This window comes from Cupressus sempervirens, chromosome 11 (assembly GCF_028749045.1).
Source record: "Cupressus sempervirens isolate cs-2001-9-10 chromosome 11, ASM2874904v1, whole genome shotgun sequence".
Taxonomy (NCBI): Eukaryota; Viridiplantae; Streptophyta; class Pinopsida; order Cupressales; family Cupressaceae; genus Cupressus; species Cupressus sempervirens.
In genome coordinates, this window is record NC_143128.1 from 518,917,413 (window position 1) to 519,061,591 (window position 144,179).

At 33.5% G+C, this 144,179-nt stretch overlaps 1 protein-coding gene across 1 annotated transcript; it reads left to right on the forward strand.

Moving 5' to 3' along the window:
- Positions 1–14,196: 14,196 nt before the first annotated feature.
- On the forward strand, positions 14,197–18,123 carry LOC149530641 (methylesterase 17-like). The gene is made up of 4 exons (XM_089808224.1): positions 14,197–14,424; positions 16,816–16,956; positions 17,050–17,181; positions 17,836–18,123. The coding sequence occupies exons 1-4, from the start codon at positions 14,197–14,199 to the stop codon at positions 18,121–18,123; spliced, it is 789 nt and encodes a 262-aa protein (XP_089664350.1).
- Positions 18,124–144,179: the final 126,056 nt, after the last annotated feature.

Genomic DNA, 144,179 nt, shown 5'->3' on the forward strand with positions numbered 1-144,179 from the left:
TAAATAAAACATTTTTGGCTAAGTGTTCCATTCATTCTTAGGACCCTTTGATATAAGTGTCAAAAAGGGGGAGATAATACATTATGAAGATAAAGGGGCAGATATAATAAAGATATGATAATAAGAATGGGGAAGATATAATAAGTTGGGGAGATAATAAATGAGACCCAGAGGAGAAAGAATACCCAAAGGGGGAGGTATTCAAATTTTGAGTTTTGAGGAAAAATAAGGAGATATAGCCAAAAGGATACGAAAACTGCAAGGAGATGTGTGAAAGGGGGAGCAGACACAGAGCAAATAGAAATAGAAGCAAAGGAATGATAAGGTAGAAAATGGAAACAACATGAGACGAATTTAGCATAAGAGATTTTGGATACAGAAATGGTACATCAGCTCAGGGGGAGCTACAAGTTTTTAAGGTATATAGTATTGTACAAAATTTTGAACAAGTTTTTGAAGTTTTGTACATATGCCAAATAGGATTCACATTATACACATAGAGATCAAATCTAAAATGTTTAATTAAGTTTTTTTGCCACTCATGTCAAAGGGGAAGATTGTTGGTCTCAGATTAGTTTTGACAATTAAGTGTCAACACACTTAACCAATTTCTAAGTTGATTCCAAGTATAATACAAATGATGAGCTATAGTATGTGCCCAGTCAAAAATTCAATAGGTACTGAGTGAACTTCAAGTGTTGAGTGATAAGTGATGTTGAGTCACTATAGGTGCCGAGCAAAGTATAGATGCTGAGTGAAACAAAAATTACTATAGGAACCAAGCAAGATAGAATTCCTCTATATGTTGAGCATCAGTAACCAGTAAGTGTCGAGTAACACAGTATTAGCATATGATTTTGTGCCTTCACAAACTCAGATGTAAACCATTTTTGAGTCAACTTAAGATGAATCTTGAAGGATCTAAAAGATAAGATCGAATCTTTTGCATTCCCTATGTAATCAGCATGCATACAATAAGAATAATGGAGAAAGCATGAAACTAATAGGAAAAGTGAAAAAATTAAGTGGGAAAAGAAGGATGAATATTGATGATAGATTCATACCTAACTCTAAGACTTTGAAACCTTTAAAAAGAGGTCGATACCCCATAATTCATCCAAGTGTAAGAGAGGTATATGGAATGCATGAGAGAGAGTTATATGGGAGAATGCTATCAAAGTTCAGAAGGGTGTAAATATTTAGAGAAGAAAGAGCAGCATTGCAGAATTAAGTTATTCAGAATAGAGCATCGGCACTTCGAGTAGAGACATATCAGATCAGGAAGGATCAGATCAGATTGAGCAGAACAAGGATCTAGAAATAACATATAAATATTGTAAGACATCAAGTCAATACATTCTAATACATTCTAGTCATTGTATTAGGAATGAAAATCCTATAATGCTAGGTTGGTTTAACATCCATGTTGTAAGACTTTCAACAAGGTACTAAATCCTTTAACAGGGTAACATTCCAAGTGAGTGTTTGTAAATCCTTTAACCAGGTCACTTTTAATAGAGTGTAAAGCTTTTAACAAGGCAGGCCTTTCATAGGGCACACCATTGGAAGTGGTCAAACTTTGTAACCTTAAACAATTACATATTGCTGCAAGGATAATTTGTGAGTGTCATCCCCACCCCAGTTTTACCTTCTCATTTTGGAGGGTTTTTGGGTGACCAACATCTTGTGTTATCTATTTTTATGCATGTCTGTATTTTCATGTTAGGTAGATGTGTTAGATGCAAGCGAATGATGTCAGCTAAAAGTTTTAAAAGGTTAAAGTTAGTTACTTCTAATTCACCCCCCCACCTCTTAGAAGTAAATCTTTCCATTTGTAAATTCCAACAACAAGTGCAATAAATATATCTAAAAATCTAGTGATGCACACCAAGACAAAGCACATTGCAATCAAGTATCATTTTCTAAGAGAATTACTTCAAGATAAAGAGGTTAGATTAGAATATATTAATAGAAAGGAGTAGTTTGTTGATATATTTACCAAACCATTACCTAAGGATGCACTTTTGTATCTAAGAAGAAAGCTAGGGGTTATTCCCCTATCTGATGCTCATTAGAGTATAGATTACTAATCTATCAACCAAACTACTTTGAAGATATATCAAGTTGATGAAAAGAAGTCAAAGCTCATTGTATATGAATCAATACATCACGTACATTATAAAATCACTTTGTCAAGTCTTTGGCATTTGATGTAAAAGAAGGAGAGAATTGTGTCATATATTCATTTAGAGAGAGATTGATATAATCATAGAAGAATCAGAGGTAGTAATTTGTAAGAGGGATAACTTGATCTTATGGAGTCTGAAGATAAGATGGCAAAGGGAGGGAGTTCTCATGGATGAATGGAGAATCAAAATGAAACTAAGAATATATTATAAAATCTTATAAATCATTTTAATTTCTCTTAGTTTTCTTTGCTTAATGACATGTTATTTTCCATCAATGCCAAAGAGGGAGATTGTTGATCTAATAATTGTTCAGTTATATACTGTCATTGATGTTACACAAATGTTATACTCTAACTGAGCACTGCTAATTGGAACTAAGTTTAGAAGACTCTAGTATCAGTTGAGCATAATTTCAAAAGAAGCGAGTTCATGAATTCTTTTATAAATTGAGTTAGGTCAATTCCCAAAGGAGTTCAGCGTAAACTAAGTCTAGTTGATTACCAAGGAACTCAGTGGTAACCAAGTGACCTAGTTTTTAGTTTTAGTTGACCTATAGCATATTAGTTTCATTTATTAATTGGTTTATGCAAGCCAACTCAATGGATCTTATTTATTATTTGAAAGGATATTCAAGTAGACTTGACATTGGATTTCATAGATATGAAAGGTCAAGGTGTGGATTGAAAAATGAGAAAGTGGAGAAGAAGATAAAATGCAAATAAAGAAGGATATTTGATTTAGAGCAGAGTATCCAAGGAGCTACAAAGAACATTTTGGTCAAGGAGGATCTAGAGGAGAAGCCAAAATAGGGATCTGAATCTAAAATTCAGTTGCTTTATCAATCAAGTCAATCATTGTTACTCTCTAACAATTGTAGAAGTGAGGAAATCTCTTGATAGAGTTGACTCAATAGTCATTTTGTAAATCCTCTAACTAGGTGGCATTTCTAGATTGAAGTGTCTTAAGATCTCTAACAAGGTCACTCCTAACAGGGTGATATAAATCCTTTAACAGGGTCACACCTAATAGTGTGTTTTGTAACCCTTAACAAGGTTGGCTCCTAACAAGGCTCACTTCAAAAGAGTGAAAAGTTGTAACTAGTTGCATTGGTGGTTTTCCAAAATTGGGTTTCCACTTTAAATCTTGGTGTCTCATGTGTTCATGTTATTTTCTTATTACTTTATCTTTCTCCAACTAAGTTACTAAAGGTTAATACACATCATTATCTCAAGATTGCTTTGTTAACCAAGTTATAGTGAATATCTAGTTCTAACTGAGATGTGAGTTAAAAGGAAGTTTGTATTGACATCTAAGGAATTTGGAATTATTTTAGTGGTAACTAATTCATCCCTCCCCTCTCAGTTAATCCTCTTATATTTCCAAAAATATTCACAAAGTTCTATTGTGTAAAGATACTTTTGAGCATCTCAGAGGGAAGATGAGCATTTAGCCCCTTCTTAATCCTAATTAGTGAACACTGATATGTGTATTGGTCCAATGGTATTTCACACCTATATCTTTATGGTTTAGTGTTGGTGTGCTTCCTCTTGATAGGAGGACCCTCTGATAGTAAGGGGGAGAAATAACTATTTTTTCCTTTGTGGGATTTTTTAATGTTATCAAAAGGGGGAGGTTTTGTGTTATAGTATTGATTCTAGTGATATTGTTTTCAAGATTTGTTGTTGATTTTTTGCCACCAATAGAAAAGGAAGAGATTGTTAGAATGTGAGGTTGATGGTTATAATTAGTGTCAATGTCTTTCTCTCAAAATCTAGTGTGTTAGTGGATGTGTACTAATAGGTTGTTGTATTGGTTGGTTTTATATTGATTATAATGTATTGATAGACTTTGTATCAAGTGTTGTGTTTTACCGTTGATTGAGCATTAATTGTCTTTGGTAGATCATATTTTAGCTCAATCCTTTATGATGTTTGCGGTTTAGATTTCAGTCCAATACTTATTTTCCTATCATATTTATGATTATAAACATTAGCACTAAAGATCATTATAGTGTGTCAAGGATCATTACCAGTCTCAAGGTGTTGTGTCCTATCTCAAATTAGCTTTAGCTGGTAGATTTTTGTCATGCATTGAGTATAAATAAAGTATCATTTAAGAGAGATTTGTGCAAGTCTATTTATATAATTCATGTGATTTTTTTCTTCTATGTTATGCAAGTATGAACTTACTCAACTAGTTGATTCAAGGAGGTGCACACAATAGAAGATTGTAATTTTGGGTGCTTGATAACTATAGTTTTGTGTTGGTTCTTACTTCATCTATTATGTACTAGTTATAATCATGTTGTTAGTGATCCTTATTCTATCGATAGTGAGCCTTTTTGTATTTACATGAGGTATAGCCACCTTAATAGTGAATCCTATTTAATTGGCATTATCCTAACTAGTACTTTTCATTTTGTAAAAATTAATTTCTTCATATTTTTTCCTAGTTTGGGTTTTCCACATATTAAATGGTGTTGATTATATTGGTATTCTCAAATGCTTTCATTCATGCCTTCTCTTTGGTGATTTACTATGCTTTAACTAAAAGATCTTATGTAGTAGTTTTAAATTGTTAAGTATTAATTGATAGATCAAGAGTCCTTGTAATGTGTGGGGATAACTGATTCACACCCCTCTCATTTTTTCAGCCTATTCAACAATTTCTTTATTGGTCTTATGTAGTCTCTCCACCTCTTCTTGTCATGTTTCTTAGTTGATTTGGCATTCCCTTATTTCTTCTTTGACCTACTATTACCCCTTTTCCTCACTTGAATCTACACTCATCTCCCTCTAAGAATTATATCACTCTTCTACTAGTGTCCCTTGATGTTCTATACCATTCTTCACAAGTCAAAGATATCATATTTTCACAATCCATTGTTTAATTTTTCTATTGCTTTTGGATTTGATCATGTTACATTCCTTCTCAACATTTTGAATCAAACTCTATGTTCCATCATCAAGATGCAAGAGATTTCTATCGTGTGAATTATAGACTTGGTTATGCAAAAAGGTGAATTCTTCACTTGTCTCCAACTATCACAACTTCTCATTCACTTAACTCCCCATTCCTCTTATACTTGTTGACCATTTTTCTATCGCTCTTTCTATTTTATTCTTTCATTGATGAATACAAATTCTTGACTAGTCACCAACTATCACAATGTCCCCTTCACTCAATTATCTACTCTTCCTATACTTGTTGATTTTTTTCTCTCACTCTTTCTAGTCTAGCCCTCTTATTACTATTTGTGTTCTTCTTTTTGGTTATTTCTATCACCATCACAACTTCCCCTTCACCCATCTCTCCATTCTTTCTATGCTTTTTGACCCCTTATCTTACTCTTTCTAGTCTAGTCTTATTCTTCTTATTTACGATCCATCTCATTGGTTTTTATCTTCTTCATTATCTTTTTGATAAAAATTATATAAAATCTATTTCTTATATATACAACCTCTAATTATTTATGTAGTGTCTGCCCCTAGTTCACATTTTGCTAACATTGTTGAACTCTTTTGGAGCTAGTTTTATGTTAATGGTTAGCAGCATTGTTATGAGATTATCAGATATTGTGCTATGGATTCAGTTTATTATGTGATGAGATCACTTAGACTTTATATTTCATGTATGCATGATGATTATTTTAGTGTTCGCAATTATTGATGATGATCATTACATTGCTTGCAGTTATTAATGATGATTAGTAAGATGGTTTATTATCATATGTGTTTATTATGGATACTTACCCCATACTTGCATGTGTATGGTGTGCGTGTTTGCTTTGCGTGTTTGCTTTTGTATGGCATGTCTGATGTGGTTAAGGAAGGGAGTCGTAGTCACCTGCTAGTCGGGATCTACACGATGCACCACTTCCTGCCATTGCCTGTTTAGTTTAGTATATATTTTGCTTGTACATGCATGGTTTTTATGTAGGTTGCAGGTACCAGGTATCGACTTCCCTGAATTGCCAGGATGAGCGTACCCTATCACACTATCTCAATGATAAGAAAGGGGAGATGAATTCTCAAGTCTAAATCCCAACCCTTTAAGCCATTTGTTCTGATTGGAAAATTAGGACAAGTATCTAAGTTGAGTACCCTCCGAATACGGTGGATAACGTAATTCGTGATTTAAACCTTTGGTTTGATTTTGTATGTATTTTGGCTATGATGGACTTTTGTATTTTTACCTTGAGAGTCTTTGATGTATTTTCTATTAATTAAGCCTAATTAAAAGATTTAATTAATGGTTTAATTAAATGGAAAATTAATATGGTATTTTAATATTTATTTTATTTAATTAATTGGGAAATTAATTAAATAAAATAATTAAATGTGAAATAAAAGTTAAAAAGTTTAAATTTGGAATGTGACAACATTTATTTTAATAATAATATTTTTGGAGTTCATTTTTAAATAAATGACTAAATAATATTATTAAAGCTAACAAATATTTTAGCAATTAAGTTTTGGAAAATGAAATTTAAAAGTGGAAAATATATTTTAAATTATTAAAAGATTCTAAATCTCATGTGATTAAAATATAAATATATTAAGATTACAAAGTGGAATTATTAAAGTTAGTGCATGAGATTTAATAAATTAATTAATTAAATTGGAAAGAGTAAAGTAAATATTATATTAATAATTGTGCATTATTTTAATATTTGCTCACATAGGAGTTGGCAAATTCTCGAGAGTTGTCATGTAGACAACACTGGAGTTTGCACTCTAAGAATGCATAAGTTGTCTACACTTAGAAGTTAGCATTTTATTTGAACATCTATGGTGTCTAAAATCTTAAGACTCATCTAGAAGGTTGGAGAAGACCCATGCTTGGTTGTCATGCTTATCTTCTAGTTGTTTCTAGAGACACTCTAGATGCATCTTAGAGGCCTTTAAATAGAGGCTCTTCTAGTGTGTTTGGACAAGCTTTAATGAAAGTTGAATGGAAGCTACAAGCTGCAAGCTTAAAATGGAAGCTTCAAAGCTTACATGCATTGGAGAAGTTCATATGCTCATATATTTTCTACATGCTTCTATGTTCTATCTAGCTTTTCTAGTCACTTGGAGATTCACGGTTGGCTTGGATCTTGGAAGGATTGCGAATGACAGAGAAGGAAGACATTTTCTATGGACTTCTGAGGCATGGTGGATTAGCATCAGTGTCCAGGTGCACTCGTGATAATCTCACACTCTATTTGCACTATTTCTCTTCATGTCCTTATCATGTCTATGTGTCTGAATACTCTTGTGATTGAATCTAAAATTGAAAATTGGTATTTAGATTGCTATTTGGTTGAGAAGAAAATATTAGAAAACCCTAGATCCAATTAAAGAAAAATTAGATCTAAACGGGTTTGGGTTCGAATTAGAATTAAATTGAGAAAGGTGATTTCAAATTTATAGTTAAACCTATTAGAAGAATTGGATAAATTTAGAGAAACAAATATTCTTAGTTTTGGAAGTCTTTTAAAATTGTGTATATGTTCTATACATGATTATTTACCTTTTCGAATTTGCGATATATTTACGCATTTGTATATATTAATGTTGTAACACAAACTCTGCGTATATATATATACATATATACTTATATATATATATATATATATATATATATATATATATATACATACATATGTATATATATATATATATACATACATATGTATATATATATATATATATACATATATATTTATTTAGTGGAATATCGAATAATTAATCACAGTCGAAATTAATCCGAATTTCGCATATGGCAAAACGTTTGATGCAAACGTTGTTTGGAAACATTTTTTTTTTTTAAAATATTTATTGGGGTGACGGGGCTTTACCCCAACTGCACCCCCCATCCTTATTAACCCCGGCTACGGTATGTGGCAGGACTGCGAGGATCGCAGAGTACCTGCGCAATCGCAGTGTACCTGCGATCCGCAGGGTACCTGCGACCTGCAGGTCTTGCACGAGTACGTGCCGCGAATTATAAATATTGCCATCGTTTTGGGTTTGAAACATTTAAACATTCCTTAATTTATGTTATTTCATGTGTTGTGTAATATATATATATATATATATATATATTGATATTCAACAATTATTATATATGTATTATATTTATTATAAATGAAATTTTAATATTAACAAAATTAATCATCTTATAATATTTTAAGTCTCATGATATAAATTTAATGGTTTAATAGAGTTTAAATGAGAAAGATAGGAGAATTGAATGGAAATTTGAGAAAACTATATATTATTCTTTTAGAGATATTAACGTTTATTTGATATTCATTGAATGAATGATGAATCTGATTTAAGTATCGAGATTATTAATGGGATTATTATTTATTAATAATTGTTGAGGTTAGCAATTATTAATGAATGATAAGTAAAGCTAGTACAAGTATTAAGTAATTCAATTTAACTCAAATTGAGATTTGTAATAATTGAAGTATAGCAACAAGTTATAACAATTGATTTAGACAATCTCAGGGGATATGAGATGATAGGTTAAAGCAAATATTAGATAATGATATTGAGGGATATTCTTTGAGTTGTCATATAATTAATTGTAAAATAATTAATAAATTAAGTTATTTGCAAAGGAAGAATTGAGTATTCTATTTGAACCTTTAGACAAGTTTAATTGAAGCTGAATATGGAATTGGGTGGAAATTGTGAGTTTTGTAATTTGATGGGAAGTACATACTTGGGTTAATAAGAAGCTAGCCTCTAGAGAATTGATTTAGGTCAAGGCGGGATTATCAGCTTAAATGACCCAATCTATATTTAGGTTTTCATTAAGATGTTATTATTATTTATATTGTAGAATATGGAAATACTAGTCACCTTTAATATAATTTGTTATTCATGATTAACAAGTTACTATTAATTTGGACGTCAATAATTTTGATGATTTTAATTAATTATCAATTAATTTGATTAGATTTAATCTAGTGGAGATAATTGATTGAAGTTTCGTAAAAGATATTAATTTTTAGATTTAGATTATAATTGATTTTTAATCAATTGATATTCATTGAATAATTATGATATTAATAATTAAAGTTGTGCAATAGAGTCTTATTCGAAAAGATTAATGATAATACGAATTTGTTGAGGGAATATTGGTATTCTTCGAAAGATGACGAATATGGTCATTTAAGATTTTCAGTAATTATTATTGAATTATTAATATGATCATTTGAATATTGAATTATAGTTGACTTTTAACTTATAGAATTCTAGTTAGTTAGTCAACTGATATTAATTGGAACGTTGCTATGGTTATGCAATTATTAATTAAATCAATTAACTAGAGCTAATTGGATTTAATTAATAATTAAGTTATGTAATGGAGATTTAATTGATATAAATCTTTCGACGAGATTGTAAATTATCTATATCGAAGTTGATAAGTCTTATGACTTGAATTATGACGTTGGATATTATATGATTGTCAATGATGATAATGATTGAATTAAAAGGCTTAAATTTTAATAATATTTAATTAAGTCTTAATTAAGAATTATTAGAATGATAATAGGTCATGGATGGTGTGCCTATGTTAATTGATGGATTTAATTGATCATTCTAACTAAGTTATAATCTTCTTACTCGAAGATTGATAATTGGCTTTCTTACATTTTGACGATTAATGATCCTTGATTTATGTGAAAAGTTGAAGTAACATTATAGGAAATTTAATCAATTAGAATATGGATCATAGTTAAATAAAGAGAACAAGTTGATTAAGGGTCAATGATGATCAGTTTAGTGAATAATTATCCTTAAGATATTCTTGGAATGTAATTCTTAATAATAGAAGGATAATGCTATCGGGGAACAAATGGGTTGACTTGTAGGTCAAATAATGAAACTTAGACATTTGAAGTATACTTGAAAATGGAACTAAAACCCCTAAAATTGAAAATGAAAAAAGAAACTCTACACTTAAGTCAACTATGAGATAATAGCAAAGCCAAAACATGTGTTTGCATCGTGTATTCTATATGCTTCTTGTTTTGGGTTTTTGGGTTGACTAGTGTTGACCAGTCCTAGGTTGTTACTAGAGGCTCGGGGGTTATGAGATGTGTTGGCATGATGATCTTATTTGGTCTCAATCTTTATAAGCCCAACCATGGTTATGTGATCGTATGCTCTATGAAATGTTTGTTATTGTTCATCAGGCTTCATGTGTGAAGCTGAGATGTATGTGTATGAGACACTTGAGCTAACCATATTTTTGGTCATCGATCAGTTATCCTTGGATTATTTTTCTAGTCGCCATGATGGGACTATGATGTGGATTTATTTCTTGATGATGTCATGTTGTGGCATGCTTTGACTCAACCATTTTGGAGTCTTCGATCAGTATGATGTTGAGATATTTGATCAGTATGATTTTGAGATATTATTGGTTGCTTGTTGAAGAACCAATGGATATGGTGATTATTTTGAGATATATTTTGGTTATTGAGAACCAATGGATACTTATGATTATCAGTGATGCCTTCAGTTGCCAATAGAGAACTGTTGTGGTCATGATTTTCTATGGATATTGCTCATGGAGATTTGATGCTTTTATGCATATTTGATAATTTTATCATGGAGATTTTGATGATTCTTATTATGGATATTTGATGATTATTTTGCGGATATTTGATGATTCTTTTTATGGATTATCTTTTGGATTTCTTTACAGTCGCTTGTACAAGACTGTGGTGATTTATGATTCCATGAGCATTAGGGTAGGTAATCTACTTGTAGTGTCGGGAAGTGGCTTGCAATGGGGGTCGGGGCCCTAAGTGGCTGCCAGGATAACTCATTGTAAGTTTGGTTAATAAGTGATAACATTTACACACTAAATGGGGATTAAATGAACCTAAAAAGATAATTGTTTTGGATGTTCTCACCCATGCCTTGAGCGCTTGTACAAGCTAGGATGGGAGTAGCGAGACGCATGGTTGCGACCATTGCATTACGTAGTATGCCTCGTCAGTATGAGAGGATACTAGTGGCCGCATGAGATTTGTATGGACTCATGGAGTTTAGCTAACTGCCAGGGTAACTTGTATGAGATAAGTGTGATGACACTTTCCTGCTTGCAGAGTAGGTTTCCTACATGTCATTGTGTGCCTCTGGGAATTAGATGTCTTTTTTGTGTGTGTTGGAACCTTTGAGTTAGTGTACTTTTAGGATTCCTGGACTTAAAGAGATTTATGCTTTGTGGTTTTGATATCCTGTTTGGGACTTGAGATTATCTCCTCAGCATGGTGGGAGTGGACCACTTAGGTTCCACGCGGTCGGGTGGTAGTGTTTTATCACTCTTATCATTTGAGATCCGTCCGAGACACCGTGGCTGGAGTATTATTGGTTGGTATTTATCTTCATTCTGTTCTTGGAGCATTATGATAGACGATATACCTCATGATGGATGTATTTATTGGTATGTTTCATATATTGATGATTTGCATATGTTAATTGATGATATATTATGCTTTACTTTGCATGTTAGTAGGATGTTTTAAGAGTGACATTCCTACTATGATAATACCGATGATCTCTTCGGTGCTTTGGAATGTTACGCACAGAGGGATGGCTAGGATCCATGATGGTCTAATGATGCTATTTACGGTTGGGAGGAATCGTGCACTTAGTTAGTTATGTTTGTGATGTATTGTTATCTTTTAAGATGGATATTTATATCTTTATGATGATGATGTATCATGTATGGTAAGTGGTTTCATTATGATATTGCATCATGGATTAATATTGGATGATGATGTACTTTATTTATATGGATGTTTATTCTTTTAAGCTTTTCATACCTTGTAATATGTATGGTGGATGATTGAGCTAAACTAAAATGTAGTTACCAAAAAGGACACTTGTATATTGTTTAAGTATATTGGATGTATCCTTGTTATTTCATTGTTAAGGATGTGATGTTAGATGGATAGTTAAGATTAGAAGTAATTCAACGTTAAGGGATCTTTAAAAAAAAAAATGTAACTGTTATGTTATGTTATATTTACTTGCAGTTGGATGTTACTATTGCTTCCACGTATGTTGTGAATGGTTTATAATTTATGTCTTAAAAAAAAAATTGTTTGGCAAACTTAGTGAAATTCTTTGGATCCCTTGGCGGGGCATTACAATTTTATTTTCCATATTGTTACAATTACCATTATGATTCCAGAATGTGAATTATTTACTTGTTTCAAAATATCATAGCTTCCCCTTCCCGTAGCTATCCATTCTTCCTATACTAATTGACCCCTTTTCTCTAATTCTTTCTATTCTAGTCCTCTTCTTCTTATTCATGAGCTCTCTCCTTGTTTTTTGTCTCCTTCCATTAGCTTTACAATGAAATTATATAAAATCTATTTCTCATACACAACGTTTAATTATTTTATTCGTCATCATTTATGATTCTCGTTTCTTCTAACATGGGTCATAACTTGGTCATAGAGACCTTTGGGATTATCATTTTCCATTTGGGAGTTGATTTATTTAGAAAAGATTGGGATTTATCTTGAATTTTCACCCAAGTTGAGATGTATATTAGGACAATGAATCAACCATGACAAAATATTAGAAAACCAATTAAAAATAATGTTCAACAAATTATGAATTACAAATCATTCTCACACAAGACATGGGATCTTTCCCCACATATGCACAATTTCAACATTTGAAATTACAATTATACTCTCCAATAATATACAAATTCCATATCCAAGTCAAAAACAAAATAATAAAATAAATTATAAAATGTTAAATGAGTTCTTCATGCATTAATATAAAAAATAAAAGTAAACTAGTATAGATATCTTAAATAAATCTATCTAAAGAAATGCCAATAGATATCTGCTACAAAATAATTATAATTTAATTTACTACATCTAAAATTATTTATATTTCCTTTATCTTCATTTATTTAATTTTATACTAACTTGATCTTTTTATTTTAATTTCTTAAGAAATGGATGATTTATATCTCCAAACATGCTAATTTAAATGTGGTGTTTATTAAATTATTTTTAAAAGTATATTATATTTATAATAAGATTTAAACTTTTGACATGTATCTTGGTTGTCAAATTTAACTTAGAAGAATAAAAGTTAACATTAACAAGCTCACACCATCCCACTCTCCCATTCTACCATTGTTTTCTATATTTTTTTTAATATAAATAGCTTACACAATGTCAACAACCAATTATAACTTACTAAGATTTTAAAAATATATCACTTACATAGCTAAAATAAATTTACTTATAATAATATAAAAAATAATAATTATAACCCTCTAATCTAAATTTACTCTCCATGCAAACATAAAGTTAAATTTACTCTCCACGCACACATAAAGTTAATCAAAATAATGAAACCCTTGCACTTGTTGATGATAATAATATGTTTCTGAATTAAATTGTTTACTAAGATTTAAATCTCTAAAAATAATATAATACATATACAAATACTGACTTTGACAGATGAGAACTCCATATACATACCCACCCATCACATTGTAATTCACATATTCTTTCCTAGAAAGAAAGATATTACTGTGCATCTAATCCAATTATTTCCCATTGTTTTTTATGAATTAAAAATATAATAATAATAAAAATAAAAATAAAAATCCATATGCCAGATTACAAAATAAACATAGAACACCAAGATAGATGGTATTAGCAAAACAAAAGATGAGCCAGATGTTAAACATTGTTAGTGAACAACGCCGGGCAAGAACAATGTTACCAAAAGATAAACCAGATGTGAACATTGTTGGTGAACAACGGTCGGCAAGAACAATGTTTAGATCTTCGAAAAGTTGAAGAAGAAACGACAGAGAGCATATCAATGTTCAGATGCTTCATCAATATCACAATTCTATATATCATATATTCATTCCATTCCTTGTATTTCTGTATCACTACTTCACCACACATTTAGATTGAGGAAAGCAGAAAATATAAGTTAAAATGCCAATGGCAAGTAAACCCAATTTCCACTTTGTATTGGTGCATGGAATTTTTCATGGAGCTTGGTGTTGGTACAAATTGGTGCATCTTTTGCAGCAAGATGGACACACAGTCACTGCCATTAATCTCAAAAGTGCAGGCACAGATCCTTCTCTTGCAGATTCAATTCAGTCCTTTGAAGAATACAACCAACCTCTCATGGAGTTCCTTGCCCAGCTTCCTTCATCTGATAAGGTATTTTGTTTCAGAGGACACCATATTGGTGCTTTTGCTTAATTTATCACTGTTCTTAAATGTTGTGTGGCTTGTTTTGAGGCTGTTTACATTTTTGAAGCTGTAGGATGTTTTGTTTCTCTGTAATTCTATTTGTATTATTGTTTAAATAATATAATTTTAAGTTTTGATTTGTTCAGTTGATTTAGGTAATAAGTGAGTTCTATTGCAAAAACTAATATGATTTCAATGAACCACCAAAATAAGTCAATGGAAATAGTATGTTGTTTAAGCTTGCTTGACATTGATATTCTGGTTTTTTAAATGATTGCTCTCCTAATCGTTCTGTTCAGTCTATTTGTTAATAATTTATATATCAATAAGATAATTTATAACACCCTTTTATTTCATACGTAATTTATGAAGTAAAATCTTTATATGCACCGTTTCTCCAGCATACTCCCCTTATTAATATAGTTTTAATGAGCCATTTAAATAAGTAAAATCTTAGACTTCAAATGTGTTGCTTGAATTTACTTCATGTCTCTGATACTCTGGTTTTATAAGATTGTATTGTCATCTCATATTTTCTCTGGTTTTATAAGGTTGTATTGTCATCTCATATTTTTCTCATCACTTATGATATTATATATCCAATATATTGGATATGATAATATATAGCAATATATTGATATAATAGTATTTAGTCGAATTTTTTTTTGTTTAACCTATAAAGATATCTGTGGTGCAAAATCTTTGTACGCACCATTGTAGTTTCCTTTCCAATGAATTGTCTTTCACCCATCATAACCTTCCTTCACATTTTTTTTTTTTTTAGTAATTTGAAGATAGATTAAAAATAATATGTAAGGTAAGGTTAATATATTAGTAGATTTATGAGGATGGGTTTATCTATTAGTACATTTTTTAGTAACTTGTATATCAATATGATATGATATGACATATGATATAAAGTGTATTCATCAGTTAACTTTTGGATGAGTCGTCTCTAGACAAGTTCAAAATTCTGATTTAATTGTTGGTTATAGATGGAAGGATGTTTAGGAGTGGTTCCCAAGTAGTTTAGAGAGGGATCAGATTGAGCTGAGCCATATTCTTGCTTCTAAAGTGCAACTCCTTTATAGGTCTAAATGTTTTGGCCTAGGACAATGAGTCATCTTGTGAGTACTTTGGTTCTATAGGGCATTTGGAGCTTCATAACCATTTGTTTTGAGGTATGGAGGTGCTTTGGTGGAAACAAGTTTGAAATAAGTATTCTTGATCCAAATGCAATTTTTTCATGTGGCTGGTGGTTCACAAACACTATCTTATATGAGATAATTTGTGTAAGTGGGGGTTTCATGGCTTCTTAAGATGCGTCTTTTATTGTAATAGTGAGCAATCTATTTCCCATCATTTTTTTCAGTGCGACTTTGTTAAAGAAATCCTCATTTAAAACCTCTCTCCTTTATGTTTCATATGCTCTTGGTCCTCCTTTTTCATCTGACACATTTGGTTGGAGAGGAATTAAAGGATTTTTTAGGGTGCTAGGATGATTAGAGGTGTGGAACTTGGAGATTGTTTATGCACTTGTCTTAATTTTCCTCTTCAAAAGGGTGCTCCAGTGTGTGTCAGTCAGGTCAAACATAGTAGATAAAGACAACCTTTGTGGAGGATCAGTCTAGTGGACCATTAGACTCCCCCTCCTTGTGAATTTTTAAAAATTAACATTGATGTCTCATCTTGGAGGAATTATAAATGGCATTGATGGAGTTTGTTGGGATAGCTCTAAAGATATTCAGTTTACTTTTTCTATTTACAAGAGCTTCTAGCCAAAAAAATTAGTAGAGGCTCTTGTCATTTTGTTTACTATTGAGTATAGTTGTGCTCTTGACTGGCAAAGGATTATTTCAAGTCTGATTTTCAGGTGGTGGTAACTCTACTAAATAGGAAACAGCTAGTATATGTTAATCGACATTTAGCTTTGGTTTCGGGACAGATTTTCTATTTTTAGAATTCTTTCAATTTTATTACTTTTACACACATTTATAGGAAGTGAAATGACTTTGCTGATTGTTTGACTAAATGAACTTGAGATCAAATACCAGCTTAGTAAATAATAGATAAAAGCAATTACCTTATAATATGTCACATAGATTAAATCAGTTGACTGATAGAAGTAGAGGCCTCTCTGCAACACCCTGCTGACATTGTTTCCCTTATTTTAAATAATTTTTTATCTCTCTTGTAACTTCTAAACAAGTCACATTTTTAATTATGTTACTTACTCTTGTTCGAAAAGAATGATAAAATTTTCTTTCTCAATAAAGAGATCTCTGAGATAAAATTATTAGATAAAGACCATTAATTATAACTCAAGCTCTGACAGTGTTTAGTAATTATCTGTCATAGATAGTTCTTGTGGGGCACAGTTTTGGGGGCGTAAGCTTGGCATATGCATCAGAAGTTTTCCCTGAAAAGATAGCAGTGGCTGTTTATGTGGCCGCTGTCATGATTCGTGGTGGAGATCGTCTTCAAGAAGACTTCAAACTTGTAAGATCTTGGTCTCTGTTTAATTGTTCTTTTTTGTAAAGATATTAATCAAGTTTTACTGTGGTTTTAAAAGACTCTGGTGTTGCTATGTAGATCCAACTAGATGAAGAAATTAGCAAGCAGTTCATATACAAGTTTGAAGATGGATCTGAACAGCTCCCTACCTCAGTAGCCTTTCCCACTGCATTACAAAAGTATCTCTTTTATGAAACAAGCCCCTCAACTGTAAGAATCAGCTCTTTCTTTTCTCTAATATTTCAACATAGATTGTTACTTTTCTATCAAACAGTAAATAATCAAACTGATTTCTTCTATGAAACATTAAAATGAAATTATAAATCTACATATAGAATCATTGACAGAAAAGCGATTTATTATATTGAATGTAAATAAATTTGTAAATGTATAATACTTCTCATATAAACAAATTCTTGTATAGAACAATAAAATAAAATAATAAATAATATAAATTCATTTACAGAAAATGGTTTCTTATATTAAGAAGTAAAATAAATTTGAAGATCATATAAAGTATTTTACATAAAAATGTTTTCGTATATGGTAAAAAGAAATGATAAATCATAAAAAAATATTTTTGTAGAGAATGATTTCTTATATTGAATAGTAAAGATCTTTAAAATTGTAAATGATATAAAATCTTCAACAGACAAATAAATTTTTGTATTGAATAGTAAAATGAAATTCTAAATGATATAAAATCGTTTACAGAAAAATAACTTTTCAATTACATTGAATATTAAAATGAACTAATACATAACATAAAATATTCATATACAAATGATTCCTTGTATCTATATATAAATCTGGAAACTTTTCTATTAATGATTTAATTTTTTACTTGTTGGGTTAATGTTACAGGATGCAGCATTGGCTTCATTGTGTCTACGCCCATTCCCACATAATATTATTGTAAACAATGGTCTCCAGACAAGCGATGAAAAATATGGTACAGTGCCCAGAGTTTACATTAAAACAAAGAAGGATAACGTTCTTAAACCTAAAGTTCAGGAAACATTCATAGAGGGCAATCCTCCAAAACAAGTGCATGGTATGGATTGTGATCACAGTCCATTCTTCTCTATGCCTCATGAACTCCATAAATTGCTTTCAGATATAGCCATAAAGTTCAATAAAACTTCCTGTTAGAACACAGTCCATCTTTGGAATCACCAAGGTTCATAAATTGCCTGACTTCAAGAAGTAAGTTTAGAAGCTTTGGACTTCTCTTTCACTTTATTAAAATATGAATAAATGGAAGACTTTTTCAGTGGAAATAAAATAAGATTATGAAGCAAGATTGAGATCTGGATGGATTGGGATTTTTCAAAATGTAATAGTGGTGCTCTTGTACTTCTATGAGGAGAAGAGAGTAATTTGAATCTATCATGTTAAAGCCTTTTATTTTATTTTAAGAATATGATTTTTATTTTTGTTTTGAGTTCAATTAGTGTTGTTATAGTATAGGATTTTCCAATTTTATCTTTGATTATAATCAATGGATCTAAGTATGATCATATGTCTTTTTTTTTAATATTTACAATAAAGATCAATAAGTAATGTGTTAAGTATGTAAGTGATTTAGGTGTTTTAATATTAAAAACAATAAAATAAGGTTGTTGACTTTAACAAAATAATTTAAAGGCTATTACAACAAGTCATTAACAAATTATTAATAGTGCATTAATAGTAATCAGTCCATAATATCAAAACATTACATAAAACTATACAATGTGAAGTCTTAAGGATGTTTAGAACCTTCTTTAGGGCCTCCAATTCTACAAAAATGGCTTGACAATTGGTATATGAGCTAGTTTCTCCAACATGATGGGTGTCCGCCTCTTTTGATATATCATCTTTGGTTAGTTCCAAATGATCCATCTTTGTACTATCCAAGAGGTAAGTGGATTGGTCATCCCTAAACTATCTTCATCTTCAGTGTGAACATGATGATCCTCAGAATATTTATTATAGTCAACTTGATGCTTTTTGTTATCTTCCTCTAATGAACAATGAGCAATTTCGTTGGACCTCCTGGGTGGTAAGAAATGTGATTTCAAGGATAAAAGCCTAAGTTCATCACATAGCTTACGCATACATATGCATATAGAGGGAGGAAAATCAAGGGAAAGAGTCCTTCAATCCCAATTCTAGAGAACTAGATCCTAGGGAGATTAGTGCTAACCAAATAAACAAGGAGCACTAATACAACTAGGTCTAGGAAGAATAGGGGAAAGGTAAATTAAGTCCTTGAAAACTCTAGATGAATGGAAGAAGCTAGAGCTAGATATAAGTAAATATGTTGAAAGGAAAAAGACAAGGATAACTTTAGTAGCGAATATTCGCCAGATGGTGAATTTCACTTATCAAGGACCTTGAATTTGGTGAGAAAATTTGTGCTTTCGGGGTGGCCATGTCACCCACACTTTATGAAAAATGGAATCCCATGCTTAGGCCAATCACCAATAACAATGCATAATTATTTTTATTTTGGTGATAACTTTGTCAATGTAATCTAATCTTTCCACACGATAAATTAAATATTTTCGGCTACAATTTCTGAAATATGTCTTATTCAATGGTCACATTCGCCAATCTATGGTAAAATTTTAAGTCAGGTTATATGTAAAGTACATAGACTTGACAAGTGTCTCTATTCTGGAGACTTTCCAAGGAACTTTTTATTCTTCTAATCTTTGGCGCGAAATAGATTTATTATGGACAAGTGTCATTGTTCAAGAAACTTTCTGTGAAACTTGTTGTTCTTTAACATTTTAGCCCAAAATAGGATTTATACCATTGATTTAGGATCATATAACAATTATTAAAAAGGGTTATTGTATTTTGGATTATATAAAATTATGGTTTCTAGGTATTTGTACTTTTGGTCATGATTTTTTGAAATAATTAAAGATTTGCCAGGGTTTTACAAAATTTCACGCGATGGAAAAAAATCGCCAATAAAATTAATTTTTTTCCTATTTTGGAAAAAAAAAATTGCCAATACAAATTAATATTTTTCCCCTAAAATAATGTTGGATTCTTCATGATTTTATACATTTTTCCAAAGGAGTGTTTCTTAAAGTTATCCCTAGACAAAGAAAGGTAAATAGCACGCCTTTAAAGTCTATTTGCCCCTAAAATAATGTTGGATTCTTCACAATTTTATACATTTTTCCAAAGGGGGGTTTCTTAAAGTTATCCCTAGAAAAAGAATGGTAAATAACACACCTTTAAATTCTATTTTATGTTTGTCATTTTGATTGAAATGAGTGGAAACCATCGGATTTAGGCCTGAAACTACATAATGGACAAACCTAGAAATCTTTTGGCAACCTGTCAAGGGAAAATTGGATCTTCATAGGGAAAATAATGGATCTTGTAGATAAACTCCTTCAATTTCTTGATCTTCAATAGAGGAATACTTGAATGGACGCTTAAAGACTTGAAGGCTCAAATGCAAGAACACTTGAAAACTTGAATGCTAGAGTGCTTGAATTTGTTGATGCTTGAACACTTGTGTATGAGATGCTTGGATATGAATTTTATGGATGAGAAATAGAGGAAACAGAAGCATTTATATGAAGCTCAAAATTGACTAACTCTTATAGGTTGACCTACATAGGAATTAACATCGCAAATGCATCTAGACATGGGAGTCAAAGAGGAGAATCAAAATAGGTCCCAATCAAGGGTGCATTGTGCCCCTAACAACCAGGTATTGGGACCTTTATGATCCTTTCAAGATCCCAAAATAGGCCCCAGATCTCCAAAATTAGGTACAAAATTTGAGATATAGTCATTACGATGCATGGAGTAGATTTCAAGCGGATAGATGAAAGGAAGAGAGGACCTAGGAGGAATAGATCCTAACTCGAGCTTAACTATATGAAAATAGGAGCATTAAAGAGTATCTATTAGGTTTTACCCCAATTCTGCTTAGGAGGAAGGATAGAAAAGGGAAGAAGAGATGCAAGACACAAGGAGATTGGTGATCTTGCATTAAATAGGTGTTAAACCTTCATTAAATTGGAGTGTATCTTATTTAAGATGGTACACCTCCTAAGGTTAGAACCTATGTCTTTACTCTCTTCGTCACCATTTTTATGGGTAGTCCCATTCTCAATTTCTATCCCCTCAATAGGAAGATGGATTTTGGTTGTCTTGACCATAGGGGTGAATTTCTTAACTATCCCTCTTTTACCTATGGTAGAGGAGGTAGTATCATATTTGACGTCACACAAGCCTTTACCAACAAGGTCATGATTTGGGGTAAGAGGTGTACCAGATTGGTAGGGACCAACTATGAAAGCACCTATAATATGGAGATTTATTTGTTTTACCATGACCAACAAGGGAATATATAATGGTAACAATACGATAAGAATCTTGAAGCAAGGGGCTTCCACAACCATAATTAGTTTGGGTGAGCATAAGGTAAGGTGGAAATTGTATGGGAAAAAGATAAGCCCCTAACAGAGTGGAATAGGCTCCTATCCTAGGTTTGGATAACCTCTATAGGGGAGAATGCACCAACTTGTGGTGCCAAAAAGATGACACACAATTTTTATTTTGAAAATTTTATAAGTGTGTGCGTGTTTTTTTAAAAACTTATATATGGGCTTCAAACCTACAACCCATTCCATTTTTTCTTATTTCTTTTGATGGTTCCTTCTTTGCCCTCAACAGTGCACATGTGTTTTGTAGAAATTAAAGAATTTTCTCACTCTCCTCCTCAAAATGCCTCCTTGTCACTAGAGATCAAGATCGGGATCATCAAGTATGTTTTATACTCTTGTTTTTACATTGTTTTGTATGTTTTTTTTAGTTTTGCTTCAAGTTTGTTTATTTATTTTAAATGCAATTTGTTTCTTATCAAGAAATGTGAATAATCAACTACCAATCCCCAGCCTGATCAACAAAATCAAAATGAAAACCCTCGTGAGGAAGAGAAAGAACTTCTGCAACCTCCATCAATTGAAAGACCTCCTCCTAGCACCCAAGACAATATAATGAATGAAATAGAAAGAGCAAAAAATGAATTAGAAGCAATCATTGGTAGGTTGAAAGCTTGTGGGAAAAATAATCCTATGAGAGCACAATTGACATCCTCCCTTGAGTCCATTATGAGCCATGTAGCTTATGTTAGTGGTCAATTGGATATCTGGTGTGTTAAGAGAGAATAACAAAGAAGATATTATGCAAACAAATTATCCTATAAAGATGTAAGAAAAGAGGACATAATAAAAGGTAACATATGTGCATTATTTAAAAAGCCAAGAGAACAAGACACAATTAAACATACAACTAAAAGATTCCCCATCCATTGGTGCATACATGATGATATTAGAAATAACTTTTGGGATAGATGGTGGATGGTCTTTGATGCCCCTCCCTACAATAATCAAGAGGTTCTGATATATTTCTTAAAGAAATTATATTATGAATTTGTCCTTGGGGAGATGCCTAATTATTTTGACATGTTATATTCTCAAGGTAGAGGTGGGGGGTCATCATTTGAGAGGTCGGGGGCATATCGTGACCATAATGTAGTTAGGGTGTTTGTTGTCAAGACACAGGATGAACATGTCATTATTCATTTAGTTGTGAAGGAACATGTAGAGACCAGTACTCTAGGGACTATCAATGCTTTGACATAGACCCTCAGTCATTTCGCTAATCCATTAGTTGAGGAGGAGCCTTCTTTGCATCGCGGTTACACATCCATGTCATGTGGATCTTATGCACATTTGACAATCACATTGGAGAGACTATGGATGATGGGCTAGTCACTGATGATTTCTTGAGTGATGCATTTGGCATTGAAACACATGTAAATTACAATTATAGTAAATTAATTTGATCACATTTTCTATGTACATTGAATGACTAATTAATTACCATGTCTTGACATTATTCAAAATTCAAGGTAAGAGTGTTGATGGCCTAGTACACATTCCCTAGCCCCATTTTACATCTTGTCAACAAGTCGAGAGGTATGTATCAATTTAATCATTTAAATTAATACATATATTTATTAAGTAATCATATGAAAGATTGACAAAAAAAAAATTCATGTGCATTAGTTCTCTACTAAACCATCGACATTCACAAGGGACTCTGAGCCTAGGCATGATATGAGCTTCGTAGAGGTACATTTGTTTCATGTTAATTTAATTCATTTGATTATATTATATTCTATAAAAAAAAAATTTGTAAACTATATTACATGATTTGCATTTGTTGACATCTGAGACTCCTCCTCATCTTCACCAGTCCATCGATTGTGGAGTTGTTATCATGATGGCTAGTTCAGAGCCATTAACCAAAGTATCAAAGAGTTTTCATAGTTTTAGTTGTTATTTATAAAATTTAGTATTGAAATTTCAAATGGTATTTATAAGTATGATCAAGTGATTATATTGATTGAATTGTTGTAGGGCCTTGTTACTCCCAATCATCCGTGAGCCTATGAAGTCGATGTACAGAGTGACTATTTGATGGCGATAAGATTATTAATTGTTAATTATTTCATTTTTGTGTATAATAATTATTAATTCATATATAATTTGTTTGTATTGGCTCTAGTTAGAGAGGAGCCTAAACAAGAGGATGAGTGAGCATGTAAGGAAGACCCCGTCATCCCCATCATCTCCCTCCATGCAATGATCAAAAACCTCTAGGGATTTGTTTCCATCCCCTCGTGGGAAGGAGAAGATATAGGGATGGACACATGTATAGGCATTAGTGGACATATATCTTGGATTTTATGTTAGTGGATGTAACAAACAAATTTTCTTAACTAAAACGATTAGAGCTAAAATCTGATTTCAAGTAGAACTAAACTAATGAAATATAACATCTTTAATTCCATTTCATGGGATATTAACTGAAATAACGACCAACTGGAATAATTATTTTCTATCATCTTTACAAAAGTAAATTAAATCATTACCATTAAATACTATGATATTCGATATTCATGAGAAAAAGTAAATGCATAGCAAAGGATTGAGAAAGAACATATTTGAATCTAACTAGAGAGTCTTGAATTGGTTGTGCATGTTACAAAGTGGGGAGTTAATCAGTTATTTAATAATTATCAACCTTAAATAATATTAACCATTCAATCAAAGTAAACATCAACCATACAAAGATGCACCTACACAATTACACCAGATATGTTAACTAGGGAAACTCTTTATCAGAGGGAAAACCCCATTGGGAATGATGCCCACAAGATGATGTACAATATAAATATTCCTTGTTAGAGGATGGACCCTATTTGGATTCTATTACAACATTTAGTACATATGAGTCCATGCTAGGAGACTTTGAATCCCTATTAGGAGATTGGACAACCTGGTTAGGAGTTGTGTCAACCCTATTAGGAGTTGTGAAAGATAGAACGATCCATTGTCCAAATAGCTTCTGGGGCAAGATCACTAAACTCAGAGTCCAAATGATCTTTCAACTATTACTTTCAGAATAATTGTCTAGATACTATACTTTAATTTCTTTCCTCTATCATTTCAACCAAACCAATCACTATGAGACCTTGTAGACCAGGTCATGAACCTTGGATCCAAGTATCAAACTTTGAATTTTACAATAAAACCTCGGCAATGAAGTTTTCTTCACATTTTCTCTGCTCTACTTATCTTCGCATTCCACTCTTCATGCTTCTTTGCAATCATTCCTGCATCTCATACATAATAAAGGAAAATGTCTTTCTTTTATACTAAATCCATAAAACAATTCCCTAAGTTAGCTATTACACCTTCTCAATTAATTATTATTGAACCTCATTAAGAACATGTTACATTTAGTGATAACATTAATATTTTTCCTTGTAACTTGAATAAATTTTCATACATATAACATTATGATGAGAGAGATTAGCTACATCATCTCCAGAATGTCTTCTTCACATCTTTAACTTTGACTTCTCAAAATAAGAGTTTCCCAGAACATGCCTCTATAAACTCTATCTTAGAACAGTCTTCACCAAAACTTGCATAACTTCTTCCAGACTTAATCTCTTATGCTTTTGAGGTTAGTTGCACATACTAGACACTTATTATTATCTCCCTTTAACCTTGCTTAGTGAAAATGCTCAACTATTTGTCCATACTAACTTGATCTTTCTGTCGTTCTTCTATCAGATACCACAGAAAATTGCTATGTTGACATCAATGACAAACATAATCATGAATGTAACATATCATCATGATAATGGCCTAACCATGTTTCTACAATACTTCCCCATAGAAGTATCATCAGCATCATGCTTCCAATGATCTCTCCCTTTGGCATTGATGTCAACATAGATGAAAAACATCTAGTTCCAAAAATACCAACTCTAAAAGACTATTAACCTTTCTTTTCAAATCCTCTTCATCAATCATTCTCCCTCATTGATATACCTCAATATGCTCTATATCAAACTATTATTCATGCTCAAACTATTTTTCATGTTGTAATTTCTTCCCCATTGACATCAATGTCAAAAGTTTCGAAAACCATCAATCTTATCAACAATTATTTGTGACTTGCTCAAGTGTCCAAAGACACTATTCGAAATAACATCCAACAAGATTCCTAGATGACTCTATCCATCATAGATACTCCCCCATATAGGAAGCATCAGTATTTAGTCTAGACAAATAATAGTGCTCTGTTACACTGGACTGAAGTACTCTTGCATCATCTACTCTGAGTAGGAAGGGGCATAACCCCTAGCATACCTCACAAATACTCAAAATTCTCTTTGGGAAGAGGCTTGGTGAAAATATCTGCAATCTTCTCTTTGGTGCTTACATATTCCAATCTTATTTCCTTTTCTACAACTTTCTCTCTCAACATGTGATATTTGATAGAAATGTGCTTAGTCTTAGAATGCAACACTAGATTCTTAGACATATTCACTATACTTGTGTTATCACAATGTATAACAATAGGTTCACTAAGTTCTATCCTTATATCCTTTAGCATTTGTTTCATCCAAATAACTTGATTACAATTATTTGTTGCTGCAACATATTCTATTTTAGTTGTACTTTGTGAGGTACAATCCTACTTCCTACTTAACCAAGAAACCAATCTTCCTCCAAGAAAGAAGGCTCCACCACTGGTGCTCTTTGTTTCATCTATACTACCTACCTAATCAACATCAATATAAGCATACAAAGAAAAATCATTACATCTTTCATACCACAATCCAAAGTTAGGTGTTCCTTTCAAGTATTTAAATATGCTTTTGACTACTACATAATGTGCTTGTCTAGGATCAGCTTGAAATCTTGCAACAATTCCATCTACATTATCTATATATGGCCTTGTGTGAGTCAGATATTACAAACATCTAATCATATATTTGTACTTCTTCTACTCAACAGTAGGTGTCTCATCCTCTGTAGATAAGTTTTGTCGAGTTACCATAGGTGTTCCAACTAGTTTACATGTTTTCAAACCAAACCTTTTCAATAGATCTTTCAAATACTTAGTCTGAGAAAGAAAAATTCCTTCTTTCTCCTACATAATCTATAATCCTAGGAAGTATTTCATTTCTCCTATCATGACCATTTCAAATTTCTTCTTCATTTCTTCTGTAAACTTGTCACTTTCATCATCATTTCCTCCAAATATGATATCATCAACAAATATTACCAAAATCATCAATCCATCATCTGTTTCTTTCTAGTATAGATTATTGTCTTCCATACCTTTGCTAAATCCAAGCTTTGTTAAATTCTTGTCCAACCTTGCATACCAAGTCTTGGGTGCTTGCTTCAAGCCATACAATGATTTCTTCAATCTGCATACTATGTCCTTTTCATCTGCTAAAGGAAAACATTTAGGTTGTTCTATGTATACCTCTTCTTCTAGTTCTCCATTTAGAAATGTTGACTTGACATCCATTTGATACACTTTGAATTTCTTATGTGCTACATAGGCTAAGAATAACCTTACTGCTTCTATTCTTGCCATAGGAGCATAGGTTTCATTATATTATATACCTTCTTGCTATGAGTAACCTTTACATACCAATCTTGCTTTGTTCCTTACAACTTCACCTTGTTCATTCATCTTGTTCCTAAATACCCATTTTTTTCCTATTACATTCTTGTCTGCTAGTCTAGGACCAATTCCCGTGTCTCATTCTTCACTATCTGATCCAATTCCTCTTTCATAGCTTACTTCCAATTGTCATCTTTACATGCTTCATTGCATTCTTTGGTTCAGCTTGAGATATCAAACATAGTTCTTCATTGATTATGCTTCTTGTCATCACACCTTTATCTCTGCTTCTGATGATCTACTCCAATGGATGATTCTTTGTCATATTCTTACCAGAAGTAGGAGTCATTATCTCAACTCTTAGCTCTATTGAAGGTTTTGAGCTTTGTCCATGCATTTTCTCTCCGTCATTCTAAAAATCATTATTAGTCTTAAAGAATACTTCATCATTCCTTGGTTTAGTAACAACATTCTCATCATCAAAATTATAATAAGCTAATATTTCTTGTATCCTGAATTTCTCATCAACTCTTACATTTGTACTTTCCACAATGGTCTTAGTTCTCATATTATAATATCTATAGGCTCTTATTTTCAATGAATAACCAAGAAACATACCTTCACCACTTCTAGCATCAAATTTACCAATATCATCATCTCTTTTGATGTAACATTTTCTATCAAAAAAATTTGAAATACTTAATTGTAGGTGAGTGACCAAACCATAGTTCATAAGGGGTCTTGTTTGTGTCTTTCCTAACCTGCACTCTATTTATAGTGTAGACTACTATATTCACAACTACTCTCCAAAACATCTTGGATACATCATTCTCGACTAACATAGCTCTTGCCACTTCTATTATTGACCTGTTTCTTCTCCCTTTAATGTCATTTTGTTCAAGGGTTCTTGGAGCTAATAATTGTCTTTTGATTCCACCAGCTTCACAAAAGATGTTAAACTCGTTTGAAGTAAACTCTCCTCCTCTATGTAATATTAAACATTCAATCTTCATACCTAATTCATTCTCAACTCTATTCTTGAATATCTTGAACTTATCAAATGCCTTAATTTTTTTTCTTTAAGAAATGCAACCCACATCATTCTAGAAAAGTCATCAACTAAAATCATGAAATAGCTTTCACCATAGAATCCTTTAGTCTTCGTAGGACCACTAAGATCTGTGTGTATAATCTCCAACTTTATTGTAGTAGTAAACTTCTTGCTAGAAAAAGAGTTTCTAGTATGCTTTTCCAATACACACTCCTTGAAAATTGTGTTATAAGGGTTAACAATCTTAGGAAAATCTCTAACTACAACCATACTACTAGTTTTCACAATGATGTCAAAGTCTATATGACAAAATCTTTTATGTCATAACCAACTATCATCTACCTTAGCAACCATACATGTCATTTTAGTTGGATTCGGCTAAAATACATTACCTTTAGATCTAGTTTCTGCTCCAATTACCTTTCCATCTTTGTCTCTGATCATGCATGTCTTCTCTATGAAATGTAACTAATAACCTTTATCCACTAGTTGTTCAACACTCAGAAGATTGTGTTTCAAACCATCAACAAAATATACATCCTTAATGTTATTCTTACCATCAAGAGTTATAGATCCAATACCTTTAACATTGCACATTACATTGTTTCCAACTCTGACAATGCCTCCATCATGACTTTTGAAGTCAACAAACTTGTTCATATCACTAGTCATATGATGTGAACAGCCACTATCAATTATTCAGTTTAATTTGTTTTCAACCTATGATACCAAAGCCATCTTCTCTAGACTTTATTCTTAAATACCTACAAATCCTATTTCATCATCACTAGCACTTACTACTTGTTCATCAAAATCATATTCTTCATTTGCATACAAACACTCTTTATCTATTCTAGGTTTGAAATTTCCTTTATAATTTTTCTCTCTTTGAGGATACTTAGATGCATAATGACCAAACTCATTATGTAATGCCCTGCCAAGGGATCCAAATAATTTCACTAAGTTTGCCAAACAATTTTTTTTTTAAAACATGAAAGATAAACCATTCACAACACTTGCGGAAGCAATAGTAACATCCAACTGAAAATAACATAATATAACAGATTGCATTCTTTGAAGATCCCTTAACGTTGAATTACTTCTAATCATAACTTATTCATCTAACATCACATCCTTATGAAATAACAATGATACATCCAATGTACTTAAACAATATACAAGTGTACATTTTAGGTTGCTCAATCATCCACTATACATGTTACAAGGTATGAAAAGCTTAAAAGAGAAAACATCCATGTAAATAAAGTACATCATCATCCAATGATAATCCATGATGCAATAACATAATAAGATCATAAACCATACATGATACATCATCACAAAAGATATAAACATCCATCATAAAAGATAACCATATATCACAAACATAACTAACTAAATGCACGGTTGCTCCCAACCGTTAATAGCATCATTAGACCACCATGGATCCTAGCCATCCCTCCGTTCGTAACATTCCAAAGCACCGAAGAGATCATCGGCTATTAACATAGTAGGAATGTCACTCCTAAAACATCCTACTAACATGCAAAGTAAAGCATAAGATAACATCAACTAACATATGCTAAACAACAATGAAAGGATACCAGACAAATACATCCATCATAAGGTATATCATCTACCATAATGATCCAAGAATAGAATGAAGATAAATACCAACCAAGAATACTCCAGCCATGGTGTCTCAATGGATCTCAAATGATAAGAGTGATAAAACACTACCACCCGACCGCGTGGTACCTAAGTGGTCCACTCCCACCGTGCTGAGGAGATAATCTCAAGTTCCAAACAGGATATCAATAACACATAGCACCAATCTCCATAAGTCCAGGAATCCTAAAAGTATACTAACTCAAAGGTTCTAATCACAAAACAAACATCTACTTCCCAGAGGCACACAATGACATGTAAGAAACCTACTCTGCAAGCGGGAAAGTGTCATCACATTTATCTCATACAAGTTACCTTGGCAGTTAGCTAAACTCCACAGGTCCATACAGATCTCATGCGGCCACTAGTATCCTCTCATACTGACGAGGCATACTATGGAATGCAAGGTCGCAACCATGCGTTCTCACTACTCCCATCCTAGCCTTTACAAGCACTCAAGGCATGGGCGAGAACATCAAAACAATTATCTTTTTAGGTTCACTTAATCCCCATTTAGTGTGTAAATGTTATCACTTATTAACCAACTTACAATGAGTTATCCTGGCAGCCACTTAGGACCCCGACCCCCATTGCAAGCCACTTTCTGACACTACAAGTAGATTACCTACCCTAATGCTCATGGAATCATAAAATCACCACAGTCCTGTACAAGCGACTGTAAAGAAATCCAAAAGAATCATCAAATATCTGCAAAATAAGCATCAAATATCCATAATAAGAATCATCAAATATGCATAAAAGCATCAAATTTCCATGAGCAATATCCATAGAAAATCATGACCACAACAGTTCTCTATTGGCAACTGAAGGCATCACTGATAATCATAAGTATCCATTGATTCTCAATAACCAAAATATATCATCTCATCCATTGGTTCTCAACAAGAAACCAATAATATCTCAAAATCATACTGATTGAAGACTCCAAAATGGTTGAGTCAAACATGTCACAACATGACATCATTAAGAATAAATCCACATATTTCAGTCCCATCATGGTGACTAGAAAATAATCCAAGGATAACTGATCGATGACTCAAAAATAATGGTTAAGTCAAGTGTCTCAGATACATATACATCTCAGCTTCACATATGAAGACTGATGAACAATAACAAACATTTCATAGAGCATACAATCACATAACCATGGTTGGGCTTATAAAGATCAAGACCAAATAAGATCAACATGCCAACACATCTCATAACCCCCGAGCCTTTGGTAACAACCTAGGACTGGTCAACACTAGTCAACCCAAAAACCCAAAACAAGAAGCATATAGAATACACGATGCAAACACATGTTTTGGTTTTCTAAATTCACATAGTTGAATAATGTGTAGAGTTTCATTTTCCATTTTCAAGTGTAGGGTTTCAGTTTCCATTTTCAAGTATACTTCAAGTGTCTAAGTTTCATCATTTGACCTACAAGTCAACCCATTTGATTCCCCGATAGCATTATCCTTCCATTATTAAGAATTACATTCTAAGAATAACTTAAGGATAATTATTCACTAAACTGATCATCATTGACCTTTATTTAACTTGTTCTCTTTATTTGACCAAGATCCATATTATTAATTTAATAACTCTTCCTTAATGTTATTTCTACATTTCAACATAATCAAAGGATCATTATTCATTTAGGTTATAAGAAAGCCGTTATTAGTCTTCAAATAAGAAGATTGTAACTTTATTAAAATGATCAATTTAAGCAATCAATAACATAGGTGCACCGTCCTTGACCTATTAACATTATAATAGTTAAAACTCAATTAAATATCTCTAAGTCTCACTATTAAAATATCTAAGGTCATTATTAAAGTCATGAGAGTACGATTTATTAACCTTGATATCATATTTTACAACCTCGTTAAATGAATCTTATCAATTACATCTCTATAACATAATTATTAATTAAATCCAACTAACTCTATTAATTGATCTAATTAATAATTGCACAACCATACCATCAACCCAATGAATATTAATTGACTAACAATAGTTTGTACATCAAAGTCTACTTCAATCCAATACACAAATATTAATATTTAATTAATACTTATAATAATAACAAATTAATTTGGAAATCTTATCCATAATGACCACATTTGTCTTGATAATTATTTCAAGTTAAAGCTCTATATAATTATGTTGACAACTCAATGAACATTAATCGATTAAAATCAATTATAATCCAAATCAAAAAATTATTGTCTTTTACCAAAACTTCAACCAATGAATGATCTCTACTAGATTATCTCTAATCAAATTTGTTGATAACTATTTAAACCATTATTTATTAATAATTTGTTAGTCTCAACAAACATTAATAAATAATAAACTATTATTAATCGATATAGAGAATCTTTACATAAACTTCATTAGTTAGTATTTGACTAACTCTTAGTACGATTAAGGTATAACAATAAGATACCTAATAATTCAAACGTATTAACATTAACATAACAATGTTATATCGATGTTATAATGTTGTAATGACCCATTGTCCAATATCAATAAAATTTGAGTCACTTAATTTAATTCATCTCGTAATATAAAATTACCATCTAAATTATTTAATATATCTCTTCCATCAGTTCTATCTACAATCGTTCTTATGAAAATCTCCATTAATTCTTTTAAAACATTCTTATTAGTCTTTTTAGACTAATTAAGTAGTTATAAATTCTAACTATATTGCTCTATTGAAATTTCAATAACTCGATTATCAACATAAACAAAATCTTGCTAATATTATATATATATATATATATATATATATATATATATATATATATATATATATATATATATATATATATATATATATATATATATATATATATATATATATATATATATATATAACGATTAATATCCAATACTTCATAATAATTACAAAGTCAAATTACAATATTATATATACATATATATGCATATGTATATTTCATACACACATATATATACATATAATATTATTAAATTGAATTGCAAAATCCGAAATCCTCATTACTGCGCAATGAATCACTGTCGGCATTTTATAAAAGTGTCGTGTCATGCCACAGTGGTGCAACGTCATGCGCGGTTTGTTATTAATATCTGTGCAACCTGACGCATCGTCAGTGGAAGTGTTAATGGTCGCACACTTTTTAAAACTCTTGCCCAACCATACTCAAGGAAAGGCCATGCGACCCGCGGGTCGCAGGTACCCTGCGAACACGCAGGTACTCTACAACTTGCACAGGTACGCCGCTTGGGGGTACGTGTTAGATTGTGGTGACTGATCAGGAAAGTACTTGTATAAAAAGGGCTTAGGGTTGGGTATTTTTTGATGTGTGGTGATACGAAATTGGTTCTTGTGGCGGTATTGAGCTGTAAGGGATTACGGATTGTAATTAGGTTGTAATCACTGGATTGTAATAAGATCGGACTTGCTGTTTGGTGGACGTAGCCCAGGGATTGGGTGAACCACGTTAAATCTTGGTGCCTTGTGTTCATTTCTGTGTGTTCTATTATTTTCTGTTATTGGTTATATTTGCATGTAGTTTTTATTTCTGTCCGTGGTTTATCCTAACAAGTGGTATCAGAGCCTAGTTGTTTCTCAGTTATCCTCTGCAGGAAAGTCTCACGGTTAAGTGGGAGTCTCACGGTTGAGTGGGAGCAATGGCAGATGATGGTAAGCTGAGGGTTGATAGGTTTAATGGGCAGAACTTCCAGTTATGGAAGATGCAAATGGAAGACTATTTATATCAGAAGGATTTGTGGAAGCCATTGGAAGGAAAAGCCAAGAATCAGGGAACTATGTCAGAGGCTGAATGGGATCTTTTGGACAGAAAGGCACTTGGAAGCATTCAGTTATGCTTGGCACCATCGGTGGCATTTAATATTACAAAAGCAAAGACGACAGAAGATTTGATGAAAACCCTAGCGACACTGTATGAAAAGCCCTCCGCTTCAAATAAGGTATTTCTCATGAAGCGTTTATTTAATATGAAAATGGCAGAAGGTGGATCTGTTGCAGATCATTTAAATGAGTTTAATACTATTACTAGTCAATTATCTTCTGTGGGTATCAATTTTGATGAAGAAATTAGGGCTCTCTTGATTTTGTGTTCTTTGCCTAAAAGCTGGAATGGCTTGGTAATGGCGGTGAGTAATTCTGTTCCTGGATCTAGTACCCTAAAATATGATGATGTGATCGGTGTTATTTTAAGTGAGGAAACTCGTAGAAAATCCTCAGGTGGATCTACATCAGGAAGTGCTTTAAATGCACAAAGCAGGGGCAGAACGACTGAAAGAGGAAGTAACTCTGGAAATCGTGGAAAATCAAGAGAAAAGTCAAAGGGGAGGAGGTCTCAATCGAGAGGACCAAATGATTGCTGGTACTGTGGGAAACCAGGGCACAAAAAGAAAGATTGCTGGACTCGAAAGAAAAATGAAGGAGATAAATCAGATGGAGACAAAGAGGCAAATGTGGTAAGTAACAAATCCGAAGAGGATGCTTTGCTTCTGTCTTTAGAGAGTGTTGATGATTCATGGGTTTTAGATTCTGGTGCTTCTTTTCATGCTACATCTCATAGAGGTTATTTCATTGATTATGTCCAAGGGGATTTTGGGCTTGTTTATTTGGGGGATAATGAACCCTGTCAGATTGTTGGAAAGGGAAAAATTAAGATTAAGTTGCAGAATGGGAATCATTGGCTACTACATGAGGTAAGACATGTTCCAAAACTAAGTAGAAATTTAATTTCAGCAGGGCAACTCGGTGATGAGGGTTGTGTAGTTACTTTTAATGATAAAAATTGGAAGGTTTCAAAAGGTTCCCTTGTAGTAGCAAAAGGTGTGAAAGTAGGCACCTTATATCTTTGTACAGGTCATATTGTTCCTTCTACTTTGATTGTTTCAGAGAAAAATGAATATTCAGGAACAATTACTGCAGATGAGCAGGGAGAACAAATAGCTGCTGTGGATTCTGATACAGCGCTGTGGCACAATAGACTTGGGCACATGAGTGAGAAAAGTATGAAAGTACTTCATTCAAGGAAAGTTTTACCAGGTCTAAAATGTGTGAATATGGATTTCTGTGAAAGTTGTGTGTATGGAAAACAAAAGAGAGTGAGTTTTGTAAAGACAGGGAAGGAAAACAAAAAGGAGAAATTAGAACTTGTGCATACAGATGTATGGGGACCGGCTCAGGTATCTTCCCTTGGTGGCTCTCATTATTATGTTACATTTATTGATGATGCAACTAGAAAAGTATGGGTTTATTTCCTTAAACAGAAATCTGATGTATTTCAAACTTTTAAGAAATGGAAATGCTTGGTTGAAAATGAGACTGGTAAGAAATTAAAATGTCTCAGATCTGATAATGGTGGTGAGTATTGCAGTCATGAATTTGAAGATTATTGCTCCACTAATGGTATTCGTAGACAAAAAACTGTTCCAAGGACTCCACAGGAAAATGGAGTGGCTGAACGCATGAATAGGACTATAATGGAGCGCGCAAGGAGCATGAGGTTGCATGCTGGGTTGCCCTTACACATGTGGGCGGAGGCTGTCAATACTGCAGTATATTTGATTAATAGAGGTCCCTCTACTCCTTTGGGCTGTGGTATTCCAGAGGAAGCATGGACTGGCAAGAAGGTGAGTTATTCTTTTCTCAAGACCTTCGGTTGTGAAGCTTTTGCTCATATAGACTCTGAAAATAGAACCAAGCTAGAAGCTAAATCAAAGAAATGTGTCTTTGTTGGATATGGCATTAATGAATTTGGTTATAGGCTTTGGGATTTTGAAAATCATAAAATTATAAGAAGCCGGGATGTCATATTCAATGAAAAAGTGTTGTACAAAGATCTATTGCAGCAACATGAGAAGAAAGCAGATGATTATGTAGTGTTGGATGATACTCCAAAAGCTGATGTTCCAGCCATTCCTCGTGATGTGCAACAACCGCAACAACAAATACCACATACACCAGTGAATGTTAGACGGTCAACAAGGAAAATTAGACCTCCACAAAGGTTTTCTCCCTCTTTGTATTCTATTTTACTTACTGATGCTGGTGAACCTGAAAGTTATGATGAAGCTGTGCAGGTGGATACTAAGATTCAGTGGGAGTCTGCAATGAAAGATGAAATGGACTCTTTGCTGAAAAATAAGACATGGGATTTGTGCAAGTTGCCTGTAGGTAAAAAGGTTTTACAGAATAAATGGGTTTATAGGTTGAAAGAAGAGGAAGGAGGTAAGAAAAGATTTAAGGCCAGGTTAGTTGTAAAAGGATTTGCACAGAAAAAAGGAATTGATTTTGATGAAATATTTTCTCCTGTTGTTAAAATGACTTCTATTCGTACTGTTTTAAGTCTTGTGGCTACTGAAGATTTGCATTTAGAGCAGATGGATGTTAAAACAGCCTTTCTTCATGGTGATTTGGATGAAGAAATATATATGGCTCAGCCACAGGGTTTTGAGGTCAAAGGTAAGGAGAACTTAGTGTGCAAATTGAAGAAAAGTTTATATGGCCTGAAGCAAGCACCTCGGCAATGGTATCTAAAATTTGACAGTTTTATGCATGAGCATGGATATAATAGGTGTCATTCAGATTACTATGTTTATTTTAAGAGGTTGGATGATGATAGCTACATTATTTTATGTTTATATGTTGATGATATGCTTATAGCTGGGTCTAACATGGATCATATTAAGGGGCTGAAACGCCAATTAGCACATGCATTTGCTATGAAGGATTTGGAGGCAGCAAAACAAATCCTTGGTATGAAGATTTGCAGGTATATGAGTCATCCAGGTTTTGAGCATTGGAATGCTGTCAAGTGGATTCTCAGATATTTGAGAGGAACATCCAATAAGTGTTTACACTTTGGGGGCTCTACTACTGATTTACAGGGCTATGTTGACTCAGATTTGGCTGGGGATATTGATACCAGGCGGAGTACTACAGGTTATGTCTTTACTGTTGGTGGGGCAGCCGTGAGCTGGGTTTCTAGGCTACAGAAGATTAATGCTCTCTCCACTACAGAGGCAGAGTATGTTGCTGCTGCAGAGGCCGCCAAAGAGATGATATGGCTTCAGTTCTTCTTGGAAGAATTGGGACATCCTCAGAAGGATAATTTTTTGTTCACAGATAGTCAGAGTGTCATTCATCTTGCTAAGAATTCAGCTCTGCATTCTAAGACCAAACACATACAGTTGCGGTACCATTTCATTCGGTCAGTTTTGGAGGATGGACAGTTAAAGCTGGAGAAGATACATACCAATGAAAATCCAGCAGATATGTTGACAAAGGTTGTCACAAGGGAGAAGCTGAACTCCTCTTCAGCTTCAGTTGGTCTTTTAGACTAAATGTGAATAAAAGAACAGCAGAGTCCAGGGTGGTTTGATCTAGTGGGAGCCCCATGCGGTAGTTGTATTGCTACAGGATCAGTCTCCAAGTGGGAGATTGTTGTTTAGTGTGGAGCCTGATCAGTCCCCAAGTGGGAGATTGTTAGATTGTGGTGACTGATCAGGAAAGTACTGTACATACTTCATAAATAGTGGGGTTCGGGGCATCGCCCCGAAAAAAAAAAATTTTGGAAGTAGCCGACATCGACATGGTAGCCGACATATTATGGCCGACATATGGCCGACATGTTATAACCCTAAAGCGGTTTAATACTTGTATAAAAAGGGCTTAGGGTTGGGTATTTTTTGATGTGTGGTGATACGAAATTGGTTCTTGTGGCGGTATTGAGCTGTAAGGGATTACGGATTGTAATCAGGTTGTAATCACTGGATTGTAATAAGATCGGACTTGCTGTTTGGTGGACGTAGCCCAGGGATTGGGTGAACCACGTTAAATCTTGGTGCCTTGTGTTCATTTCTGTGTGTTCTATTATTTTCTGTTATTGGTTATATTTGCATGTAGTTTTTATTTCTGTCCGTGGTTTATCCTAACAGTACGTTGGAGTCCCTCCCACTTATATATATAATTTTTGTTTAATGAAACGTTTGCAATAACGTTTTCTACTATGCAATAAAACATGCGATTCGGGTTTGATAAATAAAGATTCTCATCTTGATTTACACAAGTATATATATATATATATATATATATATATATATGTATGTATGTATGTATGTATGTATGTATGTATGTATGTATGTATGTATGTATGTATGTATGTATGTATGTATGTATGTATGTATGTATGTATGAAAATATATGTATATAAGAATATGTATGTATATATATATGTACATATATATATATATATATATATATATAATTAGTTATCACTTATTACTATATTTAAAGTATATATATATATATATATATATATATATATACAGATTTACAAAAGAGAATATATACTCAGAATTAAAAGGCTTTTCTAAACAAGAATTTTCCTTTTTAAATAATTATGTACTAAACATATACATTAATTCATCTAATGGGTTTCACTATAAATTTGAAATTGTCTTTCTCAATTTGATTCTAATTCGAACCCAAACCCGTTTAGATCTAATGTCTCCTTAACTGGAACTAGGGTTTTCTAATGGTTTCTACTCAACCAATAACATATCTAGATTTCAATTCCAAATTTTCAAATTCATTCATGGAATATAATCTGACATATATAACAACATAATGAAGACAGGAAGAGAAATGGTGCAAAGAGAATAAGCGAATATCACGAGTGCACTTGGACACTGATGCTAATCCGCCATGCCTCAAAAGTCCATAGAAAATCCCTTTCTTCTCCATCATCCACGATTCCTTCAAGATCCAAGCCAATCGAATCCTCCAACTGACTAGATGTGCTAGAAGGAGCATAGAAGCATATAGAAAATATATGAGCATATGAAGAAGAATATGAGCTTGTAACTTGCAGCTTCCATTCAGGTTCTACTTTCTCTTGCCCAAACACACTAGGAGAGCCTCTATTTAAAGACCTCTAAGATGCATCTAGAGTGTCTCTAGAGACAACTAGAAGATAAGCATGACAACCAAGCATGAGCCTTCTCCAACCTTCTAGATAAGTCTTAAGGTTGTAGACACCATGTGCTCAAATAAAAATACTAACTTCTAAGTGTAGACAACTAGTGCATTCTTAGAGTGCAAACTCCAGTGTTGTCTACATGACAACTCCCGAGAATTTGGTAACTCCTATGTGAGAAAATAATAAAATAATGCACATTAATTAATATAATATTTAATTTACTCACTCCAATTTTATTTATTTATTTATTAAATCTCATGCACAAACTTTTATAACTCTACTTTTCAATCTTAATATATTTATATTTTAATCACATGAGATTTAGAATCTTTTATTAATTAAAAATATATTTTTTACTTTTAAATTTCATTTTCCAAAACTTAATTGCTAAAATATTTATTAGCTTTAATAATAATATTATTTAGTCATTTATTTAAAAATGAACTCCAAATATATTATTATTAAAATAAATATTGTCACATTCCAAATTTAAACTTTTAACTTTTATCTTCAAATTTAATTATTTTATTTAATTAATTTCCCATTTAATTAAATAAAATAAATATTAAAATACCATATTAATTTTCCATTTAATTAAACCATTAATTAAATCTTTTAATTAGGCTTAATTAATAGAAAATACATCAAAGACTCTCAAGGTAAAAATACGAAAATCCATCATAGCCAAAATACATACAAAATCAAACCAAGGGTTAATATCACGAATTATGTCATCTGACATATTCGGAGGGTACTCAACTCGGATACTTGTCCTAATTTTCCAATTAGAAAAAATGGCTTAAAAGGTTGGGACTTGGACTTGAGAATTTATCTCCCCTCTCTTATCATTGAGATAGTGTGATAGGGTACGCTCATCCTGGCAATTCAAGGAAGTCGATACCCAGTACCTGCAACCTGCATAAAAACCATGCATGTACAAGCACAATATATACTAAACTAAACAGGCAATGGCAGGAAGTGGTGCATCGTGCAGATCCCGACTAGCAGGTGACTACGACTCCCTTCCTTAACCACATCAGACACGCCATACAAAAGCAAACACGCAAAGAAAACATGCACACCATACACATGCAAGTATGGGGTAAGTATCCATAATAAAACACATATGATAATAAATCATCTTACTAATCATCATTAATAACTGAAAGCAATGTAATAATCACCATCAACAATTGCGAACACTAAAAATAATCATCATACATACATGAAATGTAGAGTCTAAGTAATCTCATCACTTAATAAACTGAATCCATAGTAGAATATCTGATAATCCCAAAACAATGTTGCTAACAATCAACATAAAACTAGCCCTAAAAGAGTTCAAAAATGATAACAAAATGCGAACTAGGGGCAGGCACTACATCCACCCCCCCTGGGATTAGGCTTACTCCTGGAAGCCTACAAGAATGAAAAACTAAGTTACTCACTTTGCGAGTCCCATTGAACCCTTTTCCTCTGTAGGGAGACATGATTCCTTAGAGCAATATGATTCTGGTTTAATGGTAAACCGAAAACCACATTGATCCAACATTCGTTCTTTTAACAACTACTAAAATAGATCCCTTAATACATTGTGAGCAACTTAATGCTTGCAAAGATAAACAAAGGTATACTACCTTAAAACATAGATAGAAAGATACATGTTTTACAACTATAATGAGTTCCAATTTCTAGTTTTGACCTCATTTAGGTTTTCAGTAAAATTTTCAATTTGAAAACTAAGTGTTCAAGTATGAAAAATATGCAAGTAACAGTCTTAAGTTCTGTTTCAGTCCACCTAGTTTCAAGTTTTCGGTTTGAAAGAGATACACATGATAGTTCAAAGTTTTCATTTTTTTCAGCTAGTTATTAACTAGTGGCATTCAAATATACCCAGAGCTCCCAATGTTAAAACTAGGCTCTGATACCAAATGTAATGCCCCGCCAAGGGATCCAAAGAATTTCACTAAGTTTGCCAAACAATTTTTTTTTTAAAACATGAAAGATAAACCATTCACAACACTTGCAGAAGCAATAGTAACATCCAACTGAAAATAACATAACATAACAGATTGCATTCTTTGAAGATCCCTTAACGTTGAATTACTTCTAATCATAACTTATTCATCTAACATCACATCCTTATGAAATAACAATGATACATCCAATGTACTTAAACAATATACAAGTGTACATTTTAGGTTGCTCAATCATCCACTATACATGTTACAAGGTATGAAAGCTTAAAAGAGTAAACATCCATGTAAATAAAGTAAATCATCATCCAATGATAATCCATGATGCAATAACATAATAAGATCATAAACCATACAAGATACATCATCACAAAAGATATAAACATCCTTCATAAAAGATAACCATATATCACAAATATAACTAACTAAATGCATGGTTCCTCCCAACCGTTAATAGCATCATTAGACCATCGTGGATCCTAGCCATCCCTCCGTGTGTAACATTCCAAAGCACCGAAGAGATCATCGGCTATTAACATAGTAGGAATGTCACTCCTAAAACATCCTACTAACATGCAAAGTAAAGCATAAGATAACATCAACTAACATATGCTAAACAACAATGAAAGGATACTAGACAAATACATCCATCATAAGGTATATCATCTACCATAATGATCCAAGAATAGAATGAAGATAAATACCAACCAAGAATACTCCAGCCACAGTGTCTCAATGGATCTCAAATGATAAGAGTGATAAAACACTACCACCCGACCGTGTGGTACCTAAGTGGTCCACTCCCACCATGCTGAGGAGATAATCTCAAGTCCCAAACAGGATATCAATAACACATAGCACCAATCTCCATAAGTCCAGGAATCCTAAAAGTATACTAACTCAAAGGTTCCAATCACAAAACAGACATCTACTTCCCAGAGGCACACAATGACATGTAAGAAACCTACTCTGCAAGTGGGAAAGTGTCATCGCATTTATCTCGTACAAGTTACCCTGGCAGTTAGCTAAACTCCACGGGTCCATACAGATCTCATGTGGCCACTAGTATCCTCTCATACTGACGAGGCATACTATGGAATGCAAGGTTACAACCATGCATTCTCACTACTACCATCCTAGCCTTTACAAGCGCTCAAGGCATGGGCGAGAACATCAAAACAATTGTCTTTTTAGGTTCATTTGATCCCCATTTAGTGTGTAAATGTTATCACTTATTAACCAACTTACAATGAGTTATCCTGGCAGCCACTTAGGGCCCCGACCCCCATTGCAAGCCACTTCCTGACACTACAAGTAGATTACCTACCCTAATGCTCATGGAATCATAAAATCACCACAGTCCTGTACAAGAGACTATAAAGAAATCCAAAAGAATCATCAAATATCTGCAAAATAAGCATCAAATATCCATAATAAGAATCATCAAATATGCATAAAAGCATCAAATCTCCATGAGCAATATCCATAGAAAATCATGACCACAACAGTTCTCTATTGGCAACTGAAGGCATCACTGATAATCATAAGTATCCATTGGTTCTCAATAACCAAAATATATCATCTCATCCATTGGTTCTCAACAAGCAACCAATAATATCTCAAAATCATACTGATCAAAGACTCCAAAATGGTTGAGTCAAACATGTCACAACATGACATCATTAAGAATAAATCCACATATTTCAGTCCCATCATGGTGACTAGAAAATAATCCAAGAATAACTGATCGATGACTCAAAAATAATGGTTAAGTCAAGTGTCTCAGATACATATACATCTCAGCTTCACACATGAAGACTGATGAACAATAACAAACATTTCATAGAGCATACGATCACATAACCATGGTTGGGCTTATAAAGATCAAGACCAAATAAGATCAACATGCCAACACATCTCATAACCCCCGAGCCTTTGGTAACAACCTAGGACTGGTCAACACTAGTCAACCCAAAAACCCAAAACAAGAAGCATATAGAATACACGATGCAAACACATGTTTTGGTTTTCTAAATTCACATAGTTGAATAATGTGTAGAGTTTCATTTTCCATTTTCAAGTGTAGGGTTTCAGTTTCCATTTTCAAGTATACTTCAAGTGTCTAAGTTTCATCATTTGACCTACAAGTCAACCCATTTGATTCCCCGATAGCATTATCCTTCCATTATTAAGAATTACATTCTAAGAATAACTTAAGGATAATTATTCACTAAACTGATCATCATTGACCTTTATTTAACTTGTTCTCTTTATTTGACCAAGATCCATATTATTAATTTAATAACTCTTCCTTAATGTTATTTCTACATTTCAACATAATCAAAGGATCATTATTCATTTAGGTTATAAGAAAGTTGTTATTAGTCTTCAAATAAGAAGATTATAACTTTATTAAAATGATCAATTTAATCAATCAATAACATAGGTGCACCGTCCTTGACCTATTAACATTATAATAGTTAAAACTCAATTAAATATCTCTAAGTCTCACTATTAAAATATCTAAGGTCATTATTAAAGTCATGAGAGTACGATTTATTAACCTTGATATCATATTTTACAACCTCGTTAAACGAATCTTATCAATTACATCTCTATAACATAATTATTAATTAAATCCAACTAACTCTATTAATTGATCTAATTAATAATTGCACAACCATACCATCAACCCAATGAATATTAATTGACTAACAATAGTTTGTACGTCAAAGTCTACTTCAATCCAATACACAAATATTAATATTTCAATAATACTTATAATAATGACAAATTAATTTGGAAATCTTATCCATAATGACCACATTTGTCTTGATAATTATTTCAAGTTAAAGCTCTATATAATTATGTTGACAACTCAATGAACATTAATCGATTAAAATCAATTATAATCCAAATCCAAAAATTATTGTCTTTTACCAAAACTTCAACCAATGAATGATCTCTACTAGATTATCTCTAATCAAATTTGTTGATAACTATTTAAACCATTATTTATTAATAATTTGTTAGTCTCAACAAACATTAATAATTAATAAACTATTATTAATCGATATAGAGAATCTTTACATAAACTTCATTAGTTAGTATTTGACTAACTCTTAGTACGATTAAGGTATAACAATAAGATACCTAATAATTCAAACGTATTAACATTAACATAACAATGTTATATCGATGTTATAATGTTGTAATGACCCATTGTCCAATATCAATAAAATTTGAGTCACTTAATTTAATTCATCTCGTAATATAAAATTACCATCTAAATTATTTAATATATCTCTTCCATCAGTTCTATCTACAATCGTTCTTATGAAAATCCCCATTAATTCTTTTAAAACATTCTTATTAGTCTTTTTAGACTAATTAAGTAGTTATAAATTCTAACTATATTGCTCTATTGAAATTTCAATAACTCGATTATCAACATAAACAAAATCTTGCTATATATATATATATATATATATATATATATATAATGATTAATATCCAATACTTCATAATAATTACAAAGTCGAATTACAATATTATATATACATATATATGCATATGTATATTTCATACACATATATATACATATAATATTATTAAATTGAATTGCAAAATCCGAAATCCTCATTACTGCGCAATGAATCACTGTCGGCATTTTATAAAAGTGTCGTGTCATGTCACAGTGGTGTGCAACGTCGTGCGTGGTTTGTTATTAATATCCGTGCGACCTGACGCATCGTCAGTGGAAATGTTAATGGTCGCACACTTTTTAAAACTCTTGCCCAACCATACTCAAGGAAAGGCCATGTGACCCACGGGTCGCAGGTACCCTGCGAACACGCGGGTACTCTGCAACTCGCGAAGGTACGCCGCCAGGGGGTACGTTGGAGTCCCTCCCACTTATATATATAATTTTTGTTTAATGAAATGTTTGCAATAACGTTTTCTACTATGCGATAAAACATGCGATTCGGGTTTGATAAATAAAGTTTCTCATCTTGATTTACAAAAGTATATACATATATATATATATATGTATATATATATATATATATATATGTATATAAGAATATGTATGTATGTACATATATATATATATATATATATATAATTAGTTATCACTTATTACTATATTTAAAGTATATATATATATAAACTAAATATATATTAATACATATTTACAAAAGAGAATATATACTCAGAATTAAAAGGCTTTTCTAAACAAGAACTTTCCTTTTAAATAATTATGTACTAAACATATCCATTAATTCATCCAATGGGTTTCACTATAAATTTGAAATTGTCTTTCTCAATTTGATTATAATTCGAACCCAAACCCGTTTAGATCTAATGTCTCCTTAACTGGATCTAGGGTTTTCTAATGTTTTCTACTCAACCAATAACATATCTAGATTTCAATTCCAAATTTTCAAATTCATTCTTGGAATATAATCTGACACATATAACAACATGATGAAGACAAGAAGAGAAATGGTGCAAAGAGAATAAGCGAATATCACGAGTGCACCTGGACACTGATGCTAATCCGCCATGCCTCAGAAGTCCATAGAAAATCCCTTTCTTCTCCATCATCCGCGATTCCTTCAAGATCCAAGCCAATCGAATCCTCCAAGTGACTAGATGTGCTAGAAGGAGCATACAAGCATATAGAAAATATATGAGCATATGAAGAAGAATATGAGCTTGTAACTTGTAGCTTCCATTTAGCTTCTACTTCCGCTTGCCCAAAAACACTAGGAGAGCCTCTATTTAAAGACCTCTAAGATGCATTAGAGTGTCTCTAGAGACAACTAGAAGATAAGCATGACAACCAAGCATGAGCCTTCTCCAACCTTCTAGATAAGTCTTAAGATTGTAGACACCATGTGCTCAAATAAAAATGCTAACTTCTAAGTGTAGACAACTAGTGCATTCTTAGAGTGAAAACTCCAATGTTGTCTACATGACAACTCCTGAGAATTTGCTAACTCCTATGTGAGAAAATAATAAAATAATGCACATTAATTAATATAATATTTAATTTACTCACTCCAATTTTATTTATTTATTTATTAAATCTCATGCACAAACATTTATAACTCTACTTTTCAATCTTAATATATTTATATTTTAATCACATGAGATTTAGAATCTTTTATTAATTAAAAATATATTTTCTACTTTTAAATTTCATTTTCCAAAACTTAATTGCTAAAATATTTATTAGCTTTAATAATAATATTATTTAGTCATTTATTTAAAAATGAACTCCAAATATATTATTATTAAAATAAATATTGTCACATTCCAAATTTAAACTTTTAACTTTTATCTTCAAATTTAATTATTTTATTTAATTAATTTCCCATTTAATTAAATAAAATAAATATTAAAATATCATATTAATTTTCCATTTAATTAAACCACTAATTAAATCTTTTAATTAGGCTTAATTAATAGAAAATGCATCAAAGACTCTCAAGGTAAAAATACGAAAATCCATCATAGCCAAAATACATACAAAATCAAACCAAGGGTTAATATCACGAATTATGTCATCCGACATATTCGGAGGGTACTCAACTCGGATACTTGTCCTAATTTTCCAATTAGAACAAATGGCTTAAAAGGTTGGGATTTGGACTTGAGAATTTATCTCCCCTCTCTTATCATTGAGATAGTGTGATAGGGTACGCTCATCCTGGCAATTTAGGGAAGTCAATACCCGGTATCTGCAACCTGCATAAAAACCACGCATGTACAAGCACAATATATACTAAACTAAACAGGCAATGGCAGGAAGTGGTGCATCGTGTAGATCCCGACTAGCAGGTGACTACGACTCCCTTCCTTAACCACATCAGACACGCCATACAAAAGCAAACGCGCAAAGAAAATACGCACACCATACACATGCAAGTATGGGGTAAGTATCCATAATAAAACACATATGATAATAAATCATCTTACTAATCATCATTAATAACTGAAAGCAATGTAATAATCACCATCAACAATTGCGAACACTAAAAATAATCATCATACATACATGAAATATAGAGTCTAATTAATCTCATCACATAATAAACTGAATCCATAGTAGAATATCTGATAATCCCAAAACAATGCTACTAACCATCAACATAAAACTAGCCCTAAAAGAGTTCAGAAATGATAACAAAATGCGAACTAGGGGTAGGCACTACATCCACCCTCCCTGGGATTAGGCTTACTCCTGGAAGCCTACAAGAATGAAAAACTAAGTTACTCACTTTGCGAGTCCCATTGAACCCTTTTCCTCTATAGGGAGACATGATTCCTTAGAGCAATATGATTCTGGTTTAATGGTAAACCGAAAACCACATTGATCCAACATTCGTTCTTTTAACAACTACTAAAATAGATCCCTTAATACATTGTGAGCAACTTAATGCTTGCAAAGATAAACAAAGGTATACTACCTTAAAACATAGATAGAAAGATACATGTTTTACAACTATAATGAGTTCCAATTTCTAGTTTTGCCCTTATTTAGGTTTTCAATAAAATTTTCAATTTGGAAACTAAGTGTTGAAGTATGAAAAATATGCAAGTAACAGTCTTAAGTTCTGTTTCAATCCACCTAGTTTCAAGTTTTCAGTTTGAAAGAGATACACATGATAGTTCAAAGTTTTCATTTTGTTCAGCTAGTTATTAACTAGTGGCATTCAAATATACCCAGAGCTCCCAATGTTGAAACTAGGCTCTGATACCAAATGTAATGCCCCGCCAAGGGATCCAAAGAATTTCACTAAGTTTGCCAAACAATTTTTTTTTTTAAACATGAAAGATAAACCATTCACAACACTTGCGGAAGGAATAGTAACATCCAACTGGAAATAACATAACATAACAGATTGCATTCTTTGAAGATCCCTTAACGTTGAATTACTTCTAATCATAACTTATTCATCTAACATCACATCCTTATGAAATAACAATGATACATCCAATGTACTTAAACAATATACAAGTGTACATTTTAGGTTGCTCAATCATCCACTATACATGTTACAAGGTATGAAAGCTTAAAAGAGTAAACATCCATGTAAATAAAGTACATCATCATCCAATGATAATCCATGATGCAATAACATAATAAGATCATAAGCCATACATGATACATCATCACAAAAGATATAAACATCCATCATAAAGATAACCATATATCACAAACATAACTAACTAAATGCACGGTTCCTCCCAACCATTAATAGCATCATTAGACCATCGTGGATCCTAGCCATCCCTCCATGCGTAACATTCCAAAGCACCGAAGAGATCATCGGCTATTAACATAGTAGGAATGTCACTCCTAAAACATCCTACTAACATGCAAAGTAAATCATAAGATAACATCAACTAACATATGCTAAACAACAATGAAAGGATACCAGAAAAATACATCCATCATAAGGTATATCATCTACCATAATGATCCAAGAATAGAATGAAGATAAATACCAACCAAGAATACTCCAGCCACGATGTCTCAATGGATCTCAAATGATAAGAGTGATAAAACACTACCACCCGACCGCGTGGTACCTAAGTGGTCCACTCCCACCGTGCTGAGGAGATAATCTCAAGTCCCAAACAGGATATCAATAACACATAGCACCAATCTCCATAATTCTAGGAATCCTAAAAGTATACTAACTCAAAAGTTCCAATCACAAAATAGACACTACTTCCCAGAGGCACACAATGACATGTAGGAAACCTACTCTGCAAGCGAGAAAGTGTCATCGCATTTATCTCGTACAAGTTACCCTTGTAGTTAGCTAAACTCCACGAGTCCATACAGATCTCATGCGGCCACTAGTATCCTCTCATACTGACGAGGCATACTATGGAATGCAAGGTCGCAACCATGCGTTCTCACTACTCCCATCCTAGCCTTTACAAGCGCTCAAGGCATGGGCAAGAACATCAAAATAATTATCTTTTTAGGTTCATTTAATCCCTATTTAGTGTGTAAATGTTATCACTTATTAACCAACTTACAATGAGTTATCCTGGCAGCCACTTAGGGCCCCGGCCCCCATTGCAAGCCACTTCCCGACACTACAAGTAGATTACCTACCCTAATGCTCATGGAATCATAAAATCACCACAATCATGTACAAGCGGCTGTAAAGAAATCCAAAAGAATCATCAAATATCTGCAAAATAAGCATCAAATATCCATAATAAGAATCATCAAATATGCATAAAAGCATCAAATCTCCATGAGCAATATCCATAGAAAATCATGACCACAACAGTTCTCTATTGGCAACTGAAGGCATCACTGATAATCATAAGTATCCATTGGTTCTCAATAACCAAAATATATCATCTCATCCATTGGTTCTCAACAAGCAACCAATAATATCTCAAAATCATACTGATCGAAGACTCTAAAATGGTTGAGTCAAACATGTCACAACATGACATCATTAAGAATAAATCCACATATTTCATTCCCATCATGGTGACTAGAAAATAATCCAAGGATAACTGATCGATGACTCAAAAATAATGGTTAAGTCAAGTGTCTCAAATACATATACATCTCAGCTTCACACATGAAGACTGATGAACAATAACAAACATTTCATAGAGCATACGATCACATAACCATGGTTGGGCTTATAAAGGTCGAGACCAAATAAGATCAACATGCCAACACATCTCATAACCCCCGAGCCTCTGGTAACAACCTAGGACTGGTCAACACTAGTCAACCCAAAAACCCAAAACAAGAAGCATATAGAATACACGATGCAAACACATGTTTTGGTTTTCTAAATTCACATAGTTGAATAATGTATAGAGTTTCATTTTCCATTTTCAAGTGTAGGGTTTTAATTTCCATTTTCAAGTATACTTCAAGTGTCTAAGTTTCATCATTTGACCTACAAGTCAACCCATTTGATTCCCCGATAGCATTATCCTTCCATTATTAAGAATTACATTCTAAGAATAACTTAAGGATAATTATTCACTAAACTGATCATCATTGACCTTTATTTAACTTGTTCTCTTTATTTGACCAAGATCCATATTATTAATTTAATAACTCTTCCTTAATGTTATTTCTACATTTCAACATAATCTTAACCATTCAATCAAAGTAAATAGCAACCATATAAATATGCACATGCACAATTACACTAGATATGTTAATCAGGGAAACCCTTAATCAGAGGGACAACCTTGGTGGGAATGATGCCCACAAGATGATGTACTAATATAAATATTCCTTTTTAAAGGATGGACCCTATTAGGAGTCTATTACAATATTTAGTACATATGAGTCCCTATTAGGAGACTTTGAATCCCTATTAGGAAATTCCAACCCTGATAGGAGTTGTGTCAACCCTATTAGGAGTTGTGCCAACCCTATTAGGAGTTGTGGAAGACAAAAGGACCCAATGTCCAACCAGCTTCTGAGGCAAGACCACTGAACTCAATGTCCAATTGATCTTTCAACTATTTCTTGCAGAATAGTTGACTATACTATACTTTAACTTATTTCCTCTACCCTGTCAACTAGACTAATTACTATTAGACCTTATAGACCAGGTCACAAACCTTAGCTCCAAGTATCAAACTTTTGATCTTACAATAAAACCTTGGCAATGAAGTTTTTTACACATTCACTCTACTCTACTTATCTTCACATTTCGCTCTTCATGCTTCTTTGCAATTATTTGTACATCTCATACATGTTAAAGGAAAATTTCCTTCCTTTATACCAAATCCATAAAAAAAATCCCTAAGTTGGCTATTACACCTTGTCAATTAATTATTATAGGACCTCATTAAGAATACATTACACTTAGTAATAAAATTAATCTTTTACCTTGTAACTTGAATAAATTTATGTATGTGTAACATATGATGAGTGAACTTAGCTACGTCATCTCTACAATGTCTTCTTCAAATCTAACTTCAACTTCTCAAAATAACAACTCTACTAAGAGATATAACAAGTTTACCAGAACATGCCTTTGTAATCTCTATCTTAGTATAGTCTTCACTAAAACTTGCATAAATTCTTCCAAACTTAATATCTTATTATTTTGAGGTTAGTTGCATATACTAGACACTTAGTATTATCTTCCTTTAACCTCACTTAGTGAAAATTCTCAACTACATATCTATACCAACTTGATCTTTTTGGTGTTCTTATGTCAGATACCACAAAAAACTGTTATGTTGACATCAATGACAAACATAGTCATGAATGTAATATATCATCATGATAATGATCTAATCATGTTTCTACAATACTCCCCCATAGAAGTATCATTAGCATTCATGCTTCCAATAGTGCAAGCCTCACCTTTCAGGTAAGAGGAGAAGCATTAGCTTAGGATCAACCTCCCAACCATGGGTCCCGTATCAATCCCAACATAATTTTTTGATAAGGAAGGCCCTCCCTCCTTCTGGGCTAGGCTTGGGGTGTTATTTGTCCAACCATCTAAGCAATATTGGTAATTTGAATGTCCACTCAGTAATAGATGGACATGTTTGATTATCTAGCGCCACCAACATCTTGTGATCTATAGAAGGCAAGCATGCCTTTAATGACCTTGGCCAAGGTTTTTGGATGGGTTTTTAATACCTTATCACCATCACTTGACTTGAGAACAAGGTAAATTAAATGGGCATGCATGATTTATTAAATGATTTGTTAAAAAATAATAAATTCATTGTATCAAATCTGATTTTGTTTTCTTGAACTTTCTCTCACCTCTTCACCCATTTTTGGCCATCTAGCCGAGTGAGTCCTAGATGTCCAATCATGGAGGATATCAATTCATTTGTTGAATCTCAACTGTTGTAATTTAATACACATATATTTTAGTATTGATGTAACACAATCCTTAATGACTTCAAGAAACCTCAGAGGATATAACTCAAATTTAAAAGACCAGCTAAATAAAGGAGGAAAACATAGTACAAAATGTATATGTGGTTCAATCCTAACATGGTGAAATAACTTGATGGGCTTGATCAAAAGTACTATTCGATAGACTTGAATTACATCAAGGATGAGCATCATTATTTAGAAATGCAGAAATGTTATTCATGCATCCATACTTTCGAATGCAATACATATATCAAAATAAATTTAGGAGAACTAATCACATAACCTAATCAATGAAAGAAGATAGATTTTTGTTTAATTCTAAATTTCCAGCTCTAAAAGTCAGCTTCTTAAATATAGAAATCAGGTTTGAATAACATTAAAAAATTAGAGATAGAACTCAGTTCTACCTTTTGACATCAATCACAAAAAAGGAAAGAAATAAGAGGTAAAATCCACCATCGAGGTGGGTGCTTTCTCTCCACCATATGTTCAAACATATATGCTTATGGAATAATTAAGAAGGCTTCAGGGAAGCCACAACTCTTGATAGTAGTTATAGAAAAGATAACCGTGCATCTTGGTTCACTGATTTTTAAAAGAAAAATGCCAAGTGTACTCCTCATCTCTCATAGATATTTATATTTATGAGGAAAGAATTTGAAGCTTCTCCTAAAAAGAGCTTTATATATATATATATATATATATATATATATATATATATATATATATATATATATATATATATATTTGAATGGTGACATCATATTATTATCTAGTCCAAGGTTATATCTATTAGGATATGCATATGTGAATATGTATATACTTGGGAGATTATTTTATTATCATATCCTCTCAAGGTATATGCATGTGTGTGTGTGTGTGTAAGGATGAGCAAGTATAATGTAATACTATGGTGGCACCATACTTTTATACTTATGTGCACATACATATGTGTGTGTGTGTGTGTTTATTTTTTATTTTTTATTTTTTTGAAATGATGAGAAGGTCAACATAAACCATTAATGGTATGTATTTTGATTATGTTAAAATGTTTAATGTTTTATTGATTTTCCAATAAGCTCATGTGTGTTCAATGAATGTACCATGTTATGCAGTCGGTAGTTCCTTACCAAGATAGCTAGAGGTCATACCTGTCGATCAGACAAATGGACTAAAGTAGTGCCCCATTTTATAGATCTCATTAAGCAATGCTTCTCCCCTTCGTCTGCTCCTGTAACCACTCGTGCAACATTTTCCACAATAACAACAAGTTCCCATGATAAATCCATATTAGAACATAACATAAATAATAGTAAAGAAATTAGTTAATAACCATCATTCAGAAACCAAGCACCTGCTAACTACTACCATCAACATATGACAAGTAATGATTAACTACCATCATCATTAAATATTTATACATAATAACTAATAAAAACCAATTTCATATGAAACAATGGTTACATATAACTACCCTTTTCACATGACTAGGAAAGAAAAGAAGAAGAAAATAATAGTTTTTATCTTATCGACTCAATGGCTATAATAACTTTAAATGGGTCAAAATTTTGGGATGCAACAATGGACATATTTGACATACATTTGATGTATATATGACATTTTATATTTGATTTATGACATATATTTGATGCATGACATTATTAGACATACAACTTTGATGCATCGGTTTGTTCATATATGACATTATTGGTTATCATAATATATCTCTTTTTTTTCTTGTTTATGTTTTAAGTATTTCATGTATTTCATTTTAATGTAATTTTCATCCAAAATAAGGGTAGGAATCATTATAATAAGTTTTGATAGTATCTTTTGACATATGAATAAGGCTATGATATTAACTTATATTTAAATTGCACAAGTTATGAGTACTTTTGATTATGAGAAACTTATTTGGAGTTTTTGTTGGGATGAGAATAATGCTTATTATTGTTATATAATTAACATTGAAGTTGGACTCTTGAGTTGGTTGCATTATGTAAATGTCTAAGCTTGAATCTTAGTGTCATCATAAACATTTCAAGAGTTTATATATGCCTTATCTTCAGAACACATGAAGACTTGAAATAAAAAATTTAATTTATTCATGGAATTTGATATCAATATTTCTTGCTTATCCATCTCTTCGAAAGCTTCATTCATGGAAACACATTATATATTCTTATGATTCTTATAGCTATAGTTGTTGCATTTTTTCTTGGATATCTTTGTTTGTCACTATCCTAGTGCAAGGCACTTAACAACCCTTGTTTTGGCTTTGTTTATTTTTTTGTTTCTTTGAGGCTTATTGTGACTCTATCCAAGTCAAGGTGGTGTGTTGGTGTGCTTAGATCAAGTTGGTTTGACTAAGCCTTGTTTAGGTATGTGCAAGCTAATAAACATTAGGGAGTACACTAGGTAGTCAAAGTGGGTCAAAGTCTATACAAGTCATTGGTAAGTGGGATATGACCCAACAAGGTCCTAAATAGTGATTTTTCATCTTGTTCAAGTGTTTGGAACTCATAAAATGTAATGTCGGTTGATTAAGATCCGAAATGCCAAAAGTTACTAAGTTGTCAAGAAGTTGCTCATATGGGTCTAAGGAAAAAAAAGAGGCATATTGGTTACCAAGGGACCACATTATTTCTAAATACCTTATTGAACCTATTTAGTTTTATTCAAAAAGGTTTCAAGAGTCCAGAAGTCAAAAATGCAAAAATTGCAATGTGGTCAACAAGTTTTAAAAGTTGCTCCACAACATTTTGTGCAAATTTTTAGTTATGGCATGGAAGGAAGGAAAGATGGTTGGTTTAAATGAATGCACACCTTGGAAGGTCCCATTAAACATGGAAGAAAACAAATCTACTAGTTAGATGTTGGAAGAATTCATTCTTGAATTTGAATACAAACATTTTATTACATTTCCTTTAATAGTTTTTGGATTTTGCAAAGCAAGTTTGATATAATGGAGTAAACATTGAATTTTTACCTTGGATTAAGTTAGCTCATTTTTGTACAATACATTTTGCTTCATTAAACTTTCCTTTAAGTGTTCAATTTCTCGTATCTTTTTCATTCTTCTAAGTATCGACTCACAATATTTAGTGACTCTTAGGGTCAATTCTGTTTGGCATGCCTGAGAATATTCAAGTAGTCAATGGGATAGGAGGATCTTGGGACTAGGGTTTAACCAGCCACTCAAAGCTAATGGAGTAGAAAATTTGATCCCACAATGAATAGTTAGAGAGATTCGCTAGTTGACAACTTTGTACTAGCCAACACTACAAGTTTCGGCATCACCCAAGATGGGGTCACAAAATCAAAATGGAATCCAATCTCTAAAGAGAGAGAGGTTATTGTAGCTATTGACAAAATAATTTTGTAGCATATAGTATTGCATTCATACCTCGCACGAGCTCTAAGATATGCCACATCAAAGATCATTTCCCTATGGTATTTAGTGACTCTTAGGGTTAATTCTATTTGGGGTGCTCGAGAATGCTCAAGTGGTCAACAGGATGGGACAAGCCTAGGACTAGATTTTACTTGGCCACTCAGAGCTCATAGAGTAGACAGTTTGATCCCATGAAGAATGGTTAGAGAGATTCACCTGTTGGTGAATTTGTCCTAGCCAACACTATAAGTTTTAGCATCACCTGAGATGTGGCCACAAAATCAAAATTGAATTGAATATCCAAAAAGAGAGAGAGATTATTTTAGGTGTCAACAACATGATCCTATAGCAACCAAAGTTGCTTCCATACATTGCACGAGCTCCAAGATATGCCCCATCAAAGATCACTACCCTATGGCATTTAGTGACTCTTAGGGTCAATTCCATTTGGAGTGCCCAAGAATGTTCAAATGGTCAATAGAATGGGATGAGCTTGGGACTAGGGTTTACCTAGTCACTCAAAGCTAACAAAGTAGATAGTTTGATCCCATGATGAATGGTTAGAGAGATTCACTAGTTGGCAACTTTACACTGGCCAACACTACAAGTTTTAGCATCACCCAAGATGGGATCGCAAAATCAAAATGGAATCCAATGTCAAAAAGAAAGAGAGGTTACTATAGGTGTTGACAGCATGATCTTGTAGCACCCAAAATTACATTCATACCTTCCACGAGCTCTGAGATATGCCTCGTTAAAGATTGTTGCACTATGGCATTTAGTGACTCTCAGGATCAATTCCATTCAACGTGCTAGAGAAAATTTGAGTAGTCAATGGGATGGGATGAGCTTGGAACTAGGGTTTAACTAGCCACTCAAAGCTAACAGAGTAGATAGTTTGATCCCATGACGAATGGTTAGAGAGATTCACTAGTTGGAGATTTTGTACTTTTCAACACTACAAGTTTTAGCATCACTCGAGATGGGGATGCAAAATCAAAATGTAATGAAATGTCGAAAAAGAGAGGAAGGTTATTATGGGTTTCAATGACATGATCCTATAGCACCTATAATTTTATCCATACCTTGTACAAAGCTCTGAGATATGCCCCATCAAAGATCGTTGCTCTATGACATTTAGTGACTCTTAAGGTCAATTCTGTTCGGCATGCCTAAGAATGTTCAAGTGGTCAATAGGATGGGAAAAGCTTGGGAATAGGGTTTACCAGACCACCCAGAGCTAATAGAGTAGATAGATTGATCCCACGATGAACGGTTAGAGAGATTCACCAATTGGTGACTTTGTATTGGCCAACACTACAAGTTTCAGCATCACCCAAGATAGGGTCACAAAATCAAAATGAAATCCAATATCCAAAAAGAGAGAGAGGTTACTATAGGTGTTGATAACACAATCCTATAGCACCCATAATTTCTTCCATACCTCATTTGAGATCCGAGATATGCCTTGTCAAAGATCGTTGCCCTATGGCATTTAGTGACTCTGAGGGTCAATATCGTTCAGTATACCTAAGAAAATTTGAGTGATCAATGGGATGAGATGAATTTGGTACTAGGGTTTACTCAGTTACTCAAAGCTAATGGAGTAGATAATTTGATCCCACAATGAACGGTGAGAGAGATATGAGTAAGATATGTATGCCTAGGCCACTTTGTGCAAGATTTGAGCAAAAGTTACTAATTAGGAAAAATTGGGTCTTTTTGAGTTTTTTGTCAAAATAGCCTAGGATTAGGTGTTTTTAGTTGTTTTTGAATAATTTGGAGACTTTTCCATGTCCTAGAAGTGAAATCTAGTGAACTTTGCAAAAGTTGCACTTTTTGTGCAAAATTGAAAAGTTGTAAAAGTTGCTCAAAAATGCAACTTGGTTGGAAAGGAGTTACAACTATTCAGATAAAAGGTGTAACCATTGGAATAGGCCTATGATGGATAAATATGTCATTTGTGAGGTTTGAAGGGGAATTAAGACAAGTAGGAATCCACTTTGCCAAAAGTGTTGATTGTAAGCAACTTTTCATCAATTTTTGCAAGTTTTGGGCACTTAGGGAGAAATTGGTCATTCCATGGATGTAGGAATCTAATTCACATGGAATAAACCTATATTACTATGTAAATAATCCTTCTAAAAATGTTTGGATATGATTTTTCATGGTTAGAGGCCTCTAATGGAGTTTAAGTGGTTGTAGGTGCATGAAATGCATGCCTAAGGAGTAGTAGCGGGAGATCTATCCATTGGAGAGGGGTATTTTATGGTAGATTATGTCTAATCATGTGTTTAAATGGGTTTTTGACCCATTAAATGATATAATATGTTCCTAAGGGTCCTAGGACCCCTAAGAACATATATCATGTATTTGAATGAGTCGAAAGGGGGCATAGAGTACTCTATGACCCCTTTTGACTCATTTCATGATAACATATATCTTTAGAGGTCCTAGGACCCCTAGGAACCTATTTTATTTGTTCTGAGTTGAATAGACTTAGATTACACTTGAACAACATTTCTTGTTAAGGGTGGTAAGGCCCCTAACATTCCATGTGGTGATTTTTCATTGTGGGGTGGGAAGGTTCTTCCCCTTCCCAGAATGTCCTTTATTTTCTTTGATTTTTGTCTTTAGCTATTACTGACCTTAATTCTACCATTGATTTCCTTCCTCTTTTTTTGATTTTTTTTCCATAATTAAGGGCACTCAAACCTTCCTTAGTTTCTTCAATACCTAGTCTACCTATGAATTCAAATTCTTCTATTGCTTTAGCTTGGTTATTTGGGGTTAAATCAATAAAGGAAGGGTCTCCTGCTTATTCTAGGAGTTAATTTATAATTTTCTCTCTTAATTTTTCCTCTTCTTTTTATTCTTCTAATGCTTGAAGGAAAATTTCTTTTTTTTTTCTCAATAACTATCTTGATACTCTTCCAATCTAAATTCTTCCCAATTTATGCTTTCCTTAGGAGCTTTACTGCATACATTATTACATATCTATAGACTAGTTACAAAATTTTATGTTTCTAATGGAATGAGTGACTTAGATGATAATATTTCTTGATCTTCTTGTTGACTTTCATCTGTTGTTGCAAAGGGATTTCTTCCAATTTCCTAGGTCTACCAAAATTTATATTTGTATATGTGATCACTTTTAGGGCTATCTTTCTATTATACTTCCTCCTTCTAAGGTGTTCTCTAAGTTTCATAAGTTTTCTTTGTAACTCATCTAGATGTGCCAAAGATTCATTATGTCCATTACTTGTATCCTAATTTGTAGTTAATCTTCCTTCTTGAGGTTGTAAACTCTTATCAATATTAGTTGAGTGGTGTTGGACAAATACTGATTTGAATGCTTCCTTTTCATTGTATGATTTTAGATTATCTTGACTATTTTCCTTATATTCGTTGTTCGGTTCTAAAATCACTAGTCTAAAAGCTTCTTGTAATTCTTTATCTTTATCCTAAAATGAGACTTGTTCTTATTCTTGAGATTTGATCTGTATATACTAATTATTCATAAGTGGAGGGTGAGTATTCCTTAAGCCCAATCTATTTTCTATTGTTTTAGCCTCTCCTTTTTTTTTGAAGAATCTGGATACTCTTTACTCTTTTCTTGCTGGAGTATGTGGGATTTTTCCCATAAAACAAGTTGGTCAGCTATATGGATAAGGAGAAACTCATTTACAATTGATTGTATTTTTGTAGATTTTCTTCTATGTCTTCAATTGAAATATTGTGTTCTACACATTTTTCACCATGCTGAATCTTTTTTATTCCATCCTCATGCTTAGAGCTTAGGAATTTGAGACAATCTTCCAATTTTCATTCACCTCTTTTGTCCCCACTTACTTCTTTTAGTATTGTTCCTTTTCTTAGGATTGGTTCTTTTGAAGGAATATTGTTTTTATCTAAACCTATCTCTTCCTCTCTTTCTAGTAGTTCTCTGTCTTCTATGAATTCTTCTTCTTGAGTAATAATGCTCTATAGTTTAATCTTCCCTCTATTGATATGATCCAAGTGTTCATCCTCCTCTTTGGTAGGCTTTAAAAGATCCTTACTATTTTCTTTGAGGTAATTTTTTATTATATTTTTTAGATTTGTGTTTCTTTTTATTGGAGTAAACTTAGATTTTGAAAGGTTTGATGGCTGGGGATTGTTAAAGAGGGATATATCTTTAATTTGGCCTCCAAATTTTTCATAGTGAAGATCATGAATTGATCTATTTGTTATCATTCTTATTGATCCATTTGCTTTGATTTCTAGATTCAGATTAACTAAAAATTTACTTGAGTTATAGTTTTTATGATCCATCTCTATACCAATAAGATTACCTAGTGTTGAGCCTAATCTTATCAATGTGTGAGAATGGAGTATTTCTATAGGATATTTTTGAAAACTATCTAGGTTTGAAATTTTAGAGTTTGAGTTGAGACCTTGGAGAAATTAGGTTTCCATTTAATAAAATTAATCAAATTTCCTTTAAAGAAGCAAGGAAGAGATTTAAAAAAATCATTTCTAACTAATTCATTATCACAGTGATGATAAACTAATCTATGAGAAAGAGAAAGCATACTTACCTACTCCATTTGAAAGGATTGAAACCAATCCCCTAGCCTTTCTTCTCTATTTTCTAGGGTATCCCAGTATGCATAAATTCCTTTATTTTGGCACTCATGCCATCTCTTTTTAGTAATGGAATTAATGATGATGATGATTTTCTTGAGCTCTAGGTCATTAAAGTTGGGGAGAATCTTCCTAAGATTTGGATAAGCAAGAGTTAGATTTTTTTGATGAGGAGGGATATATAGATTGGAAGATGTTGTCAGGGGTTTGGGGGTTTCTACTAATTTTTCTATAGAAGGATTTGAGAGGTCATGAGATGTATTTCAATCTTGGCTTGGTGTCTTGGTTGGTGTCAAAATTTTACTTATGGTATGAAATAGCAATGAGAGCTGCTGCAATTTAGGGTTCTTACCAATAGGTATAATATTTGCTTCAGATAATAATGTAGGTTTTGGAGGATCCAAGGTTGAGTTTGGGAGGAGCCGGGCCTATTTTCTAGAGGATTTGGGTAGATATCAGAGAGGGGGCAATGAGAGGATTTCTAGATATGCACATTATGACTAAGAGCATTTCTAGATTTGGGAAAATTATTTTGTTGCTTTTGACTTCCTATTAAGTTATAATGGTAAATATTACCTTGCCTCTTTTGGAGTGTCTGGCCTTGTGCATTTAGATCTAATATTCTTTTTTCAGTCTAGTTTTGCAGTTTGATTCCTTTGGGATCATTTTGTGGATGCCATCAATTGGTTTCTCTCTTCCTTTTTTGGCCATGGTTCAATCATGCTTTCTTCCTACTAACTATTTGTCATTCCTTGTTCAAAGGATTTTTGTGCTTTTGACTTCCTATTAAGTTATAATGGTAAATATTACCTCACCCTATGGCAATTTACTTTTTGTTCTAGAGATTATTCTGACTTGTTGTCGCCTTGTTGGTATCTTCCCGTGCTTTTTTGTTTTCAAACTCTTTTTCTGCATGGAGGCTTCTTAGTATTGTGAACCTGTTTTGACAAAGAATTTGTATGCCTGCACCAGGAAACCTTCTCTTGGGGAAAGAGGACTGTATGCCTAAAAAAACATTTGGAGGTTTCTTTTATTTTTCCTGATATTTACTTTAAATAACATGTGTTCACATTGTTCGCATGAGTAGAGGGCACCATTTTTTCTAAATTACAAATAACTAATATAATTTTGAACAATCAAATATTTAAAAACAATTTTAAGATTATTTTATTTTGTATGAAATTCATCTCATATTAATTTTTTATTTAAGATTCAATTTAAATAAATATCCTACAAATGAATCTTCCATAATCAAATTTGGTTATCCAAATCAACTAACACTATATGCTATTAAAATAAGATAGAAATGTACAAAAAAATAAATGAAATCAATGTCTTTATGTTATCAAAATAATGTCTTTAGGGTTTTGTCATTTTAGTATGAGTTTTTTTTTACATTATTGTTAAACAAAACATTGATTAGCTTTATTTTTTAGCATCAGAATTATGAGTATATATCTAATTTTTAGTTCACGTCATTCTTATTTTAAAAAATAATATTATAACATATTAATATATATTAGAAGAAAATTAAATAATATAATTTGTCGACTTAATTTTTTTAATTTTATATATGATATATATCATAAAATAGTTTAATTATATATTATATTATATAGATCATAATATATTTTTTAATTAAATATATATCTATTATTAAAACATTAAATATATCATTATTCTTAAATATATAAAATTTTAAAAACTATTCATTGTAAAATAACATATATATAACTCATCATTAGTACAAAACAATAAACAAAAACCTAAAAATAATGAAATTTAATTAAAATTTTAAAACAAAAAATTAATAAGATTTCATATAATAATTTTATGAGTGCAAAAGTATGTAATATAAATTTGATGTAGAATAAATAGCCGATAGGCTTTCACATCAAGGCAAAGCCTGTCGTTAAAGTCTCACGCTCCTGGGATGTTGGAATTGTTGACATCAGAAATTGGATCTATTGACGGGAAAGAAACTATCGTGAAGTTGGAATTTTTGACATCAAAAATTCATTATGTTGATAGAAGACCAACTGCACTTTAATCAAGCATTATAAAGATGCTTTCTAGATGTGCCTCTGCAGCTTCAAAATTGGTTTTCCAATGGACGTATCTGTGGAAAATACACAAATAAACATGTATGTGAAATGTGGGTTTGTTGATTACGCACATCAAGTGTTTGATAGATATATGAATGGAATGTTGTCTTGTGGACAACAATGATTTTAGGATATGCTCAAAATTGGCATGGGGAGGAAACCCTTGATCTTTATATGATATTTGTGCAAACTTGGCATCGATGGAAAATGGGAAGAAGGTCCATACCAATGCTCTTAATCTTAGTTTTGCATGGATGATCACAATGTGGTATGCACTTGTCACCATGTATTCAAAATGTGGAAATATGGAGAATGTCCTCAACTTGTTTCACAGAATTTTTGAATTAGATAAAGTTTTATGGTTAGCTTTGATTGCAGGGTATGGTCAGAATGGACATGGAACTAAAGCCCAAAATCTCTTCTCAAAAATGCAATTGGAAGGGGTTGAATCTGATAAGAAAAGAAAGTCCACTCTTACATCATTAAAATGGACTATGAGTCAAATATTATTTTAGAAAGTACTCTCCTAACTATGTATGCAAAATGTGATGCTATGGAGAGTTCACACAATCTATTGAATAAAATTCTAGATATGGTAACAGTGACTACAACGGTTGTAGGCTATCCCTATAGTAGACATGGCAAGAAATCTTTGAAATATTTTAGACTTGTGGTCATTTTCTAACCTGAATAACTTTTGTTTCATTAGTGTGTTAGGGGTGTGCGCACACCTAGTAATTTTTAATTAGGGTAGACAATTTCATTCTCAAGCAATTAAAAGGGATTGGAGTTGGATATCTCTATAGTTAGCTCTCTTATTACAAAGTATGTCCAATGTAGTTACATAGTATGGTAGATGTTTGTATGTTTTTTGAAAAAATAATCAGGTTGGATGTTTATCATGGATTATGCTCTACATGGGTTGGACAAGGATGCAATCCAACTTTTTGAACAAATGAAAAGTGCTAGAATCAAGGCACATTAGGCTAGGATTGGGCTAGGGAATGATTATGAAAACATAAACCCAATCAATGAAACAACATGAAAGCAAGCATGCATCAGGTATTTCTTTTGCACGGTCATGATCTTCACCTTTCTGGATAATATAGGCAAAGTAAGTGGTACCAAAAATGACTTTGTCAAATTATATGAATAGCCAATCTGAGGTCATCAAATCATTAATTAAAGCTACCATGGAATACATCAAAACTAGAAATAAGGTTTCCCATCCAATGTTACCATCACTGCCTCTCATCATTCCAAACACAAGAAACCTCTACACAAATTCTGAACTCGAGTTTACAATCATTGTCATAACCAGACCAATCCTAGTCTTCTCTCCTACATAGATAGAAGCAAGTGAGTTGAATATTATTGTTAGAAATGCTTTAGAATAACTAAGGAGGGGTGAATTAGTTATTCAAGGTCCAAATGTTCTAATAGAACTTTTTCATCAAGAAAAGTGAGCCCATTAAATTGTTCATGCATCCAAGCTTAAACTTTCCTACTTGGCAAGTTATTGTAAAATCAACATGTAATAATAACACATGAAGAATCAACACATAACACAGTGATTTACATGGAAACCCAATTTGGGAAAAACCACTAGTAACATGCTACTCAATTCTTACTCTTCTAAAGTGATGCCCTGTGAGAGGCCTTCCCTATTAAAGGCTACAACACACTATTAAACGTGACCTGGTTAAAGGATTTAACCACCCTATTAGAAGTGGGCCTAGTTAGAGGTCTTTAGAACATTCACTTGGAATGCCACCTTGTTAAAGGATTTACAAATGGGTGTTAAACCAACCTAACTCCATAGGATTTTACCCTAACTGAGACAATTTTTAGAGAGTAACAACAAGGGCTTTTGACTTAATATAACTCACAACATAACTTGCAGATTTTAGATCTCTATTCAGCTCACAACATTGCCTAGCTTTTAGTCTCTTCAGCTCTAACAGCTTGTCCTCCTTTCAAATTTTGTCTCCTTGAGTCTCCATGCTCAATGTACCTATGCAATCTCCTATATGGACACTTATCAAAGTAGAGTCTTTGTGCTTTGTTCTTCCTTCTCAATGCCTTCTCTGTGATATACTTCAATAACTTCGCAACTTGGCACCCCAGCCACACTTGCTTCTTGGCCTGTGACTCCTTAAATAGAAGTCTGAAATACTTTTCCCTCTTGAAACTTCCCGCTCTTTCTTTTAGTTTGAATGGATTAGGTAAGATTCAATGAGTCTACCCCATATCTTGTTTCTTCTAGAAACATCATGAAGAATCCTCTTGAATTCACCCAAAAATGGTTTACCTAAAATTTTGTGCCACTAACTCATCATTCTTATCCTCCATCTGGTTCACAAAATTCAAGGTAACAAACTTGTCAACTCAAATTTGGAAAATCTTTGACTTTTCAAATAATATAGCAAGTCAGCACTATTGAAATGTTGGTGATCAGCACATACTGTGCTACTCGGCACCAACTACATTTTGTTGATGCTCAACACCTACTGTAGATTCACTTGGCATCCACTAAGTTTTTCTAATGCTCGACACCTAAACTTTCTTAGCTCCTTCTATTTCACTTAGCACACACCAGATTTTGCATTTGCTTGACACTAACTGAAAATATGCTCAGCATGGACTAGTTGGCTCGACACTCACTAGTGAACTTAGTCAAGCTTTGCAAATAGCCTTGTTACAACTTATTCTTCCAAAGTTTCTAAGTGTGGCCAACCTTTGTATCTTCAAGTGTATTATCAATACATCATTTTATCATTTTCTTAACTGATCCTTATACTTTATTACAAAATTATAAATCAACATTTCTCTTAGGTGCTTTTGTTACATCTTGTTGATTAAATCCTCTTCATCAATCAACTAAGTGATAGTACTTGGATCTTATACACAATTGTCATTCTAGCAAATAACAGATTTGACATCAATGACAAAACAATGATTGAAAACATTCTTTATCAACAATCTCCCTTTTTGCAAACAATCATCGTTCTTCAACAATGATCTTTTCAATCAAATTTCCAACAATCTCCCTCTTTGGCATTGATGGAAAACCAAACTGATCAACCAAGTTATCAAAATTCTAGCTAGATTAAAATAGTAAATCAAATGCCAAAAAGAGATTGTGTTACCATCAATTTTCACATCTCCCTCTCTGATCTTCTATCCTAATTTCTTTTCTTTTGCTTCTCCCTCTTAGCTGTTGTTTCCTTTTTTCTATTTCTTCTTCTTCTGCATGTCTAATTAGTTCTTGTATAACTCCCTCTTTTCTATAGCTTACTACTTTGATCAGCTTTGCTCTTCTTGACTACTATTTCTCCCTCTTACATTTTGTTCCTTTAAATGTGTCATGATATTTCTCCCTCTGCACATTATTTCTTCCTCTTTATGCATTAATCAATTTTTGTTATTCTGGTATTAGCTACTTCTCCCTTTGTCCATTTGATTTTGTAGATTTGATCAGTTCCTACTATTTCTCCCTCTTTGGCAACAATGCCAAAGACATATTATTTCAACATCTTAATATGCAAGTGTAGCATTTGTAGGTACTCCAATTTTTCCCTTTGTCACCTTGCTTATGAATTTTTTGGAATTTCAGTACTTTGATTACTTTAGGCAAAATCCTAAAGTAAGTATCCTCTACATTGATTTTTAATATTTCATCATTCAAATCATTTGATGCAGGGCAATCTTGATGTTGCTCAAATAGCCTTGGATAGGGGTATCACCCCTAACTTACCTCTAAGATACTCAAATGCATCTTTAGGTAGTGCTTTTGTGAAGATGTCAATAATTTGTTCCTTTGAGCTAACATATTCCATCCTTGCTTGTCTTCCACAAATTCTCTTACATAGTGATACTTAATTACAATGTCCTTTGTTTTGGTATGCATCACAGGATTCTTTGATATGTTGATGGCACTTATATTATCACAATAGAGTATCACAAGTTTAGTTATTTCTTCCTTCATACCTTGCAACAGATATTTGATCCATACAATATTAGTGCAGTTGATAGCAACAACAACATATTCAGCTTCTGTTGTGGACTGTGAGGTACAACTTTGCTTTTTGCTAGTCCAAGTAACCAATATTTTACCTAAGAAAAGTGCTCCTCCACTGGTGCTCTTTCTGTCATCAATATTACCTCCCCAGTCTGCATGAGTGTAGGCTTTTAACTCAAAATTTTCACTCCTCTTGTAGTATAGTCCAAAGTCATCAGGTCCTTTTAGGTAACTTAATATTCTTTTTACTGCCATCAGATGATTTTCTCTTGGATTTGCAAAAAATCTTGCCACTATTCCAATAGCTAATACAATGTCTAGTCTACTATGCACAACATATTGTAACTTTCGAATCATTGATCTATACATTGTCTAATTTACTTTAGCTGACTCATAATTCTTAGATAACTTATGTCTTATTACCATTAGTGTACACACTAGTTTTGAATCTTCTAAGCCAAATGTCTTGAGTATCTCCTTGATATATTTTGATTGGGTCATAAATATGCCATGCTTCAGTTGATGTACTTGCAATCCAAAAAAGAATTTGATTTCTCAAAACATTGACATCACAAACTCATGTTTTATTTTATCAGCAAAATCTTTGCATAAGACATCTTTTCCTCCAAATATTATGTCATCAACAAAAATTTCATATATTAGAATATCATTACCATTTTTTTCCTTGATATACAAATTGTTGTTTCATCTGTTCTCTCAAATCCAATCTTCAAAAGAGATTTGTGCAGTCTCTCATACCATGCTCTAGGTGCTTGCTTCAAAACATAGAGTGCTTTATGCATTTTTCAAACCATATCCTTGTTGTTATCATCAACAAATCCCTCTGGTTGTTCTGTGTAGACTTCCTCTTCTAGTATACCATTTAGAAAAGTAGACTTTACATCCATTTGGTAGACTTTGAAACCTTTGTAAGTAGCATATGCAAGTAGTGTTCTTACTCCTTCCATCCTTGCAATAGGGGCAAATGTTTCCCAATAGTCCAGTCCTTCTTCTTGTGCATAACCTTTGCAGACTAGTCTGGCTTATTTCTTGTAATCTCACCATTCTCATCTAGCTTGTTTTTAAATACCCATTTGGTACCAATCACATTTTTATTAGCTGGTCTTGAAACTAAGGTCCAGGTTTTGTTCTTCTCTATCTGCTCTATCTCTTCTTCCATAGCTTTATGCCAATTATCATCTTGTAGTGCATCTTTCATTTTTTTGGGCTCAATCTTGCTTAGCAAACATGATTCATTTCTTAGTCTATTCCTTGTCATTGGTCTAGCTTCCTTGTCTCCAATGATTTGTTCAACAGGGTGATGTCTTCTCACATTCTTGGATAGTCTTGGTTATGTCATTGTTTCCATGTTTGATCTTTCAATTTTAGAGTCACTATGCACATTTCTTTCAAATATTTCATCATCTCTTTCATGTGTACTAATTTTAGAATCAGAATGTGCATTATCTTCATTCTACAACTTGGCTTCTGAAAGTAGCTTGACATTCACTGGTTGTGATTCGGCTGATACTAAAAAAATTTGTTAATTCTCAACCTGATTGGCAGCTTCTTCTTCAGTAGACATCCCTTCATAGAAGTATACAAAGGATTTGTATTCTTCCAGTTTCTTGATTTCATCAACCTGAGCTTCTTTCTTGACTTGTACTTGATTTAGGGTGTAGACAGTTGTACTTAGAACTTCTCTCCAGTACTTCAGAGCAACATTTTTCTCCATCATTAATGTTCTGGCACAGTCTATCACTAATCTATTCCTTCTTTCTACAATGCCATTCTGAGGTGGAGTTCTTGGTGTTGATGTTTGTCTTTTAATTCCTTTGTCATTGCAAAAATGTCTCAAACTCTTTTGATGTGAACTCTCCTCCTTTATCTGATCTTAGGCACTTCAGACTCTTTCCTATTTCTTTCTAAACCCTAGCCAAATACCACTTAAACATTTGAAATGCATTAGATTTTTGTTTTAAGAACATGGCAATAATCATCCTAGAGTATTCATCCACAAACAGCATTATGTATTTGTCTCCTTGGTAGCTTTGCACTTCTATTGGGTCACATAAATCAGTATGCACTAACTCTAGTACTTCTTTGGAAGTGTAGGTTTTTCTTTTGAAGCTTGATTTGGTCATCTTTCCTAGTTGACATTGTTTGCACATTGTATTTTCAGGCTTCTTCAGCTTAGGAAAACTTTTGACTTTCTTCATTTTGTTGATTCTAATCAAATTATCGAAGTTAACATGACATAGCCTTTTATGCCATAACCACACATCATCAAATCTAACAACAAAATAGGATGCATCTTCCATATCTAGGTAAAATAGATTACTCATAGTTTGTTCACCTTTTCCTATCAGATTTCCATCAATGTCATAGATTTTGGCAGATTTGTTTCCAAATTCTACTTTGCAACCTATATTGCCTAATTGTGACACACTCAATAGCTTGTAGTTTAATCCTTCAACATAGTATGCATTATCACATGAAATTTTCTCTATAAGTTTAATAGAACCTTTTCCTTTGATTTGACATGGAGCATCATTTCCAAATCTAACACTATTTCCATCAGATTGAGTAAAGGTAACAAACTTACGTTTGTCTCCTGTCATGTGATGTGAGCATCTGTTGTATATGATCCATTTGTCATTTTTGTTCACACAAGTTACTAGTGGTGTTTCCTCATCCTCATCTGACTCATTTTTTATGACTACATAGACTACCTCATCATCATTTTCATTAGAATCCTCTTCTTCAAAAATTTAACACTTTTTTCCTTTGTCTTTGTAATCTCTGATATCATCTTCTCTTCTATTCTTGTTCTTGTTGCCTTCTCTATAATTCTTCTTTTGTGTGCATCTTGCAGCAATATATCTTACTTCATTGCAATTAAAACAAAGGATAGGAAGCTTACCTTTGAATTTACCTTTCCCTTTGTGAAATCTTCTAGCCAGCAATGCTTCCAATTGTTCCACATCTTCTTCATCTGTGCTGCTATCACTAGATGCATATTTTACCTTTTTCTTCTTCTTCTTTGGTTTCACCTCCTCAATGTCTTTCCATGATATCTTGACCTTGAAAGTAGATTCAATATTTTTAGGTTTTTAGTTGTCAAAGTTGGACAACTCAAATGCAATGAGTCTTCCTACTATACCTTCAAAAGTTAGTTGGTTTCCTGGTACACACCTTAACTCTTGGATGGCCAAAACTCTAATAGCATAGATGGGGAGCAAGGTTCTTAAGAATTTTTTATTAATAGTTTCATCTTCTAAATGACTACCCAAACTTCTTATTGCACTTACTACTTCTTTCATTCTAGAGGCATATTGAGCAGCATTCTCACCTTCCTTCATTTTCATGTCATCAAACTTTCCTCTGAGGCTTTCTCTTTTTGCTCTTTGAACATTCTGATCTCCTCCATAAATATCAATCAAGGTTTTCCACATGTTGAATGTAGAGTCACATCCCTTGATGTCATCAAATTCAACATAGTTAAGGGCAGAGGCAATCTCCAGCATTTCTCGATTGTGCTCCTTCTTTTTCTTCATATCTTCTATAGTGAGTACAGCTGGATCAACATGTTCTACTTCAATTGAGGTTTTTGGATGATCACTTATTGATCCAAGATGCAACTTCATCAAATTTTTCTATGCAGTGAAGTTATCTATGTCGAGCTTGGGAACTTCTCTCTTGGGTATCTTTGATCTTCCTGCTTCTAGTATCTTTAAACTAAATCAGTAGATGGCTCTGATACCAATTGTTAGAAATGTTTTAGAATAACTAAGAGGGAGGTTGAATCATTTATTCAAGGTCCAAATTTCCTAATAGAACTTTTTCATCAAGTCAAGTGAGCTCATTAAACTATTCATGCATCCAAGCTTAAACTTTCCTACTTAGCAAGTTATTGTAAAATCAATGTGCAAGAATAACACATGAAGAATCAACACATAACATAGTGATTTACATGGAAACCCAATTTGGGAAAAACCACCAGTAACATGTTACTCAATTCTCACTCTTCTGAACTAATGCCCTATGAAAGGCCTACCCTGTTAAAGGCTACAACACACTGTTAAATGTGACCTGGTTAAAGGATTTAACCACGCTACTAGAAGTGTGTCTGGTTAGAGGACTTTAGAACATTCACTTAGAATGCCACCATATTAAAGGATTTGCAAATGGATGTTAAACCAACCTAAATCCATAGGATTTTACCCTAACTAATACAATTGTTAGAGAGTAACAACAAGGAATTTTGACCTAATAAAACTCACAACTTAATTTGTAGATTTCAAAACTCTATTCAGCTCACAATATTGTCTGGCTTTTAGTCTCTTTAGCTCTAACAGTTTGTCCTCCTTTCAAGCTTTGTCTCCTTGAGTCTCCATGCCCGACATACTTGTGCAATCTCCTATATGGACACTTATTGAAGTAGAGCCTCTATGCTTTATTCTTCCTTCACAATGCCTTCTCTTTGATATACTCCAACAAATTCACAACTTGGCACCCTAGCCACACTTGTTTCTTGGCCTATGACTCCTTAAATAAAAGTCTAGGATACTTTTCCCTCTCGAATCTTCACGCTCTTTCTTTTAGTTCAAATGGATTACGTAGGATTCAATGAATCTACCCCATATCTTGTTTCTTCTAGAAACATCATGAAGAATCCTCCTAAATTTACCCAAAAATAGTTTACCTATAATTCTGTTCTACCAACTCATCATCCTTATCCTCCATCTGGTTCACAAAATTCAAGGTAACAAACTTGTCAACTTAGATTTGGAAAATATTTTACTTTTCAAATAATGCAATAGCTCGACACTATTAAAATTTTGGTGCTTGGCATATACTGTGTTACTTGGCACCAACTACATTTTACTAATGCTCAGCACCTACTATGGATTCACTGGTATCCACTAAGTTTTTCTGATGCTCAGCACCTATTACTTGCTAATCACCTAAACTTTCTTGGCTCCTTGTGTTTCACTCAGCACACCCTAGATTTTGCATTTGCTCGACACTAACTGAAAATCTGTAATGCCCCGCCAAGGGATCCAAAAGATTTCACTATGTTTGCCAAACAATTTTTTTTTTTTTAAACATGAAAGATAACCCATCTACATCATTCACATGATAGCGGAAGCAATAGAAACAATTCAAATGAAAGTAAACATAATATACATAACAGTTACATTCTTTAAAGATCCCTTAACATTGAATCACATCTAATCATAACTATTCATCTATCATCACATCCATATGAAATAACAATGATATATTCAACGTTCATAAATTACATTTACAATTGCTCAATCATCCACTGTACATGACACATGGTATGAAAAGCTTAAAAGAGTAAACATCCATATAAATAAAGTACATCATTATCCAATATTAATCCATGATGAAATTAAAGTGAATGAACCTACGTGTCAAACATGACACATCATCATCATAAAGATATAAACATCCATCATAAAAGATAACCATATATCACAAACATAATTAACTAAGTGCACGGTTCCTCCCAACCGTAAATAGCATCATTAGACCATCGTGGATCCTAGCCATCCCTCCGTGCATAACATTCCAAAGCACCGAAGAGATCATCGGTATTATCATAGTAGGAATGTCACTCCTAAAACATCCTACTAACATGTAAAGTAAAGCATAGGATACCATCATCTAACATATGCAAATCATCAATATAAGAAACATACCAATAAATACATCCAACATAGGGTATATCATCTATCATAATGATCCAAGAATAGAATGAAGATAAACACCGATCAAGAATACTCCAGCCACGGTGTCTTAGACGGATCTCAAATGATAAGAGTGATAAAATACACTACCACCCGACCGCGTGGAACCTAAATGGTCCACTCCCACCATGCTGAGGAGATAATCTCAAGTCCCAAACAGGCTATCCAAAACCACAAAGCATAAATCTCTATGAATCTAGGAATCCTAAAAGTATACTAACTCAAAGGTTCCAATCACAAAACTGACATCTAATTCCCAGAGGCACAACAATAAGTACACCATCAGAGGTACAAAATCTATAGAGGAGATTCAGGCTACATACTAGGGAGTTTCATCACATGGCTTCTTGAGTTACCCTGGACTGGTCTCTCATTAGACCCCAGACCCTCAAGCGTTGAGTTACCCTAGACTAGTTGCTCTGAACCCTGGACCCTCAACGTGGCACATGTGGAAACCAAGAAGCCCTCTCAAGAAGATGAGGCACTTCTCCCATCCTTAGTCTATACAAGCACTCAAGGCATGGGTGGTTTAAATATCTCTAACTTATCTTTTTAGTGTGTTTCCCCCCCCCCCCATAAATTTTAATTACTATATTATCACTTATTACATAACTTGCATTAGGTTACCCTGGTACTGACCACTTTGGGCCCTGGACCCCTATGCAAGCCACTCCCATAGTCATGTACCTAGACAACCTCTCCTAGGTACATAAATCCACAGTTGTGTCTCATACCACAACACTCATAAAGATCAAACTCGGTTCCTTAATAGGCAACCTAATAATAAGATGGTTCTCCCATACAAAATAAATCTCATAAATATAATCTCCAATATAAATCACAATATTCATTGGTTCTCAACAAGCAACCAAGAATATCTCAAAATAATACTAATAAAAGACTCCAAAAAGGTTGAGTCAAACATGTCACAACATGACATCATCAAGAAATAAATCAACATTTTAGTCCCATCATGGTGACTGACTGGAAAACAATCCAAAGACAACTGATCGATGACTCAAAAATGGTTAAGTCAAGTGTCTCATACATAAGAATCTCAACTATAACAATTAGTAATTACAACCAATACATAGAGCATTCGATCACATTACCATGGTTGGGTTTATAAAGATTAGAATACGACATCATCATGACATCACAATCATAACCCCTGAGCCTTTGGTAGATGTCCTATAACTGGTCAACACTAGTCAACCCCAAAACCCAAAACAAGAAGCATATAGAATACACAATGCAAACACATATTTTGGTTTATTAAAATCACACAGCTGAATAATGTGTAGAGCTTCAGTTTTTGGTTCAAATATAAATGTGTAAGGTTCTTCATTTGACCTACACGTCAACCCGTTTGTTTCCCCAATAACATTATCCTTCCATTATTTAAAATTACATTCTAAGAATAACTTAAGGGTAAATACTTTACTCATTAAACTGATCATCATTGACCTTTAATTAAATCATTCTCTATATTTAACCAAGATCCATATTCCAATTGATTAACTCTCCTTTAATGTTACTTCATCTTTCAACATAAATCAAGGATCATTATTCGTTTATAAGAGAACCAATTATCAATCTTTGAATAAGAAGATTATAACTTTATTTAAATGATTAATTAAATCAATCAATTAACATAGGTACACAATCCATGACCTATTAACATCTAATAGTTTTCAATTCAATATTACTAAGTCTCACCATTAAAACATCTAAGGTTATTAATCAAGTCATGAGAGTACCACTTATCAACTTCGATGTAAATACTTCACAACTTTGCTAGAGGAATCGATATTAGCATATCAATTAAAACTCTATTACATAACTTGATTATTAATTAAATCTAATTAACTCTAATTAATTTAATTAATAATTACATATCCAAGGCAACGTTCCAATTAATATAATTTGACTAATAACTAACTATAATTTTGTAAGTCAAAAGTCAACTATAATTCAGTACACAAATAATCATATTAATAATTCAATAATAATAACTTGTTAATATTTAATAACAAGCTATATTGAGAATCTTATTAATAAATCTATAATGACCACATTCATCATTCTTTCAATGAATACTAATATTCCCTTGATAAATTTGTATTATCATTAATCTTTTCAAATAACACTCTATCGCACAACTTAATTATTAATATCATAGTTATAATATCAACTCAATGAATATCAATTGATCAATTATACTTCAAATCCAAAATCAATATCTTTTACAAAACTTCATTCATAAAATAATCTTCACTAGATTGGCTCTTATTGAATTAATTGATAACTATTTAAACCATTATTTATTAATATTTTGTTCGACCCAACAAACATTAATGAATAATAAACTCATCAAAACTATTATTAATCGATCTAAAGAATCTTTACATAAACTTCATTAGTTAATATTTGGCTAACTCTTAGCACCATTAAGGTATATCAATAGGTTATTTAATTAACCATTAACATAATAATTCAATGTTAATCCAATATCATTTAGAGTTTCTAAATTTAAATCAACATGATATAAATTATCATCTCACAATTATTTAATTAAATAAAAATAATACTAAAACTCAACCATTAGACTCCATTTTCTAAAATCAACTAAGGTAAATGTTCGAATAACCTAAATCTTCAGATTTATAACTTCATAATTTTCTCAACACATTATGAGTTTTTTCCCACTAAACTCGATCTCCACTAATTTATTGATTCCCAATAAGCCAATGTGCAATCCTAATGAACAATAGTTGCATAATTCAAAACTTCAAATAATAATATATTCTAATAATTAACCTTAATTAAACTAAATTTAATTAAGTTAATTCTAAATATCTCTTCTTTTAATAATAATTGACAAATTACTATTAATACTATTAAATCATCTATTATTTCCAATAAGTCAATTTTCAATTTCAAGAACCTTAAAATAATCCCAATAATCTTTATTTGAACTCATTCTAATTACATAAAATTACTAAATATGAATATTAAACATTATAATTTAGTTAACCTGAATATATATATATATATATCATATAATAATCAATTTATATAAAATTTAAAATTGAATTACAAAATTCATTTTCAACCAATGCATATGCCAATATTAATAGTAACCATAGCATATTAAATCGAATTCAATACATATCATATATTAAAATAAGGAGGGGGCGCATTGAAGTTTATGTGATTTAAAAAGTCGCTGAACCAATATATGTATACCGCTGTGTGGCCGCGGGTCCGCCGCGGGTACCCTGCGACCACCGTACCTACTGGCGCCATGAAAATAGAGGGGGGGTACGGGCTTTGCCCTCCCCAACGTTGATTAAAATTTAATTTTATTTTTAAAAAAAAAAATTCAATAAACGTTTATCAACGTGCGACTTGGATGTTTAATATGATTTCCACTATGATTTAAATATATATATATATATATTTATTTATTTATATATGTGTGTATATATGTGTGTATATATATATATATATATTTATATATATATGTATATATATATTTATATATATATATATGTATAAATATATATATACATATATATATATATACATATATATATATATATATATAAATATATATATACATATGTATATATAAATATATATATATACATATATATATGTATGTGCATAAAAATACGCGAATTATTATAACAGTGTGTGTGTGTGTATATATATATATATATGTATATGTATGTGCATAAAAATATGTGAATTATTATAACAGTGTGTATGTGTGTGTGTGTGTGTGTGTGTGTGTGTGTGTGTGTGTGTGTGTGCAGATTTGCATAACTTGATAAAAGAACATATACATAGTTAATTCAAGATTTTCTAAATCTATAAATTAAGAATTCCTCTTAAAATAACTATTTTCTAAACATATCCATTAATTCATCCAATAGGTTTAACTACCATCATTTCTCAATTTGATTCTAATTCGAACCCAAACCCGATTCAGATCTAATTTCTTCCTTAATTGGATCTAGAGTTTTCTATTGTTTTCTACTCAACCAACAAAATATCTAGATTCCAATTTAATTGTAGATTCAATCACAAAGAGTATTCAGACACATAAAACAGACATGATGAAGACAGGAAGAGAAATAGTGCAAAGAGAATATGTGAATATCACGAGTGCACCTGGACACTGATGCTAATCCATCATGCCTCAAAAGTCCATAGAAAATCTCTTCCTTCTCCATCATTCACAACTCTTCCAAGATCCAAGCCAACTAAATCCTCCAAGTGACTAGAAGTGCTAGAAGAAGCATAAGAGCATATAGAAACATATGAGCATGTAGAAGCATATGAGCTTCTCAAAAGCATGTAAGCTTGAAGCTTGAAGCTTCCATTTTAGCTTGTAGCTTGTAGCTTCCATTAAGCTTGTAGCTTGTAGCTTGTAGCTTCCATTCAGCTCGTCCAAACACACTAGGAGAGCCTCTATTTAAAAGCCTCTAAGATGCATCTAGAGTGTCTCTAGAAACAATTAAAAGATAAGCATGACAACCAAGCATGAGTCTTCTCTAACCTTCTAGATAAGTCTTAAGGTTGTAGACACCATGTGCTTAAATAAAATGCTAACTCCTAAGTTTAGACAACTTGTGCATTCTTAGAGTGCAAACTCATGTGTTGTCTACATGACAACTCTCGAGAATTCGCAAACTCTTAAATATTAAAATAATGCACAATAATTAATATAATATTTAATTTACTTTTTCCAATTTAATTTATTTATTTATTAAATCTCATGCACTAACTTTAATAATTCCACTTTTCAATCTTAATATATTTAAATTTTAATCACATGAAATCTAGAATCTTTTAATAATTTTAAATATATTTTTCACTTTTAAATTTTATTTTCAAAACTTAATTGCTAAAATATTTATTAGCTTTAATAATAATATTACTTAGTCATTTATTTAAAAATGAACTCCAAATATATTATTATTAAAATAAATATTGTCACATTCCAAATTTAAACTTATAACTTTTATTTTCAAATTTAATTATTTTATTTAATTAAATTCTCAATTAATTAAATAAAATAAATATTAATATATGATATTAATTTTCCATTAAATTAAACCATTAATTAAATCTTTTAATTTGGCTTAATTAATAGAAAATACATCAAAGACTCTTAAGGAAAAAATATGAAAACCCATCATAGCCAAAATTCATACAAAATCAAGCCAAGGGTTAATATCATGAATTACGTTATCCAACGTATCCAGAGGGTACTCAACTCAGATACTTGTCCTAATTTCCAATTAGAACAAATGGCTTAAAACGTTGGGATTTGGACTTGAGAATTATCTCCCCTCTCTTATCATTGAGATAATGTGATAGGGTATGCTCATCCTGGCAATTCAGGAAATTCGATACCCAATACCTGCAACCTGCATAAAAACTATGCATGAACAAGCACAATATATACTAACTAAATAGGCAATGGTAGGAAGTGGTGCATCGTGTAGATCCCGACTAGCAGGTGACTACGACTCCCTTCCTTAACCACATTAGACACGCCATACAAAAGCAAACACGCACACCATACACATGCAAGTATGGGGTAAGTATCCATAAGAAAACACATATGATAATAAATCATCTTACTAATCATCATTAATAACTGAAAACACTGAAAATAATCATCATGTATACATGAAATGAAAAATCTAAGTAATCTCATCACATAATAAACTGAATCCATAGCACAATATCTGATAATCTCAAAACAATGTTGCTAACCAACAACATAAAACTATCTCTAAAAGAGTTTAGTAATGATAACAAAATGTGAACCAGGGGTAGGCACTACATCCACCCTCCCTGGGATTAGGCTTACTCCTGGAAGCCTACAAGAATGAAGAACTAAGATACTCTCTATGCGGGTCCATTGAACCCTTTCCTCCTGTAGGGAAACATGATACCATTGAATATATTACATTATACTTAGAGCAATATGATTCTGGTTTAATGGTAAATCGAAAACCATATCGATCCAACATTCATTTTTTTAACAACTACTAAAATAGATCCCTTAATACATTCTAAACAAGAGCAACTTAATGCTTGCAAAGATAAACAAAGGTTTACTACATTACAACATAGATAAAAGATACATGTTTTGCAACTAGAATAAGTTTCAATTTTCCAATTTTGCCCATGTTTTGGGTTTGAGTAGAATTTTTAGCTAAGAAAGCTAAGTGTTGAAATATGAAAAATATGCAAGTAACAGTTTTAAGTTCTATTTCAGTTCACCTAATTTCAAGTTTTCAGTTTGAAAGAGATACACATGATAGTTCAAAGTTTTCATTTTGTTCAACTAGTTAACAACTAGTGACATTCAAACATACCCAGAGCTCCCAATGTTGAAACTCAGGCTCTGATACCAAATGTAATGCCCCGCCAAGGGATCCAAAAGATTTCACTATGTTTGCCAAACAATTTTTTTTTTTTAAACATGAAAGACAAAACATCTACATCATTCACATGATAGCGGAAGCAATAGCAACAATTCAAATGAAAGTAAACATAACATACATAACAGTTACATTCTTTAAAGATCCCTTAATGTTGAATCACATCTAATCATAACTATTCATCTATCATCACATCCATATGAAATAACAATGATACATTCAACATTCATAAATTACATTTACAATTGCTCAATCATCCACTGTACATGACACATGGTATGAAAAGCTTAAAAGAATAAACATCCATATAAATAAAGTACATCATTATCTAATATTAATCCATGATGAAATTAAAGTAAATGAACCCACGTGTCAAACATGACACATCATCATCATAAAGATATAAACATCCATCATAAAAGATAACCATATATCACAAACATAATTAACTAAGTGCACGATTCCTCCCAACCGTAAATAGCATCATTAGACCATCGTGGATCCTAGCCATCCCTCTGTGCATAACATTCCAAAGCACCAAAGAGATCATCGGTATTATCATAGTAGGAATGTCACTCCTAAAACATCCTACTAACATGCAAAGTAAAGCATAGGATACCATCATCTAACATGTGCAAATCATCAATATAAAAAACATACCAATAAATAAATCCAACATATGGTATATCACCTATCATAATGATCCAAGAACAAAATGAAGATAAATACCGATCAAGAATACTCCAGCCATGGTGTCTCAAACGGATCTCAAATAATAAGAGTGATAAAATACAATACTACCCGATTGTGTGGAACCTAAATGGTCCACTCCCACCGTGCTGAGGAGATAATCTCAAGTCCCAAATAGGCTATCCAAAATCACAAAGCATAAATCTCTATGAATCCAAGAATTCTAAAGGTATACTAACTCAAAGGTTCCCATCACAAAACTAACATCTAATTCTCAGAGGCACAAAAATAAGTACACCATTAGAGGTACAAAATCTATAGAGGAGATTCAGGCTGCATATTAGGGAGTGTCATCACATGGTTGCTTGAGTTACCCTAGACTGGTCTCTCATTAGACCTCGGACCCTCAAGCGTTGAGTTACCCTGGACTGGTTACTCTGAACTCCGGACCCTCAACGTGGCACATGTGGAAACCAAGAAGCCCTCTCAAGAAGATGAGGCACTTCTCCCATCCTTAGTCTATACAAGCACTCAAGGCATGGGTGGTTTAAATATCTCTAACTTATCTTTTTAGTGTGTTTTCCCCCCCATAAATCTTAATTACTAGATTATCACTTATTACATAACTTGCATTAGGTTACCCTGGTACTGACCACTTTGGGCCCTGGACCCCTATGCAAGCCACTCCCATAGTCATGTACCTAGACAAACTCTCCTAGGTACATAAATCCACAGTTGTGTCTCATACCACAACACTCATAAAGATCAAACTCGGTTCCTTAATAGGCAACCTAATAATAAGATGGTTCTCCCATACAAAATAAATCTCATAAATATAATCTCCAATATAAATCACAATATCTATTGGTTCTCAACAAGCAACCAAGAATATCTCAAAATAATACTAATAAAAGACTCCAAAAAGGTTGAGTCAAACATGTCACAACATGACATCATCAAGAAATAAATCAACATTTTAGTCCCATCATGGTGACTGGAAAACAATCCAAAGACAACTGATCGATGACTCAAAAATGGTTAAGTCAAGTGTCTCATACATAAGAATCTCAACTATAACAATTAGTAATTACAACCAATACATAGAGCATTCGATCACATTACCATGGCTGGGTTTATAAAGATTAGAATACGACATCATCATGACATCACAATCATAACCCCTGAGCCTTTGGTAGATGTCCTATAACTGGTCAACACTAGTCAACCCACAATGCAAACACATATTTTGGTTTATTAAAATCACACAGCTGAATAATGTGTAGAGCTTCAGTTTTTGGTTCAAATATAAATGTGTAAGGTTCTTCATTTGACCTACACGTCAACCCGTTTGTTTCCCCGATAACATTATCCTTCCATTATTTAAAATTACATTCTAAGAATAACTTAAGGGTAAATACTTTACTCATTAAACTGATCATCATTGACCTTTAATTAAATTATTCTCTATATTTAACCAAGATCCATATTCCAATTGATTAACTCTCCTTTAATGTTACTTCATCTTTCAACATAAATCAAGGATCATTATTCGTTTATAAGAGAACCAATTATCAATCTTTGAATAAGAAGATTATAACTTTATTTAAATGATCAATTAAATCAATCAATTAACATAGGTACACAATCCATGACCTATTAACATCTAATAGTTTCCAATTCAATATTACTAAGTCTCACCATTAAAACATCTAAGGTTATTAATCAAGTCATGAGAGTACGACTTATCAACTTCGATGTAAATACTTCACAACTTTGCTAGAGGAATTGATATTAGCATATCAATTAAAACTCTATTACATAACTTGATTATTAATTAAATCTAATTAATTTAATTAATAATTACATATCCAAGGCAACGTTCCAATTAATATAAGTTGACTAATAACTAACTATAATTTTGTAAGTCAAAAATCAACTATAATTCAGTACACAAATAATCATATTAATAATTCAATAATAATAACTTGTTAATATTTAATAACAAGCTATATTGAGAATCTTATTAATAAATCTATAATGACCACATTCGTCATTCTTTCAATGAATACTAATATTCCCTTGATAAATTCGTATTATCATTAATCTTTTCAAATAAGACTCTATCGCACAACTTAATTATTAATATCATAGTTATAATATCAACTCAATGAATATCAATTGATCAATTATACTTCAAATCCAAAATCAATATCTTTTACAAAACTTCATTCATAAAATAATCTTCACTAGATTAGCTCTAATCGAATTAATTGATAACTATTTAAACCATTATTATTAATAGTTTGTTCGACCCAAAAAATATTAATGAATAATAAACTCATCAAGACTATTATTAATCGATCTAGAGAATCTTTACATAAACTTCATTAGTTAATATTTGGCTAACTCTTAGCACCATTAAGGTATATCAATAGGTTATTTAATTAACCATTAACATAATAATTCAATCTTAATCCAATATCATTTAGAGTTTCTAAATTTAAATCAATATGATATAAATTATCATCTCACAATTATTTAATTAAATAAAAACAATACTAAAAGTCAACCATTAGACTCCATTTTCTAAAATCAACTAAGGTAAGTGTTCAAATAACCTAAATCTTCAGATTTATAACTTCATGATTTTCTCAACACATTATGAGTTTTTTCCCACTAAACTCGATCTTCACTAATTTATTGATTCCCAATAAGCCAATATGCAATCCTAATGAACAATAGTTGCATAATTCAAAACTTTGAATAATAATATATTCTAATAATTAACCTTAATTAAACTAAATTTAATTAATTTAATTCTAAATATCTCTTCTTTTAATAATAATTGACAAATTACTATTAATACTATTAAATCATTTATTATTTCCAATAAGTCAATTTTCAATTTCAAGAACCTTAAAATAATCTCAATAATCTTTATTTGAACTCATTCTAATTACATAAAATTACTAAATCTGAATATTAAACATTATAATTTAGTTAACCTGAATATATATATATCATATAATAATCAATTTATATAAAATTTAAAATCGAATTACAAAATTCGTTTTCAACCAATGCATATGCCAATATTAATAGTAACCATAGCATATTAAATCGAATTCAATACATATCATATATCAAAATAAGGAGGGGGCGCATTGAAGTTTATGCGATTTAAAAAGTCGTTGAACCAATATATGTATACCGCTATGTGGCCGCAGGTCCGTCACGGGTACCCTACGACCACCGTACCTGCTAGCACCATGAAAACAGAGGGGGGGTATGGGGTTTTGCCCTCCCCACCGTTGATTAAAATTTAATTTAATTTAAAACATTTTTTTTTCAATAAACATTTATCAACGTGCGGCTTGGATGTTTAATATGATTTCCACTATGATTTAAATATATATATATATATGTGTATATATATATATATATTTATTTATTTATTTATATGTGTGTGTATATATGTATATATATATTTATATATGTGTGTGTGTGTGCATAAAAATATGTGGATTATTATAACAGTGTGTATGTGTGTGTGTGTGTGTGTGTATATATATATATATAGGTATGCAGATTTGCATAACTTGATAAAAGAACATATACATAGTTAATTCAAGATTTTCTAAATCTATAAATTAAGAATTCCTCTTAAAATAATTGTTTTCTAAACATATCCATTAATTCATCCAATAGGTTTAACTACCATCATTTCTCAATTTGATTCTAATTCGAATCCAAACCCAATTCAGATCTAATTTCTTCCTTAATTGGATCTAGGGTTTTCTATTGTTTTCTACTCAACCAACAAAATATCTAGATTCCAATTTAATTGTAGATTCAATCACAAAGAGTATTCAGACACATAAAATAGACATGATGAAGACAGGAAGAGAAATAGTGCAAAGAGAATATGTGAATATCACGAGTGCACTTGGACACTGATGCTAATCCATCATGCCTCAAAAGTCCATAGAAAATCCCTTCCTTCTCCATCATTCGCAACTCCTCCAAGATCCAAGCCAACTGAATCCTCCAAGTGACTAGAAGTGCTAGAAGAAGCATAAGAGCATATAGAAACATATAAGCATGTAGAAGCATATGAGCTTCTCAAAAGCATGTAAGCTTGAAGCTTGAAGCTTCCATTTTAGCTTGTAGCTTGTAGCTTCCATTAAGCTTGTAGCTTCCATTCAGCTCGTCCAAACACACTAGGAGAGCCTCTATTTAAAGGCCTCTAAGATGCATCTAGAGTGTCTCTAGAAACAATTAGAAGATAAGCATGACAACCAATCATGGGTCTTCTCCAACCTTCTAGATAAGTCTTAAGGTTGTAGACACCATGTGCTCAAATAAAATGCTAACTCCTAAGTGTAGACAACTTGTGCATTCTTAGAGTGCAAACTCCTGTGTTGTCTGCATGACAACTCCCGAAAATTTGCAAACTCTTAAATATTAAAAAAATGCACAATAATTAATATAATATTTAATTTACTTTTTTCAATTTAATTTATTTATTTATTAAATCTCATGCACTAACTTTAATAATTCCACTTTTCAATCTTAATGTATTTATATTTTAATCACATGAAATCTAGAATCTTTTAATAATTTTAAATATATTTTTCACTTTTAAATTTTATTTTCAAAACTTAATTGCTAAAATATTTATTAGCTTTAATAATAATATTACTTAGTCATTTATTTAAAAATGAACTCCAAATATATTATTATTAAAATAAATATTGTCACATTCCAAATTTAAACTTATAACTTTTATTTTCAAATTTAATTATTTTATTTAATTAAATTCTCAATTAATTAAATAAAATAAATATTAATATATGATATTAATTTTCCATTAAATTAAACCATTAATTAAATCTTTTAATTTGGCTTAATTAATAGAAAATACATCAAAGACTCTTAAGGAAAAAATATGAAAACCCATCATAGCCAAAATTCATACAAAATCAAGCCAAGGGTTAATATCACGAATTACGTTATCCAACGTATCCGGAGGGTACTCAACTCAGATATTTATCCTAATTTCCAATTAGAACAAATGGCTTAAAAGGTTGGGATTTGGACTTGAGAATTATCTCCCCTCTCTTATCGTTGAGATAATGTGATAGGGTATGCTCATCCTAGCAATTTAGGAAAGTCTATACCTGGTACCTGCAACCTGCATAAAAACCATGCATGAACAAGCACAATATATACTAACTAAACAAGCAATGGCAGGAAGTGGTGCATCGTGTAGATCCCGACTAGCAAGTGACTACGACTCCCTTCCTTAACCACATTAGACACGCCATACAAAAGCAAACACGCACACCATACACATGCAAGTATGGGGTAAGTATCCATAAGAAAACACATATGATAATAAATCATCTTACTAATCATCATTAATAACTGGAAACACTAAAAATAATCATCATGCAAAATCTAAGTAATCTCATCACATAATAAACTGAATCCATAGCACAATATTTGATAATCTCAAAACAATGTTGCTAACCAATAACATAAAACTATCTCTAAAAGAGTTCAGCAATGATAACAAAATGCGAACCAGGGGTAGGCACTACAAAATCTACTCAACTTGAACTAGCTTGCTTGGCACTCACTAATGAACTTAGTCAAGCTTTGTAGATAGTCTTGTTACAACTTATTCTTCCAAAGTTTCTAACTGTGGCCAACCTCTGTATCTTCAAGTGTATTATCAATACATCATTTTATCATTGTCTTAACTGATCCTTATACTTTATTACAAAACCATAACTCAACCTTTCCCTTATGTGCTTTTGTTACATCTTGTTGATTAAATCCTCTTCATCAATCAACTAAGTGATAGTCCTTGGATCTTATAAGTGATTGTCATTCCAGAAAATAGCAAGTTTGACATTAGTGACAAAATAATGATTGAAAACATTCTTTATCAACAATCTGCCTCTTTGCAAACAATCTTCCTTCTTCAACAATGATCTTTTCAATCATATTTCCAAAAATTATCACCCTGTTAAGAAATGAAAATGTGAACACAACAGGAAAAGAAAAAAAGAATGAAATCAATGTCTTAGAGAGTTTGTTATATATAACATGGGTATGGTGCCAATTGGGGAATCCAAGCACCTGAGTAGAAGCCTGAATTTGTATTGGGTGTGGGAAAAGAAGGCATGATAGACAAGAATTTCAAAAAATATAGGAGATAGAAACAATAATTTAATTATCATCAATACACACAAATTTTGCACCAAAAATGCTACAGATGTCTCATTCATCAGTTTTGACGCATATTTTGTCACATTTCTAAAATGATCAACTATTATCAGTTATACCTTGCACCTATTCTTGGGAAAAATTCTAGTTTTAAATCATCTACTAAAACTTCATAGGATGGGCAAGATTATAGAGTGTGATTATGTTGGAATTACAATAAGAAAGGTAAACTTCTAAGTGGGGGGGGTGCATGAATCAGTAGTTTAAACTTTGACTAATAAAATTTTCACCATGCATCCATCTCATGCATTCAATAAGTAAAATAAAATAACATGTAAATCATATACATCAAATCATGTAAACATATAAACATTCATAGATGTATGACACCATATATGATTACCCAAAAACCCTCCAATTAGAAGTTAAAACTAGGGAGGGGATGACACCCATAAATCTTCACCACTGCAATAATAAAGTGTATCCAATGAAGGTTGCAATGTTTTGATCATGAGACATGATCTACCCTGTGAAAGGTCTACCATGTTAAAGGCTTAGAATGATTGTTAGGTCTCACATTATTAAAGAATTTCAACACCCTATTAGAAGTGTGCCTTACTAAAGGACTTTAACTCACAATTAAGTAAGTGCCTTGTTAGATGATTTCAATACAGCCTGTTAGGACTATTCTATTAAGAGACTTGCCTGATTCACCTGCTAGAATGATTCAACAATGATCCTACAGTTAGCACTTCCTTTCCTAATGATAGTCACCTCTAAATAGGTGTATTCTTAATCCTTCTTGATTAGATGTCTCTTTTTTGTATGCTCTTCTCTTCCTCTATTCTCCTTTGATTGATTCTGCAATGCAATCTCACTTTACAATTAGCCACCATGAATACTCTATTTGCGCTTGCAAACTTCTCTCTTTGCTCCTTCATACACCTTTTTCACACTTAGAGAGTTTAGGGTTTGTCCTCCTTAAGAAGACTTAGGTGACTTAGGGTTAGGTATGAATCAACGGTTGTGATTCATCCATTTTGGCACTTAATCCTTCCTTTTTATAATTGGCTACATGTAATTGCATTGGGAATCTAACTTAAGATTCATCCTTATCTCGAAAATATTGAAATTCAATCTTAAGGTTAGCTCAAAAATGGTTTACATATTTATTTGTGCCATTACAAACAACTATGACAAAACTGTCTCACTCAGCATCTGAAGTCTCTAATGCTCAGCATATATTGATTTCTATACTAAGACTTGGCATCTGTATCACTTGGCATGCACTGTTTACTCATCTCTTATGTCACTCGGCATATAATTTCTACTTGAAACTTGAGTGACTCAAAACATGAGTGGCTCATCACTCACTGCTAACTTGGCATGCTTTATCATATACATGTTGTGCTCAGCATGTGCTACTTGTTTGGCATGAACTAAGTAAATAACTTAAGTGTGTGCACACTCATTAGTCAAAACCAATCTAAGATCAACAGATTATAGAGGACTATTAGATTTTACAGGATAGAAATTATTGAAAGGACAACATAGTTGGCATGATAGCATGTATGGGGGTAGATGGTATGGAACATACATGCCCCATATGTTTTAATTTAGGATTTAGTCATCACCTATGTTTAGAGGTTTTGTATTTCCTTCAATTTTTGTCCCCATTCTTTGGTTGTGCCAAGTTGTATGTGGTTTTTGACGATGGGAGTAAATCTGTACCCAATGTTGACATGTCATTCTATGATTCCTTTTGGTGTCTCATCTTGGATCCACATGGTTGTTTATTGATCTTGATGTAGATTATACATTATGACCAATAAGGGTAATATGTAAATAATAAGTATGCCATATGTTTGTAATGTTTTTGGCTTATATATAGCTTATTTATTTATTTATTAAGTATCATGACCATTGACCTACCACTGGTCATCTAGTAGCAAAGGGTGACAACCCTAGGTGATTCACTTCACATTAGGGAATTAATTTCTTTCATTGGATAGTCAATTGATGATAGTATAGAATTATTTATTTATAAACACATATATTCATTTATTAAGAGAATGTATTTGTTATTTATTTATCATAAATATATTCCATAATAAAATATTTAGTAACTTATTATAAATGGGGAAATGTTTTGATTGGTGTCTAAGAAAAATAAAAATTATTCTATTTTGATTAGGAAAAGCCATTTGTGAATTAATATCAAATTTTAGCATTGTAGGGGGATATTACATGTGTATCAATCTTTGGATACTCTTTTACTTGTTCAATCATAGGATTAAGATTCAACAAAATTTCATGTGTTGACTTTGACGATGGAGTTTCCTCCTTCTTTGGCTCGGTCAACATACTCTTATCTTTTGGTTCAGCCATGACATTTTCTCCTTGTTTTGTATCCTTTGTTGGGATGACCTCTGGTTCATCTTCAATTACAAATGTGTTAATTTTTCCTTCACTTTGTTGAATCACATCATCATTGATGTCCTTTGTATTATCCAATTCAACATTCTTAGAGTCAATTTTCTCATCCTCATCCTTTTTCTCATCATCAACCATCAATCCATAAATTTTCTTCCATATGATTTTTTTTTCTTCTACTACATTTTCCACTTTTCTTTCCAAAATAAAAAATGCTCCTATCTTTGGAATAAATTTGTTGTTGTACTCATTCATAGCTTTGGAAATTTGCTTCCTGCTTAGTTCAGGCACAACATGGGCAAGTATGCCTTCTTTGATCTATCTCTTGGTCTTCAATGCATACTGCCATATTTCATCAATCTTATTATACAATTCATTAGGTATGAGGTTACGTAATTCCAATGGCATATATTTGAATTTTTCCATCATATCCATTACTGTTTCTTCAATCTTAGTCTTATGATCTATATCCAATTTATCATACTTAATTAAGTTGAATAAGGTCATACCTACACTCCCCATGATATTTTCACAAAATTCATTAATTATCTGGGGTGGCTTGTGCACTACAACTCTAAATTGACTTATGTCTTCTAACTCAATTTTTTTTCTTCATCATCTTTTGACATTATGACCTTTCTCCTCTATTTCTTTGTACTTTTTCTTGGCTCAGCTTCTTTTGTGATGTTTTTCCTCTTTCTTAATTTCTTTCCTTGAGATAGTTTTGCAACTTTAACTAATTCTTTCTTAGACTCAGTCACTACTATAGTATATGTCCTAGTCCTTTGTCTTGTCACTCTTTGTGTTGTAGGGATAGGCTTTGTGACCTTCTTTGTTCTTTTTCTTGTCCAGGAGGCTTGATAGGCACTATCTCTTTTTATTTTCCTTCAACTTCTTCCTCTTCATTGTCTTCTTCCTTGTCACTAGACATATCTTCAACTTTGCCCTCAGTGATCTGTAATGGTTGACCTTGTTCTTCTCCTTCACCAAATGTTCTCTTCAGGCTTTCTATCATGCCTTTTCTTTTCTTCTTTTTCTTGGGAGCATTAATCTACATTGTGATCTTTCCCTTGGTTGTCTTTCAAAGTATCCATCCACGACCTTTTCAAAATTATCATCTAACTGATTGATAAACTCATTTATCTATTGTGTGATTGGTTTATTTGTAATTCATGTAACATCACCAATGGTGGGAACAAAAATTTGAACATAAAAGAAAACACAAACAAGTAATTATCTGAACTTACAAATGTTGTTCTTTTCTATTCTGATGCTCTCAAGGTTCTTAGCTAACTGCCTCAATTATAGGTTAGCAAGATTGTAACTATGGCCTTTCTTCACAATCTTTCATGCAACGTCTATAGCCACATAGGAAACATTGTCCAATAGGCTAGCCAAATAAATTTTATGTGTTATAACCCTAATAGAAAAATCAATCTCAACATCTATGATGGTGGAAATGGTCATTTTGTGTTTGTTCCATATTGCCAATGTGTTATTCTCAATGACCTCCTTGCTTTGGAAATGAATAATTTAAACTTCATCTGTAACAAGATAGCTAGTAATTTAGTGAATGGTCTTCCTTTTGATCTCAATTGATTCTCCTTCCAACCATAACTTCATATTGTGAACTCATCTAAGCACAATCTTAATCCACTCAATCTTAAAAACCTTAGGAAAGTTCAGGGCATGAATAAGACATTTCTCGACAATATGCTTATGTTCATGTTTTAATCTTCCATCTACACACAACTTCTCATACACACTTCTCAATTCAAACTCACCAACCTCGCCAATCTTATAAATATAACATGATTGTACATCATGAATCAAGATAACTCTCGGTGGGATTGAGGATAGGGCTCTGGAAGAATCTCCCTTTGCCACAATCTTAGGATACGCCTTAAATTTTGAAGGTTTACGCACTTCATTTCTAACCAATTCAATGTTACTAATATTTCATTCCATCTTCTTCTATAGAACTAATGAGCTAGATGTCATTATCTCACTTAGGGTTTGATCAACGCAACTCTACTTCACTTGGCTTCAACACAAATCTCACAAATCTACTTGCAATGTCAATGACACGCTCTAAGATCTTCTCAAAATCATTCAATCACTCATAGAAATTTCTCATGCTCAATTTTCTCTTGAAACTTTGAATGCAAAGTGATCAAAATAAATGTTGAAATTCTCTATAGGTCAAAAATGTGATTTTAAAGGGCTTCATTAATGTTTCATACATATAGTGGGTGCATAACAATTATCTTGGCCACTACTGTAAAACTCAACAGTAACACTTCAAAACTCCTTCATCTTGCTTGGCCAATACCATGATGCATTCATCATTAAATAATATCCTTGGCCTCTTAACACTTGCTAACCTTCAATACTAATACTCAACCATCACTGACTTTGCAACTTGGTGTCCAAACATTCACTTGGTTGATACTACAAATATGTTCTTATGTATCTAATATTATGCTAATTTGGACTTTTACGCTTTCAATATTAGGAACTAATGTATGACTTGACAATTTGAAATATAGTTCCACACATACCTCTTTATTTAATTTGTGGTGTTGGAATCACATAATCTATTGGATTGGGTGATCACAATCGCTTCATTTGAGCTGTTACTTTCTTCATATTTCTTCTTCTAGGTTTGATTCATCTAGCTTCTTACTTCTTTAGCATTAACCATTGCTTTTCTATTGTTCTCTTCATCATTGGGTGTTGATGCTCGGTTCCAATATTATCTTCTTAGATGACCAACCTTCTGACAGTGAAAACATAGTAGACCAAAGTTCTTCTAGCTTCTTGATCTTCCTCTAAGATGTATCCTTGCATAATTTTCTACAATACATCCATACTTTCCACATAACTAACAAGTGACCCAAGTATTTTAATCCCAACTTATTGCATTACCTTGCCTAGTTGCATTTTCTTGACTTTTAGGTGTTCATTTCTCTTTTGCATTGGATCTACAATCATGCACCTTGTGACCACACTTCTAATATGTATAGCAATAACCTTCAAATCAAGATGGAGTTGGTGTCTTACTAATATTTGATCTACACTCATATGCTTTTTGTCCATACTTGTTGCAATTAAATAAATAACCATTAAATTTGGGCTTAGGATTGGACTTACCAGTTTTTCTCCTGAAAACATTTGTTGTATGACCTAGTTTTCCACAATAATAACATGTAGGCTTCTTTCTCTTTGGTTTTGCATTCCTTTGTTCTCCCTACTTTCATGAATCTCCTTTCTCGGTAGATGATATCAACTTGGTATAACCTAATGCAATAGTATAACAAGGTAGTCTTTTTTCTTTCAATTGTTCATCAAGTTTTCTCGTGGCCTCTCCATATTTGTTCATTCTTTCAATAATTTCTTTTTTAGCTCCCAATTCATTTTTTAGTTGATCATTTCTCTAGTCTCATATTTCCAATCTCTTCCACCTTACTAGAAATTTCATGATAAACACTTAATAACTAATTAACCATGTCAAATTGGTTGTGTCAGCCTTTGTACTTTAGTGATCATTTCATCAAGTCTTGTAGCCATTTGTCTCTTGTCTTCATCAGCCATTTCCTTATCATCTTTAGATTTTCTCTTTTGTTCCATGACTTCACATAGTCTTACTGAGTGTATTTCATGTTCTCTCTTCATTTCTCTCACTTCTTCATTCATATTTTTATTCTTCTCAAATAGATATACTATTTCTACATCAAATTCACTATTTTTGCCTTCACCACATATGTCTTCAATTATTTCTTCCTAGTATTGTGTGTTATTTTGTTAGATTGTCATCTCCTTCCTTCTTTTCAAGGATTTCCTTAGTTCCTCCTTTGTAGCCTTAACTTGTTCCAATGCAATCTACAAATTAAGCCTATGATTCTCAATCACCTTTCCCAGTTTGTAAGCTTCCATCTCCAAGATATTTGATTCTCAAGTGGTTATACTTCATACTTAGAGATCTAAGCTCTAACACCAATTGTTGTAAATCTAATGGGAAAGTGAGATGCTAAGATGGGTGTGAATCAAGATCTCCAAAACTTTTACCACTTCAAACACAAACCACAATAAACATAATTTACCACACACCTCATTGACCTTAGCCTTTTGTGTAATCAATCATGCAACATCATGTAATAACATGTAATATTAGATCTAACATGTACTAGCATGAGTAAAACACATAAACAAGTAATCAACACATGACACAAGATTCGATAACACAAAAACCCTCGAAGGTGAAGGGAAAGCTCTAGTTGTGAAAGCACCCACAATATCCTTACTATTGCAGTAAAAAAGTGCATGTTAGGGCTATAATTTGATCACTTTTGATGATCTACCCTATGAGGGGTATGCTCTACTAAAATACTTTTACAAAAGGATTTGAAATTCACAATTAAGTGAACACTATGTTAAGATATTTATAATAGGCTTGTTAGGACCACTATGTTAAGAGATTTAGCTGATATGCTAGTTGGAGTGTAATAGTACCATGATCCTTAGGTTTGCACTAAAATGCTGATAACATATCTTCTCTATACAATATTTAATCACCTCACAATGACTAATCTGCAATGTCTCCTCACTGTGCTACTCAATCGCCTTACTCTTTCAACACTTATTCTCGTTTAACTTCACATACACGCATTCCTCCGACTCACAGCAACATATTTTTTCTTTAAACTTTACTATTATATCCATCTAAAGAAACTTATAGATTGCAATCAATGATCCATATTCATCCTTTTTGTTGCTTAACCATTCTAGTTTTCTAATTAGTTCTTTATACTTCATAGGTATTAATGATGTGAATTTATAGGCATAATTACCTCCTTGATCTTCACCTCGATTGTAGAAACATGTTTCATGATTGGAAAAATAATTTACATATGATCTTGTGTCATTCCAAACTCATATACTCAAACTGCATAACTTGACACATATTACCTCCAATGCTCGGTTGTGCTTGGTTCTTCCTGGTGATCCTAGACATATACTTCACTCAGCTTGAACTTTTTTCTTCCTAAATTTCTTGACTCGTAAAACACTTTTCTCATATAAATTCTTAGCTACTATATGTTGCTCTATAGAAACTAAATTTGTGCACTTCTTCTCTTTATTGCTCAAGCTTAATTATGGTTCAGTCATAGTGTTAACTGGGTAACTCTACCTTGTGAATGACTAGGCATTTTTCACTAATAGAAAATGCTAAGATTTCCTTTAGGGTCAACAAGAAGTAGTCAGGACATTGGTTTATACACACCTTTTCCTATTCCTTACAGACCTTGGGAAGATAACATTATGGAATTATCTTTGGGATTTCCTAGAACTTAGAGAGGTAATGATTCTATCTTTGAAGTAGTTGACAATTTTTTTTGAAAAGGCACATTTCATACCTTGCAAGAAGACATTAGATGTAGTACACATAGAAAAATTCTTTTTTAGAGAGATTGTGAGACTTCATGGATCACCTAAGACTATTGGATCAGACAAAGATACTAAGTATAGTGGTCACTTTTGGAGGACACTTCGGAGAAAGATGAATATTGATATTAAGCTTAGTTCTACATTTCATCCATAGACAGATGGACAAACTAAAGTTGTGAGTAGAATTTTGGGTAACCTTTTGAGATGTTTGATTGGAGATAGACCTTCTAACTGGGATTTTATTTTGGCACAAGTTGAGTTTGCATATAATAATTTTTTAATAGAAGTACTAAGATAATAATTTTTTAATAGAAGCACTAAGAAGACCCCTTTCAAATTTGTAAATAAAATGAGTCCTAGATAAACTACTAAATTAAGGAAATTGGATGCTAAGATAAAGAACATTGTTGAAGCTAGAGAATTTGTAGATTTCATAAAGAATTTACATGAAGAAGTTAAAAATAATCTACACGATAGTAATCAAGGATATAAAGACAAAGAAGATGAGAGGAGAAGACATAAGAATTTTGAAGTTGGAGATGGGGAAATTCTACGATTGAAGAAAAATAGATTTCTAGTTGGCACATAGAGTAAGTTGAAGATGAATTTTTTTGGTCCATGTAAGATCTTGAAGAAAAATGAAAGTAGTAATGTTTTTGAAGTGAAATTTCCCAAAGATATGGTTATTTCACCCGTGTTTAAAATTTTAGACATCTTTGAATACTATAAACCAAATGAAGAGGTAGCTGATAAGCCTAATTATCCTAAGAAGAAGATAGAACGGATTGAAAAGATTTGGATACCAGAATTAGTAAGAGCATCTGATGAAAGGACTACAAGGAATATTTGGTTTAGTGGTAGAATAAGCCAATTGAAGATAGTTCTTGGATGATAGAGGTTGAGTTGGATCTTTATGATACTTCTCAAAGTATCAGGGCTTTTTGTTATGGATATCAGTTCTTTTGTTACCCCAATGTCTAACGCAAGAGCATCTTGGGTACCTTGGAAATCTTGCACCACCAAAAATATTCTCTTTATTTTGTTCATGTTTATTATTTGGAGAATGGTCATTGTTATTTTTGGTTTCTCTTTCTACACTATCATCTACTTAATGTGGACCTATCATAGATCCTTTGTTAAAGAGCACAAAGCATGATTCCATCATTTGTAGAAGTAATTCCTTATTTTGTTTGAGGCATGTTGACTTCCTAGAAGCTCAAGTAACATTTGGGTTTGGGTTTGGTGTGGTTTCATATGACCTCTTGGATTTTTATGCACTTGGGATTCCCTTGTTGAGACATGTGTGGACTTATCCTTGACCTCAGAGAAGTTAACTTTCTTGTTTGATGGGTTTCTAATACTCCTTTTGTGTAATACCTATAATTTGTAAGAAAAAAAGAACAATGAAGTTATATAGAAGGAAACTACTAATATTTGGCTCTATAAACCCGATCTCTTAAGCTCGTTAATTATAATTGTGGATTAAATGGCTGTAACTAGGTAGGCCTTCTGCCTAGTATGTTGAAGGAAGATTATTTGTGCATCTTTGCATTGATTCCTCTATAATTTGTTGTGTTGTCTCTATCTAGTGGCTTTTATGTGTAAATCTAAGAAAGGATGGTAGAAGGTTCTCTCTTTACCCTCTAGCCTTGGATCATGTTTGAATCTACCAATAAAGTCATTGACTTTTTCTTTGAAATTTTGTTTACATTAATGCATCAAATTATTCAAAGAAATTTTGGGACCAATGTTGTTTTGAAGTTGTTGAATAAAATCATTGGTGAGTATTTGAAAGGAATCAATAGAATAATTGGGTAAGGAGAAAGACCATTGCAAATCTTTGTCCCTAAGAGTATGTATGAACAACTTAGCCATGAGTCTATAGTCTTGATATAAATCACTACATATAGTTTCAAAAGTTCTAACATGAATCTCGGGATCACCTTACCATTATAGGTCTTGAGATATTGTGGTATAACAAAATGAAGGATGTCTTGATGTCTAAGGAAAGGGGATTAGCAATATCACATGTACAAATGTTGATCTTAGATTGGGTGAATTGAGCCCCTTGTTTTTTCCAAATGAATTGTTTGAACCAATTTACTAATGGTAGGATTAGAAGACACAATGGTAAGCATAAACATATTGGATATTTTGCAAAGTTGTTGTAGGAAGTAGAAGGAATATGTAAATATGTTGGTGGAGGATTAGAAGGTGTAGGAAGAAGATTGGAATTTGTGAAATTAGGAACAACACTATATGAAGGTAACACAGAAGGTATGGAAGTAGGAGGAACACTCATCAAAAGTAAAGGGCTAGGAAGACCAATACTTAGAGGATTAGAGACTTGTGTAGAAGAAACATCATGAGAGGTGGTGCATAAGTGGGAATGCTAGTAATAGTGGTGGAAAGAGGAATGGAAGGTTCAATGGTTATGGAAGGAGAAGTATATCCTAAATCTTGAGCACATTTCATGAGTATGGAAGTAGGAGGAACACTCGTCAAAAGTGAAAGGTTCAGAAGACCAATGCTTAGAGGATTAGATACTTGTGTAGAAGTCATATCATGAGAGGTGGTGCATAAGTGTGAATGCTAGGAATAGAGGTAGAAATAGGAATAGAAGGTTCAATGATTGTGGAAGGATAAGTATATCCCAAATCTTGAGCTATTTCATCAAAGGCTTAGTATGAGTACTAATGAGGTGAGATATGCCACACAAAATGGAAATATTATTATCATCATTAGTAATAAGCTTCTTAATAGCCTCAATAGAAACAACACTATCAAAATTTTAGTTCTCTTACACAAGAAAATTTTTTGAATTATCAAATTCATGAGAGAGCTTATCAACTTGAGAAGGAGGAACTCTTGAGGCTTCACCTTCATCACAGGAAAAGTGAGAAGTGTTATTTCCATGATAGGATTGAGATCTTGAGGGAAAATGTTGGTATCATCATGGGTCCTAGGAAGAAATCAAGAATCCTGATCAAAAGAGTCCATGAGTCTATGGCTTCTCCTAATGGGAATGCTAGAGGTTGGAATTATGTAATAAAGCTCATGAAGGGGGAGATCAAAAAAGGGAACTCTAATGAGATCTAACCCTACAAATATTAATGTAACAAGGATCATAAAAAAAGAGATCTAACCACATAGCATAGCTAAATTGAACACTAAAAACATGAAAAGAGGATAATGCACAAAGGAGCACTCTAATTCTAAAAATAAAAAGGACCATGAGTTCACCAAAAGAAGGTAAACACCTAATGTAAAAAGGGAGATCAAGGGGTCTAAATCTAAAGTCAAAAAGAAATATTTCAAGAAACCAAGATCTTCTTAGCCCCAGCTGATAATGTTGTCATTATATGTAAAAGATTCATATCAGTTGTTATGTTTTCTTTGATGTCAATATTTAGTTGATTAGACAATGTGCTAATTCAGTAGAGTACCATATCATTTGATTTATGAAGAGGATTTGAAGAAAGTATGATGATGAAAGAGTTGATAAGTGTTGGTCTTCAATTGGTACTTGAATGAATTGGACTATGATAATATAATGTTGGTTTGATTGTTTTACAATTATGTAATGGTGTGATTAAATTCATAACTAGTTAGTTGGTGAAAGAAGAGATACAGTATTAACCAAGCTACTACATTTTTCATTGAGTGCCTGGCAAGGAAGAGTTAAATTTTAGTGTTAACTGAGTAATTTCAGTTTTAACTAAGTGATATGATGCCTAAGTAAAGTTGTAATATTCACCAAGTGAAGAAAAAATAAATATTGCTCTAAGGCTAACTTTTGAAGAAAATTAAGAATGTTCGAGAAGATCAAAGGATAAAGTCAAAGTTAGTTATAAGATCCATAGTTGGAGAAATGTGTTGAGGATCTAATGAAGGAGATTTAACAAGATGAAGATGAGCACAAAGTTCAAGGTATAACTATTTTTGAGTGGCTAAATACATTGAATCTGAGATCTATGATTGTGGTTAACTAGCAAAATCTAGAAAGATCTCTACACTAGAATTGTGCACTTCTCTAAACCATTCTATCCAAGGTGTCTCATAGATTGGAAGGTTTGGACTGCATCTTAGAACTCTCTAGTCATGGAGGCAAAGGCATGCACACAAGCATGAAAATAGCTCTCATCTGAGCCTCAGATGCAGCCCTTGCTAGTAAACCATGAAATGGGAGATTCTTTAGACAAGAGAAAGAATGCTAATGTCAAAGCACTCTCAAGGAATGTAATGCAAATGTTGCTATACTAGACTGAAATGCAAAGATGCAACTAAGCTAAGAATATGAGAGTTTTACAACCATACTAATTAAACTAAGTGAGTTATGCTATTGCAAGAATGAAACTAGACTAATGCAAATGAACTAAGCTAGTATGGGTATGCAAAAATATGAAGATAAAAGATATAATTTTGTGACAAAATGTTCAAAGTAAGCCTATGAAAAAACTTACAGCATAGTAATAGCTCAAAATTAGGATGATTAGATGAGGAGAGAGCTCTCCCTTTTAACGGTGTCCAAACAATTGAGATCAAGATCAAGAGGTGAATGATCAAGGGCTGGGATTGAATTTTGGCATGATCCATGTGTTTGTTTCCTCCAATAGAAATGAGTTGACTTTTCATATGAGACAAAGTCCTTTTCTTTTAATTTGAAAATAGGAGAAATGACTTATGTGTGCAACTTAGGAATGTGTGGGAATGGGGTCTTTTATTTAATTAAAATGGGACATGTTCTTTTAATCAAATATGGACTTAGGATGTTATAGTCAAAATATAGGTTAAAATCAAATAAATTGATTTTTAGAGATTTGTTCTACACAAATGATTAAATAATTTAGCCAAAATACTCAAAAGGGGGCTAATAGTCTAAGTGAATATTTTTAGGTGATTACATTTTCCCCTCTTTGACTAATGTGTGATTGAACTAGGAACACATTATGTCAAAGAATCAAGAAGCCAAGTAGGCAACAACAAATAGAGAGATCTAATTTTGAAGAATGACAATGCAAAGTGGGATAGTAAGTCTTGAATGCATAGCCTAGTAGGGATAGTACTAAACACTAGGAGGAAGAGATGATATTATGACTCAAGAAAAGTCCTAACATCAAGCAAAATAGATAGATCAAGAGAAAATGGAAAGGTCAAGCATATGCTCCTAAGAAATAGATAGTCATAGCAAGAAAGCAATGATAGAATATTCCTACCCCCTTGGGATAAAAATCGAAATGAGGTATAGGGGATGTAGAAATGAGCAAGATATGATCAAATCAAGATAAAACTAGGTCCATAATGATAGGTAAGAGATTAAAACCAAAGAGTGGCCATGAGGAAGAGATAGAATGCTCCAGTTTAGCAAGAGTTGACCAAGAATGATAAAGTATTAAATCAAATCAAGTAAAAAGATGATATAGAAGTGAAATCCAATGAATTGAAAGTGGGAATGATGAAGAAATAAAGCAATTTTGATGATCAACAAAGATCCAAATATTAGACCTCAAAAGGTTAGCTAATTGCATAGAAGAAGACATAATTTTAAAATGTTATTTTGACCATTGATATGAACTCAGATTTTGATTCCAAGCTGAAAAATGGATCTAGGACATTGAAATCAGCCAGGGGTACATTTTTTGTGTAATTTTGAGGAGTTTCAAAAATGGGTACCAAATTGGGTCAAAGGATTATATAAGGGGTCCAAGGGTCATTTTCAACTCATTTTGTCTTTTGTGCATTTGAGAGCTTTTAGTGATTTGAGAGAGACAGTGATGGCTGAGGTAGGTATTTTGATCGACTGACATTAATTTGAGCTCAGTTGGTTGCACAATTAGCCTCCATGTGATGTAGGGCCACACCACCCTTACTCACTCACAATCAAGAAAACAACAATATGGAGACCAAAAAAATGCTTCACAAGAAATTTTATTATACTTGAAGATCCTTACAACACCCACAAGATGATATCAAGCTTCTCCTTGAGCTTCTCCTTCCACAACTTCTACTTCTCAAGTTTCTACTCCTCGAGCTTGATTACAAATGATAATAAGCCTTGCTTAAATAGGCACTTCTAACCCAAGACATTACAAACACAACCAATGTAGGATAAAAGGTAAATACAACTATCTTTAAATAAATATTAAATTCCCACCCAAATACAACTAAGCACCCAACAAATATTAAATACATGATTTATCCAAAACCTTCTAGAATTTCCACCTACACACCTCGATTAATGGAATGACAACTATTTTTCTTATTTTTCTATTTTATGCCACCTATGCACCTTGAAAATAGAAATTCCTCTTTTTTTATTTTTCTCCTTTTTCCCTTTTTATTTATTTATTATTTCTCCTCTAATTTTCGTCACTTTCTCTCTCCTCCACAAATTTTTTTTTTTTTTTTTCCATGCAAGATGCTCCTGCATCAGACTCCCCCAGTAGATAGAAAAGTGTGTCCCACACTTTGACGCCAAAAGAAAGATCTACCACCATCTTCATCTTCACCAAAGGCTTCCACCTCAATAGGGACAACAAAACCACCATGCAAATCCTCCACATCTGCATTACTCTATCAAACACTAGAATCTCAACCATCCAATCAACATGCTCATTCCTAGGAATAAACTGAACATAATGCTTCATTAGAAAACTCCCATTCACATCAACAACTAGTGAATCCACACCAGCAACAACAAACCCCGCATCAGCAACAACAAACTTCATATCAGCACCAACATGTAGATCTCCATCAATATATGCCAAACTCTCAACACCAACAACCTCATTGCTCACAACAAGATGCTCTGCAATACATAACTCACCTCCAACAACTGGATCATCCACCTCCAAGTGCTCCATAATCTCCATGTCAGATTTAACCAATTGATCATGAAAACCAACCTCGATCCCAACATCAATAACATTAGGAATATCTTCAGCAACAACCTCTAGTTGCTCTATAGGTTCTGCATCAGGCTCCACAAACTGATCAGCAAAACCATCCTCTTCCACCTTGACCTTCTTAGCTTGATCAACCACTCTAGCATCCAACCGAGAAATCATCTTAGAAAAATTTCTCTCCACCATATCATGGATTTTCGCAATCATCTTAGGGTCCAATCCTCTTGGAGCCATCTCCCAAGATCTTCGTAAACCCTCTGCAACAAATACTTCCTACGCTCCTTGTGACAACCAAATTGTTTGCAAGTCAGATCGCAACCTGCCACCTTGCATGAACAATCAAGAACCACATCACAAGTCTAGGACAATGGATTTGCAATCCACAAGCTCTGATAAACTTCACCCAACCAAGGTCCTGGTACAAACTGCCTCACACTTCGGCGATCTGCTTGTACACTCGGGAACTCCTGCTCTGATACCACTGATAGAGGGCCACACCACCCTTACTCACTCACAATCAAGAAAAAAACAATATGGAGACCAAAAAAATGCTTCACAAGAAATTTTATTATACTTGAAGATCCTTACAACACCCACAAGATGATATCAAGCTTCTCCTTGAGCTTCTCCTTCCACAACTTCTACTTCTCAAGTTTCTACTCCTCGAGCTTGATTACAAATGATAATAAGCCTTGCTTAAATAGGAACTTCTAACCCAAGACATTACGAACAAAACCAATGTGGGATAAAAGGTAAATACAACTATCTTTAAATAAATATTAAATTCCCACCCAAATACAACTAAGCACCCAACAAATATTAAATACATGATTTATCCAAAACCTTCTAGAATTTCCACCTACACACCTCGATTAATGGAATGACAACTATTTTTCTTATTTTTCTATTTTATGCCACCTATGCACCTCGAAAATAGAAATTCCTTTTTTTTTCTTTTTCTCCTTTTTCCCTTTTTATTTATTTATTATTTCTCCTCTAATTTTCGTCACTTTCTCTCTCCTCCACAAATTTTTTATTTTATTTTTTTCATGCAAGATGCTCCTGCATCACCATGGTACAGTGCCCCGGTAAGTTGGAAAAATATTTAAGCTTTTCAATCATTTATTGCATATTTTAGTGCATTTTTTGATAGTTTGGTGTGAAATATTGTGTGATATTTTATAAGTATCATGTGTATATCATGAAAAATATTGCATGTTTCTTCTAACAATGAAATTATGTCATACAACCATTAGAGATTGTATCGTATTAGAGGTACCCAATAGTCACATGACACTATGTGAAGTATCGCATGACCCAAAAGTGTCACACACCTAGTATAAGAAGTATCACACAATTAAGTTTTGCACACTTTCACATGTTTAGGAGCAGAATTTGATTGTATTTCTTTGGATTTCTTACTTTCTTAGATGTTTGTAGCTTTATTTGTTCCATCATGATTGGTACTAATGTTGTTTTACCTCTTGATTTAGTTATGTAGTTGGTTTTTCTAGAATTTCTTATCAGAGCCCCCAAGGTGGTAGGGTTGTGAGTTGTGTGATATCTAGATGTTGTTGAACAATATTATTAGAGACCGTGGGCTTTGGTTGACTATTTCATATGCCCCATATCTAGGTGAACCATGACCTATTGACAACTTTGTCATAGAGGTGGCACAGTGAGCATAACACCTTCCATTTTTCCACTAGTGAGGCCACGATCACTCTTGAGGACGTGTATCGCATCCTTCATGTACCCTACCATAGAGATTTGATATGTATGACAAAGGTACTTTAAGCTTGTGTATTTGGTTTTTTATTTCCATATGATGAGTACTTTGACATGAGCATTTGTGTGTTGGGTATATTATGATCAGACACCAACAAAGGGGAGGTTATTAGTGCAAGAGTTATTTGAGGATGTTACCATCTTGGATCGACATCTCAGCTAGGAGTGATTGATTATAATTGAGTATGGGGATCAATATCATGTATCCTACCTTGTATACTCTCTAGTAACCTAGGCCCTAGTGATAGACAAGCGCTAGAAGGGATTCCCTTTAGGTTGGGACCGATTAGTAGTAGATCTGATTGAGAAACCTCAGAGGATAGCATGAGGACCAGTGATCCTTGCTCACATGTACCATGAGCTCCACAAGATTGTATATCGAGATGGGAGGACATGGGCTTGTGGCAAAGTTTTGTAAGGAAACTTGCAACAAAAAATATAATTGTTTCCACATAACCCATAATAGATCACACAGAAGATAACACAAGACACCAAGATTTAACGTGGTTCACCCAATCCCTGGGCTATGTCCACCAAATAAAAAGTCTAATATTATTACAATCCAATGATTAAAACATAATTACAATCCATAATTATATATAATATGCCCTACTTTGGCCATGTTCAGAGGAAATGGAATAGTTTTTTAGTTTCAACCTACGATAGTCGTCAAATTTAAGCCCATCAAAATTTTCGTCACAAAAAAAATTGAAGTGAAAATGATAAAAATATTATCTTACTAAAAGAGTCATAACTTTCTCTTAGGATATCAAATTTTAGACTTCTTATAAGCGTTGGAACTAACTCAGAGAACTATGGCTTGGTGTAGGTTTAGTTCTATGATTTTGACATTTTGTCAGGTTTTAAGAGCCTGAAAGTTAGATGTTGTTTATTTTGAGCACAAATTAGGGCATAACTTGGGCATATGAAATCAAATTTTGGACTTTGAGTAGTCAAAAAAAAGATCTTGGAGAGCTCTACAAATTGGTTTAGATTTGATGCAAGTTAGGAATGGTTTATTTGGTGATATTTTAATCTAAATAGTTTATGGTATATATTGACTATGGTAGCATTGTGAGTTTATGACATTGTATGTTTGGAGATTTAACATTTGATGTCATTGTATACTCAGTTCATACGTAAGATTGGTCTCATGATGATATGGTTATCAATGTTTGGTTTGGATATGTATGATGACTTTTTGGGTCTACAATTTGTGTAGTGTTGTAAGCGGTCTATACTTACAGGTTGCATTTATAGCTTGGTTATGAGTTGTCTTTTCCCATTGTTTCCCTCATGTGCATTATGTTTATGCTTTCATTTGGCATGTCATCCTTGATTTTCATTGGTTTGGATTCCTAATTTGGTTATGGTGGTATATCTTCTTGGTTGAGGATCATGATTTTTTGGTTTCTTTTGAGGACCTCATCATGTGCACTTTGAGTTCTTTGATGGTTTGATGTCTTGGTTTATTCTCATGGTTAGAAGATGGTTTTTTCATTATGATGTCATGGATAGCTTGGATACACAATTTAGTGGGAGTTTGTGATAGTGATGAGGTGACTGTGCAAAATTAGTTCCTAGTTTGGTTTGTATCTTCTTGGTTTGGAGATCTTGGTTTCACTTGGTATTGACACTTTGGTTGTGTGAGTGTAGAAGTGGAGGATCTTCATGTAGGAGATGGATTTTATGATTCCATAGGTGACTTAGTACCACAGTTGAGTGGGATTTTTTTTGGCATTAATATATTTATTGAGTGTTTGCAGATGTTGGAGGTTTGACTTAGATCATGTTACTACAGAAGCATCTTTAACATTTGCATGGTGCACTTGGTTATCTTCATGGTGTGTGAAGATGGTTAGATCTTGAAGACTCATGAGGTTCTTGGTTATCTTCATGGTGTGTGGAGATGGTTCTTCATGGTATTTGGAGATGGTTTTCTTTATGGTGTGTGGAGATGGTTGCATCTTGAGGACTTATGGGGTTCTTGGTAAAGTTTGGGCATGTGAAATTATTAGACAAATGGATTTTTTGGATGTTACATTTAAATGAGGGTTTTAGGGTGGAGCTTGCATAAATGACCTTCTGGGTAAAAATAAACCTCACCATTGGATTTGGGTCAACATTTCTCTATGGATAATGTTAAATTTGTCAGCACACCTTTACCTGGTTATTTGAAGTTGACTAAGGAGATGTGTCCCAAGACATAAGAAGAGGAGGATAAGATGTCTAAGTTACCTTATGCTTCGATTGTAGGAAGCTTGATGTATGATATGGTATGTATGAGACCAAATATTGCACATGCAGTCGGAATTGTTAGTAGGTATATGATTCATCCATGAATTAAGCATTGGAATGAAGTAAAATGGATTCTTAGATATTTGAGAGGTACATTCAATAAGTGTTTATACTTTGGGGGCTGTACTACTAATTTACAAATATATGTTGACTCATATTTAATAGGGGATATTGATACCAGGCATAGTACTATAGGTGACTCATATTTAGTAGGGGATATTGATACTAGGCAGAGTACTATAGGTTATGTATTTACTATTGGTGGGGTAGTAGTGAGTTGGGTTTCTAGGTTACAAAAGGTGAATGCTTTATCCACTATAGAGGAAAAGTATATTGCTACTACAGAGGTAGCCAAGGAGATAATATGGCTTCAGTTCTTCTTGGAAGAATTGGAATACCCACAAAGGGACAATTATTTGTTTATAGATAGTTAGAGTGTCATTCATCTTGTAGAAAATTTAGCTCTGCATTCAAATACAAAACACATTTAGTTGCAGTACCATTTCATTCAATCAAGTTTAGATGATGGACAGTTAAATCTGGACAAGATACATACAAATGATAATCTAGTAGATATGTTTACAAAGGTAGTAACAAGGGAGAAGTTGAACTCCTCTTCAACTTTGGTCAGTCTTCTAGGCTAAATAGAAGAAAAGAACAATAGAGTCTAGGGTGGTTTGATCCAGTGGGAGCCTCATGGAGTAGCGGCATAGCTACAGGATCAATCTCCAAGTGGGAGATTGTTGTCTAGTGTGTATCTTGATCAGTCCCCAAGTGGGAGATTGTTAGTTTGTGGTGACTGATTAGGGAAATATTGTAAAAATACCCTAAACTAGTAAAAATAATTGTATAAAAGAGCTTAGGGTTAGGGGTTTTCATTATATGTGATGCAAAAATTGCTTCTTGCGGTGGTATTGAGTTGTAAGGGATTACAGATAGTAATCAGGTTGTAATCACTGGATCGTAATAATAATGGACTTGATTTTTGGTGGACGTAGCCTAGGGATTGGGTGAACCACATTAAATCTTGGTGTCTTATGTTCTCTTATGTGTGATCTATTATTTTTTGATATTGTTTATATTTGCATGTAATTGTTATTTCTATCTAAGGTTAATCCTTACAAGTTTTGGCCTAGATTTGGGCATGGGAGCATATATCACTAGTGTAACCATGGGTACAGCCTCAAGAGTAGAGGCATCCTTACATTTACAGATATACTAGTTTTATCCTATAGACTCATAGTGGGGATTTGACATACTACAAGAGACCATGTGATGAGTTATCATCATTTGTGTGGAGGTCCTATCATCAATGTGCAAGGTGGTCTACTATCTAAGATTTAGAGTATATGTGCTACAACAAACCACTTGTGGGAAGGCACTCAAAGATTGTTGAGTATTTTGTCATTAGCTAGGTATAGAGATAGTTTGGGCATTGACAAGGTGTATCTATCGAGATGAAAACATATGCACTATTTAGGGGTGAGGAGACTCAAGAGTGGCTATCCATGTTAGCCTACCAGGTCACCTTGAGGGATACTATAGCTTTGTAGTGAGAGGTATAAGACTGTCATCCTAATGTAGTAGATGTAGGGGAAGAGCCAACATACCTGCATGAGATACAGAGGCACCCATTTCCCTAGTTTACTATACCAGATACATTACCTTAGTTATGAGGACAAGGAGGGGATGGTGGAGATGGGGGAGGTGGTGGAGGCAAAGGAGTCAGGTGGACGGAGGTAAGGAGTAGCTCCCAAGGAGATGCACACAGGTACACATGGTCATGGAGCTAGGCTACTAGGGAGGGGAATAAGGAGGAGGCAAAGGATGAGGAGGAGGAGGAGGAGGGTCCTAAGGAGGAGGAGAGGCTAGTTAGATGCAAGAGGGAAGAGAGGGTGGAGCCTACAAGAGAGCATCCTTTAGGAGGAGATGGGGAGGATCTAAGGGATGCTTAGATTCAAACATTAGAGGAAGAGGATAGGGTCTAAGGATGACCATTTCAGTCAGAGACTAGCAATTGGTGGATGTGAGGTTGAAGCTAATAGGAAAAAGAGAGCCTTGAGAGATGATCTAGAAGAGTCTTGTCATGAGGTGGAGAGACAAGGAGCACGAGAAACTTATCATCATGGAGTCTACATTGTTGTAGTTCTAGTAGGCTAGCAAGTGCCTCTGTACTTAGAGAAAGTTGGTAGATTAGACTAGCCACCATCGACGATATCGGCTACTCCCCCTTAGTCATAGCCTACTCATGAGGGAAGGAGTCAATCTTAGTTCTTAGACTAGGTCTAGGTTGATGTCCTTGTGACACATTTTGATGTACATATGTATTTTGAGATGGTTATCCAGATTGTTGGATCTTGCATGTACATGTACCCCGATTCATGTTGATATATATATGAGATGTTGGATTCGATTGATATTCATTATGTACTTGTCTCTTTGCTCATATAATGAATTTTTATGGATGGGACTATTGTCTTGATGTCGTGGATGCAAGTGCAAAGTCAGCATGCCTAGATGAGATATAGAGGCACCCATTTCCCTAGTTTACTATACCAAATGCATTACCTCAGGTAGGAGGATAGGGAGGGGATGGCAGAGATAGGGGAGGTGGTGGAGGCAAAGGAGTCAAGAAGATGGAGGTAAGGAGTAGCTCCCAAGGAGATACACACAGATAAACACAATCATGGAGTCGTGCTACAAGGGAGGAGACTGAGGAGGAGGTAGAAAATGAGGAGGAAGAGGAGGAGCTTGAGGAGGAGGAGAGGCTAGTTAGATGCAAGAGGGTGGAGAGGGTGGAGCCTAGGGTAGAGTAGTCTGCAGGGGAGATGGGGAGGATTTGAGGGATTCTTAGATTCAAACATTGGAGGCAAAGGTATAGGGTCTGAGGATGAACATTGCAGTTAGAGAATAGAAGTTGGTGGATGCAAGGGCCAAGGCTAATAGATCAGAGAGAGCCTTGAGAGATGATCTAAAAGAGACTCATCATGAGGTGGAGATATAGGGAGTGAGAGCTACTTATTATCATGGAGTTTACATTACTACAGTTCCAATAGGTTAGTCACTCAGAGAGAATGGGTAGATCAGACCAACCACCAATGAGAACACTGACGGCTCCCCCTCAGTCATAACCTACTCATAAGGGAGGGTGTCAGTCTTTAGTCTAGGCTAATTTCCTTGTGACATATTTTGTTGTATATATGTATTTTGAGATAGTTATCTAGATTGTTGGATGTCACAAGTACATGAACCCTAATTCATTTTGATATATTTATGAGATGTTGGATTCAATTGATCTTCATTGTGTGCTTGTCTCTTTTCTCATGTGATGAATTTTCATGGATGTCGTAGCACTTGCCTTTATATTTCCATGTGATATTGCTCATATGTGTTCATTCTCATACTTATATTTATGTGCTCGTGTTTATATGCTTATTGATGTATCTCTTTCATAGATGTTTTAGCTCTCATGTTTATGATGTAGAGTCATGTTTTGAAAATGTGATACTTGGATAGATTAGATTTGATGATCAGATTAACCCCTTGTGATGACAGGTATACAAGAAGAAAGAAAGTGGGTGTGATTGACAAGTAATGAAAGACATGATCAAGAGGAAGGATAAGAATAAATGAACACAGTTAGCTAATGTGTCAATAAAAGATCAAGAGAGAGTTCTTTCCATATGCAAAGTGAAATACTAAGGTAGAATGATCCTACAATGCAAACTAATATGCAAAGCGGTTTATTTGTAAGGGACACATAACTTTTAGACTCTAATTTCATCTTTGAGCATTATTAAGGACATCGGAAGATCATACAATGCTCACTAGTATAACTATGAGGATATGAATATGATCTATATTAGATAGATATGTTGAAATCCAACCTAAGCATCAAAGACATGTAAATCAAGATGACTAATGCAATTAGATCCCCTAAGTTCAGTATAGCAAGATTACACAAGTATCAAGCCATAAGCACCAAGATAACCCCTGAGTGTAGTCATGTGAAAATAGATAAGGATAATACATTGTAGGCCCAAACTATCAAGTAGGACAAGCACGAAGGCTTTCAACTCCTTAGAATAACAAAGTATACCCACAAGTAGAAAATAAGTAAAACATGCCCCATGCCCCCAGTCTTCTAGTCCATGACATCCTCGAAAGACTACTAGGTAGGGAACACTAAACAAAGAAATCATAATGGATAGCACACAAAGAAAATAAAGTTCATCACATCTCATTGAATTTAATGTTAAGTGAATGTGTGTAAGTTACATGGCCATTTCTTTAGGACTCGAATCCACTAGTGAGAAATATCGTAGCATCCTACACTGAAACCAAGGTATCTGAAAAGTGTTAAGACACACTCAATGTCAAGGATGAAGTGTTGAGAAACATTTTTTTAGACAAGTTTCTAGAGAAACCCTAACACACAAGAAAACCCTAATAAGTTAAGCAGTTCTACCACCTAGATGAGGATAAAAGTCGATTCTAAGCTAGGAAAGATATTGTAAAATGAATGAGCATGAAGTGAGACTAATAGACATAGGTGTGAGGGTCTCAAGTAGCACCTATTTCTAGGTTTTCACCACTTGGCAATTTTTTTAGGACTTCTTATAATTTTTTATTTTTTTGATGATACATCAAAGTGCCTATTTCTAGGTTTTCACTAAGATGATCATTTTTTCAGGACTTTTTATACTTTTTAGGATTTTTTTAGCATCATACATGGATTTTTTTTGGATTTTGTTTTTTGAATCATAAGGTATGTACAAATATTTGAGCCATGAGAGCCTTAAGCATAAATATTCTTTAGGTGTAGGATATTGATAGGCTCAGAGAGTTGTTCTCCTTCTAGTGTAGAAAGATGATAGGCCCTGAATCCAAATGTTGTTGTGATGATGTAAGGACCCAACCAGTTAGGCTTGAATTTTCCCTTATGTTCCTTGTTTTGTTGGTTCTTTGGGTTTTCTCAAAGAATAAATTCACCCACTTGGAACTCATGAGAATTGATTTTTTTGTTATAGCTAGTGGACATCCTCTTCTGATAGGCCCTTATGCAATCAAAAGAGGCCTTGCAATGATCATCTGGGGTTTCTAGCTCATGGATCCTCATAGCTCTATGGTCCTCATATGTAATTAAACTATGTAGAGGGACCCACAAGAGGGAATCTTGATTTCTAGTGGGAGGACAGCTTCAAAACCATAGACTAATGAAAAGGGTGTGACCCATGTAGGAGTATGTATAGTAGTTTTATAAGCCCATAGCATTGGATTTATTTGCAAATGCCAATCCTTTCCTAATTTGTGAACTATTCTATGTAGGATTTTTAGCAATTCTTTGTTTGAGGCCTCAGCTTGGTTGTTCCCTTGAGGGTAGTAGATAGAGGACCAATGTTTCTTAATCTTGAATTTCTTGCATAATTGCCTAAGGTCCTTATTCTTGAACTTCCCTCCATTATCAATGAAAATAGAGGATAGAATACCATAGTGATAGATGATATGATTAAGTATGAACAAGGCAACATGTTTTCCTATAGCAAGAAATAGTGGAATAGCTTCAACCCATTTTGTGAAGTACTCAATCATTGTGATGATAAACTTGTGTCCAGTAGATGAGCTTGGGTGAATCTTACTGACCAAATCAAAGGCCCATGTCTAAAAAGGCCAATATGTGAGAGAAGGAATAAGTTCATGCCTAGGAGCATGAATCAAGTTGCCATGTAACTAACACTTCTTGAATGATTTGGCATACCAAATAGCATCAACCTACATAGTCGGCTAATGGTAACCCACCCTAAGCAATTTTTGAGAAAGTGCAAGGCTATTAGAGTATGCCCTACAAATGTCGTTGTGGACTTCAACTAATGCCTTTTTGGACTCTTATATCTCTAAACACCTAAGAAGTGTTTAGTCTAGACCTTTCGTATACAAGTCACCAGAGACAAGGGTGTAATGTGAGGCATTGTGAATGAATTCACATTTTATTGCACATGAGGTTTTTAGGAATAACTTGGGCATGCAGGTAGGGAAAGATGGTGGAATAGCAAGAGTAGTCATGGCTAATAATAGTGCAAATTACACAGTTGTTAGGTGAGTCATAATCAGGGTTTCATAGTTCTTCTACTAGGAACTCGAAGTGAGACTCGTGTTCTTACAGTTATAGTATAGATGCTAAAGTGGTCATAGCATTTGCACCCTTGTTTTCAGTCCTAGGAATCTACTGGAATGTTATAAATGTGAAATAATTCCTTAGGGCATTAATCAGCTTCTTATAAGGTACTAATGTGTCATCCTTAGTTTGGTACTCATTGTTGACTTGATTAATGACAAGTTGGGAGTCTCCATAGATATGTAATTTTGTGATTCTCCATTCAAGAGTCAATTTAATCCCATTAGTCAAAGCCTCATACTCATCTATGTTGTTAGTACAGGGAAACAATAATTTTTAAGATGTAAGGATGGTGTAGCCATGAGGTGTGACAAACAAAATCCTAGCACCAGCTCCATTTTGAGTGTGTGAGTCATTAAAGAACATTTTGCATGTCCTCTCAGTGACATACACAATAAAGGCATCTAGAAAGTCAATCTACATTGGAGCACTATCTGTAATTAGGAATTCAGCCAGTTAGTCAGCAATTTCTTGTCCTTTAATAGCTTTACATTCAACATATTGAATGTCAAATTCTGAAAGAATCATCATCCATTTGGCAAGTTGACTCATAAGTGCAGCTTTACTTTAGAGGTATTTTAAAGGATCTATCTTTGCAACCAACTATATGGTATGTGTAAGCATATAATGTCTGAGTTTTTGGGATGTAAACATTACTGCTAGGTAAGCCTTTTCAATGTTGTTATAATTAATCTCATAGGGCATCAAAGTGCAACTGCTATAATAAATGGCTCTTTCTTTCCCATTTTCGTATTGTTGTTCCAATAAAGCTCATAATGAATATGTTGTAGTTGAGATATAGAGGATCAAAGGTTTCCCTTGAATTGGAGGCATGAGAATAGGAGGCTTTGCTAGATATTTCTTGATTTGAGCCAAGCTTTTCTTACATTCTTTATTCCAAATATTGACAACACCTTTATGTAGATTCTTATTGAAAGGTTGTGACCTATCAACAAGTTGAGAGATGAACCTCTAGATTGACTAAAGGCATCCTTGCAGACTCCTTAGTTGACTAATGTTTCTAGGAGGGTGCATGTCCAGTATATCTTGTACCTTTTTAGGATCTACCTCTACGACCTTATCTAAGATTATATACCCTAGCAATTTTCCCGATGTGACACCAAAAGAATATTTCTTTGAATTGAGCCTTAATTGGAATTGTTCCATACTATCCAATATCAAACTCAAGTCCAACAAGTGAGTGTTTCTTTTTTTAAATTTTTCAAAGTGTCATCAACATAATATTTCATTTTTTTTTGCATCATATAATGAAAGATAGTGTTCATAGTCCTTTGGTAGGTAACACAAGCATTTTTAAAAGCCCAAATGGCATTACATTCGAACAAAAGGATCCCCATGCACAAGTAAAAGTTATTTTCTCCCAGTCTTCAAGAGCTATCATAATTTGATTATACTTGGAGAAACCATCCATTAGGGAGTACATTTTGCAACCCACGGTCATGTCCACTATCATGTCAATGTTAGGTAGAGAAAAGTCATCATTTGGGTATGCTTTATTGAGATCCCTAAAATCAGTGCATACACACATGGATTTGTCATGTTTTGAAATAGGCACAATATTGGAGATCCATTATGCATAATCAATAGCTCAAATGAAGTTGGCACTTAATAATTTCTCAAGATCATCTTTAACTAACAATGCCACATGAGGGTGCATTTTCCTTAGCTATTGTTTGACTAGTTTGATGCCAGGAGCTATGGAGAGATGGTGCATGATGAGTTATGTATCTAGACCAAACATATTAGAATAAGTCCATATAAAATTGATTTTTTTTTCCTTAAATAATTTTATAAATTGTTCCTTCTCTTCTGCTAGTAAGGATTGAGCCACGTGTATTATCCTAGGAGACTCCTCAGTACCTAGACTTATTGGTTGCACCATTTCTATTAAAACTGATGACCTCATCCTCGGGCACCTTGAAGATCTTTTCACCTCAGATACATCTTTATATTTCTATTTTTGGTTGATATACTGCCACAAAGTGGTTTTCACCATCTAAATGTTTGTTTTACATTTTTCTCTTTATTTTGTGACTAGGGTACTTGATATCTATCTCTACCATATTATTCATTGGTTCTCTAGTGGAAGACACCATGAATTCAATAACATTTAGATAACAGGAGATCTCATTATCATTTTGGAAGGATGGTAGTTCTAGTCTTTGATGTTGAATGGACCAATATATGTGATTGGGGTGTATGAGTGAAAGGGAGGTGGAAGTTTCAAGATTTTTGACCTAAAAGTAATCATCTCTTGTGACAAGAGAGGTTGAGAATATAGAGAAAGCTCCAAAGGAATATAAATCAAGAGGAGGCCTAGAGAGGTCAATGTGATCCACTAAAGTAAATTGTGAGCCAAACTTGTCGGACCCTACACTAGACTCATCAACTATGTTGGGCTGGGTGACATATGCATGTATTACATCCACTCCTAATTCACATGAGGCATCTAAAAGAGACTCCCATTCATATTTACCAAAATTAGTACTCTAATTTTGGGCCACTAGAAAAGCAATATTTTCTCTTATTCTAATTCTAATAGGATTTTTATTATCAAATTCATGTTTCTAGACGTAGAGGCTTCAGCATCATTATTGGTAATCATTGGTTCTTCTCCCCAAAGAAGGAAAGTAGAGGGCATGAAGTCTTCTTCTTGTGTAATGGAGGTAATAAAGTGTTGGTCATTATCTTCTGATTCACTAGCCATAGGGACCTTTCTATCGAACCTTGAAAATTCATCATCTACCCCAAAACCTAGATCAATAGTATCCTTCCTTTTTTGTCCCTTAGTGTGACTTATGAGTTCTACAAGAGCCTTTTTGCCACCATTTAAGGATCCTTGACCTTGATAGCCCATTTTCTTCAAAAACTAATATCCTTTCCCATATCATTTGGGAGAAATAGAAGTGGTAATAGTGACTTCCTCAACATCATCTTCTTCTCTATAGATCTTGTCTCTTACATCTTGGTCTTCCTTCTCCACTTCTAAAGGGATGGACGATTGGAAAAAGGTACCAATTTTCTCAAAAGGTCTTCCATAAGATCATGGAGAAACTGGCAAGGCAACAATAGAATCTAAATTATACTCTCCATACCAAAGATCATCATTTCTAGCTTATGCTTGCATTATATAAGGGATGGTCTAATCTCACAAGAGTGATTATGTGGTACTAGCATTTATGTAGTAGTAAGCATGTTTATGGACATGGAGTTATATCCTAGAATGAAAATCAGTGCACCATTGAATGAGAACTGTATGCATTGATGGTATGTCAATGGTACAACTTGTATTTCATGGATCCATGGTCTTCCTAGCAATAGATTGCATGCAAGAAGGATATCTAGGACTTTAAATCTGCATCCTTCTCTACACGATCCACATGGATAGGTAGCACAATTAGGCCTTTAGAAGACTATTCAACTTCATTGTATGCCTTGAAATTGATTTTTCATCTAGGATCAATGGTGAATTTAGAAATTCCAAGTTTTTGGATTACATTGAAAGAAATAATGTTTAGCCTAGCACCATTGTCTATTAGGACTTGATGAACTTGAGTGTGAAAGATTTGGACTTCAATAGGTAGGGCTAGATTGTGTGGATGACTAAGAGAATTGTCATCTTCTTCAAAGAAAGTGAGATAATGAGGTGAGGAGATGTGGTTGACCATGGATTGGAACCTCTCAGTATCAATATATGTGGGAACATTGGCTATTTTTAAAGCCTTTTCAAGGATCTCCTTGTGTAAAGGAGACAACTCTAGCAACTCAAAGATAGAAACCTATGCAATGGTTTGCTACAATTGACTCATAAGATCATAAATAAATATGGTTGGTGTTACAACCACCTATTTGGAGGAAGAGGCATTCTTAGGATCATTTTTTACTTTGAGGACAACCTTAGATTTCCCCCCTAGTGATAGTGTTTAGCATCTCATCATGTGAAGAGGAAGATTCTGCCACCTTAAGAGTCACCCTAGGCCTAGTGTCTCTATAGTTTTGCTAAGAGTTGCATGTTCTCAAGACTACTTTAGGCCTTTCATCATTAGTATCATAGTTTGGTTCTTTGTCAAATTTAGGACTCCTCATGCAGATGCTTTCAACGAGTTCCAACATGTTGATAACATTGTCTGTGTTGATGTAAGTATAATTGTTTTTAGCATCATGATTCTTCTTGTTAGCTTGAGATGGCTCCTCTTTTTCATACTTGGTCAATGGTTGCTTAAAGGCTTTGTGATCATAATTCTTGAATAAGCCTTCTGTAAAAACCTTGCCTCCACCAATGAGGTCTTGGATGACATCCGTAAGTTTGTAACAATTATCGATGTTGTGTCCCTTACTCCTATGATAGTTGCAAAAGTAATCATATCTCCACCAATTAGGTTTGACGGGTGGGTCATAGGGTCAGGAATTATCAAGCAGTGTGATAAGCTTGTTAGCAAGAAAGGTCTTAAAGACTACCTCATATGAATTAACCATCAGTTTGTAGACACATTTTGGGTTAGAAGACTTCTTAGTCTTGTGAAAGGATTGAGACTTTGAAGTCTATTATTTTTTAGCATCATAAATAGCATTAGAAAAATGTAAGGATGGCTCTTTCATCTTAGGAGCATCTATGACTCCATCATTGACTACATATATATTCTCATTCCAAGGTTTTAATTTGTCTTTTCCATTTCCACTTCCATTCTTGTCTTTGTTGAGCACAATGTCACCCTTCTTGATAGTGACATCCTTGATATGGTAATCACTCTCAATCATGTCACTAAAGGAGGTAAACAATTTTTTTCTAAGATCATAATATAGCTCAGGCACAAGCATGTTGACAAAGATGTTAATTTTCTCAGTCAAGAGTTTGGCAATACTTTCTTAGTGTGTGACAGATTTCAAAAAGAAGTGTGATACATCTTATAACTAGAGTGTGATAGAGTTTTGTGCTGACATGCGATACTTTCCCAAGTGCAAAGTATTGCATGATATTTCTCAAGAGGTCATGATATAGAGGGCCAATGAACTATGTAAAATGCAACTTAATGCTTAAAATTACTATGATTTAATTTGATTTTTTTTTTTGTTTCAAACCAAAATGCAGTAGTGACAAAATAGAACTTCAATTTGCAGCAAAAAACACCATGGTTTGAAAATAGTAGAGGAAATAAACATGACTAAAAAATTTGAACAAGGGACAAAGAAACCTTGTCAACACAAGCGATTGGGATATCAAAAGAAAAAACCTACAAATGTTAATGCCATGTTTGATCTTTGAGAATGTTTACACAAGTCTTGTCACATTCCAAGTAGAACTACCTAAGGTCACATCTCATTAGTCAATAACTTGGCCTATGCTTGATGCCCCTTCACCTCACACAAAATGGTTTTCCACAATAGATGTTGGATTTTTCATAGAGGTGTCATTAGCACAACCAAAGGGACAGAAATGGTGAGTGTAAAATATTGGGGTGATCCAAGTAATCCACTAGGATCGGTCCTTGCACAAAGATGTTGAGCAGATAAATAAGGTAGCTTCTATTCCTATGGTGTTTAGAAAGGTCTCGTTCACAACACTCATCTTGCACCTATGAATTGGACACCCTACCTTGCAGAAGGTAATGAACCTCACAACCACAAGAGTACGTTAAGCATTCTTGCTTAATATTTTGCTCATGGTCCCAATTCTACAAGTAGTTCTACTAAGTGGAGACTAAGTGCTACACCCCCCAAGGCTTTGGCCTTTTTCAAGGGGTTTGTGATTATAGTGGGTCGGGTTAGCATGATTATAGTGGGTTGGGTTAGCTAGGTTTTTCTCATTCCCACTTTGGGTCATTCCTATTGGTATCTTTCCACCAATAGAAAACCCTCTAAAGGTAATACCTATCTAGGACATAGCAACAAAATGGATCCACTCTTGGATGTCAAGATTTATGATTCACCCAAAGGGTGAAGAGCATACTCTCCTATTCCAAGTGCTTCCCACAAACACACCAAGAAGCTTAATTAAAACCACCAAAAAGTAGTGTATACCACTCACTTTCAAGATCTAAGGATGGGTCAAGATTTTAGATTCACCTCAAGGGTGAAGAGCATACTTTCCTACCACCAAAAGACCCTACTCACAAGTTTTATGTGCCTATGGAAAATAAACAACTAGTGTATTGCGACACATGAAATGAAATAATCAACAAGCACACTTGGTTGTTTGTTTTTACTTCGAAAAACCCTACAAGCAAGAGTTAGTAGCCCTTTTAGCACAAGGTCTTTGACATGTGTTCTTTTATAACAATTTGCAATCAATTTTTAGGCAACCATGAAAAACAAATGCATTAGTCCATCAAGGGGTTAGCCAAAAATACAATAAACCTACAAAAGACCACAGTTAGACAACAAATAACTCTAAGAAATCTAAAAAATAGAATGTTAAAGACTCAAAATTTGATCAAATAACCCAAACAACAATCAATTCCAAACAAGGAGCTACTTTTTGTTGATAGAGAATCATACAATACTTCTTTGTATACGCATGTGATACTTTTTCTTTGTGTGATACCTCGTATAATGCTCGTGTGATAGAGTTCAAGACTACAGTGTGATAGTTCTTAAAAGGGAGTATGATACTTTAATTGGTAGGGTATCACACCGTAGTAGAAGAAACTGTCGTACGATATTGAGAAAATATCTAACAATAATTTTGTCTAATTGTTTTATAAAAGTACAAAACAATAAGTTAAAATGCATGACTAAATATGAACAAAGAGGCAAAACAACAATGTTCTATCCCATGGTGGGCACCAAAAATGTACATTATAATTGTGCACTTCTCTAAACCATTCTATTCAAGGTGTTTCATAGATTGGAAGGCTTGGATTGTGGCTTAAAGCTCCCTAGTCATGAAGTGAAAAGGCATACACACAAGCATGAAAATAGGTTTCAACTAAGCCTTAGAGATGCACCTTGCTAGTAAACCATAAAATGGGAGATTCTTTAGACAAGAGCAAGAATGCTAGTGTCAAAGAACTCTCAAAGAATGCAATGCAAATGCTACTCTACTAGAATAAAATGCAAATATGTAACTAAGCTAAGAATATGAGAGTGTTACAACCATACTAATTATAATAAGTGAGTTATGCTATTGCAAGAATGAAAATAAGACAATGCAAATGAACTAAACTAGTATGAGTATGCAAGAATATGAAGCTAGAAGATATAAGTTCTCCACAAAATGCTCCAAGTAAGCCTATGGGAAAACTTGTAGCCTAACAATAGCTCAAAATTGGGATCCTTAGATGAGGAGAGAGCTCTCCCTTTTAAGGGTGTATGAATGGTTAAGATCAAGATCAAGAGGTGAATGATCAAGGGCTAGCATTGAATTTTGGCATGATCCATGTGCACATTTGTCTCCTCCAATAGAAATGAGTTGACTTTTCATATGAGATAAAGTCCATTTCTTTTAATTTGAAAATAGGAGAAATGACTTATGTGTGCAACTTAGGAATATATGAGAATGGAGTCTTTTATTTAATCAAAAGAGGACATGTTATTTTAATCAAATATGGACTTAGGATATTATAGTCAAACTATAGGTTAAAACCAAATAAATTGATTTTTAGAGATTTGGTATAAGAAAATGATTAAATAATTTAGCCAAAATACTGAGAAGGGGGTTGATAGTCTAAGTGACCATTTTTAGGTGATTATAGGATCTAGAAGGAAAAGTTTACTATTTAAGGAGATGAACAAGACTATTTTTGGTTGTTGATGTTGTTGATAATGTGTTGATTGTACAAGAAGTTTTGTTGAAGAAGAAGAAGAAAGAAGAACAAGGTGAATTGAGTAGAACAAAAGTGAAAAGTTCAAGCAAAGGAAGTGCAAAGTGAAAGTGAAAGTGTGTTAATTAGCCAGTAAGAGATCAAAAGGAAGAAACTAAGAAAAGTAGAGATCTAAATTAAAAAGGTTGTGCTAAACCTAGCAAATCACTTAATTGTTACTTTCTTAACATTGTAGTAGATAAAATCTCTTAAGCAAGTGGACCTAACAAGTCTTTGAAATCCTATATGGTAACATCGATTAGTGATGTTTGTAAGTCCTTTAGATCAGGCAACTCTTTATTAATGACAAGGAGTGATAAGGAATAGATGATCTTTGGTTAAAATACTCTAACCAAATCACACTAAAAATGTGCGTGTAAGCTTTTGTGAGGTTGGCTCCTAGCAAAGCTCACTTTAGAAGAGTGAATTTTTTGGATTTTTGTTTCCCGGGTGGTGTTTCCCTTTACAAGGTTTCCATGTTAAATATCTATGTCAAATATGTGAATGATTATTTATTACAAAGTTTATTTCCTTGATGTTTCAACTTGGTATAAGCTAAGTAATTTCTCTGTGACTCGATATAAGTTAGAACAGTGAGATAAAAATTTGAAGTATAGTTGATGTAGATTGATTTGAGAATTTGAATGTGGTTACTAAGTTATTTTTGTGAAATTTTATGAAGTTTGAATTGGTACTAAATTATTTTAAAGGGTTGTCAGATAACTAGATATAACTAATTTACCTCCACCACCCCAACCCCCTACCTCCTAATTATCTAATAATTGGTATCAGAGTTGAGTTCTTGAAGGAATAAGTTTGAAGGGACTTGAGTTAAAAATCCACAGATGTAGAAGAGAGAGGTGTCGAAGCTAAACAATGACAACACCTCCTCAGGGAAGAATAGGATGAGGCTCCATTTCTCTGGAATTAGAGAAAATGATATACACTTGCTAGATAATACATATGTTTCTCCTACCCCGCCTATGATTGTGGAAGAGATGACACAAAAGAAACAACATAATAGTCTGATGATTGAGATTTCATCGACCCTGAATAATGTCGAGTTTGATGATATCAAGAATTGTACTAATGGTAAAAAAATGTGGGACAATTTGGCACTTGTACATGGTGGAGATGAGAAAGTATTAAGAGAAAGAGTAGAAAGTCTAAGAAGCAAATATGATGACATGAGAATGAAAGAAGGTAAAAATATTGTGCAATATGTGACTTGAATCAAGGAACTTGTGAGTGCAATCAAAGTTGTTAGAGGAGTTACCATTGATATGGAATTTGTAAGTAAGATTCTCATAAATTTCTTACGTATCTATGCTATTAAAGTTTCTACAATTCAGGAAGTCAAAGTTATGCCTGTTAATGCCCTTACACTTGATGGTTTAGTTGGTTGGTTGACTACATTCGAATTAAGAAATTTTGATAATAGTGTGACTACACTTGGGAATGCTTTCAAGACTTCACTAACCATTAGTAGTTTAAAGAAAGAAAAGAGTAGAAAAGATGAAAGTGAGTCAGAATTAGAAGATGACATGGATGACATTCAAGCATTTCTTGCAAGCAAGTTACTGAGAGGTAAAGGTAAATTACCTCTAATATGTTTTAAATACAATGAAGTAGGTCATATTTTTGTGAGATGTCATAAGAAGAGTAGGAGTGACAAGAATGATAAGAATAATAAAAAGTACAAAAATAAAAAATACTATGAGGACAAAGGAAAGAAATCATGCTACATTATTGAGGAATAGCACACTAAGTTAGACACTGAAGATGAGAAAGATAGAGAAGCAGTGGTGTATGTTGTTGTTAAAGAAGACCCTAACGAGGAAAGGTATGAGGATGATAAAGCTCTTATTTTACATATTAGTAAGAATGATACGTAGATCATTGATAGTGGATACTCACACCATATGATTGAAGACATTAGTAAGTTTGACAAATTTGAAGAATGTGATGGTGGAACTGTTAAATTAGGGAATGATGTTCCATGGCCAACGAAAGGTAGAGGTTCATTGATGTTAAATGACCAAATCAATTGTGATGATGTATATTGGGTGCAAGGACTAAAATATAATTTTTTGGGTGTGGCTCAGTTGAATAATATAGGTCACAAGCTTGAATTTTAAAACAAGAAAGTTAAGATCTATGACGATGATGGGAATCTGATTGACACTTGAGAGAAAACAAAAGATTATCTATTTTATCTTGATCCTATAGTTGATACATATTTTTTTGTAAAATTTAAAGATGTGTGGTTGTGGCACAAGAGGCTATGTCATGTCAATTTTAAGAATATGGTCAAGGTCAGTAGAAAGAGAATGTTGAAAACTACAATTGTAGCAATTAGTATGTTGTCATCGATGTCAAACCTATTGGTAAGACAGAGTGTCAAACCTATTGGAGAGACATTTTACTAATAATTTAGAGTGCCATATTATTTTATTGATGAAGAGGATCTGAAAAGAAGATATCATGAGATGACTTAGTGAAAGTTTGAGTTGAGATGTGTGAATTATCATGGAAAACAATGGGCACTTAACAAGTTAGTCCCTAACAAGATAATATGTTGTTCAATCAATACATTAAGTAAAGAAGATAGTTGGATGAAGCTAAAAGATGAAACAATTCATAAGGATAAGCTTAAACGAGTATCAATATTGCATGATCAATAAAGGAGGTGAAGCAAAAGATTAAGGTAATTAAGTAGAAGCCGAACAAAAGAGTTCAAGCCAAATGTTAGTTATTTTTGACAAAATGTATGAATGAATGTAGTAATGATACAATATAGTATTGGTCGAGCAAGTATGTTTATGTCGAGTGAGAAATTATAGTGTGTGTCAAGCTACACAATGATGGCCAAGTAGAAGAACACAATGATTGTTGAGTTACAAAATAAAAGTTATAGCTTGAGAAAGATTTAATTTTGAGGTTGACATAGATGGAATTTTGAATTAGTCAAAGCATGTGGAAGAAGGAATTAATGAGTTGTCATATTTAATGCACGAGGAGAGTTTATTGTCTGATCATATGCAAGGATTTGATTAGAAGTTTCTAAAAGAATAAGGAAATCAAAAAGATGGAAGGATTTTATGAATCTAACCTAACACTAAGATCAACAGTGATGTTTAAGCAAAAAAAAATCAAAATTACCTATTTAAAGAGGCATAATGAATAAATTTTAAGGTTGCTTTATTGCTGATTGGCGATCTTAAGGAGAAGTTGTGAAGAGGAGAACAACAAAAGGTGAAGTGTGAAGAGTTTATGAAGTGTGATTTCTTGAAGAGATGCCAAGGAGATCATCAATGGAGGCTAGTCAATGAACCAGAAGATGAGTGGATGGAGATTTGAATTTGTAAAGTGGGTTGTACTTTATAGATCAAACCTACTATTACATTCTAACCATTGTATTAGTCAAAATTCTTTAATCAAGGTTGACCTAAAAGTCATTTTGTAAATCCTTTAATCAAGATGACATTCTAATGGATGTTGTGAAGTCCTCTGACAAGGCCACTCTTAACAGGGTGATTAAATCCTTTAATAGAGTCACATTTAACAATGTGTTGTATAACCTGTAACAAGGTTGACTCTTACCAAGCTCACTTTAGAAGAGTGAAAAATTGGTAGCATGTTACTTGGTGTTTTTTTCCCAAATTGGATTTCCACATTAAATCATGGTGTCAAAGTTTTATTTTCATGTGTGGATTTTATTGGCATGCATGTTATATTTTTATAGTAGTTTATTTATTGGTAGTTGGCACTTCTAGAGATAGAGAGTTAAGTAATTGCATGAAATATTAAATTGCTAATGATATATTATAGACATTGAGTGGGTATCTGAGATTGGTTAAGATGTTTGAAGTGATTAAAAGTTGAATTGGTACATTTGGACTAGAGGATAACTAATTCACCACCCACCCCCCTACCCCCCAAATCTATAACAATTGGTTCAGAACTTTGGTGGTTGTCAAGAAAGTTTGAAGGGACTCAAGTTAAAGATCAATATGTATGAGATAGAGATACCTAAAATGAACAAGGAGAACTTCCCAACATGGCAAAAGCTGATGAGATTGCACTTATCTGGTATTGGATATTCCACATCTTACTACTTGGACATTGAATACATTGAGGTGCCTAGACCTTTGACAGTTGAACAAATGAAAGAGAAGTAGGAGCACAACCAAATGATGATTGAACTTTCAACAACCCTTAGTTATGTATAATTTGATGATGTGAAGGAATGAACCACTACTAATAAAATGTGGGACAAGTTGGGAAAAAATCATGGTGGAGACAGAGCTAAGGAAGAGAGCCTAGAGAGGAAACTTTGATGACATGAGCATGTAAGAATGTGAGAATATTGCACAGTAATATAATTGAATCAAAGAAGTGGTGAATGATATAAGAAGAGTCGAAGGACATATAACTGATGAAAGTATTGTAAGAAAGGTATTAATGACTTTATTTTCTATCTATGCAATCAAGGTATCTCCAATTCAAGAATTGAGGTGTACACCTAATAATGATTTGACCTTGGATTTTATGATTTGTAGACTTACTACATTTGAATTATCAAATTTTGATAATTATTCCCCTGCTAGTGTTGAATCTACATTCAAAGCCCAACTAACTCTTGATGGATGTAGGAAAAAGAAAAAAAGCAATAATGTAGAAAGTGACAATAGATCTAACGATGACCTTGATGAACTTGAAGCAATGTTGACAAGAAGACTTCCTAGAGGAAAAGGCAAATACAAAGGTAAATTTCCTATTGTTTGTTTTATATGTAGCAAAGTTGTTCATCTTGCTACTAGATACCTTGACAGAGCTGACAAAGATGCACCATATTATGTGAAAGGTAAAGGATCAATTAAACTAAATGAAAAGATCAAATGTGACAATGCATATTTGTTTGATGGTATGAAATATAGCTTGTTGAGTGTATCATAGTTGATAAGTTCATGCTATAGAGTTGATTTACAAAATAAGAAGGAAAAGATCTATGATGTTACTGGTGAACTAATTGGAAGTGGAGCGAAAACAAGAGGTAACTTGTTCTATCTAGACCTATATAAAGATACTTGTCTGTTTGCACAATGTGAAAATGTTTGGTTATGGCATAAGAGGCTATGTCATGTGAACTTTGACAACTTGGTAAGCATTAGTAAAACGAAAGAGTTAGAGGGTTACCAAGACTAAGTGAACCAGATAAAGTGATGTGCAAACAATTTCAAATGGGTAAAATGACAAAGTTTAGTTTCAAAAGAAAGACCTATTTTTCTAATACTACTTTAAAGTTGGTTCATACTAACTTATATGCTCCTATTGGAATATAGAGCTATTATGGATAGATACTTTATTTGTTTTTTTGAAGATTTTTCTTAAATGACTATCATGATGTTTCTTAATGAAAAATCTGATGCATTTCAAATGTTTAAGCTGTATCTAGCTAGAGTTGAGAAAGAAATAGGTAAGGGTCTAAAAAATTTGAGATCAGACGGAGGTGTCAAATTCATCTCAGATGAGCTCAACATATTTTGCAATGACAAAGGAATCAAGAGGCAAATGAGTGCACCAAGGACACCACCATAGAATCGTAAAGATGAGAGAAGGAATAGATCAATCATGGATTGCATAAGAACACTGATGGTGGAGAAGAACATTTCACAAAAGTACTAGAGAGAGGTTATAAGCACTATAGTCTACACTCTATATCGAGTTCAAGTGAAGAAAGGAACAAACAAAATGCCTTTTGAACTCTAGTATGGATATGCACCAAATGTGAATCATTTTAAAGTTTTTGGAAGCAAATGTTATATATTGAAAGATGTGAGAAAAGGTAAACTTGATGCAAAAAGTGATGAAGGCATATTTCTAGGTTATTCCACTAAGAGAAAAGCTTATAAGTGTTTGAATTCTAACACTAAAAAAATTGCGAAAAGTGCAAATGTTTGAGTTGATGAATTTGTAGAGAAAAATGAAGAAGAATGTAAGAAAGAACCTGAAGATTATAGAAAGTTTGTCTACATCTATGAAGGTGAACCTAACACCTTACCTAAACCAAAAAAGGTGGTTGTTGAGTGTCAGTAGCCAGGCACTGTCTATTGATTGATGGAGGTATAAACAGGATAACCAAGATACTGAGAGGGGGGTGAATCAGAATCTTAAGCACTTTTAGTTTTCACCAATTCATTCACACATTCACCATATATCTTATGCATGTAAAACTTTTAATAATGTACTTGTTGTATCATGTAAATTTGATCTATCACATGTATGAAAATAAACACATAACACAATATTTGTTACCTAGAAACCCTCCAAGGTGAAGGTAATAGGGGTGGGGATGATACCCACAAATCTTCATTACTGCTGTAATAAAGTTAACCTCTTATGGTTATAATGTTTGATAATAAAATATGATCTACCCTATGAGGGGTTTGACCTGTTAAAAGCTTAAGAGACTGTTAGGTCTCACCTTCTTAGAGAATTTAACACTTATAAAAAATTAAGGACTCAGTTAGGAGATTTACAAAGATCTATTAAGACCACTCTATTAAGAGATTTACCATGATTCAAGTTGATTAGAACTAATTTAGTACCTGACTTTCAGTATGCTTTGTAAGCTGGTTTTGAGTCTTCTCCTTGGTAACTAATCCTCTCCTCTGATCTGATAATACTTTTCTTCCCCTTTCACTTCACTACTATGAATAGGTCACTTGCTCTATTAAGTGATAATAGAACCCTTATACTGACTTTTGGTCTGATCTCAATCCTTCACTTCACTAGTCACATATTACTCCTTATTTGCATGCATACACTTCTCTTCTCCACTCTCTCTCTTACACTCATCTAAGTTAAGATCTTCTCTATTTAAAGAGTTATGTAAAGAGTTTTCTAGATCCTTCCATAATAACCTCTCCATCTGAATCATTGATCACACCATAAAGAGCTGTGTAATCCATGGTATTCATGCATAAAACTCTTTGTAACAACCTTTAAAAATATTAAATATTATGTCTATGTCAACTTGAAAATGGTTTACCTCAAAATCTATTTCATTCCTTACTTTTATGTAAACTCTACATTGGTTGACCTTTACTATTTTCTGACACTCAGAATTGTTGTTGCTCAGTCTATTGTGCTCAGTGCAAACTATGTCACTCAGCACTTGTATGCTTGAAACTTGCTTGATAGTTGTTAAGCTTGGCTCATATAGAAAATACTTGATGATCGTACTCTTTCCCAGCTCTTATAGAGCTTGGTACATACTTTCTTATGTACATGGCTCGGCCTATGTAGAGTAGCTCGATCACAGTGATGACCATCTTACTCTGCCTTGTAAATGACTAAGTGTTTAATACTAATAGACAACAATAGTTAGAGATACCAAATATAGCCCCCCCCCCTTCCTTTAAATTTAGTGGAAAAAAATACTTTGTCATATTTACATCATTACACATACAATCTAATATAAGTTCTCCCCCTAAGTCTATGACTTATGCCAAAAATTATTAATGAATAAATAATGTAAAATGAATATGTCACATCTATTTCCCAAATCCAATTCCCCCTTTCAAATCTATTTTCCCCTTGTTTTTAATATGTATGTCATGATTGTTGGGATCTAATGGGTGGAAGCAATCCATATTTATCAATAAATGTCTTGTGAACTTAGGTGATCATGGACAATGCATGATCCCATGTGGTTCTTGCTACTCCCAAAAAAAGATTCTACAACTATAGTCTTGCAGCTAAATCAATTAAGTTTTCAACCACTGAAAGATTGTGATCTTCTTTAATAAGATCCTAGGCTGATTATAGCTCCCTTTGCATGACTTCCATATGAGGTATCATCATTGCTTGAATAGACATTGATTTGAATCTCATATTGTTGTTAGTTGACTGAAGCTTGACCAATGTGCCTGAGCATTCAATAGATTATTGTAATGATATATGCTAGATCCTTCTGACTCTGGAATAATGTTGATGGATCTCTTCATCTCAGCTTGAATTGGTTTATTTGTGCCTGAATATCATTTGTGAATCGTGGCACATCTGACAAAATGTTGTAAAAATGTTTTACCTTTTGAATTAGTTTTGTCATAACCAGTATTTTCTCTTGCAATTGTACTTTTTCTTGACAATGGTTATGGAAACTTTATCCATAACCTTGTTCTCGAATCTTCTTGTAGACCAATCCATCAATTTTTCATTTGATTCCATATTTCTAGCATTGACTTGATCAACTACGTTTACAAGATGGGTGATGATTGGCACATCTTCATCAAAATTTTGAATATCAAAAGCATAAACAAAAATATGCTTTACATCACAGAGTACCTACTTTTTCTTAAGCTCTCTTCTTAACTCATTGTCTTTTCTTCTTTTCCAAAACCTCTTGTAGCAAAATGGTTTTCTCCAAGGTGATATTTTCCAAATCCAATTGCGGCATCTCAATCATTTCATTCAGACTAACTTCAATATCTGGTGAAGTATCCTTTATTATTTTTTCTATTCTCCTTGGTGAAGGAATGTTGTTGCTCAGCACTACTTTGGGAGTTGGTGAAGGCATTTCACCACTCGATCATGCTTGTGCATCAGTGCTCAAGACAATAATGGTTGCGCTTGGTTCAACTTTACTTATTTCTTTGTTTTCCTTAATATGAGGTGTTGAAATAATCTTACTATATGCACTTGTGTCATTTTCCTTTGTTCCTACCTCTATATATGTGAACCCTAATTTCTTGGCCTCTAGAATGTTAGGGGTGTTGACATGTACTGGTGGCATGCTACCTTGTGGACTCAGCACACCTGAGCTTTCTCCATTGCTATAATCAACTTTTATGTTCGTATTTTTTGATTCTGTTGCCTTCATAGATAATCCAAAAATTCTTTTCTAAAGTAATCCATCCTGCTATGCTATAGCTTCCATTTTATTTTGTAAGATTTTTTTTAAAAATTGTACTTAGGAACAATTTTCCAAAAATGTGTCATGTTGATCTTGGGACAGATCGAGCATAACTTTGACTAATGTGTCAGTTCTTATCCTTTTCTCTTCTTCTCCTTCTGCCTGAAGCCATCTCCTTTCTAGTCTCTCAAATAAATCTTTTAGTATGTTCTTCTCAATTTAACTAGGAGATAGCTTCTTATTTGAAATAATATCTATCATAGCCTCCTCAACTTTGGTTGTATCAGAATTATTCAATGTATCATATTTAAAAAATCTAAAACTAGATAATCCTATAGATCTTCTTAGATCTACACATACCTCTTTAATGGACTTTGTGTGCCTTATGGGTGGTCTTCCAACTAGTCTCCTTCTCTTTGATGTAGAGCCACTGGGCTCAATAGTCTCTGCTACTCTCTTTTTTGTGGAGTGCTCAGCACTAACATCTGCCCTGGTCCTTGGCTTGTTTGGTGGTGTAGGAGAGAGGGGTGTCACTACTGGCTTCTTATTGGTTCCTTGAGCCTTCTTTCTTGGTAGAATGACAATAGCTATGGCTTTACCCTTGTTTCCTTTTTCTTCTTCCTCTTCCTCGTCACCATTTTCTTTTTCTTCATCCTTTCCAAGACCTTGTATTAATTGTAGTTGTTCTTTTCCCTTGCCTAGGGTGCCCAGTTTTTCTTCTAGGTCTTCAATCATTCTTTTCCTTTTCTTCTCCTTAGAAGCTATCTTGATATTTATAGTTATTCTTGCTTTAGCTTCCTCATATTTACCAAAAGGTTCAGAATTAGTGTCTATCTCTTCTTCCAATAGTGCAACAATGTTTGCACTTACCAAATCATTATCAATTTCATAGTCAAAACTTTGTAACCAAGCCTTCCTTGGCTTCACTACCTACATAGATGTGTTGTCTATATCTACAAGAAAGCGTATGTCACTATAATACCTTGTAACCAATTCTTCCAGTATCCTCATCCTCATTTTCATTCTTTGCTTAAATTCATCAAAGTAAGCATGCACACCATTCTCAAAATTTTCTCCTAATTGAGTAATGTATTCATTTACCTGTCTTGTCACTGGTTTGTCTTGTTCCCAAATAATATCACCACCACCAGGAAAATACTTTTGGATATTAAATAAAATACATACAATAAGGGATCCAGACTTACACATTGAATTATTTTTCTTTCCTTATAGATGATAGATTCTCTACTAGTTGTACTTTATGCAACTTGGCAAGATCATATTCATGATCTTTCATCCCTATCTTCCACACTTGATCCATTGTCATACACGACACATTGTTCAATCTATTTGAGTGGTAGAGTTTGTTAGCTGTAATCCTCACTAAAAATTCAATTAGTGGATAAGAAATGTTTGTAATAGGCATACCTCGTCCATTCCACTCAGATCCAATATTTTCTTCAACGTCTTCACAACTCAAGCATCACATGGTGTTCCTCTTATCTAGGCTTCGAAAACATATGACTCTATGAATCATTTTTTTCATGATCTCTATGAGTCTATTCTATAACCAATACTTCACGTCATGGATTCTTCTCAAAACAATCTTAATCCATTCAACCTTGAAATCCCTTGGGAATTCTAGGGCACAAATTAACCCTTTCCTCTCAACAACTTTATATTCATCTTTCAAGATTCCTTCATTGCATAACTTTTCATATGCCTCTTTGATTTCATAATTTCCTACTTCTCTTATTTTACACATGTAACAACTCCTAACATCATGGATCATAATAACTTTGGGTGGTATTGAGGATAACACACACATTGAATCTCCTTTCATCACAATTTGTAGAATAACATGAAACTTTGGTGGAGGACATGTGTCACTTTTCACTGGTTGAATTTTACTAACCTCTTGGCTCATTCTAGTGGTAGATGAAGCTACCATATTCATTGTTAGGGTTTGAAAACTCTTCTAATTTACTCAACACGGTTTAGATCTTCACTTGTTCAGGCTTCTTGTCCAAATCACTCCGAAAATCTTTTGATGATCTCTCAAATCACTAAATTTCTCTATGCTTTTGAAATCTATATGCAAGGTATGAGATAATGTCTTCAAAATTTTATATATACCTTCTTTTGATCAATTTAGGGTCTCAATTAATGTCATGTACTCAGGTAGATGAAAGTCAGTTGTCTTGGTTGACATTGGTGCCTTTTGAACTAGGTCTTTACTTTACATCTTGATCTCTTCCATATCACTCGATCTCTACCATTTCACTCAATCTCTACACTTTCATTTTGAGGTGCTTGGTCTATTTTGTAATGCTCGGTCAACATAAACAATTTTACTAATGCTCAACAATCTTTCATGAATTTGTTCCTATACATCATTCTATGCATATATGACATTTGGCACATTTCATGTAAGGAACTGATGTATGATATATCAATTAAATATACAATTCCATACATACCTCTCTTCACTTAGTTTGAGATGACTTGATCACCTTCTCCATTGGATTGGGTCACCTCAACTACATTTGCTCCACTATTTCCATCTTCTATTTTCTTTTTCCATTTTTTATTCATTTCCTTCTTAATTTTCTCAATGTCTACTTTTGCCTTTGTGTTTGTCTTTTGTTTGATTTGTTAAATGTACTTGAGTCCTCCAATTTTTTCTTAGATGTCCAAACTTGTGACATTTGGAACATGCATGCATTTTTAGGTGTATTATTCTTCCCTTGATTTGTCTAGTAAGGTTTTGTGTGAGATCTGCAGTCATATGCTATATGCCCATACTTCTAATAGTTATAGCAATATCCTTCAAATCTAGGTGTTGTAGATGCATTCCTCAATCTTGACTTGCACTCATGTATTGGATGTCCTTGTTTCCTACAATAAAAATAGTAACCAGTAAACTTAGGTTTGGGATTTTGCATAAAATGTTTGCTTCAACAAATATTTGCAGTATGACCAAGTTTTCCACAGTGATAGCATGTTGGTTTGTCCTTTGGTTTTGCATTCCTTAGCTCTCCATTCTTGGATGATTCTCCTTGTTCAGTGCATGAATGTCCTGACCCATTAGAACAACTAGATGACTTTATAAGTTCTTTAAAGTACTTCATTTCCTCTTTAGGTTTGTTGAATCTCTCCATAGATTCTTTTTCAATTTTTAATTCATTCTTCAGTACATCCTTCTGTGATTTGAGATTTGCAATTTCCACATCCTTGTGATTCAATTCCTTATTTGCAAGCATTAGTTGCTTCATCATGTCTAGTTGTGTATTTGTGAGATTTGGCAAATTTGATATCCTTTCTTCAAGTCTAGTAGTCATTACTCTTTTTTCTTCCTCAACCATAGTCCTATCTTCTTTAGCTTTCTTCTTCTGTTTAGTCACTTCACATAATCTTATTGATTCAATTTCATGTTCTCTTTTTAGTCCTCTTATTCTTCATTCAGTAGTTTGTTCTTTTCAAGTATATCTACAGATGCTTTGTCATTTGGATTGATTGATTCAAACAATCCTTCAGTCTCAACTTCTTCATAAGAAAATTATTTTATCTGGATAGCAATTTTCTTTCTCCTTTTTAGGGAATCCTTTAAATATTGTCTTGCTTTCTCAAATTTCTACAATATGAGTTGGATCTCAATCACTTGATTGTCAATAACTTTGTCTAGTTTAAAAGCCTCCATCTCAAAGATCTAATCTCCAAGAATTTAAGCTTCTTTCAGAGAACCAATGCTCTAATGCCAATTATTGACTAATGGAGGTATAAATAGGATAACCAAGATACTGAGAGGGGGTTTGAATCCAAATCTTAAGCACTTTTACTTTGGACCAATTCATTCACACATTCACCATTTATCCTATGCACATAAAATATATTGTTGGTGTAAATAAGTATTTACTATTTACACTTTACTTAAGTTTACTTAGGTTAATGAATTATTTTATTATATTGCATTATTTTATTATTTTATTTTATGAGACACTTAGGAGTTTGTGTACTCTTATGAGTTGTCATGTTGACAACAGAGAAGTACACAACTCTAATTCAGCACATGGTGTCTACAACACTGGAGTTTGCATCATTCACTGAGTTGTCATGTTGACAACATAGGTATTCGCACTCCCTTTTTAGCACATGTTGTCTACAACACTGATTTACGTGCTACACCATTGTAGGCTTATCCTCTCATTATTGCACTTACTTTCATGCTTGATGGAGGATAACCCATATCTGGTGAACATGTGCCTGGTTGTGTGACTTATCATGTTGTTGACTTCTATGCATTCTAGAAGCTCTCCAGAGGCCTTTGTAAATAGGCACTCCTAGTGTACTTTCACATGGAATATTGAATGAATATATTGTCATTCTCATCATACTCTCTCTTTGGTCTACTATTCTGCATGTGTTTGAATTCCTTGGTCTTGGGTGGATTCTACCCTAAGTCAAATTCTTATATGGTATCAGAGCTCAGGGATATTCTCTACACATAGTTGTTCGAGACCGTTCATGCTTCAACACCTTGACTTAAATCTCAAGTATCTATTAAAATTGGGAGTGTTTAGAGCCAGATTTGACCTCACCATTATGTTTGGAATGTCAATTTAGTGAAGATCGATTATAAATTTGCCTATGTTGGGCTAAAGTTGATCGTGAGGCAAAAAAAATTTGCAAATTGGCACCCGAAGGCACCGATTAGCAAACCGGGTATGGTCATTTAATCGCTCTAATTTTTTATTTTTTTTCAAATCTGCATTTTATTTAATCTCTATAATTTTTTTTTGAATTGGGTATTTTTAGATTTTGTTGCCAAGTCAGGGAAATTTATTTTTGCAGAACTGGGTTGTCACATCCCAGCTCTGCAATTTTGAAGGAATATTCCAATTTTATGCGGGCTCAATTTTTTGGGCATCAGCATTTAAATTGAGCTTCACAAGAGACCACACAATATTTTTGGTAGCGGCCACCATACATCACATTGGCAAGTGGACAATCCAGATCGGCATACCCAACATCGGCGGCCTACATTTTCATTTTTATATTGCCGTAGGTTTCATTTTAAATAACAGCGGAGACCTCCACATACACAATGTGGGACTAAACCCATAAAACCCCCACCACCCATTAAAAAGGATTTCAACTCGTAACCAAATAACTCGGTAATAGAAAGTTGAAAACACCAGCGTCACTATTTTTTTGGCACTACGCAAGCTCTCCAGGGACGTGATTTACCTCTGGCAATACAATCAAAGGTCCAAACCATGTTGGCTTGTAAAATTAATGGGTACACATCATCTCTTGCACAGGTCACCAACTCATCCATCGTACCCTACCTCATCAACTTTTTTCATATGGTTTCGTACTACCACGTCGTCTATTGATGTCATCAAAGGTGTAGAAGGATGCTAATGTCATCATTTTTTGAGCCTAAATTTGATGGTCATATGACCATCATTCTAGGGCCAATTTGAATTGCTATGATAGCCATATGACCGTCAAATTTAACCTCATCCTTTGCTGATGCAACCCCTCTGTAGATTGATTTTTTATTTTTTATTTTGTAGTCTGACTTTGGGAGGCCATGTCTCAATCATTTGGACTCCAAATCAGGTGTAATTTTTTTTGAAATTGGGTAGAATTTCTTAAAAAAATTAGTGGTGTAGCTCTTTTCTAGTTTTGGTTAACGGATTTGTCATAAATTAGGTCTTTTAGTGACTGTACGTACTTAATCCTACATTTTGCAACTTCAAACGCTCTGTACAGACACATCTAAACTCGAAAACAAGTTCTATTTTTTTGAAAGTGTGTTATTTTTTGTATACTTTATAGATCTACAGTCAGATTGTAAGGTTGTGTGGACAAAAGTGTCACTTTCAGAAATAGGGCCTTTCTTTGCTTTGTATTGCTTCGAAATTGTAGCAGATTGTAAAGTTCTAGATTTGTAATCCATTAAGAGGTTGTAACAAACAAAATCAGAAGTCCACAAAGGCCAAAATTGGCAAGTGGCCATTGTAATCACATTACTTATAAAGTTCCAAAAGCATCTATTTTGTGGGAGTTTCTTGATTTAGCGAAAAGGGGGGGTGTTCTTGGTGTTGTGTTCCTTATTTTCTACAATTTTCTTTCATTTTCTACATTATGAAAAATTTTAAGTTTCCAAAATTAACTCCACATAACTATGCTACATGGTCCATCAAAATGTGGTATCACTTAATGCATAATGGAGTTTTTTAATATGTAGATGGTACCCTTCCTAAACCAGCAGGTCATAATGTATCAGCAAGTGATATTTCAGCTTGGGTAGTAATGGATAGGAAAGCCCTAGGTGATACATGTTTAGGGGTTGATGAAAAGATCATGTATCAAATTAAGAAATGTTCTACATCTAAGGAAGCTTGGATACCCTTGAAAACCTATATGGTAAAGTGTCTAAAGAGGATGTTTTCAAAATTGAAGATGAGCTTGTCTCCTTAGATCCTAAGTCATTTGATTCTATATAGGATTTCATCATCAAGGTTAATGAATTGAGGATAAAGCTTATTGATTGTGGGAGTTCTATCAAAGATGACAAATTGATCTATCTCTTACATAACAAGCTACCATCAGAATATTCCACATTTGTTTCTTCTTTTAACACCTCAAAGACTACATTAGGGTCTACCTATAAGAAAGTATCTTTTGATGAATATGTTGATCTATTAGATATAGAAGAAAAGAAGTTGAAATCAATGGGGATTCTCAATTCATCTAAGTCTAAAGCATCAATGGCCAACAATGAGGGTTCTCAAAATTCAACTAGACAGTCTTCAAATAAAGGAAAGGGTAAGAATAAGAAGTGGAAGAAAAAATCAGAGGATGTAGAAAAGACAACACCACAATCGAATAAACAAAGAAAGTCTTCCTCAAATTCCAACAAGAAGGGGATAACAATAAGGAGATGAAAATGTGTGCCTATTGCATGAAAATGGGTCATGAGGAACATGAGTGTTATCTTAAGAAGATTGATGAGTTGACCAACATCATGAAGAAACATAATGTTCCATTGCCTAATGCTTATAAGCATAAAGGGTCTTCTTTAGATTCAAATGGAAAAGGGCAAGCACTCGTGGAAAATTCAAATTCTTCAAAGGAATGGATACTTGACTTAGGTGCCTCATATCATATGGGTTCTTCAAAGGAGGATTTTTCTTCAATAAAGCAGTCAAAGGTACCACATATCTTTGTGGGAGATGATACTAAAATGGAAGTTGAAGGCAAAGGAAATGTGGAGATGGAAATTGGAGAGTTTCAAGATGTTCTCTATGTTCCAAACCTAAGTTCTAATCTCCTCTCAATTTAGCAAATCACTCACCTTAGAGATGGACATATAGTTGAGTTCCTTCTTGACTCAGTACATGTGCATAGTCTAAAAGATGATTCATTGGTTGCAATGGGGAAAGTGAATCATGAAAAAAGTTTGTACTCTTTCTCCCATTTTGTGCCCAAGTCTCCTTCAAAGGGCTTGTTATCTCAATCAAATTCAACAATGCAATTATGGCATGAGTGGTTTGGACATCTTTCCTTCCACTATCTTCAGCAACTTTGCACAAATAGAATGGTCAAAGGTCTTCCTCAAATCAACTTTTTCCATGGTGAATGTTCAATAGATTCAGTGGATATGTATCCTGAGGGGAAGTTACAAAGAGGGAAGTCTTCAAGAGCACTAGTTGTTCTATAGATGGTTCACATGGTATTAGCAGGTTCTTTTGCAGTTAGCCAGGGTCACTATATACTTACTTCCATTGATGACTTTTCAAGATATACTTGGGTCTACTTTCTTCATCATAAGAATGAAGTGTTGGACAAGTTTCTAGCCTTCAAGAATTTTGTTGAATAGTAATTGAGGAAAGCCATCAAAGTTCTATGAATGGACAATGGAAGTATGTATGTGAACAGAAGACTTACAAACTTTTTTCAAATTTGAGGGAATTGATCTTCAGTATCTGCCAGCATTCAATCTGCATAAGACAGATGTTGTAGTATTAAGGATCCAAACTCTCAAATCTATGGCAAGTTGCATGATATAGGCCAAGTCTCTTGATCCATCATTAGAAGTCAAAGCAGTTAGTAGTGCCACTCACATTCTTAATAGGTCTCCTCATCTAGCCTTAGATGGCAAGACTCCTTTTGAGGCATGGTGTGGTAGAAAACCTATTGTGACACACTTCAAAGTCTTCAGTTATCTTGCATGGGCAAAGATATCTTCCAGGGGATGGAAGGCACAGTCACCTCGACCTTGTACTTTCATTAGTTATGAAGATGGTGTGAAGGCATGTAGACTATTGGATCCTAAGACACATCAAATTTTTGTGGAGAAGGATGTACACTTTGAGGGAAGTTCACCAAGCTTTTCCTCTAATCCTCTCTACACATCATACCATGTGGAAACTGATAGTGACACCAGTGATAGTGCTTCAATAGATTCGGACGCGTGGGGTTCTATCAATAGTTGTAGCAAGAGGTCATCACATTAGTATTCTCCACATGAATATATCGTAATAGTAATAGGTTCAACAAAGTAGGGTACATCCAGTCATCTAGGTCCAACTTCAATGATAGATTTGGGGGATAGTATTGATGATCTACCTCTTCTTCTTGATGTACTAGCACCTTCTTCAATTGTCATGAGGGCTCCATCTGACCCTCTTGTTCATTCTCTACATGATCGATCGTTATAGGTTGAAGTGATTGAGGATACTTATGATCAATAGTTACAGAAGGGTTCTTCATTAGTTGAGGAAATAGATAGTTCTTTGAGACAGGTTCTTCAGCCAGTTGAGCAAGTTTCAAAGACATCACTTACCTATGGGATTATTTCCATGCACAATAGAAGCATCTCATTTGTACCCTTGGCCTTGTTTCTTCCTAAGGGGAGGAACACCATTCTGCAGTCTTGGATCAACTTCTTCATTGGAGTAGTCACTTGCTGGCATTCTTCTTTAGCGGGGGGGGGAGCCTATTATGTCTCTCTTCCTCTTCTCATTTTTCTCTTATGTACATATTGGATGTATGTTCTAATGGGGGGGGTCTTGATTACTCATCATGGTTCTTGCCGAAAACTACATCATTGAAGATAAGGTTGTCAAGAGTGTCACATACAAGATAATCTTGGACCTTCAACCTCGAAACATTGAGAAAGTCTACAACTTGCTTATAGTCAATCAATATTTAAATATATCTTATGAAGGAGCAAAAAGATGGTATCAAGATCATCAAAACGAAGCCAAAGAGATAATCCAGTCATCATTTCTAATTGATATAACATTTGTGCATTGCAGACTCAGTAAAGTAGACATGACCCAAGGATATATGAAGGATGATGTGGGAAATGCTATCATGATTTTAAGCAGAGTCATGGGTCTACCAGCAACTAGACATCTTAATATTTGGATGGTCCATTTCATAGAAACCATCTGAATGGCCAAGATATCAATTGAATGGGCCATAATGCTGAGTGATAACCTGGATGAGTAGCTGGTAGCCATTAAGGCCAACCCCAAATTCTACATGACATCATATTTGGTGTACTTGTTTGAGGCTATAACAATCAACTATCCAAGACTTTATAAAAAGGGTAGTATGCAAGATGTTAATGCATGGCCCTATATGGTATATCCTTAGCTGGTAAAGAAGAAACTTTTGGATCAGAGCAAAGAATACATGATAGTGAATGATAGTTTTATATTCACAATCATTTGATTCATAGAGGATGATTATGCCAAATGGATGTCAGCAGAAGTAGTGACCAAAATCACAAAGATTAAAGCCTACTAAATTTAGTTCAAAACATTCACATACCTAAGGGTACCTGGCACACAAGTGAACCTAATGAAGCTCCCACAATATCTTTCATATAGGCTCATTTTTTGGAGGTTGTCAGGCAACTCACATCTGCATATCACAAAGTGAGGAACAACAGAAGAAGACATGGGTGTGGCCAATCACCATGTAATTTCCTTCGAGGTCAAGCTAAAATAAGATATCATGACCTTTGATTCTGAATGGGATCAATATCTCTTAGAAGATTATAACTCCCCTCACCCATACTTTGATAATATTGGGATGGTGCAACATCCAGTAGGGAAGTAGTACATACATGAAGATGCACTAGAAGATCACTGCATGAATGCAATAGATGACTATGATATTTGAATTAGGGATTATTGTAGAATGACTCTATATCTAGTAGAAAAGGCCTTGAAAATGAAGATCCTACTTAAGGCTATCAAGAAAGTCACTGAAGATGTCTTCGATCCATTGTACTATCAAGACAAAATCTATGATAGGCTGATCATGAATGCACACATTGGTAGGGATGAGAATGTAGACATCAACAATAAAGCCTGCTAGATAGTCCAACTAACAAGGGAATGGATTAAGAAGTCATTCAAACTTGATCCTATTCCACAAGTTGTTTCTCTACAAGCCACAACACTACCTATCAAAGGCAAAGGTGTAAAGATCACAGTACCAACATTCTCGATTCAATCAATACTGAGGCTAGAAATGATTCATCGACATGAGTAGGAAATTGAGTATTTTGAAGCAAATAGAGGAGTAAAAAGGAAGAGAGGGACAAAGGGTAGAAAAAAAGATAGCTCAGGCCCAACTACCTCAACAACTGCAGAAAGGTCCTAAACAAGCAAAGCCTCAAGATAAGTAGGCAACTCAAGTCCAAGAGACTGAGCAAGTGCCTCCACCAAGACAAGAACATGAGCTAGAGAAAGAAGAGGAAGAACAAAGTGTGCCACCGATAGGTTAAGAGGAAGAAGCCTCCCCCTCAATTCCCATGAAGGCTAGGGTTGAGTCCACTGTGGGAGGGTCATGTAGGAGAAGATTAAAGAAAAAGAATACTCCTCCTCCATAGGTGCCTAAAAACATTCTGAAAGCTAAAGCAGAAGAAGAAGAAGAAGAAGAATAAGAAGGGGAACAAATTAAATATGTCGGGCCCTTGAGTCAGAGGACCCACTTGACTAGGGCCACTAAAGAGGAAAGAAGAAGAAGCTCCACCATAATGCAACCATCCATTCTAAAAGAACCTATTTAGGTTACTACTTCAGAGGATGAGCAACAGTAGTGGATTGCAAACATGTAGGCTCAAGAGACAAATGTCTTTGGCCTCTTAGATTTTGATTTCATGCTTGTGGGCACCGAGATGGTGGGGGAGAAAATAAGGGATACTCCTATGAGTAAATCCCTAGGAGAGGACTGGAACCAATTACCACCTCTATCTTAAGGACCTTTTGTTGGAAATGATTGAAAAGATCATGAGGAAAGTTGTTAGAATGATCATATGGAACTGGTAAAGAATGTTCTCAATCATTGTTTTTTCATTGATGTCAAACTTGCTACTTGCAGGAATGACAATTGCTTTAGTAATCCAAATACTATCAGTTAGTTGATTGACAAGAAGGAGGCAATCAATAAGATGTAACTAGTACACCAAGAGAAAGGTTGAAGTTATGATGTTGTAATGAAGTACAAGGATCAGCTAAGCCATTGATGAAAAAGTGTGTTAATGACATATTATAAGACAAAGAGAACGGGTACACTGAAACATATCAAAGATGTAAGGTTTTTAGCTAAGACATCTGTAAAGCCTAACTAAAGTTCATTAGAGAGAGGGAGCCAAGCAAGCTAGTAGGTGCCGAACAGATTCCTAGTTGAAGCCGAGCAAGTTCAACTTCAAGTGCGAAGTAAACTTTAGATGCCGAGTGATACAAAATTTATCAAGTGCCGAGTAAACTTCAGATGTCGAGTGATACAGAATTTATCAAGTACCAAGTAAACTTCAGATGCCGAGTAATACCGAATTTATCAAGTGCCGAGTGAACTTTAGGTGCCGAGTGATACAGTTTTATTTAGGTGCCGAGCTATCCAGGAAATAGATGTCGAGCATCAGAAAACCAATAGTACCGAGTAACACAGAGGTGCCAAGCACCAGTAAATCAATAATGTTGAGTTGCTGCATTATTTTGAAAATCGAAGATTTTTCAGATCTAAGCCGACAAGGTTGTTATCTACAAGTTTGTAAATTAAATGGGAGATAAGAATGATGAGCTGGTGGCATAGAACACCATGTAGAACGTTTTTAAAAGATACAACTGACGAAGTTTTTAATAAGAACAAGATATGGGATAGATACATTGTATCCTACCTAATCCATTTGAAACCCTAAAATTGGAGAGGGAGAATTGAGTGGAAAAGGAAAATCAAATTTCTATTTAAGGAGACATTAGTTCATGAAGAAGAGAGAGAGAGGTGGTCAAGCATGAAAGCATAAAATGCTAAAGGAGGTGCCAAGGAGGAAAGATAGCATAGTTACTATGTTTCAATAAGAAGACCCCATATATGGATGCATTGGTATGATGAGTAGGAAGACTCAAGGAGACGAAGCTTGAGAAGAAGACAAGCAGTTAGAGCTGAAGTGATTAAAGCCAAGCAAAAAGATAGAACTGAAGTGTGATCTAAAATCTGCAAAGTATGTTTTAAGTTGTATCAGATCAAAAAGCCATTATTGTTACTCTCTATCAATTGTAATAGATAGTTTAAATCCTATGGACTTAGGTTGGTTTAATAGCCATAAGGTAAATCCTTTAACAGGGTGACATTCCAAGTGAATGTTCAAAAGTCCTTTAACCAAGCCCATTCCTAACAGTTTGGTGAAATCCTCTAACAAGGTCACATTTAACAGTGTGTTGTAAGCCTTTAACAGGGCAGGTTTTTAATAGGGTATCACTTTAGAAGAGTGAAAATCAAGTAGCATGTTACTGGTGGTTTTTTCCAAATTGCGTTTCCACGTAAATCATTGTGTCATGTGTTGATCTTTCATGTTTTATCTCTGCATGTTGATTTACTATAACTTGCTAATATGGTTGATTTAAGTTTTGATGGATGAAAAGTTTATGGAATCATTAAAAGTGGAGAAAAATTATTATTAGGGCATTTGGACCTTGAATAACTGATTCACCCCCCCCCCTCTCAGTTATTCTAAAGAATTCTAACAATTGGTATCAAAGCTAAACTGATGATTCAGATTAAAGGGACTATAAGTAGAAAAGATCAAAATGACTAAGAGAGAAGTTCCCAAGCTCAACAAAGACAACTTTTTTGCATGGCAAAGTTTGATGAAGCTACATCTTGGATCCATAGGAGATTATGCCCAAAATTCAATTGTCACTGAACATGTAGATCCAACTGGTACTCTTACTGTAGAAGACATGAAAAACAAGCAGGAACACAATCAAACAATGTTGGAGATTGCCTCTGCACTCATCTATGCTAAATCTGATGATATCAAAGGATGTGACACTGCATTCAAAATGTGGAAAGCCCTATCAGACATCTATGGAGGAGATTAGAATGTACAAAGAGAAAAAAGAGAAAGTCTCTGAGGAAAGTTTGATGATATGAAAATGGAGGAAAATGAGAATGCTGCTCAGTATGGCACAAGAATAAAGGAAGTGGTAAGTGCAATAAGATGCTTGAGTGGTCAATTGGATGAAGATACTATTAATAGTAAGTTCTTAAGAGCCTTTCTTCCTATCTATGCTATTAGAGTATCAGCAATACAAGAACTAAGATGTGTACCAAGAAATAATCTAAGTTTTGAAGGTATAATAGGTAGACTCACTGCATTTGAGTTATCTAACTTTGACAACTACAGACCTGATAATGTTGAATCTACATTTAAGGCCAAGCTATCACTGAAAGATATTGAACAGGTGGAATCAAAGAAAGGAAGAAAAATGAAATATGTATCCAGTGACAGTAGCACTGATGAGGAAGATGTGGAACAATTGGAAGCATTGCTTGCTAGAAGATTTCACAGAGGCAAAGGAAAATTCAAAGGTAAGATGCCTATCATTTGTTTCAATTGCAATGAAGTAGGTCATATTGTTGCCAGATGTACACAAAAAAAGGATTACAAGGAAGGCAACAAAAACAAATTCAGAAGAGATGATGACAGGAGAGATTACAAAGACAAAGGTAAGAAGTGTTATATTGTTGAAGAAAATTCTGATCATAATGATGATGAAGTTGTTCATGTAGCCATGAAGGACCAATCTGATGAAGAAGAGCCCACAACACTGGTAACATGTATGAACAAGAATGACAAGTGGATCATAGACAGTGGATGCTCACATCACATGACAGGAGACAAAAGTAAGTTTGTTAACTTTACTTAGTATGATGGAAATAGTGTTAGATTTGGTAATGATGCTCCATGTCAAATCAAAGGAAAAGTTTCCATTAAGCTCACAGAGAAAATTTCATGTGATAATGCATACTATATTGAAGGATTAAACTACAATTTGTTGAGTGTCTCACAGTTAGGCAATATAGGATGCAAAGTAGAATTTGGAAACAAAATTGCAAAAATCTATGATACTGATGGTAAACTGATAGGAAAAGGAGATCAAACAAGGAGTAATCTGTTTTACCTTGATATGGATGATGTTTCTTATTTTATTGCAAAATTTGATGATGAATGGTTATGGCATAGAAGGCTATGTCATGTCAACTTTGAAAATCTGGTCAAGATCAGTAAAATGAAGAAAGTCAGAGGTTTACCAAAATTGAAGAAGCTTGATAATATCATGTGCAAACAATGTCAGTTAGGAAAGATGATAAAGTCAAGTTTCAAAATCAAAAACTATAAATCCAAAGAAGTACTTGAACTAGTTCATACTGACTTATGTGGTCCAATGGAAGTAAAAAGCTATAAAGGAGATAAGTACATAATGTTTCTTATTGATGACTATTCCAGGATGATGACTGTTATGTTCTTAAAGAAAAAATTTGATGCTTTTCAAATGTTTAAGTGGTATGTGGCTAGAGTTGAAAAGGAAACAAGAAAGAGCTTGAAATGCCTAAGATCAGACAAAGGTGGTGAATTCACATCAAATGAATTCGAGATATTTTGTAATGATAAAGGCATCAAAAGACAAACGTCAGCTCCTAGAACTCCCCCACAGAATGGAATTGCTGAAAGAAGAAATAGATCTGTGATTGACTATGCTAGAACATTAATGATGGAAAAGACTGTTGCTCTAAAATACTGGAGAGAAGCTGTAAGTGTAACTGTTCATACACTGAACCGAGTACAAGTCAAGAAAGGTACAAATACAACACCTTTTGAATTATGGTATGGTCACTCACCCAATGTAAAACATTTCAAAGTATTTGGTTGCAAATGCTTTATCCTTAAAGATGCTAGAAATGAAAAATTTGATGCAAAAAGTGATGAAGGCATATTCCTTGGTTATTCCACTAGAAGTAACGCATACAAGTGTTTGAATACTAACACTAATAAAATTGTGGAAAGTGCAAATGTAAACTTTGATGAACATATAGAAGTCCAAGCTAAAGAACCAAAAAGAATGGATGAATACAGAACCTTTGTGTATTCCTATGAAGGAATGACTGATGAGGATGATGTCAATCAAATTGAAACTCAACAACAAGTTTTAGTTTCAGTCGAATCACAACCAGTGAATGTCGAGTTGCATTCAAAAGCCAAGTTGCAGAATGAAGGAAATGCACAATCTAATTTTGAAGTTAGTACATATGAAAGAGATGAAGAAAAACCTAAAAACTCGGTACATAGTGACCTTGAATCAGAAATATCAAACATGGAAACAAGGACAGAACCAAGATTATCCAAATATGTAAAAAGACATCACCCTACAGAATAGATAATTGGCAACAAAGATGCAAGACCAATAACAAGGAACAGACTAAGACATGAATCATGTCTGATTAGCAAATTTGAACCTAAGACAGTATATGGTGCATTACAATATGATGACTAGTATAAAGCTATGGAAGAAGAGATTGATCAAATAAAGAACAAAACTTGGACTTTGGTTCCCAGACCAGTTGACAAGAATGTGATTGGCACCAAATGGGTATTCAGAAACAAGCTAGATGAGAATGGTGAGATTATCAGAAACAAAGCTAGACTAGTATGCAAGGGTTATGCTCAAGAAGAAGGACTAGACTATGGGGAAAAATTTGCCCCTATTGCTAGAATGGAAGGAGTAAGAACTTTACTTGCATATGCTGCATATAAAGATTTTAAAGTCTATCAGATGGATGTAAAGTCTGCTTTTTTAAATGGTATACTAGAAGAAGAAGTCTACATTGAACAACCGAAAGGATTTGTTGATGAGAACAATAGGGATATGGTTTGTAAGCTACATAAAGCACTCTATGGTTTGAAACAAGCACCTAGAGCATGGTATGAGAGACTTCACAAGTATCTAGTGCAAATAGGATTTGAAAGAACTGATGATAACAGCAACATGTACATCAAAGCAGAAGAAGGTAAGGATATTATTGTATCTGAAATCTTTGTGGATGACATAGTGTTTGGTGGAAAGGAAGTGTTTTGCAAAGGCTTCGCTGACAAAATGAAACATGAATTGAAATGTCTATGTTTGGAGAAATCAAATTTTTTGTTGGATTACAAGTACATCAACTAAAACATGGTATATTTGTGACACAATCAAAGTACATCAAAGAGATTCTTAAAACATTTGGATTGGAGGAGTTCAAACCAGTCAGCACACCAATGCCAACAGTGAATAAGCTATCCAAAAATGATGAATCAACTGAAGTCAATCAAATAATGTATAGATCCATGATTGGAAAACTACAATATGTTGTACATAGTAGACCAGACATAGCATTAGCAGTTGGAATAGTGGCTAGATTCTTTGCTAATCCCAAAGAAAATCATCTCATAGCAGTAAAAAGAATAATGAGATATCTTAAAGGAATTGATAACTTTGGTCTATACTATAAGAAGAATGGAAAATTTGAGCTCAATGCATATACAGATGCAGATTGGGGAGGCAACATTGATGATAGAAAAAGCACAAGTGGAGGTGCATTATTTCTAGGCAAAAGGCTAGTTACCTGGACTAGCAAGAAACAAACATGCACATCCCAGTCCATTGCAGAATCAGAATATGTGGCAGCAGCAGTCAATTGCACAAACATTGTGTGGCTCACACATCTATTGAAAGGAATGAAAGAAGAGGTAACAAAACCTGTGATATTGTATTGTGATAACACAAGTGCTATAAACATATCCAAAAATCTAGTAATGCATGCAAAAACCAAGCACATCGCAATCAAGTATCATTATGTCAGATAATTGGTAGAAGACAAACAAGTAAAGTTGGAATACATTCACACAAAGGAACAAACTGCAGATATCTTCACCAAATCATTGCCAAAAGATGCTTATGAATATCTTAGAGGCAAGATGGAGGTAATACCCCTAACTCAAGCAGTTTAAAGCAACAAGAAAGCTGCCCTGCATCACCGGTAATAAATCATTAAAATATCAGAAGAATGACTTAGAGGATGACAACAGGAACAAAAATTCCAAAT

Coding starts and splice junctions, on each gene's coding strand:
- LOC149530641 (XM_089808224.1), top strand. CDS start 14,197: ATGGCAAGTAAACCCAATTTCCACTTTGTATTGGTGCATGGAATTTTT. Junction 16,957..17,049: donor TTCAAGAAGACTTCAAACTT/GTAAGATCTTGG, acceptor GTTGCTATGTAG/ATCCAACTAGATGAAGAAAT. Junction 17,182..17,835: donor ATGAAACAAGCCCCTCAACT/GTAAGAATCAGC, acceptor TTAATGTTACAG/GATGCAGCATTGGCTTCATT.